The sequence below is a fragment of the Aulonocara sp. 'chitande type north' Nkhata Bay genome, linkage group LG3 (assembly GCF_057382095.1).
Source record: "Aulonocara sp. 'chitande type north' Nkhata Bay isolate Kocher_YH1m ecotype deep benthic linkage group LG3, A_spYH_male_GT1.1, whole genome shotgun sequence".
NCBI lineage: Eukaryota > Metazoa > Chordata > Actinopteri > Cichliformes > Cichlidae > Aulonocara > Aulonocara sp. 'chitande type north' Nkhata Bay.
Genome location: NC_141346.1, coordinates 52,379,234 through 52,523,412, shown reverse-complemented (window position 1 = coordinate 52,523,412; position 144,179 = coordinate 52,379,234). Strand labels below are relative to the sequence as shown.

At 41.1% G+C, this 144,179-nt stretch overlaps 4 protein-coding genes and 1 pseudogene across 5 annotated transcripts; all 5 read right to left on the bottom strand.

Annotated features, from left to right (window-relative positions):
* Positions 1-14,584: 14,584 nt before the first annotated feature.
* LOC147336162 (uncharacterized) lies at positions 14,585-15,953 on the bottom strand. The gene is made up of 5 exons (XM_086287656.1): positions 15,911-15,953; positions 15,411-15,755; positions 15,189-15,299; positions 15,069-15,103; positions 14,585-14,764 (listed from the first exon to the last, which is right to left on the bottom strand). Exons 1-5 carry the CDS (start codon positions 15,951-15,953, stop codon positions 14,612-14,614), a joined length of 687 nt encoding a protein of 228 aa, XP_086143782.1. The 3' UTR covers positions 14,585-14,611.
* A 21,400-nt stretch (positions 15,954-37,353) lies between these two features.
* LOC147336161 (uncharacterized) lies at positions 37,354-38,629 on the bottom strand. Its single transcript, XM_086287655.1, has 5 exons — positions 38,587-38,629; positions 38,105-38,437; positions 37,909-38,019; positions 37,797-37,831; positions 37,354-37,473 (listed from the first exon to the last, which is right to left on the bottom strand). Exons 1-5 carry the CDS (start codon positions 38,627-38,629, stop codon positions 37,354-37,356), a joined length of 642 nt encoding a protein of 213 aa, XP_086143781.1.
* Positions 38,630-55,978: 17,349 nt separating this feature from the next.
* Positions 55,979-92,748, bottom strand: LOC147336160 (NXPE family member 3-like). Its single transcript, XM_086287654.1, has 7 exons — positions 92,651-92,748; positions 92,341-92,520; positions 59,951-60,403; positions 59,427-59,719; positions 58,767-58,837; positions 57,501-57,707; positions 55,979-57,423 (listed from the first exon to the last, which is right to left on the bottom strand). The coding sequence occupies exons 2-7, from the start codon at positions 92,458-92,460 to the stop codon at positions 56,867-56,869; spliced, it is 1,701 nt and encodes a 566-aa protein (XP_086143780.1). The 5' UTR covers positions 92,461-92,520; positions 92,651-92,748; the 3' UTR covers positions 55,979-56,866.
* A 28,501-nt stretch (positions 92,749-121,249) lies between these two features.
* LOC147336159 (uncharacterized) lies at positions 121,250-122,872 on the bottom strand. 2 transcript variants are annotated; one of them, XM_086285203.1, is made up of 5 exons: positions 122,764-122,872; positions 122,272-122,619; positions 122,039-122,155; positions 121,923-121,957; positions 121,250-121,552 (listed from the first exon to the last, which is right to left on the bottom strand). In XM_086285203.1, exons 1-5 carry the CDS (start codon positions 122,870-122,872, stop codon positions 121,433-121,435), a joined length of 729 nt encoding a protein of 242 aa, XP_086141329.1. In that variant the 3' UTR covers positions 121,250-121,432. The 2 variants fall into 2 exon arrangements, with proteins under 2 accessions (XP_086141329.1, XP_086141330.1); XM_086285204.1 differs by having other exon boundaries at positions 122,039-122,182; positions 122,764-122,806.
* A 1,661-nt stretch (positions 122,873-124,533) lies between these two features.
* On the bottom strand, positions 124,534-128,567 carry LOC147336158 (uncharacterized; annotated as a pseudogene).
* Positions 128,568-144,179: the final 15,612 nt, after the last annotated feature.

Genomic DNA, 144,179 nt, shown 5'->3' with positions numbered 1-144,179 from the left:
TAGCTGTGGCTGCTGATCTGGGTCCTTCACAACTGAATAAGAGGAAGTGGATGGCTCTCTCAGCTGGCCTCATACAAAGCCTCTTGGTTTGCTGTGCTTCATCCTTGGATTCAACTGCAGATGCTGCAAAACAAACAAAAACACCAAATTATTGTCTTGTTTTTATCACATTTTGCAATAAAAATAACTGAAATGGTTTTTTCACTTGTGCTAGATGTGTGAGATGTCTTTTCCTCTTTTTGCCCTAAATACAAACACATTCGAATTTTAAAAAGTGATTCAAACGCTTTGCTGTGAATGTTTCATCATTTAGAGCAGCGATGGGCCCATGTATGAACTGCATATTGGCCCTTTGGACGTATGTAGTTGTCTTTGGTAGACCACGCTGGATTTTCTTTGGCATGACGACATCTTTCTGTTTCCGCCTGATCAGAATATTTCCTATGCTCATCCTTTGAAAGTGACTTCCACTGTGGACAGAAGAACACAAAAAAACACTCAGCACATAGAAATACACAGGTACACTGCTACTTCACATAGCTACAGCATGCATGCACAAACACAGGCATGAAATATTAGGAGATGCATAAATATATGGAGAGTTACAAACTTACTCTCTCTCCCACGACTGCATTTAGAGCTGCTCTCTCAGTGACGTTTAGTTCAGCTTTGACCTTTGGCCTTTGCTCCTTAGGATAAAGCATGAAGACGTTTGGTGGCTTCTTGATGTATGGCCTGTCTTCATCTTGTTGGGACACAGAGTAAGAGCAAGCAGATTCTGCGTGAATCATTGTAGTCAGTTTCCAGAAAAAACAGCAGAGAAACTTACTTTGGAGTGGAGCTGTCGGGTGGAGGAGATACAAAATCACACACCTTCACACCGTGCTTACAGATATACAGAGAGACAGATACACAGCAAATTCAAAAGTGTTAAATGTTTCGGTGTTAGTAGTCTTCTTGCAAAAGTAGAGTTAATTTTACTCTAAGCAGAGTCACATTCTTTTAATGTAACTCTGAGGTGTAAAATGATAGTAGTTAAAATCGAGTGTTAAAAATGAGTGTTTCTATGTCAAATCTGGAGGTGTTACAATGGAAACATTAACTCTTGACCTCTTAACTCTGAACTCCTAGAGGGGCTATGACACCAATAGAGTAAATTCACAGACTCCGCCCCCAGCACGGCTCCAATCGAAGCTGAAGTGAAGCCGTTTCAGAACAGTTTGCTCTACATATTTGAGTTGTTTGCCATGCTTGGTAAGTCATTTTTTCAAAGATTGTTTCAATTGTTATTAGCTTTTACTTCTGTGGCTCTTTGGAGTTGAGACAAAGCTGTGTGAAAGGCATTAGCCATGTTGCTCGCTGATAGCATAATATTCTGTTTTAGCTAGCTGAAAGGTATTGTTTGCAGGCAAATACCACAGCCTTGAAAAAAAGCTTGCATGTGAATTTTCAGTCAAACCTTTGGTCAAATACACCTAAAACAATGTCTAGAATGTGAAATGTTGGTATAATGGTGCTACTCGAAGCCTGAAAATGATCTCCCATAAAAATTTAAAAAACAAAACGAGCAAACAGCAGTAGCAGGCGTCCTGACTGGGTTCTACGTTAGCATTTAGATCCCTCCAGAGTTTTGTGCACACGGTTTAGGTAAAAATTAAAAAGGTTGAGGTTTTACATTTAGTTCAGTATAACCTGTTGCCTGTGTCCTTGTCTTTTGGGAAAATACTTTACACAAGTAATGGCTCAAAGAGGATTCCTTTTTTTTTTTTTTTTTTTTTACTGTGCTGCAATTGTTTACTGGATTATTTGTGCCATTAATTAGTGTCAACTAATTTTTATTCAATCTCCGCACAGGATATGCTTGTGAAGATGGAATATGGGGGAGAGCAGAAGTGCGTTGAAGTTCCACAAAGGGATGAATGAAGGACATGCATATTGTATTGAAGAAATAAGTGATGAGAATGCTGTTATTTGCATTTACTATGTCAGACCTTTTGATAAACAAAATTCTAATGAAAGTGAGAACATGTATACTGTTACATCTTTCAGAAAATGTTTTGAAATTGTGGTGCACAGTTCAGAATAAATGTTTTTCAAAAACCATTGCGTCTTTTTAGTAAATGTTTATTTCCAAAAGAAATTTCTAGAAGTTCAGAACAGTAAAATTCCCGCTTTTTAGAATGAATTAGAAGATAACTCTTACGTAGTTAAACTAAAATACTCTTTGAGAGTTAATATATAAACTCTTAACACCAAGTGTTAAATTATCAACTCCAGACAGATTTGGTGTTTAACACTAAATCAGAGTTAACGTACCAACTCTCCAAAAAGAGTTAAATTAACACTCTGGTGTGGACCCATATAGACACTTTAATAGTGTTGAAATCAAATCCGACAGTGTTAATTTGGACATGCTGGATTTGCTGTGTATGATTATGATTTCTCTACTAAAAGTGAGATCAGTGGGCTGTGCATAAAACTACATTCATACATAACTTCACTTTACGCTGCTGAGTTTTCTTTTGAATTATGATTCGCTGGCAGTGATTTACTGATTAGCAAAGCTTCAAAGCACAGTTACACAAAGGTAAAATACAAGGAAGGTGACCGCAGATTGATTTTAGAGTTAGGGTCCAGTGGGGAAAGGAGGACGACGGGAAGGGCTGGGTAATGGCCCAAGAAAAAGGAGTACCTTCTGACCCCATGTTTACACAATATCGTCTAAATTTTCTCTGTTGTCCATTTTAATGACAGCGGAAAGTTTAAGTGCTGTTCTTGTCAGCAGTTAAACCTTGTGCAGAGTGGTGGTGATTTAACTGATTAAGCTAAATCGTGCAGCAAAATAAATATGTATACATTTATATTTATAATATACATTTAAAAGCAAAAGGTTACTCTGCAAATTCGAATTTTAAAGCCTTTCTTGTGATAATGGTTGGTTCAGTAAATTTACTGAACCATCACATCATCATCATTCAGCAGTGATGATCATTATGTTTGGATCAGACAGCCTGCAGCGAAGGACTTGGGTGTGTGTCAGATGCCACAGTAACACAAACCATCAGGGGATCTGAACAAAAGCTCTGTGGCTGACAAGTCGTAGCATGAAACCACGAGAGGAAGAACTTGAACACCAGTCATTTTGAAAGATTTTGCATTGTGTGTATGTGTGTCTCTAGGTTCTTGTTTATGTGCAACACCAAGGCTGGAGAGTTTCCCGCCCTGAAGTCAGCCACACCTGCCAACAATCATACTCACCTGCTGCTGATGATCCTCGTCATAGGCTCACCCTGAAACAGAGTGGCTGAGGTTTGGGATCACTAAGTGAGTCAGTAAACTCCGGCTCGCTCAGGTGAACCTGTCTTTGTCCTTTGTCGGTGAGAAATGAACTAAATTGTGTCTTGTTTTGCAAACAAACCAGAAGGGAGAGTGTGGGGGGAGCCGAGCACTTTTATAAATATTGCTGAGGGAGTTGTTTCTTGTACCACGGACCAAGAGGAGAATTCACTGTTCGGAAGTTGGGAGATTGTCACGGAGGAAACCATGCTATTCAAACTGTTTTTGCACATCTTTGCTTGTTTGTTCACTATTAAAAAAATAAATTCAAAAATTAACTCTCACCTATCCAGTCCTGTTTCTCCAAAACCTTACAGGCTGAATTTTTAGGTAAAATGTTGCATATGACTTTGTTGTTTGCAAAATTGGGCGTAACTTTCTAAAATTATAAGCATATATAATTACAGAAAATTACACTCCAAGTTGACATTAAGGTTACTCACTGTTGGTTTCACATAGCTGTAGGCTTCAAGCGTGTGTTTTTTTCCAGTCGGTTTTGTATCTTTTGTTTCACTATTTTTCTTTTTTGCATGCAAGTATGGGCAGAAATCTGTGCCATCAGAAACTGAATTTGAATAAGTTAAATTTGAATTTGAATTGCTCAGATTGAATCTGAATTGTAACTTGAATAAATGCTTTTGAAAACTGAATTTGAATTATTCTAATTTGGAATTGAATTTATGGTTTGAAAATGATCATCACTAAATTGAAATTGAATTTTATATTTTGAAAATGAATTGATTTGCTTTGAAACTGCATTTTATCCTTTAAAAATTCAGCTCTCGAATAATTTCAGTTTCACTTCTCACCATTCAGTTTCAGTTATACAATTCAATTTCAGTTCCAAAATTCAGTTTTTTTGGAACTTACATCCGGTTCTGGTTCAAGCGCAGATTAATAGAACTACGTTTTACTAGCGGACCGAAAGTGTTACTGACGGGAATCTACAGCGTCTTTAGCTGAATTAAGACTTCAGAAGTCATTCGTCATGTCGAATGAACTCTCAGGTTGGTAATAAATGTACTACATGTATAAGAACAAGCGTCATGTTAACAAATGATAGCCGTACGGTAACTTTTATGCTTATTGTAGCTGCTAGCTAAAAACGCTAATTTAGCGTAGTTTGCCCTGAATTCAGCTTTGACAACAAATATGATCGACTGTTTCTAGTAGAATTCCAAAGTTGTCATCTTGGACCCTCTCAGAGTACCCCCTCTGTATGCTTGCAGAGACCCCTACAGTAGGGAAACATGCAAAATGGTGTCCAAACCTTTGTATTTTAGCTTTATTTATGTCTTACACAGCATCCCAACTCTTTAGCTAACTTAATAACTTTAGCTAAAGTGAATAGTTAGTCTAATTCATTAGTGCAGCATTACTGGATCACCTCTGTTTGAAGTGATATAATATGATATACAACTATCACTGTGTTTAACTACCATAATAATTCTACTTAATTAGATTTTTTTTTTTTTTTAAACATACTGCTCCATTAATATGTTTGACAGGCTGAAGTTGTCGGGTCACCTCCTAAATCGACCATCTTTTACAGGTGGTTTGTGCCAGAAATGGAGTGTCCACTGAAGACTGAAGATACTGAATCTCTACACCTTGCCATCCATCCCTCTTGTGCCTTCATCTAGACAAGAGACAAACGTAACCACTCTCATATGCTCTGTACCTACATCACCTTCCCTGACAGTCGTAGCTTGGCTCATCTGAGGGTGAAATTATAAGAATGTGTTATTTTGCAAAGTGCTCTCTAGGGTTCCTAAATAAAATATGGCATTGAGGTCTTTTGAATTAATCCCTTCTTCTGAAATATAAGAACCTCTCCTGGTTTTAATGGCACTTTGGATTTCCTTACTTTCTGTTCCACTCCCAACCCCAAATAGATGCTGACAAGCTGCCACAGTAACATGGAAGAGGGAAAGAAGTTGGAAAGGACTACTGCAAATAAACCTAATGCCTAACAATGAAAAGTGTAAAATAAGAACAATAATAAAGATAAGATGAAGTAACAAGTTTTTAGTTTTTAGTTTATTCCAAATGATCATCCAGATGTCTGTGACATGTGATGACAAACACCATAATGGAAGGCCTTAGTCATCACATGCTTGAACTCATCATATATTTTTGCATATGCTGAACAGGCAGCCAGACATGCTGTAACTGTGGGGTAGAAAACAGCATAAACACCATACGGCAGGGGTCTCAAACTCCAGTCCTCGAGGGCATGGAAAAGTTGCATGACACTGGCCCTTGAGGACTGGAGTTTGAGACCCCTGTCATATGGAATATGACAGGTGTGGTTGAACTGCATGAAGACTCTGAAGCTTCTCTTCTCTTCTGGCAGGACAAGAATGTGGCCTTGTCCTGTGAGCCACTGTAAGGATGTACTTAGAGTAGAACTGGACTGTCACCGGCCTCAGGCTCTTCACCCTTTTCAAAGACAAAGCAGTCATTTAGATAAAATATTAGATATTGTTTACCTGTAAATGCACAAAGTAAATTTAGAAATGTAATTATTGTCAAGAGTGAACAAGCACTGATAGTGTAATCTACAGCTGTGGCCAAACGTTTAGAGAATGAGAAGTGTTGTTTGCTTATTTACAAAGTTTGCTGTTTCAGTGATAGTTGTATATCACATTATACCACTTCAAACAGAGGTGATCCAGTAATGCTGCACTAATGAATTAGACTAACTATTCACTTTAGCTAAAGTTATTAAGTTAGCTAAAGAGTTGGGATGCTGTGTAAGACATAAATAAAGCTAAAATACAAAGGTTTGGACACCATTTTGCATGTTTCCCTACTGTAGGGGTCTCTGCAAGCATACAGAGGGGGTACTCTGAGAGGGTCCAAGATGACAGCTTTGGAATTCTACTAGAAACAGTCGATCATATTTGTTGTCAAAGCTGAATTCAGGGCAAACTACGCTAAATTAGCGTTTTTAGCTAGCAGCTACAATAAGCATAAAAGTTACCGTACGGCTATCATTTGTTAACATGACGCTTGTTCTTATACATGTATTACCAACCTGAGAGTTCATTCGACATGACGAATGACTTCTGAAGTCTTAATTCAGCTAAAGACGCTGTAGATTCCCGTCAGTAACACTTTCGGTCCGCTAGTAAAACGTAGCTCTATTAATCTGCGCTTGAACCGGAACCGGATGTAAGTTCCAAAAAACTGAATTTTGGAACTGAAATTGAATTGTATAACTGAAACTGAATGGTGAGAAGTGAAACTGAAATTATTCGAGAGCTGAATTTTTAAAGGATAAAATGCAGTTTCAAAGCAAATCAATTCATTTTCAAAATATAAAATTCAATTTCAATTTAGTGATGATCATTTTCAAACCATAAATTCAATTTCAAATTAGACTAATTCAAATTCAGTTTTCAAAAGCATTTATTCAAGTTACAATTCAGATTCAATCTGAGCAATTCAAATTCAAATTTAACTTATTCAAATTCAGTTTCTGATGGCACAGATTTCTGCCCATATGCAAGCTCTGTCCTAAGAGGTCTTTCTGGTCCATCATGAGTTTTGGTTTGCCCTCATGGATGAGGTGTTAAGGCAGAGGCCTTCTACCAGGACTCCAGTCCTAATGACCTCCATTAACCTGAGTGTCCCAGTGTGCACAGGCACCATTAATCAGGCCTGATATTTGCCTGAGTATGAAGTCTCGAGCAGTGCTGCTGAATCTGCTGGACCAGGACCAAAAAGAAGAAGGAGGTGCCACAACTGAGACCCTTGGTTTGTGTTTCCAGCTACTGAGTGGAGCATCATACAGGGTGGTCTCCACAAGGTGTTCAGGGATGCTCTTCTCCATTGTCCACTGCATCATGTATCTCTTGGGTTTGCAGGGCTGATGTGACTAATGCCTGCCATGTCACTAAAATGTATTCAGAACGATGCAAGATCAAAGTGGTGCAAACCAGTCTCCCCTTCATCTTGCACATCATCCTTGGGCTCATCCCCCGGGGCCGCAATGTCACCAACACCAAGGCAGATGTTATGCAGAACAGCACATGCTGCTATGACCTGAAACAGATGTTTCGTTCTGTAAATAAAGTGTTTATACATGCACATACACTAAAAACAATAAAGATGTATTCTAATGACTTATATATGGTACAAAGGTGTGGTGCACCTCCAGCGCTTGGAGGAAGATGGCATGGAACCTTGTCTTCATCATTCCAAAAGCATGCTCTATAATAGACCATGACGTGGATTGATGAGAGTTGAAGCGCTGGGCACCCACACCTTGGACTGGCCTCTTGTAGGGAATGATAAGAGGGAGTGGATGTTGGACAGATGGGTACCCTCCATCTGTGAGGATGAAATGCACTGGAGGAGGGTAAATGGCCTGCCAGTACAGTGGGCTGTTGTGGAGCACCCTGGAGTCATGCACTGACCCCGACCAGCCCACATATGTACAGGGAGTGCAGAATTATTAGGCAAGTTGTATTTTTGAGGAATAATTTTATTATTGAACAACAACAATGTTCTCAATGAACCCAAAAAACTCATTAATATCAAAGCTGAATGTTTTTGGAAGTAGTTTTTAGTTTGTTTTTAGTTTTAGCTATTTTAGGGGGATATCTGTGTGCAGGTAACTATTACTGTGCATAATTATTAGGCAACTTAACAAAAAACAAATATATACCCATTTCAATTATTTATTTTTACCAGTGAAACCAATATAACATCTCCACATTCACAAATATACATTTCTGACATTCAAAAACAAAACAAAAACAAATCAGCGACCAATATAGCCACCTTTCTTTGCAAGGACACTCAAAAGCCTGCCATCCATGGATTCTGTCAGTGTTTTGATCTGTTCACCATCAACATTGCGTGCAGCAGCAACCACAGCCTCCCAGACACTGTTCAGAGAGGTGCACTGTTTTCCCTCCTTGTAAATCTCACATTTGATGATGGACCACAGGTTCTCAATGGGGTTCAGATCAGGTGAACAAGGTGGCCATGTCATTAGTTTTTCTTCTTTTATACCCTTTCTTGCCAGCCACGCTGTGGAGTACTTGGACGCGTGTGATGGAGCATTGTCCTGCATGAAAATCATGTTTTTCTTGAAGGATGCAGACTTCTTCCTGTACCACTGCTTGAAGAAGGTGTCTTCCAAATTCAAATTCAAATTCAAATTTTATTTGTCACGTACACAGTCATACACAGTACGATATGTAGTGAAATGCTTGGACAACTGCTCGTGACCTAAAGAAAACAAAAAAGGAAAAGGCTATGAATAAGATAGGAAATAAATATGAAAAATTAAAAAGGGTAAATTTAACTAGGAAGGAATAAAATATAAATTAAGGTTAAAAATGAAATAGCTGTACAACACAAATTAGAATGAAGGGTAAATTTAACTGGGAAGAATAAGATAAAGATAAATATAGAAATTAAAGTTGAAAATAAAATAACTGTACAACAAAATACACAATACACAATATAGAACTATATAAGAATGTATGAAGAAATCTAAATATAAATAAATATATACACAATAACAGCAGCTGTACAAGTATTAACTGGAAATGAAGAATATAGTGACCAGTGTTGTGCAAAACCAAAGTCCAGAAAGTCCAGTGTGTGTGTGTAAGAACCATATGTGTGGGTCAGTACTGTGTGGTGGTGTGATTGAGAGACCGTATCGCCTGCGGGAAGAAGCTCCTCCTCAGTCTCTCTGTGTTGGTCTTCAGGGAGCGGAATCGCTTTCCTGACCTCAACAGAGAGAACAGTCTGTTTTTGGGATGGTTGAGGTCCTTCACGATCTTCCTGGCCTTGGTCCAGCACCGCCTGCTGTAGATTGAGTGCAGGTCAGGGAGCTCGGAGCGGATGGTGCGCTCAGCTGACCGCACAACCCTCTGTAGAGCTCGTCTGTCCTGCATGGTGCTGTTCCCGAACCAGGTTAAGATGTTTCCCGCCAGGATGCTCTCTATGGTGCACGAGTAAAAGTTCCTGAGCACCTTGGAGGGCAGTTGGAAGTCTCTCAAGCGTCTGAGGTGGTAGAGACGCTGTCGGGCCTTTTTCACCACGGAGTTGATGTGACAGGACCATGACAGGTCCTGCGTGATGTGAACTCCGAGGTATTTGAAGCTGTCCACTCTCTCCACTGGGCACTCGTTGATGACGGGGGTCTGGTAGTTCCTCTCCTGCTTAGTGCTGAAGTCCACTATCAGCTCCTTTGTCTTACTGACGTTTAGAAGGAGGTTGTTCCTCTGGCACCAGTTCTCCAGATTCCTAATCTCCTTCAGGTAGGCCGTCTCGTTGTTATCAGAGATCAGGCCCACCACGACGGTGTCGTCAGCAAACTTGATGATGGTGGTGGAGCTGGTAGTGGCCACACAGTCATATGTGTACAAAGAGTACAGCAGGGGGCTCAGAACACACCCCTGGGGGGCTCCAGTGCTGAGAGTGGTGGAGGCTGGAAACTGGCAGTAGGACTGGGAGTTGAGCTTGACTCCATCCTCAATCCGAAAAGGCCCCACAAGCTCATCTTTGATGATACCAGCCCAAACCAGTACTCCACCTCCACCTTGCTGGCGTCTGAGTCGGACTGGAGCTCTCTGCCCTTTACCAATCCAGCCACGGGCCCATCCATCTGGCCCATCAAGACTCACTCTCATTTCATCAGTCCATAAAACCTTAGAAAAATCAGTCTTGAGATATTTCTTGGCCCAGTCTTGACGTTTCAGCTTGTGTGTCTTGTTCAGTGGTGGTCGTCTTTCAGCCTTTCTTACCTTGGCCATGTCTCTGAGTATTGCACACCTTGTGCTTTTGGGCACTCCAGTGATGTTGCAGCTCTGAAATATGGCCAAACTGGTGGCAAGTGGCATCTTGGCAGCTGCATGCTTGACTTTTCTCAGTTCATGGGCAGTTATTTTGCGCCTTGGTTTTTCCACACGCTTCTTGCGACCCTGTTGACTATTTTGAATGAAACGCTTGATTGTTCGATGATCACGCTTCAGAAGCTTTGCAATTTTGAGACTGCTGCATCCCTCTGCAAGATATCTCACTATTTTTGACTTTTCTGAGCCTGTCAAGTCCTTCTTTTGACCCATTTTGCCAAAGGAAAGGACGTTGCCTAATAATTACGCACACCTGATATAGGGTGTTGATGTCATTAGACCACACCCCTTCTCATTACAGAGATGCACATCACCTAATATGCTTAATTGGTAGTAGGCTTTAGAGCCTATACAGCTTGGAGTAAGACAGCATGCATGAAGAGGATGATGTGGACAAAATACTCATTTGCCTAATAATTCTGCACTCCCTGTATGCCACTAACATGTCTGTTACACATTCCTACAAGAATGCTCAAAACCTCTTATCGTTATTTACTGCTTTAATTTTAAATATCTCTTTCAAGACAGAATTGAGGAATGGTTCATTTGAATATTTTTATTCTGAGTTTTAGAGTGAATCTTAGCACAGAAACAGCAGTGAAGGTTACTAATGACCTTGTTATGCTCATCTTTGTGCTTGTCCTGTTGGACATCAGTCCAGTATTCAATACTACTGATCGCAATATCTTATTACAAAGACTAGAACACACTTCATTGGTTTGAATAATTTGAATATGTGATATATTCCAATTTCTGCATGTAAATGGGGAGTCACACAAAAGGTTCATCTTTTTAATGTCTTTAAAACAAAATCAGCACACAGCACGTTTGACATCAGTTTTGTTTGATTTGAAGAAGGTGGGGGCAGGGCACTTCACTCACGTCTGTTAGACCTGTTTTATTTGACCCACACAAAATGTGACAAAATTGGAAACATGCCTGGATCAATCCACTTATCAAATACATCGAAAGATTGTGTACCAGTAAAGGTTCCCAAGGTTGTGCAGTCTGAAGCCGTATATAGATAGCTTCTTATTTGAAGCAGCAGCTTATAGGCAGACTGTGTACTTGTGCACCAGCACCTTTGCTGTGGCTATCACCCTGGTACAGACCGGAGAATATAATCTGAGGCTGTGCAACTGCCACGCCACATCTCACACTTACAGACAGGTTAAATAACAACAGGAAGTCCACCAAAAGATACAGCGGCTTGCTGTATGTGGCTGTGACTCAGGCAGCTGAAGACCTGATTCAAGATATAGATAGAAATACCGCACTGGTGTGAATGTTACCACAGAGTAAATGCAATAATGGACAGGTGAGGTCATATGCAAAAAATAGATAATGTCTTACAAAAGCAAAGGTCAATAAATGCTCATTTATACACAGAAATCTCAATAGGAGTTTAATCTGAAAGATTAATGGTTTATCCCTGAGCTGCAGTTACATTTATGGTGGAAAATAAATAATGGATGAAAAATAATGACTGTAGGGAAAAAAAGAAACAATTAACCTATTCTGGTCCCCAAACAGACTTTGTGTATCTTTTACCACTATCTTAGATATGTTTTAATTGCTGTGACCACTAGAGGGCGATATCTGTACAACTAGTAAATATATAAGTTGTAATTAAAGAGCAGTTTCTGGGGCTGGAAAATGAAACCAACTATTAAAGAGCTAAAATCTGCAGTTCTTATGTCCTCTTAAATACGGCTCTAAAAGGAGTAATTTCCCCAAGACTCCCTCATCCATTTAGACATTCTTAAGGCTTAAAATGATGGACTTGGTCACTTTGATTGACAGGTATGTCAGTGTAGGCAGCTCTGGCTTCTAGCTGACTGCTAGGCCTCACGTGACAGTACTAAATCCGACTTGTCCATGATGTTCATCTTGTTGGAACATTTTAAATATAATTATCCGATAAATAATATACTATAAAAAAAGTTGCCATCTTAACGCCAGAGCGTTTGCATTCTGTGGGTCACCACGTTGGGGTTTTAGCATCTGAGGTGAGAAAGCACTGTGTGCTATTTCTCACATAACGCTAGCTGGCTCTGTTAACTAGCTGCATTCATATACTGTGACTGTGCATTGCACTGACACAAACGTCATGGATATGCATCCACAGCTATATTATTTATCGGATAATTATATACAAAATGTTCCAACAAATGATATGAATCTACAATAAACATTGCATACATCATTTCCTGGATTGTTATACTTTATTATTATTATTGTTATTATTATTATTATTATAAATTTTGTGTTGCAGCATCAGAAAAGTTGTCCAAACTCAAAAAACACTCATTACACCAGCGTTACACCTGCTCTGTCATAGCATACTGAAGACAGGTGGTTCTGCTGAGAAACAAATTTTTTTTTATTCAGAAAAAAACCCCAAACAAGACAACAACAGACAAACAAGAGACAGATATTTGATGTGACAGACCTCACGATCTCAAAGTCAGTTTTGCTCAGACCACACCGTGTTGTTTCCTGTTGCTCATGATGTATATCTCACTCTCTCCTCAACTGCTGCAAACCTCCATCTAACTCTCAGCTTAAGAAACACTTGACAGTCTTTAATGTCCTGACTTATGTCCTTCAACATCAAAATTAATAAAGACAACAATATCCTGTTCATCATATTTATTACAAGCTTAACTTTTAATCACGATACAGAAGCGATCTTATTTTTTTGGGACAGACACAACGTATCAACGCTATCTTAAAAAGTTGGTTGTGTTCAGGCTGTCTGGTTGCAGCATGGATAACACGAGTTTCTTATTTCTCCCCTGTTGCATGCCTCCTGGTTTTAATTGTTCCATGCAGATGAAGTGTTACATCCTGATGATCATCAGAGTCTAGATCAAGAGCTGAGTCATAAGAGTCAAACACGATTTCCCTTTATGAGATGCAACTAAACAACAGAGCTTAATAGCTCTCAGAAGAGGGCATTTAAGCTCATCATCATAAAGTTATTCTTGGCAACTACTGAAGCAGTTTTTCATGATTTCCTTTTAAACTAATCCTCCTGATGCCCTCACTGTCCGTTTACGCTAGCTTTCTGTTGATTGGCTGCCCGTCATAAACTGTAGATTTACCAACCAGACCTGTGTAGGTGAGATTAGTTATATCTGTGACATCAAACTGATGCAAGGGTTTAACGACTAAATTTATCTCTGAACAATCAGCCGTGTGTACTTATGACTCACAGGGGTTATTCGTACGTAAGACGACCTCATTATCTGAAACTTTGGCCATCTTTAATATGAACATACACAAATGTACCAGTATATGTGTGACAGATGGTAAGGAGATTTATGAAAGGTCTTCTTTAAAGATAAGCATTAATTTATTTCAAATGTCTGTGTTTGCTATGCTGTGTCACCTGTTTATTCACATCTCTACATTATTTGTTAAGATTCTTATTTCCACCTAAATGATAAAAATGATGTGCCCAATTTATTACTTACTATAGCCATTATCACATTAATACTTTGAATACTTTGTTGAATGTAGATATAAATGTTGCTAATAAAATCTGAGCACGTAGGTCAGACAAATAGGACTGCTTCTGTTTATGTATCTAAGGCAGAATATCTGAGAAGAAGTTTGCAGTAGAGCAGTTTGAATTCTTCACCAAACTGAACTGCCTGGGCTGAAACAAAAGAGACATAAATTCTTTGATAATAAAGAAAAAAAATTAGCAAAAGAAGAGAAGAATAATGAATAACATCAGTGATTTGTAGGTATTTCAGTTCCAGGACTTACAGAAGCTGCAGGGAAGTAAATCTCTTACATGAAGTTTGAAGATCGCCACAGTGTGTGGAACAGTGGTTGCTTGTTATGCTTGATTTCTCAGAGAAGTCGTGTGTGTGTGTGAAATTAGGTTATAACAAATTCAGTTTGCTATTTGCTTAATTAGTAGAAATATCTTTTTAGTTTAAAAAAGAATACATATTTCATTTTACCTTTTACCTTATTACCTTAGAATAATACTTTAGAATAAAAATTTATACAAATTAATATTATTATATATTATTATAATAATTTACATGCAAATAGAAACTGAATTTTCAGATAGTGCTAAAAAAAGGTATTTTCTCAGTTACAGTTACAACTAGAAAGTTGTGAAAATGGCCCAAAATTGGGTTGCTCTTTCTTTCTTTTTGATAGTTAAAGCTTGAAAAGTGTAAATAATATTATCATTATTGTGTTATACAGTTATAATATAATAAAATATAATATAATCATGTTATATATTATAATCCTTGAGATATTCATGTTCGTCCGTTCAGTTCATCAGATTTTAATACTCAAAAAACAGGACTGAATATATGCATGTGTGTATGTGTCAAATCCCTCACGAGAGATCAGTGTGACAGCTTTCACTCTGTGCTGATCTTCCTGTTGTTTTTCAAGTGTTTCGTAGAAGCATACACCACATTTGTGTCCAGCTCACTCTGTGGTACAGGCCTTCTGATTTTAGCTTTGGGATGGAAATTCAGTGCTGCATAGTTCATGTCATCAGAGTCCACATTCTGTAAATGAAAATGTTCAAAGTCACTAATCCTGCACATTACTTGTTAACCTCTTAACATCCAGAAGGTCACAGGGAACCCATCTAGTGTTGGGGTCCAGCTACTCAACTTTCATCATTAAAATGAAAGAGCTTTTGAGAGAAAAACTGCAATGCCAAAATGAATATGTGAGACTTAATTTGGATGTTAGCATCCTGTAATTCCTTAAAATGTGCATATTCAAGCATGGTATGGTCAGGCTCCAACTGTTACCCTAAATGGGTTCAATATCTTGCTTGGTGAGAATAAATCTTAAATAGATTACCTCACTCTGTTGTGGATTCTGTCCATCATCTTGAGCTAAATGACAGGAACAATCCATCCGTCAGTAATTCGCTTCTGCTTTTGTATTTGTAATTTAAATGAAATGAAATCATATAAATACCTGAGTGAAATTTCCTGATTTGGACAGCCAGACCAATGATGACCAGTAGAAGGAGAACAATTAAACTGCCCAGGATCACAGGCATCACATTTGTTAATCCATCAAACACATCTACAAAATGGACAATTTAAATAAAACTTTGTGTAATATACTGCCTATGACAGTAAAAAGTCATGCAAAATAACAAGATTTAAATGACAGAAAACATAATTACACTCTTACCTTGCACCTTTAAATATGTTCCACTTGAAATTACCGTCTTTTCATCATTGTACTCTCCACAGAAATACAAGCCAGAGTCAGATGAATCCAGATGTTTGATCTTGAGAAACAGCACAGAGGTGTTGGACGTCATGTTAAATTTGCCAGCTTGAAAACCATCTTGGAGAGAAGCATTTCCTTCAGCACTGACCATAGATGAGATTCTGCTCACGTTGGGTCTGTTGGTCATTTTGAACCAGGTTATGTGACCAGTATGTCTGCTAAAGTTGGAGCACTCCAGTGTGACTTCTTCACCAGCCTGAACCTCCACAGCATAAAACTGTGTGACTATGGAAGAGATCCAACCTGAACCAAACAACAAAATAAACTTCAAACTCCACCAAAACCAAACAATACCTATGAACTACACTGGCCATTCAGTGTCTCAAGATTCAGTTCTCTTGGATTACTCAACAAAATGTAATTCTTGTATGAGGAAAAAAAGTGATAGGTCTACTTACTGAAGGTGTAGAGTAAAACTGCAATCCACTTAAATTTCAGCATTGTGTGTATGACCACTGCAATGTTGCTAACTGAACTGTGCTCCAGTAAAAGTGATCTCTACATAAAGAGGCGGGCTGCTCTTTTATATGTACCGTTCCTCAGCCTGACGGTGCCACCAGATTTAGGAAAATGGTGCAAACCTAAAGCTTTAGGAAGAACAGAACATCAATATTTTATTGTTTGACAGCATTTCAGATAATGCTGGTTAATAGGATATATTTAATAGATGACTTATTTTAAAATACAGTCTTAGTCTTACAGTCTCAAGTTTAAAATACATCTACAAAAGCAGTCAGTCTGTATCATTTTGATATATTAGATATTTGTTGTCTTTACAATTAGATGTTTTAAATAAGACTTTGCGCTAGTGGTTACGCAGCTCTTTGAAAAGGTTTAACTCAGCATCAGACGTGTCAGTAATAATACGTGACAAAAATTCCTGATATCGAGCACTCGCTGAGGTTCTCTGTTGATTCTGTAACTGCTAACATTGCATGAAGCAGACTATTGGCCCCAAACTAAATAAAGTATTAATACTATAATCAAGTATCTTTTTTCATCATGCATGATTATATTATGTTAGCAAGGCTTAGTAGGTTCAAGTGCATCTCAGTGTGGAGCCTTTAGTTAGTGTGGGTTTGAAACGTACAGCCTGTGGAGGAGTAAACCCTTTGATATGAGGCTGTGCAAGTGTCACCTTGCTACAGCAGAGGGTAGTGATGTGAGTTTGTGTGAATAACAACGTGAGATTGATTTACCACGAAGATGTGTCCTGATCTAGATTTGTTTAGCATGCAGCAACACAAATGCTCTTCGAGTGAACCGACTGAATCAGCCCTGAATAAATTAGCAACTTAGTGAAGCTCCTTGTTGAGCACAATTGTCACATCAGCTGGTGCACTCATTGTTTACTTTTTCGAATCAACAGGTCCTTTTTGTCCAGTCTCACAAAATTTGGGCAAAAATGTATTTAATCAGCTTTAACTTGGAATGATTGTTGGTACCACAGTCACTCATCTCAAAATTATGAAACTGCTTATCATTGTTAATTTTTGCATAGCGGTGATTAGAGCTCACTCAGAATGATGTGACCAATGTAAAACATTTGGCGTCTGGGTCTGTCTGAGGGATTTATTTCCTCCTCTTGATGCTTTTTTTTTTTTTTGCTGCTTCTCTTTTAAAGTCCTTTCAGAGACGCAGAGATCCAACCAAGTAGCTCATTTAATGATGGAAGTGATGTTTCAGTCACAACACATGTCGGTTCTTCAGCATTAGTTAATGTTTGTGTTTTGATACATCATAGCAGTTTCTTTAGTAGACAGATTACCTGTAAACTATGTTCAGACATTCAGATGATGCATTCAGTCCACTGCATTGTGTTAAATAAATATTTTTATTGGAAATTAAACAAATACACTTCAAACATGCAGTATGAAAAATGTCTCAACATAATAAAATAACATAATATTAACATTTTTGTGCTGACTGTCAAGTCTACTACATATAACAACAGAAGCTGACCCAGAGTGCTTTAAACACAGATTTGCATCACAGGTCTCCAAACAGGCATTTTCACAATGAAACTGAAAGGCGTGTTTTGTTGTCTTAACTCTGGAAAGTAAAAGTCACAGAGATTCAGTTGTCATTAAAATGTCTTCAGATTTGGCAAACTGATGATCTCATCAGTCATGACAGACCAGCCTCCCCTACATAAGCTGCCTTTATAAGTTGGAAGTATTGGTACCACTATTGTTTCATTAGGAATAAGACACATTGGAATATTCTCATTGTTTAACATAAATGACAGAATGTTACATAAATGTTATATAAATTAGCTTATATACAAAACTGTAACTTTTGTGCACCACTACAACCCTGGTCCATAGCAACGAATCGTTGGCTGCCCTTGGAAGCCATCGCTAGATCCTCTTGTTTCAGGAAAACCAGGGCCACAGGTGTCCTCACGTCAGCGCCTCACGTCAATCAGGTCCCAAACCTTCAGACTCACAAACTGGCCCATGTGTGGATTACCTCTGGCAAAGTAGATCTGGGCCACAAAAGGGCCGTCATTTTTTGCGGTATGTGGGCCATGTGTAAGTTGTGTGCAGCCACGGGCCAGTTGCAGACACACTGCTGGACCTGTGCTGGCCCAGAACAGTTTCAGCTCTGGCCCCAGATGTCAGCCTAATGTGTACCTTAATCAAGCCAACTAATAACAACATGTGCTGGAACATAATAGCGCAAAAGTATTCAGATAGTGAATGGACTGATGCTTATATAGCGCTTTTCTACTCTCATGGATTACTCATAGTGCTCTATACAACATGCCACATTCACCCAATCACACACTTTCTCTAAACTGAGTGCTTCCTAACTGCATTCACACTCTTGACATGCAGACTGGAGGAGCTAGAGATCGAACCACTAACCTTCCGATTAGTAGGTGACCTCCTCCTGAGCTACAGCCTCCCAGTAGTAAACATGAGTAAACCCTCACAAGGTTTTGGATAAAGTGTACGCTCATGCATAAACCCTTGCATTTGAAACGTTGGCTACCATAGCAGTATAGTGTTGCAACATGGCATTTGGGTCTTCTAACTAAAATAGGAAAATAGGAACATAAATAGTGCCATCATTGCCAAACCTGGCCCACATCTTTTTGACAGACACCCTCCATGACACCAGTCAGTCAGAAGTGCCAGCTTGATGCCGGATCTGGGCCAGACCTGTTTTCTATGAGCCTGGGCCACATACACCACAATCAGGCCAGATGTGGCATGCCATCACATAAACAGTGCCATCATTGCCAGACCTGGCCCATATCTGGATGACATACCATTTACCAAAAATAACTGTACACCATCTGTGAATGTGCTATTGGATTAGTTTATCATTTTGGTACAACGTAAATAGATCTAACCGTAGTCTTCATCAAGTACCTATCTGAAATCTCCAGAGTTTTACAGCCATAGCTGTGATAACGGGGATGAGAACAACAGTCACAACAACCAGTTTCAGTTTCATTTGGCATGCTGGCATGCTGAATTTAGCACATCAGACTTACAATTATCTCCTCCCAGTCTGCCAGTCAGCAAGAGTTTGTGGGTCACATTCATAATGCAACTTTGTCTTCTGATTCTTCCAACACTGAAGACATAGCTCAAACCAAAGTTGTGGTAACATCTGCAAAGTCAGTTCATTTTTATTTTGGAACTATTTTTTTTAACCATGACAAACAAAACATGTCAGCTAACGGCTATTCAGAACTACGTGTCATGGTTCTGGGTCATTTGACCCACCATTTTGAGAGCGCGTTTTTGTGATTTATTTGTGTTGTAATGTAATTTCTGGTTTACGTTCTCTTGTTTGTTGGGTCCATTTTGTGCCTTTGTCTTTGTGTCTCCCTCTCTTGTAGTCTGTGTTTATGTGTCTGTATCGCTCCTCGCACTTCTGTGTCTTGGACAGGTTGTTGCATTTCTTTTCCTTTTTCTGTTCACATTTCCCTCCTTGTGTTTCATTCCATCTTTCCCTTTCCGTCATGTGCATTCATGTCTCCCTCTCCCACAGTGTCTCGTCTCCCTTAACTGTTTCTGTGTCTCCCTCTTTGTGTCTCCTCCCTTTGTCTCCCCGGTCTGTCTTGTGTCCATGTGCGTTTCTTCCTTCCGGCCCCAGAGTCTGAACCAAAAGTTTGGTGCAGAAACCTGTGGTCGGGGCTGTGCAGAGCTTGCAGCAGGCTCTGGGTGCTGCGGCTGGAGCTCGCGTTGAGGGCTTAGCCATCTATTCCTGGGAACCGGAATGGGTGGAGGAACTGGCCAAACCCCATCCATTACCACCCGAGAAACAGGTATGGATGCAGGGAAAGGTTCAGGTCCTGGCCACTCTCACCCTAGGAGCAGGGGCAGGCGCAGGAGCTAGCTGGACACCAGCCACCCCCACCGAAGGAACAGATACGAGTGCAGGAGTGGACTGAGTGTCAGCTGCCTTTGCCCTGGGAACCGGTGTGGGTACAGGAGCCTGCTGGACACCGGCCACCCTCACGCAAGGATTTGGTACAGGCCCAGAGGTGGACTGGCCTCACCGTAGGAGCAGGCAACAATGGACACCAGCTGCCCCCACCTGAGGAACTGGTATGGATGCGGGGACACACTGGGCCCTAGCTGCTCTAGGAACCAGGACAGGGACCGGCTGGGCCCTGGCCACCATCACCTGAAGAACTGGAATGGATACAAGGTGGCCCAAGCTGCTCTGCAAGCAGGAATGCAAACAGGAACAGGAGCAGGGACTGGCTGGGCCCTAGCCACACTCACCCAGGTGCACCCACAATGGGTGCAGTGGAAGGCAGGGTCCAAGTCACACGGCCAGCAGGAACAGGCTGAGCGACATGTCTTGATGCATGCTCAGTCATCCAGGTAAGTAAATCCATAAAAGTTGATTCTGTTCATCTGGACATGTTGTTTTCAGTGGGAGAAACGTTTCATCACTGATCCAAGTGACTTCTTCTGTCTGAGCTGACTGCAGGTTTCCCCAGACTTATAAACACAACATTTGCACAATGACTGAAACTAGCACCACTGAATGAACAGTGGGCTGTGAGGTCAGTTCCTTGATCATTAATATGCAAATTGCCATGGCCACTGATCAATGGCCGTGAGCACCATCCACAGAGAGTTGGGAAATGGCTGCATTTTAAGATGGGGAATAATGTACCCTTAGGCCTCCTCCTCGATTCAGAGATAGTTTTTCCCTTTTCATGTAAATGACCTCCTTGACTCCGCGCTCAAACCAGCGTTCCTCCCTGTCCAGGGTGTACACATCCTCACCATTGAAAGAGTGTCCACTGGCCTGTAGGTGTAAATAGACTGGGAGTCCTGGCCTGACGAGTTAGCTCTTCAAACGTGTTTACCATTGAAACCGCTGAGAGGCTGAGAGACAGGTTCTGAAATAACCACAGGAAATCAGAAATGATCAGTTTCAGAAACATAATGATCTGTAATTAGAGTCTCAGAGGGCAGAATAGTGTTTATGGAAGCAGGATGAGTACGACCAGTCTTCTGACAGCCCAGCACGGGCTAGTCATTAACCCTTTTGCAGAGTGAACAGGAGTTTTTGACTGATGGTGAGCAGGAGGAAAAAAGTGAGTCTAACTCACCACAGGAAACTGCTCTAAATTGTTCTTCCTGTGCTACTTCTGTCTCATTGGTGTGTATGAATACTGTAAGTGTGGTGCGAGTTAACCTCACCTGCGTGTTAACCTCACCTTTGTGTTTGGGACCTTTCCTGGGTTTCCACCCTCTACATCCACACACTTTGAGGTAACAAGTTCACCTATTGAAAATCTTATTTCCAGCAATAACTTAAGATTAACTAACTGCTTTCGTGAAGCTGGTTCTTGTTGCTTGAATGGTTGCTCAGTATTTGCCCTGTGAATTATTCACCCTTTTTTTCTCTTCTGCACAGAAATCTTAGAGTTTTGTCTGAGACAGAAAGACAGAGATTGATGAAAGAAAGTCTTACAGAGAAAATGATTTGTGGTTTATTGCTGTGCTGTAAATAAACTTTTATTGAGTTGCATCTGCATTCCAGAACTACAGTTATGATTCAGTGTGTTTCTTTCAAGACAGAGACAATTGACATACATGTAGCACTACAATTTTACTTGTAACTTAAATAAGAATATTCTCATAACGTTTGGTCTGCTGTGGTTTGAGGCAAGTAATTATCATCAAAATGAGTAAAATATGAATGTGTATTTTATTGGGATGTCTTAAAAAAAGCTCTACCTTAAACCGTTAAATATGTTGCATTAGTGTTAAATTCACCAAAGAAATACAATAAGTCAAATGAGTCCAGCTGTTTGAGCTTAACAAACAGCACAGTGGACATCATGTTATATTTGCCAATTTGAAAACCAACAAGGAGAGAAGCATTGATATCAGCACTGCATATAAACAAGATGCAGCTCGTGTCAGGTCTGTTGATCATTTTGAACCAGAATATGTGACCAGGAGTTGGAGCAGTGTGACTTCTTCACCAGCCTGAAACTCCACAGCATGAAACTCTGTGACTATGGAAGAGATCCAACCTGAACCAAACAACACGTTTTCATAAACTTCAAATTCCACAGGAACCAAACAATGCCTATGAATTGTTGTCAGTTCTCTTGAAATACTCAACAACAAGTAATTCTTTCATGAGAAAAAAGTGATGGGTCTACTTACTTAAGGTGTAGAGTAAAACTGCAATCCACTTAACTTCCAGCATCGTGTGTATGACCACTGCAATGTTGCTAACTGAACTGCGCTCCAGTAAAAGTGATCTCTTTGTAAAGAGGCGGGCTGCTTTGTTATATGTACAGTTCCTCATACTCACAGTGCCACCAGTTTTAGGAGAATGGTACAAACCTACAGCTTTAGGAACAAAATAATATACTAATGTTTTGACAGCATTTCAGATAATCTAGATAATATCTTTTTTAGAAGTTTACATACATGAAAAAGCTGTCGGTCTGCATAATTTTACCCAGCATTTGTTGTCGTCACCATTAGATGTCAAACATTTTTTAAAATAAAAATATACACTAGTTGTTACACAAGTCTTTGCAGAGGTTCAGCCCTACTTTATGCCAGAAATAATAATCTGATGTGACGCACTCGCTGAAGTTCTCTGTTGATTTTGTAACTGCTAACACTGCATGAAGCTGACTATTGGCCCCACACTAAAAAACAAATTAAACGTTTTTTTTCACCATGCTTGATTATATTATGTTAGCAAGGCTTAGTAGGATCAAGTGCATGCTAGTGTGGACCCTTCACCTAGTGTGGCTTTGGTGTGCAGCACGTGGACGAGTAACCACATTGATTCGAGGGTGTGTAGGTGTCACCCTGAGAAGCAGAGGGTAGTGATGTGAGTTTGTATGAATAACAGAGTGAGGTTGACTTACAGTGAAGATGTGTCCTAATTTAGGTTTTGTCAGCAAGCAGAAACACAAACGCTCTTGATTTCTTCCAACTGACTGAATCAGTCCTCACTCTCTGAACAACTTAGCAGCTTTTAACAGTGAAGCTCCTTGTTGACTATAAAGAGCTCCATTGTCACGTCGTCTGGCGCTCAGAGCACACTCACCATGTACGTTTTTTAATCAACTATTCATTTTCTATATATCCATTATCAAGCCAGATTAAGTCAGATTTCTAAGATTAAAGTGGGGCTTATATACATATCATACAGTGGGGCAAAAAAGTATTTAGTCAGCCACCGATTGTGCAAGTTCCCCCACCTACAATGATGACAGAGGTCAGTAATTTGCACCAGAGGTACACTTCAACTGTGAGAGACAGAATGTGAAAAAAAAATCCATGAATCCACATGGTAGGATTTGTAAAGAATTTATTCGTAAATTAGGGTGGAAAATAAGTATTTGGTCACCTCAAACAAGGAAAATCTCTGGCTCTCACAGACCTGTAACATCTTCTGTAAGAAGCTTTTCTGTCCCCCACTCGTTACCTGTATGAATGGCACCTGTTTGAACTCATCATCTGTATAAAAGACACCTGTCCACAGCCTCAAACAGTCAGACTCCAAACGCCGCCATGGCCAAGACCAAAGAGCTTTCGAAGGACACCAGGAAAAGTATTGTAGACCTGCACCAGACTGGGAAGAGTGAATCTACAATAGGCAAGCAGCTTGGTGTGAAAAAATCAACTGTGGGAGCAATCATCAGAAAATGGAAGACATACAAGACCACTGATAATCTCCCTCGATCTGGGGCTCCACGCAAGATCTCATCCCGTGGGGTCAAAATGATCATGAGAACGGTGAGCAAAGATCCCAGAACCACACGGGGGGACCTGGTGAATGACCTGCAGAGAGCTGGGACCAAAGTAACAAAGGTCACCATCAGTAACACACTACAACGGCAGGGAATCAAATCCCGCAGTGCCAGACGTGTTCCGCTGCTGAAGCCAGTGCATGTCCAGGCCCGTCTGAAGTTTGCCAGAGAGCACATGGATGATACAGCAGAGGATTGGGAGAATGTCATGTGGTCAGATGAAACCAAAGTAGAACTTTTTGGTATAAACTCAACTCGTCGTGTTTGGAGCAAGAAGAATACTGAGTTGCATCCCAAGAACACCATACCTACTGTGAAGCATGGGGGTGGAAACATCATGCTATGGGGCTGTTTTTCTGCCAAGGGGACAGGACGACTGATCCGTGTTAAGGACAGAATGAATGGGGCCATGTATCGTGAGATTTTGAGCCAAAACCTCCTTCCATCAGTGAGAACTTTGAAGATGAAACGAGGCTGGGTCTTCCAACATGACAATGATCCAAAACACACCGCCCGGGCAACAAAGGAGTGGCTCCGTAAGAAGCATTTGAAAGTCCTGGAGTGGCCTAGCCAGTCTCCAGACCTCAACCCCATAGAAAATCTGTGGCGGGAGTTGAAAGTCCGTGTTGCTCGGCGACAGCCCCAAAACATCACTGCTCTCGAGAAGATCTGCATGGAGGAATGGGCCAAAATACCAGCTACTGTGTGTGCAAACCTGGTAAAGACCTATAGTAAACGTTTGACCTCTGTTATTGCCAACAAAGGTTATGTTACAAAGTATTGAGTTGTATTTTTGTTATTGACCAAATACTTATTTTCCACCCTGATTTACGAATAAATTCTTTACAAATCCTACCATGTGGATTCATGGATTTTTTTTTCACATTCTGTCTCTCACAGTTGAAGTGTACCTCTGGTGCAAATTATTGACCTCTGTCATCATTTTAGGTGGGGGAACTTGCACAATCGGTGGCTGACTAAATACTTTTTTGCCCCACTGTATATACATATATAGTCTCTCTCATAGATTCTGGTATAATGGTGGATGTTAAATATTGGCCACAAAAATCAAATAATTTGTCTACAAGCGACCTTAGAAAAAATGATCTAAAACAGAATCAGGTAGAACACGAATGAAGTACATATATGTTGATAGATGATATATAATTCTATAAATTTACTTTTATTAGCAGTAACATTTACAGATTTTATGATAGCAGTTAAAATATTCGGTTTTGAATGTGCAGTGAATAACATGAATATTCTCAGCTGGTGTTTACTGCTTCCTTTTCAGGTTTGACTTTTGCTCTTACAGTCCTCATTCTCCTCACCTCAGTTGTGTTCGACCACACCATGTTGCCTCTTCCTGTCAAACACTCATTTCAGCCCTACTGCAAACTCCCCTCTAATTCTGACTTCTGACTCACTGCTTACTCATATGATTTGCATGTCCCGCACTGAAACACAAAAGCAGACAAAATTAAATAGAGACAGGTGAGATCAAAAGCTGCTGCTGGTATAAAAATCATCTCTACTTCTCCACCTGCTACAGATCTTCTGCTTCTTATTATGAAATTGGGCATGCTCAGTGCTTTCATGTCATTGGAGTCTAGGTTTTGTAAATAAAGTACATGCACTAAATAACTGAGTTGACGTGATTAAACAAGCCTGAAAGCACTACATTGAAAGAATATTATGTTAAAACATATGCAATAGATTGATCTTTATGATGCATGAAACTGTCAGCGAGTCTTTCCCTTGCGTGGAAGGGAAATTCTGTGGATGGGAAAACCAGCAAAATAACATCACGACTTTTATAAAGATGCAAACTGACACCCGGCAAGTGGATCATGATGTTGTCAGTATTGCCGACTGATACTCATCAATGTACTGTTGATGCTACTGTCCACATATTTATAAAGAAAGACATGAAAAATAGCTCACCAATAATATTTTTCATTTCAACCAAGAAAATGTTTGGTAATGTACGTCTCATTTCAACAGCTGTAGTTAACTGTAGCTGTAGATGAAAATATTAACATCTACAAGCAATTAACTGTAACAAAGTTACTTGTCTCTAGTTTTCAGTGTGTTTTGGAAAGTGTATAAAATACAAAATCTCAGTTCCATAAAAGTTGTGATTCTATATAAAATAAAAAAATAAAACTGCTTACAATGATTTGCAATTTCATAAGCCCATATTTTATTAGCAGCAAAACACAGAAAAAAATCTAAATTTTTAAACTGAGACATTTTATTGTTTCATGAAAACTTTTAGCTCTTTTTAAGTTGATTACAGCAGCATGTGTCAAAAAAGTTGAGAGAAGGTAAAAAAGGTTGGAAAAATAAGTAGCACCAAAATAAACATGGAGAAATATTTCACAGCTAATTATGTTAATTGGCAACAGATCAGTGACATGACTGGATACAAAACGAGCATCTTAGAGAGGCAGAAGATTGACAGAGTCTCACCGGTCACTCTCTACCTACCCCTACAAAACTATAACTGTTTCTATAAATTATTGAATACTTTAAGAATCATTTTTGAGTATCTCATTATCTACAGTACATAATATTAAGGGAATATGGAAAATTCTCTGTGCAGAAGGGATAAGTCCAAAAATCAGTATTGGTTATCCATCATCCTGAGACCCTCGGGGCATGATTCTGTCATGGAAATCACTGTAGTGGCTCAGAAACACTTTCAGAAGTCATTATTTATTTAACCTTTATTTATACAGGTAGTTCAATTGAGACTTTTTGTCTCATTTAGAATAGACCTGTTTCAGACAAACATATTAAAAAACGAAACAATGAAATAGCTAAGATTGTCTAATGTTTACACAGTCATATCATAAACAGGAAGAAGTTCACAGTAATTATTTCACAAGGTCATTTTTACATCTTTTAAAGTCTGGAAGTGAAAGCAGTTCAGAGAGCTGCAACTTCCGTAATGTATTCTATGAGGACGGAGGTTTGATGGAGCGGTGAATCCAAGGAATTCCAGAGATCGCACACTATAGATGAAATGTTTATGTAACATCTAACATCTGTGAACACAGTTAAAGTTGGGAATTGTGGGGCAAAAAACATCTGGAGTTTCAAAATGGTCTTGATCTTAATCAAACTGAAATGATTGAGTTTCCTCTTCTGTTTTGCTCGATGACAATCAATACTCGGGACTCGATTCGGATTCTGTAAGGAAGAGACAGATTTTTTTTTCACAACAATACCCTAAAACAGTACAATATATCTTCCACTGAATATTACATTCAATATTGAATATTACAAATGGATTATCTGGTTGATCAGTTATTTTTGGCGCAGACAAATTAGTTATTTGTTTTTTTAATTTAACTTATGCTGGCTTTTGATGTGCTGTTGATACAGAAATTTTTAAAGAAGAAAGAAAATGGAATAAATATCAACAAGTCCTCCAGCAGTACCTGTCTGAAGCCTCATTTTGACAACAAGGCAAATGATGACCTTAGTGAGAACGACAGTCACAGCACTCAGGATCAGGGTTGTCAGGTTTGTTGTTTCACCAGCTTCCTCTAGAAGAAACGTGCCTACACTTGATGTCATGAATGATATGTTTTGTTGCAAAGATTGACAAAATTCTTCACATGTGATCCAAACTCTTTACATTACCACATTTCAATCTGACTGTGGTGAAAGCTGCGTATCTCATTCTCTTTGTTATTTCTTATCTCACCATTCTTACCTTGAACCTGCAGATCCATTGAATTAACAATCACTGGGAGTCCGTTTGTGTAATATCCACAAAAATAAAACCCAGCGTCAGACAAATCCACATGTTTGATTTTGAGGAAGATCGTCGAAAAGTTGGATGTCACTTCAAATTTTTCCTGATCAACTCCGTCGCAGAATGATGGTGGCTCAATAGAATTGTAAATGCTAATGCAACAAGGCTGGGTTCTGTTCACTAGTCTGAACCAGACTGTGTGAGTAGGAAAACTTGAAAGTTTGGAGCAAAGCAGTGTGGCATTTTCTCCAGGCTGGACTTCCACAATCGAGGACTCTGAGCGGGAGATCCAGCCTGAAACAAACGGCAAAGAAATATATTTTTGATCCAGTAAAACCAAAACAGAAACTAATACCCTCAAAGGTTTTGGTAGTTTTAAATTCAGGTTTATTGCTGGTTATTAGGTTAAACACACCTTTATCACGGACATTTTGAGATAAAATGAGGTCTGTTACTTACCGAGGCTGCAGACCAGCAAAGCAGTTCTTATAGTAAAGCTCATCACTGTTGATATGAAATCACAGAGCTTCACTATAGAAGAAGGTTCCTATTTTTACCCCGCTGCTCAGACACACAGCAGCTCTAAAATCACTCCCACGTTATGCGCCACAAGTACCAAAATGAGCCAGGGGTCGTGAGGTGCACCTTTCCTGTCTGGTATTATGAGTAACCAGTGTTTTCACCACTTCTCAATTTTCCTTTTTTTGTTGTTGTTTTTTCCCCGAAGCAAAAAACAAAGAAATAAAAAAGATAAAAACTGTACATTAGTTTGGTAAAGGAGGAAATCGTTTGAGATTCAATTCCGTTTTTTCAAGGCCGTTTGATTAGGTATAGCTTGATGGTATCGAGCTGGACCAGATGCTTTAGTTTAGACACAGCAAGCGGCTGAAAACATTTCTCAGAGACTATCATTTCTGTAGAACTGAAGACAGGACCTTCATTTAGCAAATCTTCAGTTCCATCACATCCCCAAAAGATGTGATAGGTTGAGATATAGTCACCTTACTAACCATTTGACAGCAAAAAGATATGTTGACGAGAGCATTCTGAAATGATATAAGCTTTGTGACACGTTGCATGCTGCAGTGGTTCTCAGACTATGGGGTGGACCCCTCTAATAGGGGCGCAGTGTGAAGGCAAAATAAACAAATGTAACTTTGCTGTTCTCCTGTTCATAAAAATGCATTTTAAACCTTTTTTTAATTGCTAATAATTAGCAAAAGATGTGGGGTCTGCTTCTGAATATAGCTAGAGGTGAAACCTCCTAAAAATGAAGGCCATTGTAGAAGTGCTCAAAACTGCTGTTTTTGAAGCAAATACTGCACGGAAAGCACTGCAGCATTTGTTGCATGGGGTTTTATTGCAGAGCTAAATGCTTGCCTTTCTGTGGGTTTCAAGTTGGGTGACACACAGTGTTGTCACGGCGATGGAAAATGACAGTAGGAGGGTGCGCAAAAAATGTTGTTTGCCCACAAAGCTGCCCCCATTTTCTTTCGTATATATATTCAATGTTACAGGTTACAATAAAAAAAAAAAAATGAAAAGGGCAAAAAGGGGCCGTGTATACACCATTCATCCATCCTAAGTAAAATCACCTGTATGTGTATGTCCTAAAACTTTACTTACTTTACTAAAACATCCCTTTTTGGTGTAGATTCCATAATTTAATTTTTTTTTTAAAAGAGACTCTTTGTCATGGTCCTGAGTCTGAGGACTCAGTGTTTTGTGTTTCCTTATGCTTTTGTTCATTCCGAGTGTGTATTCTGTTGTGATTTTGCCATTTGTTAGGTTTCTGTTCTTTGCCTGCCTGCTCCCACTTCTCTGTGTTCCCTCTGTCTGTCCATGGTGTTATTGTGTCTGCTCATGAGTCTGCCTGTCATGTTCAGTGTCCTGTCTGATTCTCTGTGTCTGTTAGTTTCCTGTTTTATTCTGAAAGTTCATGTCTCATGTCAGTGTGTTCAGTTTTACCTCTCCCCTGTCTCGTTAGCCTTATTGCTCCCAGCTGTGTCTCCCTCCTGTGGCCCATTCCCTGATTACTCCCCGTGTATTTAAGCCCTGTGTTTTCCTGTGCTCTCTGTCGTGTCGTCTGTTTAACGCCGTGTCCGTCTGCATCATTCTGTGTAACCTGGTGTTTAGTCTGCGTCTCTCCGCCATCTTTCATTGTGTATTTTGTTCCTCCCCCTGTGCGTGTTTGGTTTTAGTTGAGTTCTTTAGTTTTCCCCAGTTTAGGTTGGTTTACTCCCTGCTCTGCTCCTCCTGTTTTTGTCACTTTATCACCTCTGCAAATAAATATTCACTCGCACCCCAGTCAGTGCCTGCATCTTGGATCCTTCACTCAATTCACCACACGACTGCTGTGCAGCCGTGACAGTACGACGCGACCACAAGATGGATCCAGCGGCCCTGACCGGGGAGAGCGACCTCACACGGGCCCTACGCCTGGTGGACTGGGTAACCCACACCTCCAATGCACGAGCGAAGGTTGTGGGGATAAATGCCGTTGAAGCAATCCTGGCCGGAAATCCCTATCTCCACCAGGTCCGGGGATTTACAGACTTACTCGCTGAGCTGCATAAAGCCCTGGAAGCGGTGCAAGCTCGGGAAGTAGCGGATTGCGCCCAGCAACAATGGACTACGACCGCCACAAAGCATCCGTCTCAGAGTCACCCACCGGAGGTTTCACGGCCCGACCCCCCAGAGGTTTTTCCCTGCCTGTCGGAGCCGTCAACGGTTGGGAGGAAACATTCGCACCACCGGCGCTTCACCCCACAGCCGGATTCAGGGACTCCTGTGCGACCAGCTGTGGTGAGTTTTAAGGACGCTGGTGCTTCTGGGACTGTGTTTTCTGGGGCTGTTCATAGTGAAAGTAGAGACAGTACACGGCGTTTACCTACCTTCGTGGTAACTGACCTCTCACAAGTTGGCATTTTCAAAACATCCATAACAGTAACTGACTGTGTTTCATCCACTCCACCACCAACTCCAGTCTCACTTCAACCAGTACATCAGCCTTTAGCCAGTTCATTAGCCCAGCCTGCATCTATGCCATTAGCCCGATCACCCGTTCCCTCCATACTGGAGGCTGTGTCTGTGCCACCCATTTTGAATCCCGTTCCTAGCACCCATTTTAAGCGGAGAGACAAACCCATTAAAACCACTCTAGTTTCTCAGAAACTGGCAAATTTAGAGACTGTTACTCGCCCCAGGGCCTCCCCAGAGGCTGGGTCTCAGCCCCCAGCAGACTCGGGACCCCTGGCGGTTAAGAAGCCAGCTGGGGACGGCACCCGGCCGTCGCTGCCTGAGCCGACTCAATGCTCTGTGCAGCTGCCGTCTGCCATGTGTTTGCCAGAGGCCCGCGCGCCTGCTGGTTCTGTTGCGTCCCTGCCAGAGGCCCGCGCGCCTGCTGGTTCTGTTGCGTCCCTGCCGGAGGCCCGCACGCCTGCTGGTTCTGTTGCGTCCCTGCCGGAGGCCCGCGCGCCTGCTGGTTCTGTTGCGTCCCTGCCGGAGGCCCGCGCGCCTGCTGGTTCTGTTGCGTCCCTGCCAGAGGCCCGCGCGCCTGCTGGTTCTGTTGCGTCCCTGCCGGAGGCCCGCGCGCCTGCTGGTTCTGTTGCGTTCCTGCCGGAGGCCTGCGCGCCTGCTGGTTCTGTTGCGTTCCTGCCAGAGGCCCGTGTGCCTGCTGGTTCTGTTCTGTGTGTGCCAGGGGCTCCAGTGCCCACTGGGTCTGAGACTGTTTTTGCTGGGGGACCCGAGGAGCCCGTCCAGCCTTCTGCCTCGTCAGCTGGGGGGCCCGAGGAGCCCGTCCAGCCATCAGCTGCAGTCTCATCACCAGCTGCAGTCTCATCACCCTCGCCTGCTGCTTCCTCAGAGTCTTCGGCCTCGCCTGGTCCGGTTTCAGCATCTGCTTTGGCTTCATCCTCGTCACCTGGTCCAGCGTCTGCTTTGGCTTCATCCGGTCCAGCCTCTGCATCCTCGTCTGGTCCAGCCTCTGCATCCTCGTCTGGTCCAGCCACTGCTTCATCCTCGTCTGGTCCAGCCACTGCTTCATCCTCGTCTGGTCCAGCCTCCGCTTCATCCTCGTCTGGTCCAGCCTCCGCGTCTTCATCCTCGTCGCCTGGTCCGGCTCCAGCATCCTCATCATCCTCGCCTGGTCCAGCTTCTGCTTCAGCGTCCTCATCAGCTTCGTCTGGTCCAGCCTCCGCCTCCGCCTCGTCTGGTCCAGCCTCCGCTTCGCCTGGGGCTGCAGGGGCCACGCAGCCTTCAGGTCCCCTAATTCCACCTCCACATCGTCGGTCATCTGCCAGGCCGCTTGTTGGGCATCTCCGCCACCGTGGACGCCCTCCTGAACGCCGCCACTACCTTCCACGTGGCCGGCCTCCGGACTTGTTTCCACGCCGCTGTTGCCGTCTGCACGGTTGGCCCCCAGAACTGTTTCCACACCACTGCCTACTGCGTGGCCGGCCTCCGGACCTGCCCCACTGCCGCTGCCTTTCACACGGTCGGCCCCCGGAACTGAACTGTTTTGGCCTCCGGGTCGGCCCCCTGACCTTGTCCGTCTGGGCCTTTTCGGACTGTGTCCCTCCGTCCTGGACCCCCACCGCCCGCCCTGGTCGGGTCGTTTTCTGTTTTTTGGTTCGTGGGGTTTTTTTTTGGTTTTGGTCCGTTTTTGTGTTTCTGTTGGGCTGTCTGGTGCCAGCCCTTGAGGGGGGGGGGGGGGGTACTGTCATGGTCCTGAGTCTGAGGACTCAGTGTTTTGTGTTTCCTTATGCTTTTGTTCATTCCGAGTGTGTATTCTGTTGTGATTTTGCCATTTGTTAGGTTTCTGTTCTTTGCCTGCCTGCTCCCACTTCTCTGTGTTCCCTCTGTCTGTCCATGGTGTTATTGTGTCTGCTTATGAGTCTGCCTGTCATGTTCAGTGTCCTGTCTGATTCTCTGTGTCTGTTAGTTTCCTGTTTTATTCTGAAAGTTCATGTCTCATGTCAGTGTGTTCAGTTTTACCTCTCCCCTGTCTCGTTAGCCTTATTGCTCCCAGCTGTGTCTCCCTCCTGTGGCCCATTCCCTGATTACTCCCCGTGTATTTAAGCCCTGTGTTTTCCTGTGCTCTTTGTCGCGTCGTCTGTTTAACTCCGTGTCCGTCTGCATCATTCTGTGTAACCTGGTGTTTAGTCTGCGTCTCTCCGCCATCTTTCATTGTGTATTTTGTTCCTCCCCCTGTGCGTGTTTGGTTTTAGTTGAGTTCTTTAGTTTTCCCCAGTTTAGGTTGGTTTACTCCCCGCTCTGCTCCTCCTGTTTTTGTCACCTTATCACCTCTGCAAATAAATATTCACTCGCACCCCAGTCAGTGCCTGCATCTTGGATCCTTCACTCAATTCACCACACGACTGCTGTGCAGCCGTGACAATCTTGTTCATTATTCCTCATATATATATATATATATATATATATACATACATACATACACACATACACACATACACACACACAGAGAACAGTAATGAGAACTTTCAATTTTTAAGGTGGCGTCACTGCCAGTCATTCGCTGGATGACATGTAACTGATAATTATAAGACTTTTTATCCATTATTGCAAGTTTTCTGATATATTTACACTTTCACGCCTCTGATAACATACACATTCTGGATACATATTGTAGATTGTAGCAGATGTTCACAAATCTTTTACAGGTTTACAGATGTATTTATACATTTACAAATCTACAAACATGCATGTGATGCATGATATGGATCTCAGTACACAGCATCTTGATACACACACACACACTAATTACAATATGCACACTCACAGATAGTTTTGTTATAAAAATAGACTCATATTATTCTTGTGCACCTTGAAAATTGAATAATTTACAGAAATACCTGAACTTAAACATGCTCTGTTGATGAATTTTAAATCACCATGATGGTGATTGAAAGTGCGTAGTACAGCACTTTCCATGCCTTTCATGATATATCCGCTCTTTAAGTGATGACGTGATGAATCCTGCTTCTGGGCCCAAACTACTCTGTGTTTAATAAGGCTTTTGTGTTTTTTACATGTTTTAATGCTTTGTATCTTGTTCTATTTAATCTCAACAATCCCCTAAAAACAGTCAGTGATCACTGTTGGCCTCTCTCAGTTTTTATTACCGCTATTCATTTTAAATCTCATTTTTGTAAAACCGTACGATGTAACTACACCCCAGCAGTATATTAATGACTAACCTCGTATTGTGGATGGATTATTGTCCCTAACCTTCGGGAACCCTCACATTAACTTTTGGAGTGGAAGAAGGTTAGCATTCATCCTGCAGCTTCACTGTTTATATTATGCTAACATAGCTGTTTTGCTAGTGATCATGTAGCACATGCCAGCTAGCCAAACGTCAGTAACCCTACAAACGTCACTGCTGTTTACTTTCCTGTCTTCATTTATGTCGGAAGTGATAACAGAGTTGTACCTCTTAATTTTTTCAGAAATCCCTCAGTCAGAACATGCTATATGATATTTAGATGGAAACTAGCAAGATAACTTCCTGCTAACTTCTAAGTCTATTAAATTTCATGAATTCCATTTTCATGGATGCCTGGATGTTAAACTTAGCTGTTACACCTGGTAGAGCAGCCACACTGATAATTTTATTACAGATGCAAGAATTTAGACAGTTTTTAACTCTCAGTGATGCCGCAGTGATTGTGTGACTTAGGGATCTGCTGCGGAGTTTGGGTCCAGATATGGCTAATGACGTCAGACTTAAAGACCGGATTACTTGATAAAGTTTCATGACATTTTTTTCCCAAGGTTAACTTTGACCTGCTATGCTAACAGTGAAACTCAAGGTCAAGTGCATAAGCCAACCTAGGTACTCATGTCCCCTAAGGCCTAGTATTTGGGTGAGAACTTTGAAGAATATCCAGAAAAAATTGTGGGTAATATGAACTTTTCACTGATTTTCACATTGTGGACTTTTACCGTTACCTGATTTTGAACAAAATAAATCAGCTCAAGCTGGTATTGGTATCTTGAAAAATGTGGATGCAGACAAACGGACAAAGTTAACGTGGAACAAACAAGAAAACAAACAAACAACTATGAATAAAAAAATTATTTTATATGGTCCAACCTTTATTAAGCTCCTTTATTTATTCACCTCCATATTTCCAGCTATACAAAACTAAGCCCAGAGGGTCTGTTACTTTTAGAAGGCTGATGTATAAAAGTAAAGCTATTTATACTAATGTGGATTAATACTGAGGACTTTTGCTGTTTCACGAAGGGTTAAAAAGGGAACGTCCACAATTTAGACTTTTAATGCAGAAGATTTTATTAAAGCAATTTAGCAGGATCAAAGGAAAAGCAGATTTAAATAATAATAATCACAGAATCTAATCACTTGGATCCCTAACCTATTTTAAGCTAATCCTGACTTTGTTCCAGTGTTTGGGAGCAGAGAAGTTGGAGAAGAGAATGAAGATGCCTTGACTGCAACACACTCTCTGTGTGGATATAATACAGTGGGAAAAGAGACACTGCAAACCCATTAGTGGAAGGAAACTGCTGCCTTGGACAAGTTAAATGCATGATATGCAAATAAAACGTCTCTGCTTTTATATGCAAAACATTTGTGCTCTAGCTTACTTGGTTGCCATTTTACCGAGATTTAAAAATAGTTATGCAAATGGGATCTCAGCTCATCCCCTCGGTTTTTAGGGGTTAAATGTGTTACCATATTCTTTAACAGTGTATTTCAAGTCCTCAGGCTCCGACACTGGAGTTGGACCTATCAGAAGCACTCCTCTGGTTTTTGGTTTATATCCTGTGACTGAAGAAAATGGATCACTCTTGGACACATACTATTGTCTACTATAACAAAATATAATCAATAAACAATATAACAAACAGTAAACCACTGGTGGTAATCAGAGTTTGCTTTAGTAGTCAACATGCTTTTCATTTTTTAAAATTACAAGTTAATGCCTATTAGTTATGTTCTCAAAGCCTTTAATTGTTGGTTTCAGGGATTTATTATGCATGTTTTCATATGGACTTAGTACAGTTTCCTTTTAGCATAATAAACATGGTTTACAGTGTGATGTACTGATGTTGCTGAGTTACTGTTCTGTGGTTCAGAGCGAGGGCTCAGGCATGAATTAACAGTCCCATTTTACTGCCAACCATAGGACAAACCGAGTGAGAAGACACTGCTGGAATGTGGACAGAATGTCTGTCAACTATCTAAGTAATGTTTGTTTTTTGTTTTGTGCATTTTATGTTCAATATAGGTATTTGTTGTGCCTGAAAATGAACAAATAAATGAAATGAAAATGAAATGCTAATGTAAGCTCAGCACAATGATCAGTAAATTTATGTTGGATAGGTAGTTAGCTAGCACCATTACCATTAGCTAGAGTGATTGTTCACTCTGGTTTTTGCTGCTGTTCCTAATGAGGAATAAAGGATTTCTGTGTCTGTGTTAATTCCCTCATTAAACAAAGTGCTAAAAAAGTCTGGAATAGACAGCCTTAGCGACTATAGACCTATAGCCCTCACGTTTGTAGTCATGACATTTTTGAGTGGATGGTGTCCCAGCAAATCAGAGACTGCCTACCGTTCTCTCTCGACCCCTACCAGGTTGCTTACAAAGCAAATCGGTCCATGGAGGACTGTACACAAATCCATCCAACCAACATCATCTTTAAGAATGCTGTTGACACCACCGTGGTGGGCTGATGTCCAATGGAGATGAGACAGCGTACAGGGCCGAGGTAGAGAATTTGTCCAACCGGTGCTCAGAAAACAACCTGACACTGAACATCCTTAAAACGAAAGAACCTATCATGGACTGGAGGAGACACAGAGAGGTCCACTCCCCTCAAATGGAGAATGGGTGTAATCTGTCTCCACCTTCAGGTTACTGGGCACCCAGATCTCTGCTTATCTCACCTGGACCCACAACACCAACACCCTGATAAAGAAGGCCCAGCATATTTTTCCTGTAACTGTAACTATATAATACAAAATACAAGTTCAAATTATTTCTACACATTCTCACTTTTTATTCTGCAAGCTCTCACATCACATCAAAAATATTTACCTTCATAAAGAGTAATTAAAACAATCAGTGCTGTGAGAATGTCAATGGAGGTCATCATGGTTTGTGGAACTGTGCCTCTGGAATTACTGAGTACCAGAAAAAGTTTTTCATTCTTGAGACTTGAGCTTTTGTTTTTCTTTTGTTTTTATTCTGTCATTCAACTTTGGAACTTGTTTGGATAAACCAGCATGAATGGATTAATAATTTGTTTTTAATTTATAATGTAGTAATGTTGTAGTGGTGGATGTTCATACTAAACATGGCCAACATTTTAAGCAGGCTGCTCCAAAATTTGGGAAGGAGAAAAAACTTCCATCCATCCATCCATTCGCTTCCGCTTATCCTTTTCAGGGTCGCGCGGGGGCGCTGGAGCCTATCCCAGCTGTCATAGGGCGAGAGGCAGGGTACACCCTGGACAGGTCGCCAGTCTGTCGCAAACTTATTTTCAATTAATATTTATGCACATCTACTCAGATAAAACTGTAATACAAACTGTGGATGTAAGAGACAATTTGATAATATTAATAGCTAAAATAACAGCGCACACTTTACACTAGTATTTATAACCCCCCCATCCCCCCACCACACACACACACACACACACACACACACACACACACACACACACACGTAACAAACACACCAAATGCAGATACCCCACAAACTCAATAAGCACATATATTTCACTGTTTCACTACTGTTTCTCTGCTTGCTCAATCTATCGTGTAGCAGCATACACTACATTCGTATCCTGCTCTCTCGGTGGTACAGGCCTTCTGTAGTTTGCTTTTCGATGGAAACTCAGAGCTGCATAATTCATGGCATCAGAGGTCACATTCTGTTAAGGAAAATGATTAAAGTCACTAATAACAAAGCATTATATGTTAACGTGTTAACATTTACCAGGACAGGACAAAGCCATCTAAGGTTAGAGGCAGGGTTTGAGTTAGATAAATGTCCACCGCTCGCAATTTGAAATGAATTTTCACCAGTTTTTGAGCAAATGGGAATAAAAACTGGTGACAGAAAAACTGTAATTTCAAAATAAATATACAGTATGTGACTTAATTTGAAAGGTAATATTATCCTAAGCCTGGATAACTTTATTATGTGTTTACAAATCTTAATCCAAAATTATAATTTGATATGAAAATAAATTACCTCACTGTGTTGTGGATTTTTTTCATCATCTTGAGCTGAAAGAAACAATACATCCTTAAGTTCTGAGGTCAGTACCTTTGTATCTGCTATTTAAATTAAATCATATGGATACCTGTAGGAAATTTCCTGATTTTGATAACCAGAACAATGATGACCAGCAGAAGGAAAACAGTTAGCCCGCTCAGGATGATACTTAACGGATTTGTTAATCCATCAGATAATTCTAAAAAATAGAAAATAGAAAATTATACTATACTACCTATTTTAACTAAACACATATATAAAAAGACGGAAACAGTGTTATTTACCTTGAACCTTTAAATATGTTCCGGTTACAATTACTGGCTTGTCATTGAGTTTCTCTCCACAGAAATACAGCCCAGAGTCAGATGAATTTACTTGTTTGATCTTGAGAAATACCACAGACGTGTTGGATGACGTGCAAAATTTTTTTCCATTACAGGAAAAAACCTTTTCAGAAGTTAACATAGACGAGATGGAACTGATGTTGGGACTGCTGGTCATTTTAAACCAAAATATGCGGGAGTGAAATCTGCTGAAATTGGAGCACTTCACTGTGACTTCTTCACCAGGCTGAACCTCCACAGTGTAAAACTGTGCGACTGAGGACGAGATCCAACCTAAAACAAACAAGGCATCCTAAATTTAAAATTCAACAGGAACCAAACATTGAATTACACCATCCATGAAGTGTCTACACGATTCTTTTTGGCTCGATTATCGTACAGAATGAAGGGTTGAAACTTTACTGAGAAAAAAGTGTACTTACTAAAGATACAGGGCAAAAGTAGCATCAAGGTGAAGTTCATCATTGTGCATACCACCACTACAATGTCTGTAAGTGAACTGTGCTCCAGTAAAAGTTGTCTCTATGTACAGAGGCGGGCTGTTCTTTCATATGGGCGGCTGCTCAGTGGAAATGCTTTTTTAGCAAATGGTGAAAACTGACAACTGAAAACAAAAAGCAGAATATCATTATCATTATTGTATGACAGATTTTATATAATTTAGATAGTTTTTTTTGCTGAAGCTTACATGTCTACAAAAGATATTTCACTCTACATATTTTTTATACATTTTGTCTTCACCTGATATAAACACTGTTTAGTGAGGTTCTGTCGTGATTTTGTAACTACTAACATGGCATGAAGCAAAATGCTGATCTCATAATTGTACTATATTATATATGCTTGATCGGGTTGCAATTTATCTTTAGCACCAGACAGCCTGCGAGTCTGTATTTTCCTTAGTAATTTAGAACAGCTACTTGTGCAGTGTTGCCTCTGTTATTTATAGAAGTTATTAGCTCCATGAAATGAACACTGGTATGAATGCACGTGCCATTCAAGTTGATGACATGTTCACGAAAACCAGCAGAAATCTAACCTGGTCAATGATAACTATGAGAATAATGTCCACAAGGCTTAGTAGATTCAAATGCGTGTTAGCATGGAAACTTCAGCTGATGTGGTGGCGTCATAGCTTGAAATGTGCAGCCTTTTAAGGAATACATGCTTTTGTCTGTTTGTCACCTTGCTGCACGATGTGAGTTAGTGATAGTAAGACAGTAAAGTGTAACCAAAAGCATAAGCTTGATTTAAAACAAGGATTTGACTGGGTATGTGTCCGTCTAGCACACAGAAGCAAAAAAGCCACAAAAAAACACTTTTAACAGTGGAGCTCCGTACAAAATACAGGCTCCACTGTCTGGTCAACTTGTACTGACAGCACACCCACAATACTTATTAGAAACAAATGTAGACCTTCCTGTTTTTGCATTAATAGAACCACTTTCCAGTTATGAAACCGCTGATCATCGTAAACGTCTGCAAAGCAGTCACGAAAATTAACTCAGGATGACGTGACCAACAAAAAACATACAATAAGCAACAGCTCCTCTTTGTAGACTACAGCTCGGCTTTTAATACCATCCGGCCATACAAACTCCGTCCCAAACTCCACCAACTGGGACTTAACTCCTCTCTGTGCAACTGGATTGTGGACTTCCTCACTAACCGTAGACAGAGTGTCAGAGTGGGTAAGAACACCTCCTCCACCCTTGTGGTCAACACCGGTGCCCCTCAGGGGTGTGTTCTGAGCCCTCTGCTATACACTCTCTTCACCCATGACTGTATTTCCTCCTGCGCGTCCAATCTCATTGTTAAGTTTGCAGATGACACTACAGTGCTCGGACTTATATCCAACAATGATGAGACAAACTATAGGACAGAGGTGCAACAACTAGAGTCATGGTGCCACGACAATAACTTGGTCTTAAACACCAAAAAGACCAAGGAGATCATTGTAGATTTCCGGAAGAGGGGTCATAACAACCATCTGCCTCTCTTCATCGGCAGTGAGGCGGTGGAGAGGGTGAGCAGTTTTAAATTCTTGGGGGTAACTGTGACCGAGGACCTGTCCTGGGGCAACCATATCACCTCAGTTGCACGGAAGGCCCAACAGCGCCTCTACTACCTGAGGAGACTGCGGAGCGCACACATTCCCAGATCTATTCAATTCAATTCAATTTTATTTATATAGCGCCAAATCACAACAAAAGTCGCCTCAAGGCGCTTCATAGATACAGAGAAAAACCCAACAATCATATGACCCCCTATGAGCAAGCACTTTGGCGACAGTGGGAAGGAAAAACTCCCTTTTAACAGGAAGAAACCTCCGGCAGAACCAGGCTCAGGGAGGGGCGGCCATCTGCTGCGACCGGTTGGGGTGAGAGAAGGAAGACAGGATAAAGACATGCTGTGGAAGAGAGACAGAGGTTAATAACAGATATGATTCAATGCAGAGAGGTCTATTAATACATAGTGAGTGAGAAAGGTGACTGGAAAGGAAAAACTCAATGCATCATGGGAATCCCCCGGCAGCCTACATCTATTGCAGCATAACAAAGGGAGGATTCAGGGTCACCTGGTCCAGCCCTAACTATATGCTTTAGAAAAAAGGAAAGTTTTAAGCCTAATCTTAAAAGTAGAGATAGTGTCTGTCTCCCGAATCCAAACTGGAAGCTGGTTCCACAGAAGAGGGGCCTGAAAACTGAAGGCTCTGCCTCCCATTCTACTTTTAAATACTCTAGGAACAACAAGTAGGCCTGCAGAGCGAGAGCGGAGCGCTCTAATAGGGTGATATGGTACTACAAGGTCATTAAGATAAGATGGGGCCTGATTATTTAAGACCTTGTATGTGAGGAGCAGGATTTTGAATTCAATTCTGGATTTAACAGGAAGCCAATGAAGGGAAGCCAAAACAGGAGAAATATGCTCTCTCTTTCTAGTCCCTGTCAGGACTCTTGCTGCAGCATTTTGGATTAGCTGAAGGCTTTTCAGTGAGTTTTTTGGACATCCTGATAATAATGAATTACAGTAGTCCAGCCTGGAAGTAATAAATGCATGAACTAGTTTTTCAGCGTCACTCTGAGACAGGATATTTCTAATTTTAGAGATGTTGCGCAAATGGAAGAAAGCAGTCTTACATATTTGTTTAATATGTGCGTTGAAGGACATGTCCTGGTCAAAAATGACTCCAAGGTTCCTCACCGCGTTACTGGAGGCCAAGGTAATGCCATCCAGAGTAAGAATCTGATTAGATACCATATTTCTAAGATTTTCAGGGCCGAGTACAATAACCTCAGTTTTATCTGAATTAAGAAGCAGAAAGTTAGCGGCCATCCAGGTCTTTATGTCTTTAAGACATTCCTGCAGTTTAACTAATTGGTGTGTGTTATCTGGCTTCATGGACAGATAGAGCTGGGTGTCATCTGCATAGCAGTGAAAATGTATGCTATGTCTTCTAATGATACTGCCTAAGGGAAGCATGTATAATGTAAACAGAATTGGTCCTAGCACTGAACCCTGTGGAACTCCATAATTAACCTCAGTGTGTGAAGAGGACTCTCCATTTACATGCACGAATTGGAGTCTATTAGATAGATATGATACAAACCACTGCAGCGCAGTACTTGTAATACCTACAGCATGTTCTAATCGCTCTAATAGGATATTATGATCAACAGTATCGAACGCTGCACTGAGGTCTAGCAGGACAAGCACAGAGATGAGTCCACTGTCAGAGGCCATAAGAAGATCATTTGTAACCTTCACTAAAGCTGTTTCTGTGCTGTGCTGAGCTCTGAAACCTGACTGAAACTCTTCAAATAAACCATTCCTCTGCAGATGATCTGTTAGCTGTTTGACAACTACTCTTTCAAGGATTTTTGATATGAAAGGAAGGTTGGAGATTGGCCTATAATTAGCTAAGACTGCTGGGTCTAGAGATGGCTTTTTGAGTAAAGGTTTAACTACAGCCAGCTTGAAGGCCTGTGGTACATAGCCGATTATTAGAGATAGGTTGATCATATTTAAGATCGAAGAATTAATTAATGGCAGGACTTCTTTGAGCAGTTTTGTAGGAATGGGGTCTAAAAGACACGTTGATGGTTTGGAGGAAGTAATTATTGAAGTTAACTCAGAAAGATCAATTGGAGAAAAAGAGTCTAACTTAATATCAATGGTACTAAGAGTAGCTGTAGATAATATTACATCTGTGGGATGATTATTGGTAATTTTTTCTCTAATGATAAAAATTTTATTTGTGAAGAAGTTCATGAAGTCATTACTAGTTAACGTTAAAGGGATGGTTGGCTCAAAAGAGCTCTGACTTTTTGATGTTGAACTTCTACAACTGTGCCATCAGCAGCGTCCTGACGCATGGATTTCTAGTGTGGTTCCCCAGCTGCACCAAGGCCGACCAGCAAGCACTCCAGCGGGTGGTGAAAGAAGCTGGCAGAATTATTGGAACAAGTCTGCCAGAGATCAGTAATATCTTCCCCACTCGCTGTCTGAGGAGGGTGCACAGTATCCTGCGGGACCAACATCACCCTGCGCGCCACCTTTTCCATCTGCTGCCCTCAGGGAGAAGGTACAGGTCTATACAGGCCAGAACATCCAGACTGGCCAACAGCCTGTATCCACAGGCTGTGAGGCTCCTGAACTCTCTGCCCCCCTCTCACGGACAATAACCATATCCAACTTCTTAATAGCAATGAACTGGTCTGCATTGGTGCATCATATCTTTATTCTCTTCCCCCTCCTGCCCCCCCCCCCCCCCCTTCTTAAATAGATAACTATCATATCTGATATCATATCTCACAGTACAATAATATTGAATGGGTTGCATTGTTGTATTTTGTCATGTTTCTCAGGTCTTTGTCTGAATTTCTACGAACATTATTGCTAAGGATTGTCTTATTGCATTGGAGTCACACTGGGTTAAATATGTACACTTGGGTTTTAAGGGGTATTTATTATTTTCTTCTTTTTTTGGGTTGTATGGAAGCCCCAAACGCAATTTCATTGTTCTTGACAATGACAATAAATAAATACTACTTTTTTTTTTTTTTTAAAGCTTTGTAAGTCATCTGCTGACATCCTGTGGATGGGCATAAATTGGACCGCAGGAAAGCAGCCACCTGTTGTTCCGTGGAGCTAATGTCAAGCTCTCCAGGTTCCTCATTGCTGTCAGCGGTCACCGCCTGAGCGTATGACCGGGGTTTAATATGGAGCCCAGTGATGATGACGTCGTTTATCCTGGAGTATTGTTCCAGATCAGCGACCTTACTTTCCAGGTATGCAATCTTTTTATCTTTTTCGGCATTTTGGATGCGGAGGAGCTTTACCTCCTCCACAATTTCAATGATATTTTTCTGCTGCAACCTGATAGTAGAAATTTCGTCCATTATGAAGTCAAGGGACTTTTTAATGTCCTCGACTTCCTCAGCTGTCGGTGTCCTCTTCGGCCCCATTTTATCTGGTTACCCTGGTAGCAGGTTCAGTCAGCTGATTCCTCAGTCAGCTGTTAGCCTGGTAACGTGTTGGCTAGCCTGCAATTACCTCGTTAACTCCGTTAGTCCAGTCCAATATCCTGTATCAAAGTCGTAATCCAGACAGGGTTGTACCAAAAGTTCCAACAATTTGAGTAGTCTTTGCTCCAGAAATTGATGGCCAAATTTCAAAAATCCACAGGACACGATCAAAACACAACTTTCAAACAAATGGCAAACAGGTTTTGCCCTTTTGTTTTGTACTGTTAACCAGCCTTAAATAAACGGCGCGCCTTCTGATAAGATTTAGATGTGTTTTGTTTTTCGCGTGTCAGCACTTGGGTCCTCCTTCTCACACCACACAGCCAGCTTCCGCCAACTGTGGCAAAAGCTGGTTTATCCATCGGACTGCTGCTGAAATGTCGCAACATTCTGGTTTAAGTAGATAACTATTCAAATTTATGTTCTCTGCTGAGCATAAAAAGTGAAACAATTGTTTGCCTTGCATCATCATGATTACAGCCATTTCAAGTAACAACAGTTATGTAATGTGCATTTCACTCACTGCTGCTGACTTCCACAAAACTTCCCATAAAATGTCATCAGATGCATCCTTTAAGTCTGCATCTGATATAAGGAAAAACAAATTGACCCTCGTAGAATGAAGATGGATGTTTCTTTCAATGTTCATCAAGTTATCCATGACTACTTTGTAATGTTCATCGTGTATATTAGGACTGGGCGACCAAAATTCATATCTCGATATTTTTTAGCTGGATGGCGATATAAGATATATATCTCGATATTTTTTTAATTCCATAAAGTAAGAACAAAAAGAGAGTTCTTGGTCAAAGGTACTTGTCCCAGATGTCACACAGGCACTTTTATTAACATCCAACTGATGTACATGAAAAAATAGTCAAAAATAAATTGTCAGCATTTATTAAATAATAATGCTCAATTTTTCTTTTCATGCATAACAAAAAGCTAAAAATTGTAAACTAAATGTAAAATGTAAACTAAAAAGATGCAGATAGAAAAATAACAAAGGCAACTTGCTCTTTAAAAAGTGCTTACACTGAAGTAAAGTTTTCTAAAGTGCTTCTTTGTGTGTATTCCTGAACAATCAACTGGTACTTTGTGCAAAAAAACACAAAACATGTAAACAGATTGAACGAAATTAACAAAAATCCATTCTTTGGTCAGTGAGTCTTTGTGCAAATCTCCAATCACAATAAAAATATAGAAAGAACACAAACAATTGGCAAGGCCAACTACTGTACAGCTTACAGATTTTGTGCCAGGAAACCTAATCTGTCAACAGTATCAGGCTTCAAGGATGCCCTGTGGCAGGTTACAATGTTTCCACTGCAACTAAAAATCCTTTCAGAAGGGGAGCTGGTAGCTGGCACACAAAGGTATTTCTTGGCCAAGAGGCTCAGTGCTGGATAGGCAACTTCATGTTCCTGCCACCATTTGAGAGGGTCAGCACCACTCTCTACACAAACTGACAACAGGTAGCTAGAAAATTCATTTTCAATTGCCTCCCTCTTTGTGAAACCAGTGTTGGTGGCTGTGCTGTGCTGGAAGAAGCTTGCCAGTGATCTCTCTTTTTTTTAGCTGTGTGTCCTACTGCTGCTTCTTCACGGTCTGCAGGCAGGCATGGCTGGATCAGGCAGCTCAGACAAACACGTACCCTGATAGCTGAGCAGACACTCTGTCTCCAAGATGAGTTTATGTTTTAGTGCATTAATTTTCTCACTTCGGATGTATTTCGCCCTGAACCGTGGATCCACAAAAGAAGCAATGTCCAACAGATCATTGGTAGACGGATCTGCATATTTATTGTTGAGGTAATCCACATTGCGGGTCTTGATGGATTTACACAGCTCACTATCCTCCTCTCCAGGTGCCAGGAGAATAGTGTTAAACAGGTGTAGCACAGGTCTGACATATGACAGGGTCACATACTTCTCTCCTGAAAGTGCATCAGTGAAGTCCTGACAGCGTTTGAGAGCTTTCTGAACTGCTTCCAGGACCTATATGTCCTGCCAAGTAGGGACTAGAGGTCTGGTTTTCATGTCGACAGAGAGGACTTTAGAAAGTGCTCTTTCCTGCTCCAGAACCCTCTCTATCATGAGAAGCCTTGATCCCCAGCGAGTTGTTGCCTCTGTGATTAGCTGGTGACTTGGAAGACCCAGCTGTATTTGCACTTCAGCCAGCTCTCTTCTCTTCCTCCAGCTGTAGGAGAAGCTGCTGATGACTTTCTTACACAGAGAAATAGCCCGGGTAATGCGGGCATCACCTATACCATGTCCTGTGACAAACAAAATACAAACTTTTAAAATCACTTTAATTGATATGTTAAGAGGCAAATCACTCAAAGGGAAATTAACATCCACCTCAGTTGTATAGAATGTGATGCATAAGACTTAATAATATTTGCAAAATGTGTCGTGTAATGTATAGCCTAGAAATGGTTCTAGTTAAACTATCGTGGTAAAATCACCAGCAAATGATTGGAACGTGTATATTTTTACATCTTTTCAATCTCACTATGTATGTACAAATGTAACCCTGTCTTGTCTCAGCTGGGGTCCTCATTTCGTGTCACAATCTTCAATCTAATACAAGCACAAACACACTCCAATACGTTTATTGGATTTAATAGCGATAGTTTATTTAATTATTCAACTAACTTTCAATTTCTAAGTGATAGATGTATATGCTGGCTATGACTTATAAAAATATTTGTCTTGTGGTCCATAGGCATGTTTAGCTCTGCAAGTGACTCTATAAACTTTTCATTTATTAGCATTTTTTTTCCAAATCAACAGATTCAGCATTGCACTCACCAATGGCCAGATGAAGCCTGTGACCAAAATACTGGATCCTCGGCCACTTGTTCAGTTGAACTGCCTTGACAATATTAGCCCTGTTGTCAGTTGTTATAGCAACCAGTCCCGCCGGGTTGAGCTTCCAGGTTTTGAGGACAGGGTTTCAGCTATATGCTCTCCAGTGTGGTCTTGAGGAAAGTAGCTGGTCTGGAGACAGGCAGTTTTCAGTCCCCAGTCTTCCATGAAATGTATAGTCACACTCATGTATGGCTCGCACGTCCTGCTGGACCACATGTCGGTGGTCAGTGCAAAGTGAGACACTTTGGTGAGCTGGGCAGCGAGACTCTGTCTAACTTCAGTATACATTTTTGGCAGTGCCTCTCTGGTGAAGTATTTCTGGCTAGGTAACCGGTATCTTCGGTCAAGAGTTTTTAGCAGCTGTATAAAGCCCTCTTGTTCCACAGTTGAGATGGGGACCACGTCTTTAGCGATATGATAGGCCACTGCTTTAGAAATTTCCCCCCACTTCTCACTTTTTCTATCATATGGCACAACACGAGCATATGAGTGTTGTAAGGTGGTCTATTTCGCGGCAGGAACCTGGGAAGACTTCGGTCTGGGATACAGCACCCAGTTTCACACACTCTTCATACTGCACTTCATGGCGCAGTTGTAAATGGTGGAAAAGATTAGTAGTGCTCGAAACTTTCGTCAGGACGCTTTTTCGACATTCTCTACAGAATACATTATTCTGCTGCTCATCTGACACTTTGAACCCGAACCATCTCCAAATAATTGAACCATTGGTTTTCTTTTTCCGACGATCTCCTCTTCGCTAGCTACCGTGTCCATCTTGTCGCCAACTGGAGGTGTAGCGATGGGTGTTGTGTTCAGTGAGGGAGAGAGGCGGGGCAGACAAACCCAGATGAGAGAGAGGCAAAATAGCGGCTCCATAAGTGTAATTATAATGCAACATAGACTATATCGATATAAACGATATTGTCACATCTTATGTCTTGTATAAAAATATATCGATATTTTTTAAAAACTCGATATATTGCCCAGTCCTAGTGTATATTGTGAAGAAGTTGCCCATATATCAAATTGTGCATACGTTTGTGCTTTTGGTTTTGTTTTGCATTCACAACACGTTCATCATGCCATCACGTTCATACATTTTCTAACACTGCTGGTACTCCATCCAACACATGTCATTTTTTATCATTTATGTCATTAAATGTGTTTAAGATTGAATAGTAAGAGTCCATTTTTCTTTTAAGCACACTCTGGATGTGACTACAGCCTCCTTATTTAATGTCTCCCGATATATGTTACATATCTCAGCGGCAAGGTGGTTCAGATTTTAGCACTTGTGGTAAATGGGTTGGTTCTTATATAGCGTTTTTCTACTATCTCTGAGCACCAGTGTTGGTCAAGTTACTTGAAAAAAGTAAACAGTAACTAATTACTGATTACTTCCCCAAAAAAGTAATCCCGTTACTTTACTGATTACTCATTTTCAAAAGTAATTAATTACTTAGTTACTTTTTAAAAACACGATTTACAACCTGAAGAGGTGATAAAGCGATAGATCTTTCAGCCCAATTCTACTTTTTCTGCATCATACAAAATGTAATCAAATGGAAAAGTCTCTTTTTTTTAAACTTGTTTTATCAGTTTTAATCTTTTAACTTTATGCATCAAGCAAAAATTTAATTATATGCAACATTCTCTGACTTGAATAAATTAGTTTAACATTTAAACCTATTTTCTGCACATTCCAGCACATAAAATAAAATATTTTTTGTGTTTACACTCAGTCTTTCAAATAGATGCAAGTAAAACACAGCAGAAAATAAATAAAGTCAAAGACTCAGCGGTCCTTTTGCTCTATTTTCACCTGTAAAGCAGGAGTAGAGTAGGCGGAGGTTTACCCTGGTGCAGGTGTGCTGCGGTCAGTTGAAGAATCCGCGAGCTTCTCTGTGAATTTCCCATTACGTCGTTGCGCACTCGGTGCTTGTTTAGGGGTTTTGTTCGCTGTAAAAAGAAGTTTTCTTCCCACGCACGATGGACGCTAATGTTTTTGTAACTTTTTATGGAATCAAACTCAAAATAAGGTCAGTACTTCCACGCTTTAAACGCTGCACGCTCATACTCTCTCCCACAATCGATATGTGATCCATTGTTGATCTGCACACAGCTGTTGTCACTACCTGGCTTACGTCACTGTCGTGAGACATTCTCGCAAAAAAAATCACGGTTTTAGTAACGCAGTAACTGTCACGGTCCTGGGTCTCCTGACCCAGCGTTTTTAGTTCTTTGTGATGTTTGTATTATTGTACTTGTGTGAGTTATTCTATGGTTTCTAGTTTCGATCCCTTGCCCTTCATGTTGCTCTGTTCTGTGTAAGTCTGTGTCTGCATGTTTGAGTTCCCCTCTGTGTCTCTCGGTTCTTAGTCCTCTGCCTTATGGTTTATGTCTCTGTGTTTCTTAGTTGCTGTCTCCACTGTCAAGTTCGCGTCTCTGTGTGATCCTTCCTGTTTTACTTTGAAGGTCCGTGTCTTATGTGAATGTGTCCTGCTTTGCTTGTCTCGTCAGTCCTGATTTCTCCCAGCTGTGCCCTCCTTCTGTGTCTCATTCCCCTCGTTACTTCCCAGTGTATTTAAACCCTGTGTTTCTCTGAGTCAGTGTCGCGTTGTCCCTCATGCTGTGTGGATCTCCCTGTGAGATTTAGTCCATTGTTTCCCAGTTTAGCTTAGTTTACTTTGTATGCTCGTTTTTCTGTGACCAGCCAATAAAGCTGTGATTTTGAGTTCATCCCCTGAGTCTGAGTCCTGCATTTTGGGTCCAACTCCTGCCTGCCGCACAGCGATTCATGACAGTAACGCAGCGTTCCTACGGGAAAGTAACGGTAATCTAATTACTGTTTTTGCAATAGTAATCCCTTACTTTACTTGTTACTTGAAAAAAGTAATCGGATTACAGTAACGCATTACAAGTAACGCGTTACTGCCCATCTCTGCTGAGCACTAAATGTGCTATTATGTTATTTTTATGCCCCTTTTCAGTGCTTTCTAGCATTAACATGCATTCACACTCCATGGGATGGATTGGCGAGCAACTGCCAAAGATATTTGTCATGCAGACTGGAGCAGACAGGGATTGAAACGCCAGCCTTGTAATTATTAGGTGACCTGCTCTACCAAATGAGCTACAGCTACCCCATTGTGAGTGACAGGAAGGTTCTATATTCAAAGCTTTGTGGGACCTTTCTACCTCCTGTGCTTACTGAGTTTTCTCCAAGTACTTTCGTTTCTTCCATCTCTACTTCCAGGAGCTCAGCAGCTATAAAGGTCATCTACCAACCAGAAGGTTGGTGGTTTAATCCCTGGCTGCTCTAAATATCCTTAGACAAGATACTAACCTCAGATTGACCTCTAATGCATCCATTAGATTATGAATGTTTAAACAGAAAGCACTTAAGCATAGAAAAAAAGTGCTTGTATGAGTGGGTGAATGAAGTTGAGTAAAGTAGAGACTGTATAAGGACCAGTTTCTCTCACAGCCCAAAGACATGCACAGTTAACGACACATTCTAAACTGGATGCAGGTGTCAATAAATAAATAAAGTTTTAACTTCTTAACATCAGCCAGATCTTCAGGTATCCATTTAAGGTTTGGTTATGTTTTGGGTGTGTTTACTGTATATCTGAGTGTCAAACACATGAAATTTCCATACATAAAAACACAAAAAGAGGTACGGTCAACCTTACACCTATTTCTTTCTCAGTGAATACCTGGTTGATGTTATGAGGTTAGCAATATTTGAGAATAGTGGTCAGTAATACGAGAAAAATACCTGAAAGTATAAAACATCAAGCACAAGTTGTTGTGTTAACAAGGTATTTGATCTTCTAAGAATGAACACATAAAAATGGATTTCATGCATGAGTGTAGAGTTGTTGAAAAGCCTAATGGATGGATACTATAATCTAATATATATTGTTGGAATAACTGAATGTACTGTGAGGGGAGTGCATGTCACAGGGGAGATGGACTGCAGCTGCACCCGCTGTAGCTTTCCTTTGATCTGTTACTGCTGGAACATTCAGTGTGGACCAGAGTGATTCAGTTTCAGATGAGGCTGTAAAAGTTTCACGCTGCTTTAAGCACTTCACAAGTTCACAAGTTTTACGGACACTTATACATGTTGAGTAAAGTTACTGTAAACCTGTTAGACTTTAACACATATACATCTGACTAATGCAGACAGTGCCGAGTGTTACAACTGTCAAAATGCAACAGCAAGCTTGTGTCATTCATTTGATCTTTTTAAAATTCTGTGCATACTCACAGCTGTAGATTATGCAGCTGTGACAATTGTGTTCACACATTTCACCCTAAGGAGACTTCAGCCCCATATTCTTCTTTCTTCAAATAAAAGTTTTTTAGTTTTCAAATATTATAAGGCCTTTAAAAAAAGCCAGGGTAACAAGTACCACAACAGCTTTCTGACAAAGAGCAGAGTAAAGGCAAAGTTCCACTCTGAGCTGCAGTTCAACTGCTTCATGAACTGGTGGCAGCGAACACAAGATTTAGCTCAGGGTCTCCAGAGTTTTAGTCCAAAAGCCACTGTGCCATAATTCATCAAAGCACAGATTCTGTAAATTATTTTTAGACAGTATAGTTTGAGAGCGAAAGTGCAGGAAAAAAATTGTGTTGGATATCTATACTGATATGGACTGGTTAATATGTTAGGAGTGAAAGGCTGCCACATTGTGTGATGGAAGACATCCCAAAAAATCAAATAAATACAATGATGGGGCATTTTTTCTCCCACTTCATTTTGCCGAATTTTCACCGCAACAACTGAAAAGGGTACAGGGTTGTTTGTATGACCCCCACACAATTGTATCCATCACTGAGGCATCACTGAGCTCCTGGACAGTCGAACGTTCGTCCTGATGCCGTTGGATGGACTGAAACATAATGTCCCAGAGGTGTTCTAATGGATTTGGATTTGTTATGGAAAATGCCAATAGGGCTCCACAGTGAAAGGCAGTGATCAGAGGGTCCACTACAGGACATCGGGCCCTCAGGGCAGTCTGTATATTTTGTTCAATTCAAGTTCTCCAATTCCAAAAATGATAAATATTACAACTGCTACAACAGCAGCATGTGAAAAATTTGCATTGATTGTGACTGATGTTACAACATGGAGCTGCAAGTATTCATTCTTAATGACACAATTATGGAGCCTTTTCACTTAGTTTTAGGGATCAACAGCAAAACGTAATTAAAAATATATAATTCAAAGTTGATTGTTTTGAATTTTATATGTCTTATCTTAGGCTTTAGAGAGGGAGGGTCTGATTAATAATTATATGCTCTCACTTTTATCAAAACACTGGCTCAGATTTACTTTGGATTGTTCCTTTAACTGGGTAGCCACAAAGAAATCATATCATTCCTCTTTTAAACAGCAGCACAGTCCACAATGGAGTTCTGAGGGCTGGCAGTGGATTAAGTCAGATAAAGCTGTTTGTTGCTATTCTTGAGAACATGTTTTTTCAGCTGGTTTTTACTGCTTCCTTGTAGGTTTGGCTTTTGCTCTTACAGGCCTCATTCTCTTCACTCCATTTGTGTTCAAACCACACAGGGTTGCCTCTTCCTGTTAGACACTCACTTTGCCACTGCTGCAAACTCACATCAAACTCTTACTTTTGACTTACAACTTGCTTTTATGACTTCCTTGCTCATCATGTAAAATGCAAAAATAAGAACAGAACATCATTAAGAAAAAGCACAACAGCAGATGAGGTGGATCAGCTGCTGGTCTTAAAAAAAGTCTAAACTTTTGCTCCACCTACAGGCCTCCACCTTTGAAGTCCAGTGGTGGCATAACTAATTATAAATCCTGGAAACCAGTACATTCAAACTCTGAAGCATATGACAAAATATGTAATGCATTATTCTTTTTGATGCATGAAACAGACCTTAAGTCTTTTTCGCTTTCATTTTAACTATGCACATTTCTGACTTTAGTCATGCGCGGTTTTTACATTAGCTTTGCTCAACACACAAACTGTCAAATGATTCATAAAGAAAAGGGGAAAAAAAGGGGAAAAGAGCACCATAAAGCAAAAGATGCAGCTTTTACCACAACATCATGACCACATCACAGCTTTTAGGCAAGAAAAAGGTTGACAACAAATGAGCAAAATCTATACTGATACTTGCTGTTTTAAGCACGCGTGTGCGTTCACTCATTTGTGTCAGGTTAAAAACAACTGTAAGACAATTTAAAAGAAAATGAAACACAATTTCTTTATTAAAGGGGGAGGGGTGGGGGTGTTACAAAGCAGTTTTTATGCTGACTGCTAACAGTGATCAAGGATTATGATAGTCACTTTCATTATTCACACAATGTGTTAGCAGAGATCTGGCCTACTGATCAGCCACACTTCTTGTGATGAGGCACTTGTTAGTCAACTCATCCTCGACTGTAATTCCTGCATCCAAATAGTTCAGATTGCTGCTCTGAGCCTGGTTCTGCTGCAGGTTTCTTCCCGTTAAAAGGGAGTTTTTCCTTCCCACTGCAGCCAAAGTGTTTGCTCATCGGGGTTAAATGATTGTTGTTTTTTTTCTTTGTATGTATTATTTCAGGGTCTATCTTGCCTAGAAGCGACTTTTTTTGTGATTTGGCGCTATATAAATAAATTTGAATTAAATCGAATTGAATTAAAATCCCTCACCAGGTGCTGGCTGAAATGTTTATAAGAACATGGACAGAAAAAAAAAGCTGCATCTTTTGTATTTTTCATATAAACAAATGTGTCAGGATACAATAGAGACAATTTAAAAACTTAAATCTCAAAGTATCCGGTGAAATTAAGAGATATATATTCTGATGAAAACACTCGTTTTAAATCACACCCAGACCACATAACCGTATTAGAAAGATTCATGTTGTGGCTTCATTATTTATTAGTCCTTTTCATTAGTGCTGTCAGCATTAATCTCGGTAGAATAAAGTTGACGCCATAACTGCATTAACGCGGCAAATCTCCGTTAGCGAGTATCTCCCCGTCTGTCATGTTTCAGCTGTGTGGCAGGCAGGGATTGGACCCAAACGCAAACTCACTGGAGACAGGATTGAACTCAAAAGGGCAGCTTTTATTGCTGAACACAAAAACTCTACAAAAATCTAAACTGGGAAGACTAACAAACACTGACACTGACAAAGAGAAACACAGGGCTTAAATACACAGAGGGATAACGAGGGAATGAGAGACAGAAGGAGAGCACAGCTGGGAGTAATCGGGCTGGACGAGACAAGGGAAGCAAAACAGGAAACACTCACATGAGACATGGACCTTCAAAGTAAAACAGGAAACACACTGACTGAATTCTAAACATTCAAACTTAACAGCAACTGGGGAGACAGAACATAGGAACCTGAAACATGGTACAAAAACGTCACAGTGGACATAACATGGAACACAGGGAAGCCATATGACAAAGCCAAAGAACTAAACCTATGATAACCATAACAGACCTAGGGAAACAAGAAACAGTACAACAAAGGTCTCAAAACATAAACCATAATATAAAAACACAAGATCTCTTCAAAATAAAATAGGAAACATAATGAGACGCAGACATGACAACCAGAACTTGACAACATAAGACACAGACATGAAACACATGAAGAGCAGGGGAGACTTAACATGGGTTGGAAACACAAGGGGGAACTATTAAGCAAATGAACATAGGAGACCTAATGAGCTTAAACATACTATAAACATCAAAATGAACTAAAACCCAGGATCGTGACACCGTCTGTGCGGCTGGACGGTGCAAACGCGTTAAAGAGCTAGTCGCACTATATCATTGATGCCGTACCTTTAATATTTAAGTGTATCACTCAAAACAAAGCAAAACCTGGACATCTGCATAAAATCCATAGAAATACATTCCAGAGTCAAACACATCCACGTGTTTGATTAGGCAGAAGATGGATGAGAAGCTGAAAGTCATTTCAGGTGATCCCCTTATTGAAATCCTTCGCACCATTCACTACTTTTACCAGGAGTAAACATGAGTCTGATCCAGCTGTACCAGTGAACCAGAATGTTATGGAACTGGATGTTGGAGCGCTGCAGCATGATTTTTTCTGGAACGACCTCCACAGTCTGAGACCCACTGAATCAAATTAAATGCTTTTTTAAACAAGAAAATGCCATACATTCAGAATTAATGAATTAATTAAATTAAGTCTTAATTAAAGCTAGGTTAAAATATAAAAAATATGTCAGCACATACACAGGCTGCAGAGACTGTCTTAAGAGACAAAGCTGTTATCAAGTTGAAGTTAATCACTGCACACACGACTGAAGCTTTGCAATGTCTGGAATTATGTGAGACCCAGGAAGGGGGGTCTTTCAATAAAAAGAGGAGGGTGTTTTTCTCAAACGACAACAAAAACGCTACCAGGAAAAGCCACCGATACTACACTTTTACCCACATGACATACAAATGATATTTTCTTCAGTTTCTCAAGGTTAAAAAAGCAGCGACATAAAAACATCTTGTTAAAAAAGATCCAGTTCATTTCCATGCTCAAAAGACTTGCTAAATAAACTCAGATAATGAAAAAAAAATAGTGTAAAATAGACAAGAAATGTGTGTAGAGGTGTGTATAGGTTGTCAAAACATGGTTTCCTGTGTCAAATGTTAATTATTTCTTTGAAACTTTATCATGATAACTGACTTGTTCCTGTGTTATACAGTAACTATGGCCACTAGAAGGTTCTGTTAATATGAATAGAAATTATGTAAGTTGTAATTAAAGAGCAAACTCTTTGGCTGAAAACCCATAATTCATTAATAAACAATTAAACCAATTTCCCTTGGGATAAATAAAGTATTATCAATCAAATAATCAATTAATCAATATGGATACTGTTAAAGTTTAACTTACTGGCTGCTGCTAGTATTGGCAGCTCTCTACCCAGTCTACAGGATATTTACACCTCACGCTGCATTCATAAAGACACTAGCATCATGGCTAAGCTGCATGACCCCTCCAACCAACTGTTTACTCCTCTTCCATCCGGAAGACTTGAAGGAAGACAGTTGCCAGAAACAGAGGGGGCTGGCAGCTCAGACGAGCCTCTGTTTGCAACATCCCAGTGGCTGATTAAATGTGATTATTATGAGTGTACTTGACCTAGGAATGGTGTGTACTCCAGGTGTTTTATTTAATGGACGCCAGGCAGGGTGGTTTCCAGCACTTGGTTAAGCCACTCCGTCTGGCCATTAGTCTGGGAATGATAACCAGAGGACAGACTAACCTGGGCGCCACTCATCACCATTATCATCATCATTATCGTTTATTTACATAGTACTTTAAAAACACACCTGGTAGACCAAAGTGCTGTACAATACAAATATTTATAGTAATAAAATAGCAGAAACCAGACATAGCAATAACATTCATAAAAATGTCAGGTACCCACAGAGTAAGAATAAAAATAGGTTTTTAATCTGGACTTAAAAACTGGCACTAATGTAGCTTGTCTAATATGGAGAGGAAGGCTATTCCAAAGCATCGGAGCTGCTACAGAGAATGCTCAGTCTCCTCTAAGTTTCATCTGTGACTTAGGGACAGAAAGCCACAGTTTCTCAGCTGACGAAAGCGTACGCATGGGGACATGGGGCTTCAACAAATCAGACAAATAAACAGGTGCCAGACCCTTTAGAGATTTAAAAACCAATAAAAGGACTTTAAAACGAATCCTAAATTCAATTGGAAGCCGATGTAGACAAGCTAAAACCAGAGTGATGTGGTCGAATTTCCTTCTGCCTCAAAAATATATCGGTTAAAGATCTGGAGCACATTCTACCAGATATTGTCCATATTTGTGGCGAATACAAAGGCATCACTACCTCAGATAGTACAAAATTTTAAGTCTTATTCTAATCAAAATAAACAGATACAAAAATGACATGAACAAGAGAAGTCTATTGAGAGTTTATTGAGCTTGTTTTAGAAAAGTGAATATGCTTGGCACCATAGTGCTCTTAGATCATGATTCTGATTGCAAAAGCTCCCAGGCAGGATTGTAGGGGTTAAGAAACTAGGCAAGGACATTATTCCATATTGATCAAGATGATACTTCAGATGAGTCATTAGGATCTTTTTTTTTAAAATACCTTCGTGAAGGCTAAAATTGGCCTTGAAAATTTCAGCTTGAAAAACACTCATATCATTGAGGCCTAGACTGAAGATTAGTTTTTGCAATTTTTGAAAAGTTACTTTTGGATTTTTTATAGTTTAGTTTAAAATTGTGCATGGACTGCCAAAATAAACACATCTATCCGCCCTTTTGAGGACATATGTAGGACAAAAGAACATTAATCATGTTCTTGATAATTGAAGGTTGTGGGTGGAGCTCATGTGGCAGATGGTGGGCCACAACCATCTCCCAGGCATCCACTAGATGGACATTCAGTTCTTTGAACATATCCCTGAGCACCTTGTCCTGCTGTAATGAGTACCAATCACTGTTAGTAGATGCATGAAGGAAGGTCTTCAAACTTTTGGGGTTTCCAGTCCGAATGACAATCAGTGTGTCTGGAGCCCTGGACAGCAGCCGGACCATCGCTCTGCGGATGGTCTGCAGCCGGCGGATAAAGAACTCAATAGGGAAAGTGCCAAAGTGTGCCCAGATACCAAGCACTATGACCGTGTCCCTGCCTCCAGGCACCTCGTCGAGCTCATTGGCAATATAATGCAGCTCAATGGCTGGGACACTGACGGATCGTAGAGGAGGACCGTGGGTGCGGTATGTCACCAAAATGTTGTTTTTGTAGTCCAGGGACATCAAAGGTCCAATTGTTTTCTGGCTATGCATGTTAAATGCCTTTAGATCTAAAAAGGATTACACAGGGAATAAGTTAAGCAGCAATAAATCAGTCGATGCCAGAAAGGTTTAGTAGATCTGCTACCTGGTAGTGCTGCATCAAGGTACTCAAACCACTGCCTCATGGTGGAATCTCCATACATATGAACGGTTTTTCCTTTTAGACACTGAGTGATGGCTGAGGAAGAGTTGAACTGATGAATTGGGGTCACACCATGTCTTCTCCACACACCTTGAAAGTAATAGCCAGAGGGTCCAGACCCCACTCTGCTGCTAGGCACCTCTGACTCACCTGACCAATAAAACAAACAAACAATTGTATATTAGTGTATTTATTATACACACATGGTAAACATCAGATGATACAATGATACAATCACTAAAGAGAGAACACATTTTTACACTGCTAAAGTTAAAGATATTTCTCTATTCAGATTTTATATCTGATGTGTGATTAAGACATTATAGGGAGCAGCCCACAGTGGTCCTAAACCTAACTAGATTTTAATGGGGTCTATTATCCATTGAAGAATTTCCAAGCACTTTTACCACTACTGCTGCTAAGTGTGGGTAACTTTCAGGAAGCTTTATCACTATGCTCTGCGATTTTTTTAATGTCCTGAATGTGTGCAGAGTGAAAAGAAGTGGTTATGTCTTAAATTTATTTTTATTTTAAGTTTTTAATTTTGTGCGGAGGACCGAAGCTAGTAATGAGAGCTAGGATTCCAGCCGCAACTCAGGAGATTGACCTGAGTTGCTCTGGTTTTGTGCATAACCTTGTGAGACTACTGAGGGAGAATGTTCAGGGGACAACCAGAACTGTGGTGCCTACCAGTGTGCCAACATGTGCTGGAACAGAGCACATTGAAAAAGTAGAAGATTTTTGTCCACAGAGACACAACTTTAATGACCACAATCCCTATACTTGCCTAATTTTGACTTATGTCAAGTTACTTATAACTCAAGTTGAACAACCACTGTTTGACTAAGCGAGGGAAATCCGGAAGTCACTTCAAAGACAAATCCAAGAGAACTGAATGAAACTTAAAGGGAGCTATCTATGCCAAACAATATTACTGAAAGCAAGCTGAAGGTAATCTTACAAAATACAAAGGAAGATCAGCCTAAGTCAAATCTGGGAAGGGGTTTAATTTTTACTGGCCTATTCCATATCTTGTATTTTCATAATAGACCTTATTTTAGGAGATAATAGAATTGTAAAATGAATAATAAACTGCTTGCAATTAGTGCAACATCCATAGTGTTTTAGTTGAATACTGTAAGTGCTCCACTTACTCCTTTCAGTATTTTTTTTTGTTAGAGACACCAATAGTAAAGAATCAGGCTTTACCGTTCTGTTTGGGCAAAACGTTGACACTCACCACTCCTGAAGGAGGAATAGCGACTTTCAGATTGACACCACTTAGGGAAAGAACACATATTGAAATATTTTAACAAAAATGGCAGAGAAATTTTATGTTTTCTAAACTAGAATTGAATCAAACACAGCAGTCAGCAAAAACACTTGGGTTTCACACATCAGCTGTCAGACAAGCTGGTGACACCCCCTTCAGGCACATTAACATAAAAAGAAGATCACAATACAGTTTAAAAGTAAACTTCTTTCACTGTCACAACAAATCGTGAGTTACTCATTTATGCTTTGCCCAACTCTGCTCACATCCTCTCGCTGTAGTTTGTTGCATTGCAAATGCATGTTGTCAATAGGGAAGTTGCAGTCTCTCTGGTGCCACATAAATACTCATAACATGGTTGACAGTTGCTTCTCCCGTCTCTTCTTCACTATTTAAAATTTCACCTATTAGCCATCAGAAATGCCAATACTGATGATAATATCAGATAGCTAAATAATTGATAGCTGCCTGCTAATACATCAGTAGAGCTGTAATAAAATTGTTTTACTTTGATTCTAATTGATTAATTTTAGTTCTGCCTCTTCATACATAAAACTCCAGAGATTTACCACCTTTGGCATATAGGAAATGCTCACCTCTGAAAGAGCTTCTCCATGGTGCTAATTTTTTGTTTATATCCTCCATTGAAGTTGCTGATCCTGGTATCACAGCTTAGACTTTTTGGCTTGTAGCAGAACCATGGCTCATTTGTATGGAGGTCAGTGTAGTTGCACACAGGCTGCTGGGTTGGACGTAGACATACATTGCAAGTGGTAGTTTCAGTGACTGAGCCTAACTGGAACTGGCTCTTGAAGAAAACCCTGTCAGGATGTTCTGTGTTCAGCCTTCTCAGCTCTGTGACTGCCTCACTGGGGTGAACCAGTATCACCTAGTAGGACAAATAATTAGAATTTTGTAACCTGCTCCGTTTGTTTTATAGACTGCACTTGTCACCAATAGAACAATCAAGTGCAATCAAGATTTATCATAGAGTGGCAAATGGTCTGCAGATGAAAAATGAAGCTAATGTGAAGTGCCACAAAGTGAATCTTGTGATGTGACCACTTGATGTTAGCTTCAAAAGCAAACAAGCAATAATAGTTAACGTAGTAAGTGTCACCTGAACCTGGGCGTTTCCTTCCCAAAGTAAAGTGAATATAGCAGAGTAGGAGCCATTAAGATGATCCAACACTTGCCCTGCCACACCAGCACCAAGGGTTATGTTATGCAGCCGGGCAAGTAAGACATCTCCCCCAGACCTCTTCAAGTGTCCCTGGAAATCGTGCATTTGAATCATAACCTCAAGTTTGTCTCCTATGTGCCACTGTCCCCCTCCCCACCTTGGGAGAATGGTGAAGGCACTGTGGGCTGGGTGACTCGTACTGCTCAGGGAAAGAGGTGATGGTAAAGATGGAGTTTCAGGCCAAGCGATGGAATCTAATAGGCGTTGTTCTTCAAGAGCTTCCTTGGTGGATAGTGGTTTTAACTTGCAGAAGTCATAATGCATGTCAGCAGGTGGAGTGACAGTGGCAGGTCTTGGAATGATGAAGGTAGTGTTCACTTTAATCTGAAACTGGATAAAGGAGAGAGTATGACATTGACAAAAGGACATTCAACCAGGTATACATCATACAGCTATTCATCTTTAGTTCCTAGCACAGTATAATGAAAGATTCTTTTTGAAATAGTGTGTCATGCTTTCATTGTATTACTTGTATTAATGCAAATGTATAATGTTGCCTGTCAGCTGGTAATTCAATAGAATAAATGTATCACTGAACATAAATAACTGATTGACTTGTCAATTCAATTCAATTCAATTTTATTTATATAGCGCCAAATCACAACAAAAGTCGCCTCAAGGCGCTTCATAGATACAGAGAAAAACCCAACAATCATATGACCCCCTATGAGCAAGCACTTTGGCGACAGTGGGAAGGAAAAACTCCCTTTTAACAGGAAGAAACCTCCGGCAGAACCAGGCTCAGGGAGGGGCGGCCATCTGCTGCGACCGGTTGGGCTGAGAGAAGGAAGACAGGATAAAGACATGCTGTGGAAGAGAGACAGAGGTTAATAACAGATATGATTCAATGCAGAGAGGTCTATTAATACATAGTGAGTGAGAAAGGTGACTGGAAAGGAAAAACTCAATGCATCATGGGAATCCCCTGGCAGCCTACATCTATTGCAGCATAACTAAGGGAGGATTCAGGGTCACCTGGTCCAGCCCTAACTATATGCTTTAGCAAAAAGGAAAGTTTTAAGCCTAATCTTAAAAGTAGAGATAGTGTCTGTCTCCCGAATCCAAACTGGAAGCTGGTTCCACAGAAGAGGGGCCTGAAAACTGAAGGCTCTCCTACCCATTCTACTTTTAAATACTCTAGGAACAACAAGTAGGCCTGCAGAGCGAGAGCGAAGTGCTCTAATAGGGTGATATGGTACTACAAGGTCATTAAGATAAGATGGGGCCTGATTATTTAAGACCTTGTATGTGAGGAGCAGGATTTTGAATTCAATTCTGGACTTAACAGGAAGCCAATGAAGGGAAGCCAAAACAGGAGAAATATGCTCTCTCTTTCTAGTCCCTGTCAGGACTCTTGCTGCAGCATTTTGGATTAGCTGAAGGCTTTTCAGCGAGTTTTTTGGACATCCTGATAATAATGAATTACAGTAGTCCAGCCTGGAAGTAATAAATGCATGAACTAGTTTTTCAGTTTTTCACTCTGAGACAGGATATTTCTAATTTTAGAGATGTTGCGCAAATGGAAGAAAGCAGTCTTACATATTTGTTTAATATGTGCGTTGAAGGACATGTCCTGGTCAAAAATGACTCCAAGGTTCCTCACAGCGTTACTGGAGGCCAAGGTAATGCCATCCAGGGTAAGAATCTGGTTAGATACCATATTTCTAAGATTTTCAGGGCCGAGTACAATAACCTCAGTTTTATCTGAATTAAGAAGCAGAAAGTTAGCAGCCATCCAGGTCTTTATGTCTTTAAGACATTCCTGCAGTTTAACTAATTGGTGTGTGTCATCTGGCTTCATGGACAGATAGAGCTGTGTGTCATCAGCATAGCAGTGAAAATGTATGCTATGTCTTCTAATGATACTGCCTAAGGGAAGCATGTATAATGTAAACAGAATTGGTCCTAGCACTGAACCCTGTGGAACTCCATAATTAACCTCAGTGTGTGAAGAGGACTCTCCATTTACATGAACAAATTGGAGTCTATTAGATAGATATGATACAAACCACTGCAGCGCAGTACCTGTAATACCTACAGCATGTTCTAATCGTTCTAATAGGATATTATGGTCAACAGTATCGAATGCTGCGCTAAGGTCTAGCAGGACAAGCACAGAGATGAGTCCACTGTCAGAGGCCATAAGAAGATCATTTGTAACCTTCACTAAAGCTGTTTCTGTGCTGTGATGAGCTCTGAAACCTGACTGAAACTCTTCAAATAAACCATTCCTCTGCAGATGATCTGTTAGCTGTTTGACAACTACTCTTTCAAGGATTTTTGATATGAAAGGAAGGTTGGAGATTGGCCTATAATTAGCTAAGACTGCTGGGTCTAGAGATGGCTTTTTGAGTAAAGGTTTAACTACAGCCAGCTTGAAGGCCTGTGGTACATAGCCGATTATTAGAGATAGGTTGATCATATTTAAGATCGAAGAATTAATTAATGGCAGGACTTCTTTGAGCAGTTTTGTAGGAATGGGGTCTAAAAGACACGTTGATGGTTTGGAGGAAGTAATTATTGAAGTTAACTCAGAAAGATCAATTGGAGAAAAAGAGTCTAACTTAACATCAATGGTACTAAGAGTAGCTGTAGATAATATTACATCTGTGGGATGATTATTGGTAATTTTTTCTCTAATGATAAAAATTTTATTTGTGAAGAAGTTCATGAAGTCATTACTAGTTAACGTTAAAGGGATGGTTGGCTCAAAAGAGCTCTGACATTTTGTCAGCCTGGCTACATTGCTGAAGAGAAACCTGGGGTTGTTCTTATTTTCTTCAATCAGTGATGAATAGTAAGATGTTCTGGCTTTGCGGAGGGCTTTCTTATAAAGCAGCAAACTATTTCTCCAGGCTAAATGATGATCCTCTAGATTTGTGACACGCCATTTCCTCTCCAGATTACGAGTCATCTGCTTTAGGGTACGTGTTTGAGAATTATACCACGGAGTCAGGTACTTCTGATTTGAGGCCTTAGTTTTCACAGGAGCTACAGTATCCAGAGTTGTACATAGTGAGGAGGTGAAATTATTAACAAGATAATCGACCTCTGTTGGGGTAGCGTTCAGATAGCTGCTCTGCTCTGTGTTGGTACAGGGCATTGGAGATGATAACAGTGGGTGGATTATATTCTTTTTTTTTTTGACACTTTTTATTTGTTCAGGAACATTTTTATGCCACAAGATAAAAGAAAAAAAGAAAGAACAGAAACAGTATGAGGTCATGGGAAGATAACATACATCTGCACATCCACACATACATACGTCAACAAGTCTGCATTACTAATTCTATGCATTAAAGGGTGCTGCCACAAGCTGTAAAGTCCAGCCATTTTCTCCACCGTCTCCTTCCCAAATCTCCCTGCAGTCGCAGAATGAAAGTCATACATTCCATCAATTTGACGTCTTCCACTAGAGGTAAAAAGTGCTACAGTGGGAGGATCTCTACAGAGCCAGCGTTTTGTTATGGCCTTCTTCGCAGAAGCCAAGAGAACTTTCAGAAGGTAAACATCATCTGCAACTAAATCGTCTGTAAAATATCCCAGATACAATGAGGTAAATGTACAAGACACGTGGAATCCCAACACCTCTGTAATTATCTTTGTAACTGCCATCCAGAAGGGTCGTATGAGTGGGCAGGACCAGAATATATGACCGTAATCAGCCATGACTTCCCCACAATTCCTCCAGCAAAACGCAGGTGTAGCACTGAATTTAGACTTCTGTTTAGGCGTTATGAAATAGCGTATAATGTTCTTCCAGCAGAAGTCCCGCCACATGTTGGAGTTAGTCGTGGTAAACTGTGTCTTCCAGATCCGTGCCCACCCATCTTCTGTAATCAAAATGTCCATTTCTTTTTCCCATTTCTGCTTTATGTAAAGCGTTGAGTGCCCTTTGAGCTTAGTCAGACGTGTATACAATTTACTTATCAAGGCTTTGTTACTCCCAGAGTCATAAGCACCAATGAAAATATTAACAATCGAGAAGTCTCCACGGACACAGCTCTTCAGTCTTTTGCCAATATAGTCACGGAGTTGCAAGTATCGAAAAAAGTCTTGTTTCTCGAGACCGTAAGTCTTGCATAGGGTATCAAAAGCCATAATTTTAGACTTTACAATAACCGAACACCCAGCAGTGATTCCATGCCACACCCATTGTTTAAATCTACTATCGTGGGAAGCAGGTAAAAAATCAGGGTCATACGCTGGCCACCTCAAAAGTTTTATCTCTTCCTGGAGTTGCGCCTGCTTGACCACTCCCCTCCATATTTTTAATGTAAAAGTGACCCAGTGGCTGGGCGTCAAGGGTATCGTCCAAATCAGAAGCTGCGTGACCAAGTCTAGACTGGATTGGCGTGTCCGAGAGAGACACCTCAATCGTCTTCCACCTCGCACAAAAAGATGGATTACACCAACACACCAAGGACCTCAGTTGAGCAGATAAGTAGTAATTCCTTAATGAAGGTAGAGCCAAGCCCCCTTTGTCTTTCGGCAACTGCAAAGTAGAGAACTTCACCCTTGGTCTTTTGTTAAGCCAAATGAATCTCGAAATCTGCTTATTCCATTCCCTGAATTGCTTCTCTGGAATTTGAATAGGTAAAGCAAGAAAAAGAGAGTAGTTTGGGAAGAATATTCATTTTAATTATCTGTATCCTGTTGCCAAGGTCGAGAGGGAGCAAGGCCCAAATGTTGAGATCACTATATATTTCTCTATTAATACGACTGTAATTAATATCATACAGTTGTGTCAGATCTCTAGATAGAAACACTCCCAAATATTTGATAGCAGTTGCCTCCCAATTAAACTTGAATTTTGCCAGTAGTGTCTGGTCCGGAGAAAAATTAAATGACAGAACTTGAGTTTTTTTGACATTAAGGACATACCCTGAGTACAGGCCATATGTTTCCAACATCCCCATTAACACTGGTACACCTGAGCTGGGATCCATGATTGTCACCAAGACATCATCTGCGTATAAACACACCTTGTACTCGTCCCCTCCTATTACAATCCCTTTCAACGATGTTTCCTGACGTATAGCCTGGGCTAGAGGTTCGATAAACAAGTTGAAGAGGTAGGGGCTTGCTGGACACCCCTGTCTACATCCTCGTTCTAAAAAAATAGTATCGGAGAGGCTACCGTTAATTTTTATTCTGGCAGTAGGGAGAGAATAAAGAGCTTGGAAACATTTTATAAACTCGCTACGGAAACCAAATCTTTTCATCACTAGGAAGAGGAAGTCCCAATTCACTGAATCATATGCTTTTTCAGCATCTAAGCTGAGAATAATTGAGCTTTTTTTCTTATTATTAATGTGTTCGATGATGTGTAAAGCTCGTCTAATATTATCGTGGGTTTGTCTATTTTTCAAGAAACCCGTTTGGTCTTCATCAATCAAAGAAGGCATTACAGCATCCATTCTTCGCACCAAAATAGTTGTGTATAGTTTATAATCTGAGTTCAGGACACTTATCGGCCTATAAGATTTGCAGTTTAGTCTATCCTGTCCCCCCTTTGGCAAAACAGATATGAAGGCCTCCTTCCAAGAGGGAGGTACCAGACCTCCTTTCAAAATGTAGTTAAAACTAGTTTCCAACAGGGGAAGAAGGCTTTCCTTCATGGTTTTGTACCATTCGGCAGGGAGCCCATCGGTACCTGGCGATTTATTGGATTTAAGGCTGGAAATAGCTTTAATTATTTCTTCCCGAGATATTAAGGACGTTAACTTACTATTTGCTTCTCGACCAATCGTAGGCAGGTCTAAAGAATTCAAAAAGTCAGTCATCTTATTGACATCACCCTGAGTAGATTGACTATATAAGGATTTGTAATACATTTCAAACGCTTTTTGAATTTTATCCAGGTCAGTTACAACATTGTTACCAACCGGGTCTCTAATCTTATAAATATTATTTTCAGCTTGCTGTTTTCTAATCCGCCACGCCAACTGCTTCGCCGCCTTAGGCCCCGCCTCATAATACCTCTGTTTCATAAACCTTATGTTTTTCTCCACTTCTTCGCTCAATATCTTATCTATCTCCTGCTTAATCTGTCTGATCTGGTGGGTTACTGTAGTATTTTTATCCTTTAGACCTGACTGTTCCAAGGCCATTAATCTATTCTGCAGTTGTAACAATTCTTGGGACTTTTTCTTTTTAATCATGGTCGACTACGCAATTATTTTTCCTCTGAGGACAGCTTTGGCTGCATCCCATACAATACTGTGATTTGTCTCTCCATTATCATTGTCCTGCAGGTACAAGTTAAGATCGGCTGTCATTTGTTTCAAAAAAGCGGGGTCATTTAACATACCGGTATTTAGTCTCCACAAAGTTGTCTTCCGTGTCCCATCCAAATGTAACGTTATATAAATTCCACTGTGGTCAGAGACATCTCTTGGACCTATTCTGCAATCTTTTATCCTGTGTAAATCCCTATTAAACATAAAACAGTAATCTATCCTCGAATACACTGAGTGTCGAGCAGAGTAAAAAGTGAATCCTGACGCTGACCCATGGATAGATCGCCACACATCAATAAGTCCTAATTCCGTTAACATTCCTTTAACTCGTTTCCCTCCAGACGTGCTTTTCCTGTCCCTATTATTTGAGTCTAACCGGGGGTTTAACAGTAAATTAAAATCTCCTGCACAAATAAGAGTTCCCACCGTTTCCTTAGAGATCAAATCAAATATCTTCTTAAAGAAGCTTGCGTTGCTGTCTGGGGGTGCATAGACATTTAATAGTGTGACCGCCTTATTCTCTATTCTACCTTTTACTAAAACAAACCGACCTTCCTTATCACAATTAGTAGATATATGTTCAAATTTTATTTTATTTGAGATAAGGATAGCTACTCCTCGTTTTTTCCCGGCCCTATACGATGAATAAAATGTATGTCTGAAACCCATCTTTTTTAATTTCTCGTGTTCTGCATTATCTAGATGAGTTTCTTGCCAATATGCCAAATCTACTGCCTCCTTTTTCAATTTGGCAATTAATTTGCTTCTTTTAATAGGGCTATTCAGGCCATTTACATTTAGTGACAGCATTTTATAGAACTTATAAGCCATCAAGTGGATATGTGGAATACAACATAATCAACCCAGACCTCAGAACATCACAACCAGAACTCACTGAACAGCAAACACACAAAACATTAATAGGAGCTTCCAATACAAAGGATATAATAGTATCCTTTGACATTGAGGGGACTGGCCACAGGGTGGGGCCCCTCATCCGACAACAGGGGAGTGACCGACAAAAAAGGGCAAAAAATAAGCAAACCAGTCTCTTATCGCTACTAAAAATAACGTGGTGGTTCTCTAACCATGTCCGTAGGCACCAACCTAAAGAAATATGAATTCTGAAGGATACGAAAGTCAGTGTTCCTGCGGTTAGATTATCAAAACTCTACCGCCAGCTATCTCACCGTCGTCCAGCCATCAGCTGCTCACTCGTCTGCTGGCAGTTTTTCTTGCTCCCTCCGGAAAGCTTGGAGTTTTTCCCGCACATGCTGCTGGAAGCCGCCCCCGCAGTGTGCTGTCTGCGTTTCCCAAGGAAGTAGCTGCTTTATTGTGTCCTCTGTCATCCTGTTGGTTTGGTTCCCCAAGGTGATCTTACCCACGGCTATTCCCCGCTTTCTTAAATCTTCGGCAGCTTGGCTCGCGGTATTATATAGGACATTGCCTGACGCATAAAACACTCGCATCTTACTTAGCGGTGTCTGGAAGCGGATCCCGCTGTCCTTCAAAGCCTTCTTAACTGGAATATATTCCCGTCTCCTTTTCTGCACTTCCAGGGAGTAGTCATGATCGAAGTACACCCGTTTGTTTTGGATGTGTACCCCTTTGTTCCACGCCGTGCGGAGAATCTCTTCTTTAACAGAGAACCGGAGGAAGCGCACTATTATTGAGCGTGGTGGGGCGTTCGGGGGTGGTTTTGGTCCCAACGCGCGGTGTGTGCGCTCAATGCCGAGGGCAGGGTCCGGGCCGAAATCTTCGCCTAGGTGTTCTTTGATCAGATTTTCAACAAAGGTAGTCACCGACGAGCCCTCCGAGTTTTCCGGTACGTCGTAGATCCGGATGTTTTTGCGCCTAGCGCGGCCCTCCATATCGGACACCTTTTCCTGAAGCGCCCGTTGATTTTCCAACAGCTGCACAAGTGTATCCCTAACACCAACGTCCCAGCGTTCCGAGTCAGCCATGTTGTCCTCGACGTGCTTTAGCCGACCAGTCATCTCCTCCACCTGACCCGCCATCTCGTGTAATCTTTGATTCAATTCCTTAGAGAGTTCGGCCATTTGCTTCTTTATATCCTCCCCAAATTCCGTACCGAATGCTTTGAAGTCACTTTTCAATTCGGTTCGCAATGTAGCCATTTCGGCCACCAGTACGCTACTCACTGCATCCCGAAGCCAACCCAGACCTTCACCTCGGTCGCCATCTTGTCCCGATGCGGGGCTTGCCTCACTAGCCGCGGCGTCCTTCTCCATTTCACAGTCAAGAATGTTTCGTAGCCCGTATCCTCCCTTTTTAGATTTATCCCCACTCATTCCTGCGTCGAAAAATGGCAATGTAGCCCTAATACAGCTCTCGAGTCCGGGGAAACACACGGTTGGTGCCGGAGGTCACTCTCTATGCGGCCATGCGGTGCTACGAGCCACCGGAAGTTCCGGTGGATTATATTCTTAAACTTAGTTACAGCACTTTCAGAAAGACATCTACTTTGATAAAGTCTACTCTTCACCTTCTGTGTAATCAATTATTGTAAATGTAAATGTTATCAGGAAATGATCAGACAGGAGGGGGTTTTCAGGAAACACTGTTAAATGTTCAGGTTCGATGCCATATGTTAAAACAAGATCTAGAGTGTGATTAAAGTGGTGGGTGGGTTCTTTTACATTTTGAGAGAAGCCAATTGAGTCTAATAACAGATTAAATGCCATGTTGAGGCTGTCATTTTTAGCATCTACATGGATGTTAAAATCACCCACAATAATTATTTTATCTGAGCTCAGAACTAAATTAGATATAAAGTCTGAGAAATCAGACAGAAACTCTGTGTAAGGCCCAGGTGGACGATAGATGATAACAAGTAAGACTGGTTTCTGAGTTTTACAGCTGGGGTGGACGAGGCTAAGCATCAGGCTTTCAAATGAATTAAAAGTCTGTCTTGGTCTTTCATTAATTAATAGGCTGGTGTGAAAAATTGCTGCCACACCGCCCCCTCGGCCTGTGCTTCGAGATTTCTGGTAGTTAGAATGACTCGGGGGTGTTGATTCATTTAAACTAACATAATCATCCTGCTGCAACCAGGTTTCTGTAAGGCAGAGTAAATCGATTTGTTGATCAATTATTAAGTCATGTACTAACAGAGACTTGGAGGAGAGAGACCTAATATTTAATAATCCACATTTCACAGTTTTACTCTTTGGTTCAGATGTGGATACTGTATTGTTCTTTCTTTGTGATTGTTTATGTTCAAGTTGTTTGTTGCTGGTTTTTAATTTGTTTTTTGTCTTTTTGGAAGCTGACACAGTCTCTATGGAGATGGGTTTTTGGGGGGGTAGCACGAGGAGAGAAGCTGCAGAGAGGCGTGTAAGACTGCAACTCTGCTTCCTGGTCCCAACTCTGGATAGTCATATTTTGGGGGGTTTAACACTTGGAGTTCCAGGCTTCTACCGTTCTACCTATAACACCCGAGAGCAGTCAAATGATGGAAGTGGAAGCTAAATTGGCTAGTCATTCATAGGTATATTAGGTCGTTACCTAGGAATTCTGGAGGGAGGGGAGTGGGGGTGTGTGATTGAGGGGGTGGGGGAGTGGAGTGTTTCAGTTTGCCATCTTAGGGAGAAATCAACACACATGGGTGTATGTCCTTTGTTGCTGACATTTATTGATGAAAACAGTACAAAAAACTAACCATTTGTACACATATTTACAAATAATGATAAAAAGTGAGTGAGTACATTTCAACATTTTCAGCAATCACTCACAATCCTGGCACTGCCATGGTATCTGTCGTCTGCATTTACCACATGTGTATCTGTAGCAGTGAACACATCGCACAGTGGCCTGATTTTTTTTGCATCTGTGTTTGACCTGACACGTGGCCCTTTTTCCAGGGCTCGGTGTGGAGGGTTGTGTCCGAAGCAATTGTTCTTTTCTTGCCTTCTTCGCAGCTACATGAGAGCGAGCCAATTCTGTTGCAAGTGCCACCAGGAAGTCCACCCGTCTTTCCTTCGTCCCGGTGCATGCCTGATACAGCACATGTGCATTCAGTGCTGCCATGTCAATCATGTTATAAAACACGGCAACTGGCCAGCGCCGTGTTCCTTTGCGGACAGTGTACTCCCGAACCATCTGGTCCATCACATCCACGCCACACTTTGTTTTGTTGTAAAGGGTGACAGTGTTTGGCTTCCTTTTGGTAGTGTTATCAGTCTGAACCACGCTGTGCATGCTGCTATATCACCGTTGATGAACAGCTTTTCCCATCAAAGACTCGGTGCTGTTTCCTGCAGTATATTGCAAGTAAACCGGACAAGTTTGGGATCAAGTTTTGGGTGGCCTGCGACCTAAAATCCAAGACTGCAACTCTGCTTCCTGGTCCCAACTCTGGATAGTCATATTTTGGGGGGTTTAATAAATTTGTCCATATTTCTAGAAATGAGAGCTGCTCCATCCAAAGTGGGATGGATGCCGTCTCTCCTAACAAGACCAGGTTTCCTCCAGAAGGTTTGCCAATTATCTATGAAGCCCACATCATTTCTTGGACACCACTCAGACAGCCAGAAATTTAAGGAGAACATGCGGCTAAACATGTCACTCCTGGTCTGATTGGGGAGGGGACCAGAGAAAACTACAGAGTCCGACAGTGTTTTAGCAAAGTTGCACACCGATTCAATATTGATTTTAGTGACCTCCGATTGGCGTAACCGGGTGTCATTACTGCCGAGGTGAATTATGATTTTACTGAATTTACGTTTACCCTTAGCCAGCAGTTTTAAATTTCCTTCAATGTCGCCTGCTCTGGCCCCTGGAAGACAATTGACTATGGTTGCCGGTGTCTCTAGCTTCACATGTCTGAGAACAGAATCACCAATTACCAGAGTTTGACCCCCGGCGGGTGTGTCGCCGAGTGGGGAAAAACGGTTAGACACATGAACGGGTTGGTGGTGTACCTGGGGCTTCTGTTTAGGACTATGCTTCCTCCTCACCGTGACCCAGCCGCCCTCTTTCCCCAGCTGCTTGGGGTCTGCCGGGGAACAGCTAGCGGGGCCTACGCTATCTTCGGCTGCACCAGCTACAGGGGCCTGGCTTGTGGGAGGCTGCAACAGAAAAAGGACAAGAATTATTGGGGCGCGGGGAAATAGCAGCATACGTGGGGGAAGAGTATGAGTCTTACGGTGACAGCGGGGCTGTGGGAGCCGGAGGGAGGGGTGAGGGTCCCACGTATGCTGCTATTTCCCCGCGCCCCAATAATTCTTGTCCTTTTTCTGTTGCAGCCTCCCACAGTCCCGTTTTCGGCGTTCCTGCGCGACTCATCTCCCGGTCCTTGGTTTCTCGAGTTTCACGCGTGTTTTCCTTCTACCCTCCCGGGACACCTTCAGTTAAAATAAAGTTTATTTTATCGTACTCCTGTGTGTGTTGGCTCTGCTTCTGGGTCCAGCTTGTGCGCTGAACTTTGGTTCATGACACTAATAGTTTTAAATAGAGCACCACAAACAACAGGTATTCCTTTAGAAATAAACTTTTCTTGTGTTACTTCTAAAAACTACAGATTCTTAACTCTGCAACAGTTAGACAGAGTTGGTTACAGTTAGGCCCTCAACAGTCAGCAAAACAAGTCATAAAACAATAAAAGAGGCTCCCTTATCAAGAGCATCCCAGCACTGTAGTTCCATTACAATCAGTTTCCTTTATTTTATCTTATCATGTCAGAGGCCAACTGAAACCAAGTCCACCTATATAAAAACAGCCCATCAGACACACAGTAGTTTCCTCAGCACTTCACAATTCCCCCCAAGGTATAGCGTTTTAACTTTTTATTTTTTCGGATCCCAGACACAGCGGTGTGAGGTAGTTAGCACACAGTTTGGACGTGTAGAAAACATTGCTTGTTTGGAACACATCAGCAGAGAGGTAGAGTTCATAGCTGTTCATAAGAGTTTAATTTAATCAAACCTCATTTTACGGATCTAAGTGGCTCCTCATCACTAGCCAATTCACCATTTTATTTAAATATCTGAATTTTCGGAATGAGGATCCAAGCGGGACACAGAGGCTGCTTTAACGCACCAGAATGCAAATATAAATAAAAGCCTGACTATCCTGAGAGCCTAGCTGCAGCGAGACCTTTTTTTCACACAGATTCCTGGATGTGCGTTGGATCCGACTTTGCTACCCACACAGAGCGTTTCTGACAGTCGGGCGCTGCTTATACAATAGAGAAAAGCAACAATACACCGTGTTTCTCTGCTCCAAGGTAAGGATGTCTGTTATACCCAGCGCATAAATGTCTCTGTGTTAACGCTGATTATTCAAACCCTGTTGAAAATGTGACACATTTGTTATCCAAAAACATTTCCTCTAAATTTGCAAAGTTACTGATTTAAAAATTATATTTTTGAATTTTTAATTGCATGACAAACATACAATAGACTCTTGAGCATATTTATATAGCTAAATACACAATGGTATAACCGTGCTAAATAAAAGAGGCCCAAGTACCAAAGCACTCTAATGCAAGCCTCTAAACTGCATGTTGATAAGTACATGAAGCGTACCTCTACAGCTGAAAACAGATTGTATCCATACTTTGAGGATCTGCTGAATTGTTTTTAATGGCACTTTTTTTTTTTTTTGATGAACTGCAGATGATGATGAATTCCTCTTTATTGTAGAAACAGTCCCTAAGCTGTTGTTGCTCATACTTACTGAGTTCCCTAGCTACTTCCTTACTATGTCAGTAAACTTTTTGAAAAGGAAGCTGCTGTAGATTTAAAGAAACACCTTAATTGAAGCAAAGGCAAAAAAATTGGAATGAATTTTATGTGACTGTAAAGCCAACAATAAGTGAAAATCCAAAAACGCCTCCAATCCTAATGATCTCCCCCCCCTCTCTCTCTCTCTCTCTCTGTGTGTGTGTGTGTGTGTGTGTGTCCTCACAGAAGGAAGGTCACGACAGGAGCTTTTTTCAATCAGTTTTTTACAAGAAGTGTAGCTCATACAATGGTATAAATGTATTATTTGCGATACTTTATAAATATGAACCTCTAAAGATTTTGAGTTCGTGCACATTGTGAATCAAGAATCTAAATATTTGTATCACAACGATTTCTATAAAAGCATTTTGTTTATGGGGATAATGTGACAAATCTTTTGTGACCCTATTAATGATCAATGGTAATTGAAGAGGAACCCTGGCTCTGGACATTTTCATGACAAGTGACAGCGCTGACATCTACTAACGAGAGAACATGTTTTATCATCATAAACACGGTGATAAGACGCATCGTTAAAGTGTCACTTCAGTAATGTTGACTCATGTTTTTTAATAGATGACTTAAAACACTAAACTCTAATTTCTGTGGTTATTTTAAGTTTACAGAATATAACATGTGGTAAGACGACGAGTTTTACTTCTCATGTTATGTGTATCTATTTATCATGTATGCTACTTTGCTCTGTGGACTGTAAAATGTTTCATTGTGTTCATGAAATAAACCAGACTTTCACTGTCTGCATCTTTTACTGTTTTTCTGCTTTTGTTCACTCCAAGTTTGACAAAACCTACAGATATCCAGAGTTAACTCGCTAACAATGTGGAGCAGTCTCAGTGTATTTAGCTGCTTTTTCCCTGAACACAACCAATCGAGAGAAACGCCTGTAGGCCTCACTTTGGTCATTTTGAATGCTGAAGGAGATTTGTTCAATAGACACCTTATACTAGTGTTTCCTGCACTTAATCCATCACTACTATGTTCTATATAAATCCAGATTCCTTTTATAGTTTGCAGTGAAATTTGTTAAACCGTTGCTTAATGGGACAGAAGTACAAGTCGCTCTTTACTAACACATTTGTAGATGAGTTTAATGCTGAACAACACAGCTAGCAGTCTCACACACTCTTTAGGTTTTTCAAGTTATGTGTGTAAGGGTTTAGTCTATCAAACCTTACCCTTTTCTCCCCAGTATCACAATAGTATGACTCCCAAAGTACGGCTCAGTAAACAACCTATGATTCTAAAGACAGAACAGAAAGATACAGTTGGAAGATGAATGATTGCGTTTTTATGATGTGTAGTAAAACGACCCCCTCTTCTTCTTCTCTGTGTTGTTCTTGTGTGTGTGTGTGTGTGTGTGTGTGTGTGTGTGTGTGTGTGTGTGTGTGTGCCTTAGAAGTCAATTAATACATTAGCCATACTTAAAAAAACATCTGAATTTCATTTAGAACTGAGATTCTAAGTTGTAAGGAGGAATCTTATGCACAGCCAGAAACATGTTTCCCCACTTTCACAATGCTGAGGTGCCAAATCCACAACCCCAAACAAATGGTTTATTACACGCAGGTGTGAAGGGCAAGCTTTACTTACACAGCCTCACACACAGTAGATTTTTAAAGTTTTTTTGGGTACAGTGGTTTAGCCACAGATGCAACATCCACTTTTGATAAAGATCACTCCACCTGTTTATTTCTTAAGAAATTAAGCATCTTTATTAAGCTCTTATTTATACATGTCTACACATTAATAGACACCGTGTGCTCTGAGACATTATAGTCTTCTACTTCTGCTTCCATCGGTTTGCATTTTAAACTCCCAACCTTTCAGGTTGTTATGAACGGCTTATATTTCTAACATTTTGTGATGTAAAAGTGAACCATGGTTTTTTTTTTTTTTTTTTTAATTTTCTGTTTGATGGAAGGACTTAAGACACGAGTTATTTAAACAATTCTAAATGACAGTGTGATGGCCATAGTACTTTATGTGGGCCAAATGTGTTAAGGACAATGTTTATCAATGTAAAATTGCAAAGAACCTTTGAATAGATTATAACATTTTGTAAACAGATACCTCAGAAGCTGTACTGGTAGATCTATGTATGTAAGGTAAAACTATCCACAGTACTTCCACTTAAGTAACTAAACACATAAAGTCACCCTTACCAATAATCCACTGCTCCTTGAAAAAAAGTAGCACAAACAGACAACTGATTGAGCAATGATAAGTAGAGCTACCCGAGGCCGATACTCAAGCAGAAGAAAATTAAAAGTTGTTGTTTTTGTGGCTCGAAAAATTAAAGAATGTATGTTTAATAATTCAACAAGACCCGCACCTTCAACACATGTACATTCAAATTTTGGAACAGGCTCAACATTGCTGCTGTTCAATAGTTTTTATCCGTTTGAAAAAGTCATTTTACGGCTTTAATGTTTCCAGCTGATAAGGAGAATGAGTGCATTTCAAATGTGCGTCCAAAGGCTTTAAACATCTGCTTTGTCTGTAACGACAGTATCAAACTACAGAGCATTGTTTTTACTAAAATTCAACATTTTCCGATGAAAATTTGGCTACTTTTTTTTTTTTTCTTTACTGTAACACCCACCTCAATGCCATTTTTAGGATATTCTTGGTGATCACATTTTTTCATATTTATGCTTTTGGCACTGAGGGTATCTAATACGCATGTTGTCACTGTGTTTGTACTACCAGCTGTGAGGGCTCTGCTTTTGCTTTGAGCAGTCTGTTTTTATTTTGTCTCGTGAGTGTGTGTGTTTTTCAAACGAGATCCTCGTCAGTTTGATTTTGTTACCACAAACTTTGTGTGAAGTTCACAACAGAGGTAAAGAGATTTAAACACCCCAGTTTAAGGAGGCAGGCAGGGGTTGAACCAGCTGCACAGGGCTGGTGAAGCAGAGAGTGTCCGGGGAGATGTGCAACAGAAGCAGAGGGAACATTTTACAAGATGATAAATGGCAGATTTAGATGATTAAGGATTTGTTGACAAGATTAAAAGACACGTCCGTCAGAGTTCAACAACATTACAGTTTGATTAAATAAAAAAGTTTTTAGACTACACAAGGTTCATTTTCTCCTCTGATAGTAATCATATTAAACATGTCAAGAAAGAAAGAGTATAAAGAAAATAGTAAATGTGTGTCTAATTAAACTCTTCCTGTGAGCCTTACATCATCCTTTAATATGTTTGGTGTTACAAACTTGAAGAAGCACGGAAAAGATCATCAGACATTAATCTAATCAGTTTGCAGCCTTCATTCGTATTGAAAAGTTGAAATCTTCCCTGCTAGACCCAAGTGCAGCGTTTAACTCCGTCGGCCATAACATTTTATTACAGCTATTATTAAATGGAGAGTCCTCTTCACACACTGAGGTTAATTATGAAGCTCCACAGGCTTCTGTGCAAAGACCAGTTCTGTTTACATTATACGTGCTTTAGAAGACATAGCATACCACAGGTCAGCTCAGCAACATTTCGACTTTGGCTTGTTTTTTCTGGTTAACGTTAATTACGTAATTTAGAATTAAAGTTTAGTGTTTTTAGCATTTAGGATGGCCGTGGCGAGTAACTCAAGTGCTGTAAACATTTCATGAAACCTCATCAAAAGTTATCTGAGTTGGAAGGGTGGCTGTTAATAAGCCATTCTTAAGGAAGGAGAACAGAGAAAAATAAGGCTGAGGTGTGCCAAATTACACAAGAAATTGACTGGAAAAAGAAATCAGCTGTAATATGTCTTATGGAGTAATGAATCCAAATTTGAAATATGCATGGAAGAGGTCCGAAGAGAGATACAACAGTGAATGTCTATAGCCGTCTTTAACACAGCGTGGATACTCTACCGTGCTTTGAGGCTGGATTTCAGCCAGTGTTGTTGGAGCTCTTATCCAAATTAATCAAATTATGAATGTAGAAAAGTTCCACCAGATTTTGATCGACCACGTAGCCACGTAGTGTCTGATTGGCTTCAACTTCATTTTTCAGTACGACAATGATCGCAAACATACTGCCAATGTAGTCAAAGTATGCCTGGATGAAACAACGCATCAGTCATGGATTGATCTCTCCAGGGTTCGAACCTCAAGATAATCGAAGCAGTGTGGGATCATCTTGACAGAAAACAAAACAAAAGGCAGCCAGCATCCAAAGAAGAGTCTCGGATGTCTTTCAAGAAGCCTGCAGAACTAAGAGATTACAAGAAAGCTTACCTATTAGAGTTTAAGCTGTGTTGAAGAATGAAAGGCAGCTTTAACTGGACAAAAGGGGAAAAAAATCCCACATTGACAGCTAACTCAAGAGACAAAAAGCATTAGAACTCAAGTCATTACCTTACTTAAGGATAAATAAGTTAATTAATTACATTAATGCATAAGCAGAAAATAACCTACAGTAACTGCTTTGCGATATGGAAGTGCAAAAGACAACTGAAAGGGAGGATAGTTTCTATATATGTGGTTTCTATTAAGGGACAGAGGAACGATAAGAAACGATAAGAAATCAAGGACAAGGAGTGTGGTGTAGATAAGTGAGGAAATCCAATCATTACTACAAATTTAGTTGAAATTTAAATATTTTAACTATGGTGTGTGAGGTGGGCCCCTGGGTGCCTCCTGTGAGGGCTGTCTGTTTTCCACATTCTGCAACGGTAAAATTATGACTTTGAGGCGGATATTTGTTTTACCAAATGGACAAAACCCGTCTCCTGTTGACAAAACTCGCCTCATGGTTGACTCTTTCCCACAGAGGGGGGGTGCTTTAATAAACTTATTCGAATATGAGCTTTTTTCCACTAAGACTTGTTTTATGGGGAGATGTACGAAATTATTTACCGGGTTACAAGCAATGATGATATAGGATGTTGACTCCTCAGCGTCATCATTTTCTATCTATTGAGAAAACCCATTGTAAAAGTAATGAAGAAAAAAAAAAAACTCTTCCACCGTCTCACTCCTCCTTGACCCGCGGTGTGTGTGTGTGTGTGTGTGTGTGTGTGTGAAACAAGATCGCCTGTCACGGCAATTATGGTTTGTTTTTTCAGTCTCTTGTAAAAAGGACTCTCAAAAGGAAAAGTAGTATTCACTAAGGGATATTTATTCATTTTTTACACATATAGGGTAGGCAGCCTGTAGGTTACAAGCGGATAGAAAGTTCTTCTTTTCATCACAAGCTATGGTGTATCTTAAAGGTTTTTTACTGCGTCTGTATTATATGAAAATAAAATTACTATTGAAATCTCTACAGGAAGTCACTCTTTATTTCCATTACAAACGCCGGTGCAGCTTAAGAAAGTAAAATTACATCCGCTATTGTAAAAAAACAGAGAGAATTGTCATAATATTGAAACAGAGTTCAGACTATGAGTTTGCGGAAAACTAACTGCAGCTCTGTCTCTCTATACACCACAGAATCAGCTGCTGCCCCACATGCTCGGGGGTTCGGAGGGAGAGCAGATTTCTTCGCCGTCCAAGTAAACAGGAGCGCTGCTTTTTATTCTCCTCCCCTGCTGCAGTCCCTCCCTCTAAAAACTTTTTTTTCCCAACAACAGATGGCGCGCTTTCGGAGGTTTCCCCCCCTCCTTCTCAGGATGCAATTCGACACGCTTAGAGACAGATGGCGCGCTTCCGGGGTTCACCCCCCCTTCTCCGGATGTCGGGGGTTTCCCGCCCCCCCTTCTCCGGATGCAATTCGTCACGCTCATTACACACTTCCGGGGGGGAGGGGGGAGGTCAAAAGGTCATGATTAGGGCCATCAATCACTTCGGATTAAATTTTGTCATAAGCTGTATGGGAGTATCTCTCTTGTATGTATAACTTGTACATATCTTTCTTGTGTAAATGTAAATTTGTCTGTTATTGTGTAAATACTTAGGCTATTGTGTACTTCACACACATGGAGAAATGCCAAACTGCCTTTCATTGTTCTTGTAACAGTGACAATAAAAAAAAAGCTATTCATTTTTATAATTGTATTTTAACAAAAGATTTTGAAAATAATTTTTTAAATTTGGGTTTTCTAAATGGTTTTTGAAATGAGGTTTATGTTTTTTTTTGAGGAATACATTTTCGATTGTAAGTATTTATTAATGGCTTAATAATTAATTTGAAAATATTGATTCATAAATTTATAAATGAATTTACATTATTAGATAATAATTATATTAAATAAAATAATATTCACAACTAGCCACACTCTGCAACAGTTAGACAGAGTAGGTTACAGGTAGGGCCTCAACAGTCAGCAAAAGAAGTCATAAAACAATAAAAGAGGCTCCCTTATCAAGAGCATCCCAGCACACACATCCCAACTGTAGTTCCATAGTTTCCACATTTTTTAATTACAAACAGTTCCATTATTTTATCTTAATCATGTCAGAGGTAAACTGAAACCATGTCCAACTGAACCTCCAAAGGTTTTTCACATTTTCTTACACCCTACACCTTTATCTCTACAGGCAGACAATTACACCTCCTACTGACTAACCGAACCACCATAGTTTTTCCACCTTTCTCTTTACAACCTGCTCTTTATATCTACATCTCAGAGCCGGACTGAAACCAAGTCCACCTATATAAAAACAGCCCATCAGACACACAGTATTTTCCTCAGCACTTCACAACTGCCGCAAGGTATATCGTTTTAACTTTTTATTTTTTCAGATCCCAGACACAGCGGTGTGAGGTAGTTAGCACACAATTTGGCCATGTAAAAAACATCGATTGTTTGGAACACATCAGCAGAGAGGTAGAATTCATAGCTGTTCATAAGAGTTTAATTTAATCAAACCTCATTTTACGGATCTAAGTGGCTCCTCATCACTAGCCAATTCACCATTTTATTTAAATATCAGAATTTTCGGAATAATGATCCAAGCGGGACACAGAGGCTGCTTTAACGCACCAAAATGCAAATATAAATAAAAGGCTGACGATCCTGAGAGCCTAGCTGCAGCGACACCTTTCTTTCACACGGATTCCTGGATGTGTGTTGGAGCCAACTTTGCTACCCGCACAGAGCGTTTCTGACAGTCGGGCACTGCTTATACAATAGAGAAAAGCAACAATACAGCGTGTTTCTCTGCTCCAAGAAATCCGAGGGCCTTTCACGAGATCCTCATCAGTTTGATTTTGTTACCACAAACTTTGTGTGAAGTTCACAACAGAGGTAAAGAGATTGAAACACCCCAGTTTAAGGAGGCAGGGGTTGGACCACCTGCACAGGGCTGGTGAAGCAGAGAGTGTCGGGGGAAATGTACAAGTGTTTCTAAGATCTTTTCGCCCCGTTACAATAACCTCAGTTTTATCTGAACTTAGAAGCAGAAAATTAAAGATCATTATGTGTCTAAGACATTCTGGCAGTTTAACCAATAAAAGTGGGTATCATATGCATAGCAGTGAAAATGTATGCTATGTCTTCTAAAGCACGTATAATGTAAACAGAACTGGTCTTTGCACAGAAGCCTGTGGAGCTTCATAATTAACCTCAGTGTGTGAACAGGACTCTCCATTTAATAATAGCTGTAATAAAATGTTATGGCCAACGGTGTTAAACTTTTCAATATGAATGAAGGCTGAAAACTGATTAGATTAATGTCTGATGATCTTTTCTGTGCTTCTTCAAGTTTGTAACACCAAACATATTAAAGGATGATGTAAGGCTCACAGGAAGAGTCTAATTAGACACACATTTACTATTTTTCTTTATACTCTTTCTTGCTTGACATGTTTAATATGCTTACTATCAGAGGAGAAAATGACCCTTGTGTAGTTTAAAAACTTTTTATTTAATCAAACTGTAATGTTTTTGAACTCTGACGGACGTGTCTTTTAATCTTGTCAACAAATCCTCAATCATGTAAATCTGCCATTTATCATCTTGTAAAATGTTCCCTCTGCTTCTGTTGCACATCTCCCCGGACACTCTCTGCTTCACCAGCCCTGTGCAGGTGGTCCAACCCCTGCGTCCTTAATAGAATAGAATAGAATAGAATTCAACTTTGTCATTGCACATGCACAGGTACAGGGCAACGAAATGCAGTTTGCATCCATCCAGAAGTGCTTTAGTGATATAGATATATTACAATATATATTAGCAATAATATAGATATGTGAGTATATTACAGAAATGGGTCTATTATGGTATGTTATAATGTACACGGTATGAAGTATGTTGTGAATATTCTATAACTATAAGTATGTACAGGCTGTAGTGAGTACAAGCTATGTACAGGATATGAACAGGATATAAATATGAAAAACTATACAGAATATGAAATAAATAACTTTACAGAATCTGGGATATACAGCTATACAGAAATGGGAACTATGCAAGTTGTAAACAGTTGTAGGATTAAAGATTATCGAATGTACAGAATGATTATTTACACAGAGCTATACAGTAGTGCAGTTAAGATAAGTGAGGGTGTAGATAGTTTCTACAGAGGCTATATAAAGTGCTAGTGGTTGTGAGTGGTGGTTCAGTCCATGTTATTATTGTGTTTGAGGGTACAGTTGTCCATTGTGGGTGTGTGTATGTTCAGTCCATGAGTTTAACGTGGGTCAGATGTCAGGAGGCAGAGTTCAGGAGTCTGACAGCTGTGGGGAAGAAGCTGTTCCGGTACCTGGTGGTCTTAGTCCGGAGGCTCCTGTAGCACCTCCCAGAGGGCAGGAGGGTGAAGAGTCCATGTGATGGGTGACTGGGGTCTTTGATGATTTTCCCAGCCCTTTTCAGACACCGCTTCCTGTAGATGTCTTTTATGGCAGGAAGTGGTGCTCCGGCGATGCGCTGGGCAGTTTTCACGACCCTCTGCAACGCCTTCTGGTCCGAGGCAGAGCAGTTCCCGTACCAGACTGTTATACAGTTGGTCAGGATGCTCTCGATGGTGCAGCGATAGAAGTTCACCAGGATGGGTGTTAAACTGGGTGTTTAAATCTCTTTACCTCTGTTGTGAACCGCATGTTCTCCTTAAATTGCTGGCTGTCTGAGTGGTGTCCCAGAAACGATGTGGGCTTCATAGATAATTGGCAAACCTTCTGGAGGAAACCTGGTCTTGTTAGGAGAGACGGCATCCATCCCACTTTGGATGGAGCAGCTCTCATTTCTAGAAATATGGACAAATTTATTAAACCCCCCAAAATATGACTATCCAGAGTTGGGACCAGGAAGCAGAGTTGCAGTCTTACACGCCTCTCTGCAGCTTCTCTCCTCCTGCTACCCCCCCAAAAACCCATCTCCATAGAGACTGGGTCAGCTTCCAAAAAGACAAAAAACAAACTAAAAACCAGCAACAAACAACTTAAACATAAACAATTACAAAGAAAGAACAATACAGTATCCACATCTGAACCAAAGAGTAAAACAGTGAAATGTGGATTATTAAATATTAGGTCTCTCTCCTCCAAGTCTCTGTTAGTACATGACTTAATAATTGATCAACAAATCGATTTACTCTGCCTTACAGAAACCTGGTTGCAGCAGGATGATTATGTTAGTTTAAATGAATCAACACCCCCGAGTCATTCTAACTACCAGAAATCTCGAAGCACAGGCCGAGGGGGCGGTGTGGCAGAAATTTTTCACACCAGCCTATTAATTAATGAAAGACCAAGACAGACTTTTAATTCATTTGAAAGCCTGATGCTTAACATTGTCCACCCCAGCTGTGAAACTCAGAAACCAGTCTTACTTGTTATCATCTATCGTCCACCTGGGCCTTACACAGAGTTTCTGTCTGATTTCTCAGACTTTATATCTAATTTAGTTCTGAGCTCAGATAAAATAATTATTGTGGGTGATTTTAACATCCATGTAGATGCTAAAAATGACAGCTTCAACATGGCATTTAATCTGTTATTAGACTCAATTGGCTTCTCTCAAAATGTAAAAGAACCCACCCACCACTTTAATCACACTCTAGATCTTGTTTTAACATATGGCATCGAACCTGAACATTTAACAGTGTTTCCTGAAAACCCTCTCCTGTCTGATCATTTCCTGATAACATTTACATTTACAATAATTGATTACACAGCGGTGAAGAGTAGACTTTATCAAAGTAGATGTCTTTCTGAAAGTGCTGTAACTAAGTTTAAGAATATAATCCACCCACTGTTATCATCTCCAATGCCCTGTACCAACACAGAGCAGAGCAGCTATCTGAACGCTACCCCAACAGAGGTCGATTATCTTGTTAATAATTTCACCTCCTCACTATGTACAACTCTGGATACTGTAGCTCCTGTGAAAACTAAGGCCTCAAATCAGAAGTACCTGACTCCGTGGTATAATTCTCAAACACGTACCCTAAAGCAGATGACTCGTAATCTGGAGAGGAAATGGCGTGTCACAAATCTAGAGGATCATCATTTAGCCTGGAGAAATAGTTTGTTGCTTTATAAGAAAGCCCTCCGCAAAGCCAGAACATCTTACTATTCGTCACTGATTGAAGAAAATAAGAACAACCCCAGGTTTCTCTTCAGCACTGTAGCCAGGCTGACAAAAAGTCAGAGCTCTATTGAGCCAACCATCCCTTTAACGTTAACTAGTAATGACTCAATGAACTTCTTCACAAATAAAATTTTTATCATTAGAGAAAAAATTACCAATAATCATTCCACAGATGTAATATTATCTACAGCTACTCTTAGTACCATTGATGTTAAGTTAGACTCTTTTTCTCCAATTGATCCTTCTGAGTTAACTTCAATAATTACTTCCTCCAAACCTTCAACGTGTCTTTTAGACCCCATTCCTACAAAACTGCTCAAAGAAGTCCTGCCATTAATTAACTCTTCGATCTTAAATATGATCAACCTATCTCTAATAATCGGCTATGTACCACAGGCCTTCAAGCTGGCTGTAGTTAAACCTTTACTCAAAAAGCCATCTCTAGACCCAGCAGTCTTAGCTAATTATAGGCCAATCTCCAACCTTCCTTTCATATCAAAAATCCTTGAAAGAATAGTTGTCAAACAGCTAACAGATCATCTGCAGAGGAATGGTTTATTTGAAGAGTTTCAGTCAGGTTTCAGAGCTCATCACAGCACAGAAACAGCTTTAGTGAAGGTTACAAATGATCTTCTTATGGCCTCTGAGTGTGGACTCATCTCTGTGCTTGTCCTGCTAGACCTTAGCGCAGCATTCGATACTGTTGACCATAATATCCTATTAGAACGATTAGAACATGCTGTAGGTATTACAGGTACTGCGCTGCAGTGGTTTGTATCATATCTATCTAATAGACTCCAATTTGTGCATGTAAATGGAGAGTCCTCTTCACACACTGAGGTTAATTATGGAGTTCCACAGGGTTCAGTGCTAGGACCAATTCTGTTTACATTATACATGCTTCCCTTAGGCAGTATCATTAGAAGACATAGCATACATTTTCACTGCTATGCTGATGACACCCAGCTCTATCTGTCCATGAAGCCAGATGACACACACCAATTAGTTAAACTGCAGGAATGTCTTAAAGACATAAAGACCTGGATGGCCGCTAACTTTCTGCTTCTTAATTCAGATAAAACTCAGGTTATTGTACTCGGCCCTGAAAATCTTAGAAATATGGTATCTAACCAGATTCTTACCCTGGATGGCATTACCTTGGCCTCCAGTAACGCTGTGAGGAACCTTGGAGTCATTTTTGACCAGGACATGTCCTTCAACGCACATATTAAACAAATATGTAAGACTGCTTTCTTCCATTTGCGCAACATCTCTAAAATGAGAAATATCATGTCTCAGAGTGATGCTGAAAAACTAGTTCATGCATTTATTACTTCCAGGCTGGACTACTGTAATTCATTATTATCAGGATGTCCAAAAAACTCGCTGAAAAGCCTTCAGCTAATCCAAAATGCTGCAGCAAGAGTCCTGACAGGGACTAGAAAGAGAGAGCATATTTCTCCTGTTTTGGCTTCCCTTCATTGGCTTCCTGTTAAATCCAGAATTGAATTCAAAATCCTGCTCCTCACATACAAGGTCTTAAATAATCAGGCCCCATCTTATCTTAATGACCTTGTAGTACCATATCACCCTATTAGAGCACTTCGCTCTCGCTCTGCAGGCCTACTTGTTGTTCCTAGAGTATTTAAAAGTAGAATGGGAGGGAGGGCCTTCAGTTTTCAGGCCCCTCTTCTGTGGAACCAGCTTCCAGTTTGGATTCGGGAGACAGACACTATCTCTACTTTTAAGATTAGGCTTAAAACTTTCCTTTTTGCTAAAGCATATAGTTAGGGCTGGACCAGGTGACCCTGAATCCTCCCTTAGTTATGCTGCAATAGATGTAGGCTGCCGGGGGATTCCCATGATGCATTGAGTTTTTCCTTTCCAGTCACCTTTCTCACTCACTATGTATTAATAGACCTCCCTGCATTGATTCATATCTGTTATTAACCTCTGTCTCTCTTCCACAGCATGTCTTTATCATGTCTTCCTTCTCTCACCCCAACCGGTCGCAGCAGATGGCCGCCCCTCCCTGAGCCTGGTTCTGCCGGAGGTTTCTTCCTGTTAAAAGGGAGTTTTTCCTTCCCACTGTCGCCAAAGTGCTTGCTCATAGGGGGTCATATGATTGTTGGGTTTTTCTCTGTATCTATGAAGCGCCTTGAGGTGACCTTTGTTGTGATTTGGCGCTATATAAATAAAATTGAATTGAATTGAATTGAATTGAACTTCACACAAAGTTTGTGGTAACAAAATCAAACTGACGAGGATCTCGTTTGAAAAAAAAAAAAAACACACACTCACGAGACAAAATAAAAACAGACTGCTCAAAGCAAAAGCAGAGTCCTCACAGCTGGTAGTACAAAACACAGTGACAACGTGCGTATTAGATACCCTCAGTCCCAAAAGCATAAATTTGAAAAAATGGGATCACCAAGAATATCCTAAAAATGGCATTGAGGTGGGTGTTACAGTGAAAAAACAAAAAGCAGCCAAATTTTCATCTGAAAATTTTTCATTTTAGTAAAAACAATGCTCTGTAGTTTGATACTGTCATTACAGACAAAGCAGATGTTTAAAGCCTTTGGACGCACATTTGAAATGCACTCATTCTCCTTATCAGCTGGAAACATTAAAGCCGCAAAATGACTTTTTCGAACGGATAAAAACTATTGAACAGCAGCAATGTTGAGCCTGTTCCAAAATTTGAATGTACATGTGTTGAAGGTGCGGGTCTTGATGAATTATTAAACATACTTTCTTTAATTTTTCGAGCCACAAAAACAACAACTTTTAATTTTCTTCTGCTTGAGTCTCGGCCTCGGGTAGCTCTACTTATCATTGCTGGGTCAGTTGTCTGTTTGTGCTACTTTTTCAAGGAGCAGTGGGTATTGGTAAGGGTGACTTTATGTGTTTAGTTACTTAAGTGGAAGTACTGTGGAAAGTTTTACCTTACATACATAGATCTGACAGTACAGCTTCTGAGGTAACTGTTTACAAAATGTTATATTCTATCCACAAGTTCTTTGCAATTTTACATTGATAAACATTATCCTTAACATATTTGGCCCACATGAAGTACTATGACCATCACATTGTCATTTAGAATTGTTTAAATAACTCGTGTCTTAAGTCTTTCCATCAAACAGAAAATAAAAAAAGTCGCATGGTTCACTTTTATATCACAAAATGTTAGAAATATAAGTCGTTCATAACAAACTGAAAGGCTGGGAGTTTAAAATGCAAACCAATGGAAGCAGAAGTAGAAGACTATAATGTCACAGAGCACACGGTGTCTATTATTGTGTAGACATGTATAAATAAGAGCTTAATAAAGACGCTTAATTTCTTAAGAAATATGCAGGTGAAGTGATCTTTATCAAAAGTAGAAGTTACATCTGTGGCTAAACCACTGTACCCAAAAACTTTAAAAATCTACTGTGTGTGAGGCTGTGTAAGTAAAGCTTGCCCTTCACACCCGCGTGTAACAAATCATTTGTTGGGGGTTGTGGATTTGACACCTCAGCATTGTGAAAGTGGGGAAACATGTTTCTGGCTGTGCACAAGATTTCTGCTTACAACTTAGAATCTCAGTTCTAAATGAAATCCCTCTGGTAAAGAATTTTGAAAATATTGATCAGGAGAGCCGGCCCATCATCCTGTCTTGTCAGTTGGGGGTCAGCTGGGGACTTCAGTGAGCTCATCCAGCCTGCTGAAGACTTTGCATTGCGGGCATCGCCTGAACAGACTGATTGCACTGCGCAGCCACAGCCACAGCATCCCCCTCTGGCTGTGTTCCCCGAGCAGCTCCAATTTGCTTCGCCTCAGACAGAGGTCTCTGCACCTGCTGGGCCTGCTGGAGGCTCAGGAGAGCTGCTCCAGTCACGTGTCTCCACTGAGGGCACAGGAAAGCTCGTCCTGCAACTTTCCACGCCAGCTGGAGTTGAGTCAAGCCTGTCCAGCATTCTGTTATGCTGCCACCTACACAACCACATGTGGCGACCACCAGTGTTGGTCAAGTTACTTGAAAAAAGTAATCAGTAATTAATTACTGATTACTCCCCCCAAAAAGTAATCCCGTTACTTTACTGATTACTTATTTTCAAAAGTAATTAATTACTTAGTTACTTAGTTACTTAGTTACTTTTTAAAAACACGATTTACAACCTGAAGAGGTGATAAAGTGATAGATCTTTCAGCCCAATTCTACTTTTTCTACATAATCCATCATACAAAATGTAATCAAATGGAAAAGTCTCTTTTTTTAACTTGTTTTATCAGTTTTAATCTTTTAACTTTATGCATCAAGCAAAACATTTAATTATATGCAACATTCTCTGACTTGAATAAATTAGTTTAACATTTAAACCTATTTTCTACACATTCCAGCACATAAAATAAAATATTTTTTGTGTTTTCACTCACTCTTTCAAACAGATGCAAGTAAAACACAGCAGAAAATAAATAAAGTCAAAGACTCAGCGGTCCTTTTGCTCTATTTTCACCTGTAAAGCAGGAGCAGGGTAGGCGGAGGGTTACCCTGGTGTAGGTGTGCTGCGGTCAGTTGAAGAATCCGCGCGAGTGTCTCTGAGTTTCCCATCACGTCGTAGCTACTCGGTGCTTGCTTGGAAGTTTAGGGGTTTTTTTCGCTGTAAAAAGAAGTTTTCTTCCCACGCACGATGGACGCTAATGTTTTTGTCACTTTTTATGGAATCAAACTCAAAATAAGGTCAGTACTTCCACGCTTTAAACGCTGCACGCTCATACTCTCTCCCGCACTCGATATGTTATCCATTGTTGATCTGCACACAGCTGCTGTCACCAACGTCGCACTTGCTTACGTCACTGTCATGAGACATTCTCGCAAAAAAAATCACGGTTTTAGTAACGCAGTAACGCAGCGTTCCTACGGGAAAGTAACGGTAATCTAATTACCGATTTTGCAATAGTAATCCCTTACTTTACTCGTTACTTGAAAAAAGTAATCAGATTACAGTAACGCGTTACAAGTAACGCGTTACAAGTAACGCGTTACTGCCCATCTCTGGCGACCACACTTTCACCACTACCTACTAAAAGTCTAAGTCTAGCTAGGGCTCATCTAAGAGGGTATGTTTTAATGGTTTTGTCGCTGCCGCCTGCCACCTGGTCAGCACCTGAACTGCTGTTTTTGTCTCTGTGATCTCGTTGTGTTGAGGTTGTTTGGAGTGTCCCAGGGTTTAAAGTTTTTTGACTGCTTTACATTTGGGTGAAATATTCCAATTAAGTTGCTACTCTGGATTAGGATTCCTGTGTTTGGATCCTACCTTCTTCTGCTGCACATCTCACCTTTAAAAAATTGCCCCTTGGGGATAACAAAGTGTATCTTTACTTTTTTTTTTTTTTTTTTTTTAAAAACGGGTTCACAGTTCTATGTTCTGTGACTAGTGTGTTTTACAGGTTAAGTTTTTTTTTCTTATTCTATCTCTTTTTTTTTCTTTTTAGAAAAGTGGAATTCAGCAGGGAGGTGTCTGTCATGGTCCTGAGTCTACTGACTCAGTTTTTGTTTTTTGATTATAAATATTGGTTGTTGCTATTAGTGTCTTGTTGTGTTTTAGTGAATTTTGGATCTTGGATTTTACTTCTTTGCCTCTCCTGTGTTACACCTTTCTTGTCTAGTCAGAGTCTATGTTCGTGCATCTCCTGTGTCTTCCTTGTCTCCACGCCTGTCTTGTGTTTCCTGTTTTAAATTGTATACGGACTGATTCTTATATAGCGCTTTTCTACTCTCCCCGGAGTACTCAAAGCGTCATGCCACATTCACCTCACTTTCTCTATACATGGTAAAGTACATTGACATAAATTCATACTCCGATGATACGGAGAGCAACTTGGGGTTAGTAAATGGCCTGTATTTGTATAGCGCTTTACTAGTCCCTAAGGACCCCAAAGCGCTTTACACATCCAGTCATCGACCCATTCACACACTGGTGATGGCAAGCTACATTGTAGTCACAGCCACCTTGGGGCGCACTGACAGAGGCGAGGCTGCCGGACACTGGCGCCACCGGGCCCTCTGACCACCACCAGTAGGCAACGGGTGAAGTGTCTTGCCCAAGGACACAACGACCGAGACTGTCCAAGCCGGGGCTCGAACCGGCAACCTTCCGATTACAAGGCGAACTCCCAACTCTTGAGCCACGATTGCCCCAAGTATCTTAGTATCTTTCCCAAGGATACTTGACATGCAGACTGGAGGAGCCAGGGATCGAAACACCAACCTTCCGATCAGTAGGTGACCTGCTCTACCTCCTGAGCTACAGCCACCCCATATGGCTGGTGGCTGGTTTTAAGCTGGCTGTTTTACTTTGGTAGTCTCATGTCCTGTGTTCAGTGTTTTGAGTTTCACTTTCTCCGTCTCATTATGTCTGATTAGTCCCAGCTGTATTTCCACCTGTTTCCCATCCTCTCGTTGTCCTCCCTGTGTATTTTAGGCCTAGGACTTCCCCTGTTTGTTGTTGCATTATACCACTCCATGTGCTGTCTGTTTCCTCTGTGTTTTCAAGTTACTTTGTTCCTAGTTTCCTAGTATTTCTGGTTTCCCTATTGTTCAAGTTCTTAGTTTCTAGTTCGGTTCATTCTTTATGAGTGGAAAAAATTTAGCGTTCATCATCCAGCTTCACTGTGTTTATGTTATGCTAACATAGCTGTGTCGCTAGCGATCACGTAGCACAACATTATATACTGTTAAGGTTCAAAATATTGGGGATGGAGACAAGAGAAAAAACCACAATAACAACACTGGTCCGGCCGGGTTGAGTCAAACGATGATTTAATGATCACACACGTGGGAGATGGACACTGATGCAGACAGCCTCAAAATCTCAAAATGGTGGAGCATTGCTCAAACTTTTATAACCTCTGGTGCCTCCACCTTATCATAAAAAGCCTAAACATTCACATGCTCTCTCTCACACAGCGCCTAAGCTACGACCTTGGCTCCCTGTTTATCTGCTCCTGCTGAAATGGGGCAGAAAACTCCAGCACACTCTGTTCTCTTCTACTCAGACAAATTAGACAATAACCTTCTGCGAACAGTATTTCTTATAACTCAGCAATATAATGCATCATAAAACAATATCATTCATTCACAACAAGTCAGCAATTTAATGTAATGCAAATCAGTTTAACTAATGCAATAGTTATCAGCTTCTTCTAATTCAGGAGAATAATGCAAACTAAAACTACATAATAATTCACAATCTTTAATTAGGGGTATAACATGGCATAAAATAATATCATAATTTTACAATACCAACTTCAGTAACCCCGCAAAAGTCGCTGCTGTTTAGTTTTCAGCCTTCATTTATGCTGGAAGTGATAGCAGAGATGTACATTTTAATTTTTTCAGAAATCTCTCAGTCAGAACATGGTTTATTATGTTTAGGTGGAAGCTAACGAGCTAACTTACTGCTAACTTCTAACTCCATTAAATTTAATAAATTCTGTTTTCATGGATGCCTGGATGTTAAACTTGATTGTTACACCTGGTAAAGCAGGAACGCTGATCATTTTATTAAAGATGAAAGAATTTTAACTCTCAGTGGTCGTTTCACTTTGGGACCTGAAGCAGACTGAGTTTTCGACCCAGATTACTCTGCGAGGCTCCTGACTACCGTAGCCGTAATGTTCCGACAATCAATCAAGCGGTGCGGCTTCATAGCTTACCAAAGTCGTACTAAAACATTTTTTGACAGAGTTTTGAGCGCTGTGTACCAAATAAAATAGGTTCAAGGACAGTAAACACAACCAGAATTCATACATAAGGTTCACCAGATTATAAGGTGCACTGTTGATTTTTGAGAAAATTAAAGGATTTTAAGTGCACCTTTATAGTGCGGAAAATATGGTATGTAATAGCATTGCACTTGAGCCCCCCCCCCCAACGTTTCTGACCATTACATATTAGGTACTTATCCAGCAATACAATTTTAATATTACTGTAGTTGTATTTGGCAGTGTTAAACTATTACCAGATTATAAGCCATTATAAGCCACACCTACTGAAACAACCAGGCTAACCATTTTGTTCTTGCACCAGACAATAAAATGCAGCACTAAAAGATCGGCAAGTGTTCGTTTACTACATTTACTACATTTACTACATTATGGTTTCTCTGATTAGAATGCTACTTCCGTAAAGGGGACTTGTAGCAGAAAATGGAAGGATGAGCAGATAGCTTTTCACTTTAATTCTTTAAAACATAAGTTTTCATTTACTGTAATTTTGTAACAGGATGACAGAAGGAGAGAAGCATGGAGAAATAGAGAAACAGTTTGTGGTCCGATCGCATACCATTGTGGAGACACCGCACAGAATATGGCTGTCACTAGTGTTCAGAGATGATATGACGGCTGACAGAAGTAGCAGTCAACAGTAGCAAATTTAGCAAGTTTGCAGTGCTATACTCTGCTCACCAAAACCCACAGCTTAGTGCAACCACCCCAGAAAATCGCAAGGCAAAGAAATGGGCTATTGCACAATGGCCAAGTCAGTTACTGAATATGCTTTCCAGTTATTAAATACAAAACTAAAGGCAGAAAGACCTACAAACAAGCAGCAACAGAACTTGGCTGCAGTAAAAGCCTAGTAGAGCATCTGAGTGGGAACACAGCATTTGTTAATGTCTATGGGTTTTAAGCTTCTGGCGCGCACACACACACACACGCACACACACACACACACACACACACACACACACACACACACACACACACACACACACACACACACACAGTAGTTTGAATTAAGCAAAAGTCCTCACCTCCAGGATATCCATGATGTATAGCATTAAGATAAAGATAAACACAACCAAGAAGAGGAAGATGTATCCTTTCTTTGGAAGGCAAGTGCGAACTTTCTCGTTACAAAGGTGAAACTTCATGATTGCTAAACTCTCATCATCTCTGGTTGCAATGTTGTACGATGACCAGTTCACCTGGTACTGGATTTGAGAACGAGAATATTAACTAATATCTGCTCAAAAATAATACATAACATTAAACAAAGGCAAGTACATTAACAATGCTAAATACATAAAAATCTGACATTTGCTTTTCAAAATTCTTTCCTACCTCAAAGGAGGTGATTCTTTGAGTCCCTGTGACGAAGGTGATTGTGCTGCTTTACAAGTAATTATTAGTTCTCTTTGTTTGGACTTCTTGGTTTCCAGATAGTTATTGCAAAAGGGTGGTAACATATCTAACCATTATGCAACAATGTAACAAGGTACTTTTATTACTGATGTCGTTATGTGGGTGGAGTTGGAGGAGGAGTTGGAGGTGGAGTGAATGAAAGAATAACTGATGACGTCCTATTAAAACAATGGCCTATGGCCATGTTGTTGCAGTATATTAATGACTAACCTCGTACTGTTGATAGATTATCTCAGTTGTTCTACTGACTGAAGTTTGGTTTGTTTACAGCATCCTGCCATGCGATTGCATTTGCCTTTGCATGTTATATATTTGTATGAATATATAAAATACATTTATAAGTATATGAAACAGTGTTACAGTGAAACAGTGACTAGCTATTCCTGTAACACTAAGCAAAACACTAAGCTGTACTTGTCACGGCTGGCGGAGTGAGCCGTGTGGTGTTGGAGGAAAAGGAGGACCCAAAATGCAGACAGCCGACTGATGATATGAGTGAGGGTTTATTTACAAGTGACAGTGGCAGAACAGACAACGAATCAGGTGACATACTAACGGAAACCTAAACTGGGAGAAACTAACTGACAAACCTGAGACCATACAAAAGGGGTGCGGGGCAGAGAGACACAGAGACAGGAATACCATAGAACGCAGAGATACACAGATGAATGCAGATGAACGCAGATGAACGCAGATGAACGCAGAGATACACGGAAGAATGCAGACGAGCCGACAATGAACACAGACTGACACCCACTAAATATACACACACAAGGTAATCGGGTAATCACACACAGGAGGGAAGAACAGCTGAACCCAATACACATGAGGACCGGAGGAGACAAGCTGAACACAATGACAACAGACACAGACTTTCAGAACAAAACAGGAAATCTAGAACCCGAACCGGACACAAGGGGGAGGACACAGAATAACTAGAACAGAGGGACATAATCATAAAACACAAAACGCTGGGCCAACGACCCAGCACCATGACAGTACTAAATAAAAACCCACAGTACACCCATACTAAGAGGGACAAAAAGTATATGCACAGACTAATTAGTAAGGTTTTATTCTAACACGTTGTAATAGGTATCCCTTTTAGGGCAATAAGTAATCCTACCACTAATTGTGTTTTCAGGAAAGCCAACATACCATTAAGAGGAAAGTTCCCAGTCTGCAATTAATACAATACAAAACGTTGGGTGAGTGCTGAGTGTTTGTATATGTGTGCATGAGGGTGGGAATGCATGTTTGTGTCTGTGTGTGCCTGTTTGTCTGTGTCTATATGTCCGGTCGGGTCTTAGACTCCACCTCTCTGGGAACTCCCAGGCCCTCCAAGGCCTATCTCCCCTCACCACACTCCCTGCCGGTGACTGATGCCCTCAGGGGTCGGTGCATTGGTGGTTTTTGGTGTCCGGGGCTGGGCACTCAGGTATGTACCAGCTCACTCCCGGTGGCTACCTGGCGGGGCCTGGCGCCTGTTGCTCGGTCAGGCCTCCTCCGGGGTGCGGGGGGCCCTTGGGCCTCCGGCCTCTGAAACCTCACCATCAAACTGGACCACCTTAAGATTCCACCTTCTCCTGGATCAAAGATTTCCCAACCAACTGGCCGCAGTCAGCCAGACTCACCCTGAACCTCTCCCCCCTACTGTCAATCAGCACCGGATCCCCAAAGGACTGCGTTCTCCCCCCCCCCCTAGTGTACAAAATGACACAAATCCACTCAACCAACATCATCTTTAAGAATGCTGATGACACCTCCATGGTTGGGCTGATGTCCAGTGGAGATGAGACAGCGTACAGGGCAGAGGGAGAGAATTTGTCCCACTGGTGCTCAGAAAACAACCTGAAACTGAACATTGTTAAAATGAGAGCACTGATCATGGACTGGAGGAGACACAGAGAGGTCCACTCCCCTCTCAAATGGAGAATGGGTGTAATCTGTCTCCACCTTCAGGTTACTGGGCACCCAGATCTCTGCTTATCTCACCTGGACCCACAACACCAACACCCTGGTAAAGAAGGCCCAGCATATTTTTCCTGTAACTGTAACTATATAATACAAAATACAAGTTCAAATTATTTCTAAACATTCAAACTTTTTATTCTGCAAGCTCTCACATCACATCAAAATTTTTACCTTCATTGTTTTTAATTTATAATGTAGTTATGCTGCAGTGGTGAATGTTCATACTAAACATGGCCAACATTTTAAGCAGGCTGCTCCAAGATTCAAGAAGGAGAAAAAACATATTTTGAATTATGATTTATGTACATCAACTCAGATACATCTACTGTAATACAAACTGTGAATGTAAGAGACAATTTGGCAATATAAATAGTTGATATATAAAAAATAATAACAGCGCAAATTTTGCACTGGTATTTATTAAAAAAACAAAACACAAAACCTAACAAACACACCAAATGCAGATACCCCACAAACTCAATAAACATTTGTTTCTCCTGCTCTGTCAGTCTATCATGTAGCAGCATACACTACATTCGTATCCAGCTCTCTCGGTGGTACAGGCCTTCTGTAGTTTGCTTTTCGATGGAAACTCAAAGCTGCATAATTCATGGCATCAGAGGTCACATTCTGTTAAAGAAAATGATTAAAGTCACTAATAACAAAACATTACATTTTAACGTGTTAACATTCACCAGGACGGGACAAAGCCATCTAAGGTTAGAGGCAGGGTTTGAGTTAGATAAATTTCCACCGCTTGGAATTTGAATGGAATTTTCACCAGTTTTTGAGCAAATGGGAAAAAAACTGGTGATGGAAAAATTGTCATTTCAAAATAAATATACAGTATGTTACTTATTTTGGAAGGTAATATTATCCTAAGCCTGGATAACTGGACCATCTCTAGACCCAGTAGTCTTAGCTAATTATAGGCCAATCTCCAACCTTCCTTTCATATCAAAAATCCTTGAAAGAGTAGTTGTCAACAGATCATCTGCAGAGGAATGGCTTATTTGAAGAGTTTCAGTCAGGTTTCAGAGCTCATCACAGCACAGAAACAGCTTTAGTGAAGGTTACAAATTATCTTCTTATGGCCTCTGAGTGTGGACTCATCTCTGTGCTTGTCCTGCTAGACTTTAGTGCAGTGTTCGATACTGTTGACCATAATATCCTATTAGAGCGATTAGAACATGATGCAGGTATTACAGGTACTGTGCTGCAGTGGTTTGTATCATATCTATCTAATAGACTCCAGTTTGTGCATGTAAATGGAGAGTCCTCTTCACACACTGAGGTTAATTATGGAGTTCCACAGGGTTCAGTGCTAGGACCAATTCTGTTTACATTATACATGCTTCCCTTAGGCAGCATCATTAGAAGACATAGCATACATTTTCACTGCTATGCAGATGACACCCAGCTCTATCTATCTATGAAGCCAGATAACACACACCAATTAGTTAAACTGCAGGAATGTCTTAAAGACATAAAGACCTGGATGGCCGCTAACTTTCTGCTTCTTAATTCAGATAAAACTCAGGTTATTGTACTCGGCCCTGAAAATCTTAGAAATATGGTATCTAACCAGATTCTTGATGGCATTACCTTGGCCTCCAGTAACACTGTGAGGAACCTTGGAGTCATTTTTGACCAGGATATGTCCTTCAACGCACATATTAAACAAATATGTAACCATTTGCGCAACATCTCTAAAATTAGAAATATCCTGTCTCAGAGTGAAAAACTGAAAAACTAGTTCATGCATTTATTACTTCCAGGCTGGACTACTGTAATTCATTATTATCAGGATGTCCAAAAAACTCGCTGAAAAGCCTTCAACTAATCCAAAATGCTGCAGCAAGAGTCCTGACAGGGACTAGAAAGAGAGAGCATATTTCTCCTGTTTTGGCTTCCCTTCATTGGCTTCCTGTTAAATCCAGAATTGAATTCAAAATCCTGCTCCTCACATACAAGGTCTTAAATAATCAGGCCCCATCTTATCTTAATGACCTTGTAGTACCATATTACCCTATTAGAGCACTTCGCTCTCGCACTGCAGGCCTACTTGTTGTTCCTAGAGTATTTAAAAGTAGAATGGGAGGGAGAGCCTTCAGTTTTCAGGCCCCTCTTCTGTGGAACCAGCTTCCAGTTTGGATTCGGGAGACAGACACTATCTCTACTTTTGAGATTAGGCTTAAAACTTTCCTTTTTGCTAAAGCATATAGTTAGGGCTGGACCAGGTGACCCTGAATCCTCCCTTAGTTATGCTGCAATAGATGTAGGCTGCCGGGGGATTCCCATGATGCATTGAGTTTTTCCTTTCCAGTCACCTTTCTCACTCACTATGTGTTAATAGACCTCCCTGCATTGAATCATATCTGTTATTAATCTCTGTCTCTCTTCCACAGCATGTCTTTTATCTTGTCTTCCTTCTCTCACCCCAACCGGTCGCAGCAGATGGCCGCCCCTCCCTGAGCCTGGTTCTGCCGGAGGTTTCTTCCTGTTAAAAGGGAGTTTTTCCTTCCCACTGTCACCAAAGTTCTTGCTCATAGGGGGTCATATGATTGTTGGGTTTTTCTCTGTATCTATGAAGCGCCTTGAGGTGACTTTTGTTGTGATTTGGCGCTATATAAATAAAATTGAATTGAATTGAATTGAATATGAAAATAAATTACCTCACTGTGTTGTGGATTTTTTTCATCATCTTGAGCTAAAAGAGAAACAGTACATCCTTAAGTTATGAGGTCAATACCTTTGTATCTGCTATTTAAATTAAATCACATGGATGCCTGTAGGAAATTTCCTGATTTTGATAACGAGAACAATGATAACCAGCAGAAGGAAAACAGTTAGCTCACTCAGGATGATACTTCATGGATTTGTTAACCCATCAGATAATTCTAAAAAATAGAAAATACAAAATTATTGTTATTATAAAAAATAATACCTATTTTAACTAAACACATATATAAAAAGACAGAAACAGTGTTATTTACCATCCATCTTCATCCGCTTTATCCGGGGCCGGGTCGCGGGGGCAGCAGCCTAAGCAAAGAGGCCCAGACCTCCCTCTCCCCAGCCACCTCCTCCAGCTTATCCGGGGGAACACCAAGGCGTTCCCAGGCCAGCCGAGAGATTTAATCTCTCCAGCGTGTCCTGGGTCTGCCCCGGGTCCTCCTCCCGGTGGGACATGCCTGGAAGATGCCCGAACCACCTCAGCTGGCTCCTTTCGATGTGGAGCAGCAGCTGCTCTACTCTGAGCCCCTCCCGGATGGCCGAACTTCTCACCCTATCTCTAAGGGAGAGGCCAGCCACCCTTCGGAGGAAGCTCATTTCTGCCGCTTGTATCCGCGATCTCGTTCTTTCGGTCACTACCCACAGCTCGTGGCCATAGGTGAGGGTAGGGACGTAGATCGACCGGTAAATTGAGAGCTTCGCTTTTACACTCAGCTCCCTCTTCACCACGACGGACCGGTGCAGCGTCTGCATTACTGCAGCCGCAGCCCCAATCCGTCTGTCGATCTCCGGCTCCCTTCTCCCATCACTCGCGAACAAGACCCCGAGATACTTGAACTCCTCCACTTGGGGCAGGAACTCATCCCCGACCCGGAGTGGGCACTCCACCCTTTTCCGGCTGAGAACCATGGCCTCAGATTTGGAGGTGCTGATCCTCATTCCCGCTGCTTCACACTCGGCTGCGAACCGTTCCAGTGCGAGCTGGAGGCCCTCACCCGATGAAGCCAACAGAACCACATCATCTGCAAAAATCAGAGATGAGATTCTGAGGCCACCAAAGCGAAAGCCCTCCGCCACTTGGCTGCGCCTAGAAATCCTGTCCATAAAAATTATGAACAGAACCGGAGACAAAGGGCAGCCCTGGCGGAGCCCATCACCCACCGGGAACGAGTCCGACTTATTGCCGGCAATGCGAACCAAGCTCTTGCAACGGTTGTATAGGGATCGAATGGCCCTTAGCAATGGGCCAGACACCCCATACTCCCGCAACACCTCCCACAGGACACCCCGAGGGACACGGTCGAATGCCTTCTCCAAGTCCACAAAACACATGTAGACTGGTTGGGCAAACTCCCATGCACCCTCAAGTATCCTGGAGAGGATAAAGAGCTGGTCCAGTGTTCCGCGACCAGGACGAAAACGGCATTGTTCCTCCTGTATCCGAGGTTCGACTAGCGGACGAACTCTCCTTTCCAGCACCCTGGCATAGACTTTCCCAGGGAGGCTGAGGAGTGTGATCCCCCTGTAGTTGGAACACACCCTCCGGTCCCCCTTCTTAAAGATGGGGACCACCACCCCGGTCTGCCAGTCCACAGGTACTGCCCCTGATCTCCACGCAACATTGCAGAGGCGTGTCAACCAGGACAGCCCTACAACGTCCAGAGCCTTCAGGAACTCGGGGCGGACCTCATCAACACCAGGGGCTCTGCCACCAAGGAGTTGTTTAACTGCCTCAGTGACCTCGCCCCCGGAAATTGGCGGGTCATTCCCCTCATCCCCAGACTCTGCTTCCTCCTCGGAAGACGTGTCAGTAGGATTAAGGAGGTCCTCGAAGTATTCCTTCCACCGCCTGACAATTTTCTCAGTCGACGTCAGTAGCGCTCCGCCAGCACTATACACAGTGCAGGTAGAGCACCGCTTTCCCCTCCTGAGACGCCTGACGGTTTGCCAGAATCTCTTCGAGGCAGTCTGAAAGTCTTTTTCCATGGCCTCTCCGAACTCCTCCCACACCCGAGTTTTTGCTTCAGCCACTGCCCGAGCCGCATTCCGCTTGGCCTGTTGATACCTGTCGGCTGCCTCCGGAGTCCCACAGGCTAACCAAGCCCGATAGGACTCCTTCTTCAGCCTGGTGGCTCCCTTCACCTCTGGTGTCCACCATTTGGTTCGGGGATTACCACCGCGGCAGGCACCAACCACCTTGCGGCCGCAGCTCAATGCAGCAGCTTCGGCAATGGAGACGCTGAACATGGTCCATTCGGACTCAATGTCCCCAGTCTCCCTCGGAATGCTGTTGAAGCTCTGCCGGAGGTGTGCGTTGAAGATCTCGCGGACTGGGGCCTCTGCTAGACGTTCCCAGCACACCCTCACTACGCGTTTAGGTGCACCAGGTCTGTCCAGCGTCCTCCCCCGCCACCTGATCCAACTCACCACCAGGTGGTGATCAGTTGACAGCTCAGCCCCTCTCTTTACCCGAGTGTCCAGAACATATGGTCGCAGGTCTGCTGATACGATTACAAAATCGATCATCGACCTACGGCCTAGAGCGTCCTGGTGCCACGTGCACTTATGGACACTCTTATGTTCGAACAGGGTGTTTGTTATGGCCAAACTGTGATTAGCACAGAAGTCCAATAACAAAGCACCGCTCGGGTTCAGATCAGGGAGGCCGTTCCTCCCAATCACGCCCCTCCAGGTCTCGCTGTCGTTACCCACGTGAGCATTGAAGTCTCCCAGCAGGACAACAGAGTCTCCAGGTGGAGCACCCTCCAGCACCCCCCCCAGGGACTCTAAGAAGGCTGGGTACTCTGAACTGCCACTCGGCGCATAAGCGCAGATGACAGTCAGGACCCGTTCCCCGACCCTTAGGCGCAGGGAACAAACCCTCTCGTCCACCGGGAAAAACCCCAACGTACCGGCAGCAAGCCGAGGGGATATTAGAATACCCACCCCAGCCCGCCGCCTCTCACCAGGGGCAACTCCAGACTGAGACAGAGTCCAGCCCCTCTCCAGGAGACTGGTTCCAGAGCCCAAGCCATGTGTAGAGGTGAGCCCGACTATATCTAGCCGGTACCTCTCAACCTCACGCACTAACTCAGGCTCCTTCCCCACCAGAGAGGTGACATTCCATGTCCCTATTGCCAGTCTTGGCAGCCGGGGGTCAGTCCGCCAGGGCCTCCGCTCCTGGCCGCCACCCGGCACACAATGCACCGACCCCTATGGCGCCTCCTGCGGGTGGTGGGCCTGCGGGAGGATGGGCCCATGTCTCCTCTTCGGGCTGTGCCCAGCCGGGCCCCATGGACTAAGGCCCGGCCACCAGACGCTCGCCCTCGGGCACCCTCCCCGGGCCTGGCTCCAGGGCGGGGCCCCGGTAACCCTATCCCGGGCAGGGTAAACTGTTCCCTTGGTGTCCTTTTCATAAGGGTCTGTTATTTACCTTGAACCTTTAAATATGTTATAATTACTAGCTTCTCATTGAGTTTCTCTCCACAGAAATACAGCCCCGAGTCAGATGAATTTACTTGAATTTACTTGAGGTTTTTTTTTTTTTCCCTGCTTGTTTTCTCTTTTTTCTTTCTCAACAGGTGATCCAGGTGATGTACTTTTTGTCTGTTTGTTTTGTTGGTTTTTGTTTTTTTGCCCTTGTCAATAGAAAATTGTACTTAGTAGTCAGTATAATCTTTTAATTATATAAGTTTGCATATGGTTATGTTTTGGATGTGTTTGCTGTATATCTGAGTGTCAAACACATGAAAATTCTATACATAAAAACTCATAAAGAGAGTTACACCTATTTCTTTCTCAGTGAATAACCGCTGGATGTCATGAACAGGCACGTGCGGGGTGGGGGGGCTAGAGGGGCTTGAGCACCCGCCCCTTTCCTGATGGGTGACCAAAGTGCCCTTTTGTTGAGGCAACTTTTTAAAAAAAATTACTTATTTTTTTAATGTGTGTGTGCGTGCGGAGTCCTGTCTGTGCCCCTCAACAATAATATTTAACTATTAATCACAGTTTTGCTAAATAAAAGGATCTGGCTTGCATCAGTCACATGATCACTATTAACCAATGATCGCCCTTGATGGCAGAACGCGCTGGTTACGAGCCGGGAACGAGCTCACAAAGAGCACGCGCATTTTTTGCGGTCGGAGCTGTAGGAGAAACACAAGTTAACTCAGAGACACAGACTGATGCCACAAAACCAGTAAGTAGGTGTGCAGCGCACACTGTAGTGTGTAGCACACAGGAGTATTAGCTTATTACGTACACGTTGGTAAGCTGTCTTGTTGCAACTGACGAACTGAAACAAATGAGCGTGCTGTGTGTGCAACAGCGCGACAAACATTACCTGTCCTTTTATTAACTGCACAAGTAGTGCTGGTCACAGCTGCTGGCTACCTGTGTAAGGCTGTCATGGGTCTGTAGCTCTGTCACCGTTTTAGGGAACATATTTAGTTTTAAAGTAAGTTTCCGGGCTTTTCCTGCCTTTCTGGAGGGATTATATTTCACTAAAAAACGATCTAATATGCATGTCCACATAATTATGCATTATTATAATTATAATATATTAAAAAACACACGCTGTATTTTAAAGAACATACATTATGAAGCAGATTATATTAGATTTATATTTTAAATAAGACAAAATTTGGATTTTACAGCAGTAAGATTATTGTATCACTACAGTTTAAAAATGTAATAAACTTTGCCCCTGCACAGAGTGGATAGTGAAACAAATGGAATCATCATAATGACATTATTTCATATTTATTACTTCCCCCTCCTCATTGCTTTATTATTGTAGCTCTAGTAATAAATAATAATGTAAGGATTCTGAATCAGCACCATGAGTATATACAGTATTCTGAAGAAGGTCTAAAATGTCCCTGTGTGTGCATGCATGTGTGTGTTTTATTTAGATGGATTTAAAAAAAAAATATTACTCATGATATAACATTGTCCAGACATGCCTGGTAAGGACATGAGGAGGAAACAGTAGGAGCTGTGTGAGGCTACTAAAGGCAGGGCTATAACATTTTTCTGTCATCATTTTATTATAGATTAAGTGCAAGAGTTGTTAGATGTGGATAATTAGATTATAGTTTATTGCAATTGCAAGTTGTGTTCTCAGATAGCAAGTGGAGAGTGATATATGAAATGATGGGATGGAAGGTAGAAGAGAAGCAAAGAGTGATTCACAGGCAGAGCCTAAATTATTTCTCACAGTTTTTTGTTGCCTTATGGTTCCAAGCGCTGTCACCAATCTTTGCATTTTGTTATTATCTCATGATACTTGTTTAATCAGCTACCATCTCTCCTATGGACTTTTTAATGTCTACAGTCTCAGATCAACACAGCCCTGCCCTCCAGCACTATCCACAGCAACCCCTCAACAGCAACATTGTACCCATCAGGTAAAGCATCGGCTACGTTTGCTTTGCCTTGTTGCCCATATTAGATTCTTGATGAATGTGTGTTGTTGTTATTCAGCCTGGTTCAATGTGCCCCTTTTTAACTTTGAGCATCCGCCCCTTTAAACCTCTCTGCACGGCCCTGGTCATGAGGTTAGTAATAATTGACAACAGTGGTCAGTAATACTAGAAAAATACCTGAGGGTATAAACCGTCTCAAGCACAAGTTGTTGTGTTAACAAGGTATTTGATCTTCTAAGAATGAGCACATAAAAATGGATTTCATGCATGAGTGTAGAGTGTTGAAAAGCCTCGTGGATGTAATTAGACTGACCCAAAGAAATTCATATAACTATAATCTAATATATATTGTTGGAATAATTGAATGTACTGTGAGGGGAGTGCATGTCACAGGGGAGATGGACTGCAGCTGCACCCGCTGTAGCTTTCCTTTGATCTGTTACTGCTGGAACATTCACAGTGTGGACCAGAGTGAGTGGTTTCAGATGAGGCTGTAAATGTTTCACGCTGCTTTAAGCACTTCACAAGTTCACAAGTTTTATGGACGCTTATACATGTTGAGTAAAGTTACTGTAAACCTGTTAGACTTTAACACATATACATCTGACTAATGCAGACAGTGCCGAGTGTTACAACTGTCAAAATGCAACAGCAAGCTTGTGTCATTCATTTGATCTTTTTAAAATTCTGTGCATACTCACAGCTGTAGATTATGCAGCTGTGACAATAGTGTTCGCACATTTCACCCTAAGGAGACTTCAGCCCCATATTCTTCTTTCCTCAAATAAAAGTTTTAGTTTTCAAATATTATAAGGCCTCAAAATAAATAAAAAAATAAAAACAGGGTAACAACTACCACCACAGCTTTCTGACAAAGAACAGAGTAATTTTGACTTTTGACTATTTTGACTTTTGTTGCCATGATGCCAGGTCTCTCTTGAAAATGAGATTTTTAATCTCAATGAGATTTTTTACCTGGATAAATAAAGGACTAATAATGAAGGCAAAGTTCCACTCTGAGCTGAGGTTCAGCTGCTTCCTGAACTGGTGGCACTGAACACAACATATGGCTCAGGGTCTCCAGAGTTTTAATCCAAAAATCACTGTGGCATAGTTCATGTCATCAACACGTAGATTCTGCTAATTATTTTTTTTTGAAAGAGAAAGTGCAGGAAAAAAAAAATCATGTTGGATATCTATACTGATATGGACCGGATAATATGTTACTAGTGAAGGGCTGCCACATTGTGTGTTGGAAGACATGCCAAAAATTCAACGAGAAAAAATGTCAGTTAGTTCAAAACGCAGCTGCGTGTCTCTTAACTGGTACTAGAAATTATACCCACATCACACCAGTTTTAGCCAACCTACATTGGCTCCCTGTTGATTATCGTATCAATTTCAAAATTCTTTTGTTTACCTTTAAAATTCAAAATAATTTGGCTCCCAGCTATTTATTTGAACTCCTTCATTTGTATATCCCTAATAAGGCACTTAGATCTTCCAATCAAATGCTCCAGACACAACCGAGGTCTCGTCTGAAGTCTAGAGGTGATCGGGTCTTTGCTGTCGTAGCTCCCAGACTCTGGAATAACCTCCCTCCTTATATTCGTTCCTTCCAGTCCATCCAGTCTTTTAAATTGTGTCTTAAAATGTATTATTTTAGTCTGGCTATTTTGTTCAATTCATGTTCTCCAATTTAAAAAATTATGAATATTACAACTGCTACAACAGCAGCATGTGAAAAATTTGCATTGATTGTGACTGATGTTACAACATGGAGCTGCAAGAATTCATTCTTAATGACACAATTATGGAGCCTTTTCACTTAGTTTTAGGGATCAACAGCAAAATGTAATTAAAAAATATAATTCAAAGTTGATTGTTTTGAATTTTACCTGTCTTATCTTAGGCTTTAGAGAGGGAGGGTCTGATTAATAATTATATGCTCTCACTTTTATCAAACACTGGCTCAGATTTACTTTGGATTGTTCCTTTAACTGGGTAGCCACAAAGAAATCATATCAGTCCTCCTTTAAACAGCAGCACAGTCCACAATGGAGTTCTGAGGGCTGGCAGTGGATTAAGTCAGATAAAGCTGTTTGTTGCTATTCTTGAGAACATGTTTTTTCAGCTGGTTTTTACTGCTTCCTTGTAGGTTTGGCTTTTGCTCTTACAGGCCTCATTCTCTTCACTCCATTTGTGTTCAAACCACACAGGGTTGTCTCTTCCTGTTAGACACTCACTTTGCCACTGCTGCAAACTCACATCAAACTCTTACTTTTGACTTACAACTTGCTTTTATGACTTCCTTGCTCATCATGTAAAATGCAAAAATAAGAACAGAACATCATTAAGAAAAAGCACAACAGCAGATGAGGTGGATCAGCTGCTGGTCTTAAAAAAAGTCTAAACTTTTGCTCCACCTACAGGCCTCCACCTTTGAAGTCCAGTGGTGGCATAACTAATTATAAATCCTGGAAACCAGTACATTCAAACTCTGAAGCATATCACAAAATATATAATGCATTATTCTTTTTGATGCATGAAACAGACCTTAAGTCTTTTTATTGTATGGTCTTGTGATTTTTAGTGTTTCCTAAATGTGTGGATGGGATCATTTGTATAGACATGCAGCAAGTTACTGCAAAGCACACCAGCAATTCGACAGACACACACAGCAATGATTAATGGCTATTCTTCACACTCACCTATGATATGTGAGCCTCATACTAAGTATGTGTGCAAGTGTTTGGTAATGGGCCTTTTGTTTCAGCAGATCAGATTTCAATGTGAAGTCCAGTCAGGTGGTATAAATTAAGTTAAACACAGTGGTTGACTGTTACAGAGAGTGTTAAAGGTAAAGTAACTCTTTAAGCATCATCTGCCAGGCCTTTGATGTGTGTGGTTACAGGTATAAACCAGTCTTCCTGTGGTTTAGACTATTCCATTGCTATTTGTTGTCTTCTTAAATATGTTTATATTGTCTATCCTGTAAAATAGTCAGATGTCTATTCATATTAATGTACAGAATTCACCTGCTTGCTGCTACTACTGCACATTCACCCAGTGTATATACTATATATATATATATATATAATGTTCCTCCTCTACACCCCCCCCCCCCCCCCCCAATTTTTGCACATGTCGAGGAGCGTGTCAGGCTACATTTCACTGTGTGTTATACTTGTATAACTATGCATGTGACAAATAAGGAACCTTGAACCTTGAACCTTAGTTTGTGCACTTTTTCTTCCCCAGATCATTTGCACAGATATAGACACATTTTATGAACTACTTTCTCTTTCATTTTAGCTATGCACATTTCTGACTTTAGTCATGCGCGGTTTTTACATTAGCTTTGCTCAACACACAAACTGTCAAATGATTCATAAAGAAAAGGGGAAAAAAGGGGAAAAGAGCACCATAAAGCAAAAGATGCAGCTTTTACCACAACATCATGACCACATCACAGCTTTTAGGCAAGAAAAAGGTTGACAACAAATGAGCAAAATCTATACTGATACTTGCCGTTTTAAGCGCGCGTGTGCGTTCACTCATTTGTGTCAGGTTAAAAACAACTGTAAGACAATTTAAAAGAAAATGAAACACAATTTCTTTATTAAAGGGGGAGGGGTGGGGGTGTTACAAAGCAGTTTTTATGCTGACTGCTAACAGTGATCAAGGATTATGACAATGACTTTCATTATTCACACAATGTGTTAGCAGAGATCTGGCCTACTGATCAGCCACACTTCTTGTGATGAGGCACCTGTTAGTCAACTCATCCTCGACTGTAATTCCTGCATCCAAATAGTTCAGATTGCTGCTCTGAGCCTGGTTCTGCTGCAGGTTTCTTCCCGTTAAAAGGGAGTTTTTCCTTCCCACTGCAGCCAAAGTGCTTGCTCATCGGGGTTAAATGATTGTTGTTTTTTTTCTATGTATGTATTATTTCAGGGTCTATCTTGCCTTGAAGCGACTTTTTTTGTGATTTGGCGCTATATAAATAAAATTGAATTGAATTGAATTGAATTAAAATCCCTCCCCAGGTGGTGGCTGAAATGTGTATAAGAACATAGGCAGAGAAGAAAGCTGCATCTTTTGTATTTTTCATATAAACAACAAATGTGTCAGGATACAATTGAGACAATTAAAATGTTTTTACACCCAGACCACATAACTGTATTAGAAACATTCATGTTGTGTCTTCATTATTTATTAGTCCTTTCAATATATATATAATCCTTGTAAATACACCAGCAAAGATGACAATAATAAAATTTTTGATATTACTTTTCCAAAACTCTGTACAACTACAAACGCTGATTTTATCAAGTCAAAACCAACTAGGTCAGGTTTCACCGCCTCTTCTTCTCCTAAAAGACTACTGACTGTTGATGCTGTGCAATTTCAGCTGAAGTGATAAGTATTTCATCCCTCGCTCCCCCTGCAGACCATTTCTGACCTGTGAGTAAGTTTCACAAACATCAAGTAACACCTTATTTGTTGAGATAAAGATCAGAAGCGGAAATTTAAGACACCACAGCAGACATGAACAATATCACCTCTTCACAGTTGCCAGCAAAGTTCCTCTTCAGGCTTTAGTTCCACAAAAACAGGATCAAAGAGTGATGCTTTAGTCAGAGAGGAAAAGGAGACACAAGTAAGAATTTTTAAAGGTTATAAAAAATATAATAGCAAAAGTCAAAAGAAGTTCAAATGAGAGAGCAATGCTGGATGAAAAGTAATGCTGTGAATTCATAAGTGTTCATACTTTTGCTGTGATTTATTTCTAACATATTCAATCAATGACCCTTTAAATGCAACCCATTGAAACATTAAATCCTCCTTAGTTTATTCTGGTCTGACATGAAGATGATGTGGATATTTGCTCCTTGAGCCGGTTCTGCAGGAGGTTTCTTCCTGTTAAAATTGAGTTTTTCCTTCCCACTATCTCAAAATAATGATTGCAGAGAAGACTAAGACGACAAACAAACAAAAAAAAAAGTGTCCAGGCAGATTTGAGATCAGGTGAGTGGCAAAGGTAAGAAAACAGTTGGTGAGAGCAGCTGGTGGACAGGGGGATAAAGGAGAGCATCTTAAGCACACAGTGTACTTAAAAGATGTATGTAGCTTTTGGGTCTGAAAAGTGAAAACTGCTTATACTGGTATTTTTTCTAATGACCAGCAGAGTGTGACTTTTCCACCCATGTTCCAAAGACATGCATGTTTAGTTGCAGCCTACAGTGCAAGTGAAAAAGTATTTACCTCTTTGCTGTTTCCTGTTTTGCATATTTGTCACTGTTACGACCCGTCTAGGGCCAGGCCATAACATGAGCGAGGCACTCGCTTCCCCCCCAAGACCCAAGCAGTCACACGCAACAAATCCGTTAGATGTGAAGTGATTTATTTACAATGTGAATAAAGAGAACCAAAACGGGAGTGTCAACACTTCAGGGTGAGCCAAGGCCAAAACAATAAACAAAACAAACCTACACAAATCCCGCACCCCTGACCTCACCAAAATAAAGTCAAAAATAAAGACAGAGTCTGACCTCCTTAACCAACTCAAAAACAGGAGAAAACGGGTGATCAAAATAAACGGCAGCTCACCCCTACCCACTCCACTTCCACAATTTTCGCGCGTATACTGCAGCCAGCGGCTACCACAGGACTACTGCTGGGTGATGAGGAGAAATGCGAGGACCTCTCCCACTGTAGCACTCCAGCCTCCTTTTATTGGGCGGGTCCTCCAGCTGGATCCAATCACGCCGGGGCAGTAAGTCCACGCACCAATCGGAACAGGGCCCTGGCACAGCTAAATTAACATAGACAAAAACACAGCACCTGCACAAACAAACACACGGACATACAAGTTTGTAACACCCCCTTCCATAAGAATTAAACAATCCTTCTAGTGTTTAATCCTAAACTACAAAATTGCTCTCGACAGGGCGTCCGCGATGACATTTTCCGTCCCTTTCTTATGCCTGATCTGCAGGTTGAAGTCTTGCAAGAGAAGGGACCAACGCATAAGTCTCTGATTTGAGTTCTGCATCTGGGAGAGAAAAACCAATGGGTTATGGTCAGTGAACACTTGAACAGGGATAGAGCTGGATCCGATATACACCTCGAAATGCTGTAGGGCTAACAACAAGGCAAGGGCTTCCTTTTCAATGGTACTGTAGTTCATCTGATGTTTGTTGAATTTTTTTGAGAAGTAACAAATTGGGCGATCCACGCCGCAATGGTCTTCCTGCATGAGGACAGCTCCTGCACCAACCGCACTAGCGTCAACCTCGAGCTTGAAAGGGGACATGAAATTCGGGGCCGTAAGAACAGGGGAACTGCACAGTAATGCTTTCGCAGACTCGAAAGCAGTCTGACAAACAGGCGTCCACACAAAAGGCTTCATCGGACTGATCAAATCGGTGAGAGGAACGACGACAGTGGCAAAGTTCTTACAAAACCCTCTATAATAACCACACATTCCTAGAAATCGGCGCAGCGCCCTTCTCGTTTGTGGGACTGGAAACTCAACGATCGCCTGTATTTTCGCGGTCACCGGCAGTATCTGTCCCTGACCCACCTGTTTTCCCAGATATGTGATGGTGGCTCTGCCAAATTCACATTTGGCTAGGTTCAACGTAAGCGAGGCCTCCTGAAAATGGCTGAAAACGAGGGAGAGTGTTTGTAAGTGGTCAGACCAGGTGGATGAGTAAATGACAACATCATCCAGGTAGGCATCGCAGTTATTCACGCCCGCCAGTACTTTGGCCATAAGGCGCTGGAAAGTAGCGGGTGCATTACGCAACCCAAACGGCATAACCGTATACTGGGGTGAGAGTAAACTCATCAGCCATCACTGCCGCTTTAGCAAGTGAGGTCACCTTTTGCTCATTCAGATAAATAACTACTTGGTCCGGCAATCATTTTTTGAATTCCTCTAACAAAAGAAGCTCTTTCAGCCCCTCGAAATCCTGTGCTTTACTGGCCTGCAACCATCGTTCAAACAGGCGACTTTTTTCACGGGCAAACTCCACAAATGTCTGATTGGCGGTTTTTTCACACTTCCTAAATTTTTGACGGTAGGCTTCTGGGACGAGCTCATATGCCTGCAACACAGTCTTCTTCATGACGTCATAATCCAGGCTATCTTCAATTGATAAACTGGTACACACCTCCTGGGCTTTGCCAACCAATTTGCATTGTAACAGCAGCGGCCAAAATTCCTTCGGCCAACTTAACGCGGCCGCTATACGCTCAAAAGCGTTAAAATAGGAATCCACTTCGGCCTCACGAAACGGGGGAACCAGTTTAACGTGTTTGGTGATGTCAAAACCTGTCGGGACCGCGGTGGACGTACTAGGATGACTAGAGGCAGATGTAGAGGGCTTTCGCTCCAGCTCCAAAGCTCTGACACGGAGGTGCATTGCTTGTACCTCAAGCTCTTTAGCACGGGCTTCCACCTCCCTTATACGGAGGGTCAAACGGAGATCTTCCGTAGACCGCCCCGCCAGGGGTTCCCCGGCCGTACCAGACTCAGCTGCTTCAGGCTTCGCCCCAGCAGCATCAGGGTCCGCCTCGGCTGTGTCAGAGCCCGCCTCAGCCGCATCAGAGTCTGCCTCGGCTGGTAGCACGTTAACAGGCCCTTTGGCATCCGACCCCGGCTCAGCCTCCGGAGCCACCTTCACACCCCCGCCATCAGGCTGCTCTACAGCTGCCTTCGGGGCAGGAAGAACGCCTCGCTCCACCAACTCTGCACACAAAGCGTCCCTAACCTCCGCTTTGCGGGCACCATAGGACACTTGAATATCATAACAACTAGCAATGATAAGCAAATCCGCTTTCCTGCACTTCACAATTCTATCCCACGAAGGCGAAGTAACAAAATCATCCAAAGAATTCCACACACCTACCACCCCCACACCCAAGAAAACCGCCAACAGACCAAACACACGCAAAAAAAAACCACAGAAAAAGGCAGAGGACGAGCCCCCAATTCATGTTACGACCCGTCTAGGGCCAGGCCATAACATGAGCGAGGCACTCGCTTCCCCCCCAAGACCCAAGCAGTCACACGCAACAAATTCGTTAGATGTGAAGTGATTTATTTACAATGTGAATAAAGAGAACCAAAACGGGAGTGTCAACACTTCAGGGTGAGCCAAGGCCAAAACAATAAACAAAACAAACCTACACAAATCCCGCACCCCTGACCTCACCAAAATAAAGTCAAAAATAAAGACAGAGTCTGACCTCCTTAACCAACTCAAAAACAGGAGAAAACGGGTGATCAAAATAAACGGCAGCTCACCCCTACCCACTCCACTTCCACAATTTTCGCGCGTATACTGCAGCCAGCGGCTACCACAGGACTACTGCTGGGTGATGAGGAGAAATGCGAGGACCTCTCCCGCTGTAGCACTCCAGCCTCCTTTTATTGGGCGGGTCCTCCAGCTGGATCCAATCACGCCGGGGCAGTAAGTCCACGCACCAATCGGAACAGGGCCCTGGCACAGCTAAATTAACATAGACAAAAACACAGCACCTGCACAAACAAACACACGGACATACAAGTTCGTAACACCCCCTTCCATAAGAATTAAACAATCCTTCTAGTGTTTAATCCTAAACTACAAAATTGCTCTCGACAGGGCGTCCGCGATGACATTTTCCGTCCCTTTCTTATGCCTGATCTGCAGGTTGAAGTCTTGCAAGAGAAGGGACCAACGCATAAGTCTCTGATTTGAGTTCTGCATCTGGGAGAGAAAAACCAATGGGTTATGGTCAGTGAACACTTGAACAGGGATAGAGCTGGATCCGATATACACCTCGAAATGCTGTAGGGCTAACAACAAGGCAAGGGCTTCCTTTTCAATGGTACTGTAGTTCATCTGATGTTTGTTGAATTTTTTTGAGAAGTAACAAATTGGGCGATCCACGCCGCAATGGTCTTCCTGCATGAGGACAGCTCCTGCACCAACCGCACTAGCGTCAACCTCGAGCTTGAAAGGGGACATGAAATTCGGGGCCGTAAGAACAGGGGAACTGCACAGTAATGCTTTCGCAGACTCGAAAGCAGTCTGACAAACAGGCGTCCACACAAAAGGCTTCATCGGACTGATCAAATCGGTGAGAGGAACGACGACAGTGGCAAAGTTCTTACAAAACCCTCTATAATAACCACACATTCCTAGAAATCGGCGCAGCGCCCTTCTCGTTTGTGGGACTGGAAACTCAACGATCGCCTGTATTTTCACGGTCACCGGCAGTATCTGTCCCTGACCCACCTGTTTTCCCAGATATGTGATGGTGGCTCTGCCAAATTCACATTTGGCTAGGTTCAACGTAAGCGAGGCCTCCTGAAAACGGCTGAAAACGAGGGAGAGTGTTTGTAAGTGGTCAGACCAGGTGGATGAGTAAATGACAACATCATCCAGGTAGGCATCGCAGTTATTCACGCCCGCCAGTACTTTGGCCATAAGGCGCTGGAAAGTAGCGGGTGCATTACGCAACCCAAACGGCATAACCGTATACTGGGGTGAGAGTAAACTCATCAGCCATCACTGCCGCTTTAGCAAGTGAGGTCACCTTTTGCTCATTCAGATAAATAACTACTTGGTCCGGCAATCATTTTTTGAATTCCTCTAACAAAAGAAGCTCTTTCAGCCCCTCGAAATCCTGTGCTTTACTGGCCTGCAACCATCGTTCAAACAGGCGACTTTTTTCACGGGCAAACTCCACAAATGTCTGATTGGCGGTTTTTTCACACTTCCTAAATTTTTGACGGTAGGCTTCTGGGACGAGCTCATATGCCTGCAACACAGTCTTCTTCATGACGTCATAATCCAGGCTATCTTCAATTGATAAACTGGTACACACCTCCTGGGCTTTGCCAACCAATTTGCATTGTAACAGCAGCGGCCAAAATTCCTTCGGCCAACTTAACGCGGCCGCTATACGCTCAAAAGCGTTAAAATAGGAATCCACTTCGGCCTCACGAAACGGGGGAACCAGTTTAACGTGTTTGGTGATGTCAAAACCTGTCGGGACCGCGGTGGACGTACTAGGATGACTAGAGGCAGATGTAGAGGGCTTTCGCTCCAGCTCCAAAGCTCTGACACGGAGGTGCATTGCTTGTACCTCAAGCTCTTTAGCACGGGCTTCCACCTCCCTTATACGGAGGGTCAAACGGAGATCTTCCGTAGACCGCCCCGCCAGGGGTTCCCCGGCCGTACCAGACTCAGCTGCTTCAGGCTTCGCCCCAGCAGCATCAGGGTCCGCCTCGGCTGTGTCAGAGCCCGCCTCAGCCGCATCAGAGTCTGCCTCGGCTGGTAGCACGTTAACAGGCCCTTTGGCATCCGACCCCGGCTCAGCCTCCGGAGCCACCTTCACACCCCCGCCATCAGGCTGCTCTACAGCTGCCTTCGGGGCAGGAAGAACGCCTCGCTCCACCAACTCTGCACACAAAGCGTCCCTAACCTCCGCTTTGCGGGCACCATAGGACACTTGAATATCATAACAACTAGCAATGATAAGCAAATCCGCTTTCCTGCACTTCACAATTCTATCCCACGAAGGCGAAGTAACAAAATCATCCAAAGAATTCCACACACCTACCACCCCCACACCCAAGAAAACCGCCAACAGACCAAACACACGCAAAAAAAAACCACAGAAAAAGGCAGAGGACGAGCCCCCAATTCATGTTACGACCCGTCTAGGGCCAGGCCATAACATGAGCGAGGCACTCGCTTCCCCCCCAAGACCCAAGCAGTCACACGCAACAAATTCGTTAGATGTGAAGTGATTTATTTACAATGTGAATAAAGAGAACCAAAACGGGAGTGTCAACACTTCAGGGTGAGCCAAGGCCAAAACAATAAACAAAACAAACCTACACAAATCCCGCACCCCTGACCTCACCAAAATAAAGTCAAAAATAAAGACAGAGTCTGACCTCCTTAACCAACTCAAAAACAGGAGAAAACGGGTGATCAAAATAAACGGCAGCTCACCCCTACCCACTCCACTTCCACAATTTTCGCGCGTATACTGCAGCCAGCGGCTACCACAGGACTACTGCTGGGTGATGAGGAGAAATGCGAGGACCTCTCCCGCTGTAGCACTCCAGCCTCCTTTTATTGGGCGGGTCCTCCAGCTGGATCCAATCACGCCGGGGCAGTAAGTCCACGCACCAATCGGAACAGGGCCCTGGCACAGCTAAATTAACATAGACAAAAACACAGCACCTGCACAAACAAACACACGGACATACAAGTTCGTAACACCCCCTTCCATAAGAATTAAACAATCCTTCTAGTGTTTAATCCTAAACTACAAAATTGCTCTCGACAGGGCGTCCGCGATGACATTTTCCGTCCCTTTCTTATGCCTGATCTGCAGGTTGAAGTCTTGCAAGAGAAGGGACCAACGCATAAGTCTCTGATTTGAGTTCTGCATCTGGGAGAGAAAAACCAATGGGTTATGGTCAGTGAACACTTGAACAGGGATAGAGCTGGATCCGATATACACCTCGAAATGCTGTAGGGCTAACAACAAGGCAAGGGCTTCCTTTTCAATGGTACTGTAGTTCATCTGATGTTTGTTGAATTTTTTTGAGAAGTAACAAATTGGGCGATCCACGCCGCAATGGTCTTCCTGCATGAGGACAGCTCCTGCACCAACCGCACTAGCGTCAACCTCGAGCTTGAAAGGGGACATGAAATTCGGGGCCGTAAGAACAGGGGAACTGCACAGTAATGCTTTCGCAGACTCGAAAGCAGTCTGACAAACAGGCGTCCACACAAAAGGCTTCATCGGACTGATCAAATCGGTGAGAGGAACGACGACAGTGGCAAAGTTCTTACAAAACCCTCTATAATAACCACACATTCCTAGAAATCGGCGCAGCGCCCTTCTCGTTTGTGGGACTGGAAACTCAACGATCGCCTGTATTTTCACGGTCACCGGCAGTATCTGTCCCTGACCCACCTGTTTTCCCAGATATGTGATGGTGGCTCTGCCAAATTCACATTTGGCTAGGTTCAACGTAAGCGAGGCCTCCTGAAAACGGCTGAAAACGAGGGAGAGTGTTTGTAAGTGGTCAGACCAGGTGGATGAGTAAATGACAACATCATCCAGGTAGGCATCGCAGTTATTCACGCCCGCCAGTACTTTGGCCATAAGGCGCTGGAAAGTAGCGGGTGCATTACTCAACCCAAACGGCATAACCGTATACTGGGGTGAGAGTAAACTCATCAGCCATCACTGCCGCTTTAGCAAGTGAGGTCACCTTTTGCTCATTCAGATAAATAACTACTTGGTCCGGCAATCATTTTTTGAATTCCTCTAACAAAAGAAGCTCTTTCAGCCCCTCGAAATCCTGTGCTTTACTGGCCTGCAACCATCGTTCAAACAGGCGACTTTTTTCACGGGCAAACTCCACAAATGTCTGATTGGCGGTTTTTTCACACTTCCTAAATTTTTGACGGTAGGCTTCTGGGACGAGCTCATATGCCTGCAACACAGTCTTCTTCATGACGTCATAATCCAGGCTATCTTCAATTGATAAACTGGTACACACCTCCTGGGCTTTGCCAACCAATTTGCATTGTAACAGCAGCGGCCAAAATTCCTTCGGCCAACTTAACGCGGCCGCTATACGCTCAAAAGCGTTAAAATAGGAATCCACTTCGGCCTCACGAAACGGGGGAACCAGTTTAACGTGTTTGGTGATGTCAAAACCTGTCGGGACCGCGGTGGACGTACTAGGATGACTAGAGGCAGATGTGGAGGGCTTTCGCTCCAGCTCCAAAGCTCTGACACGGAGGTGCATTGCTTGTACCTCAAGCTCTTTAGCACGGGCTTCCACCTCCCTTATACGGAGGGTCAAACGGAGATCTTCCGTAGACCGCCCCGCCAGGGGTTCCCCGGCCGTACCAGACTCAGCTGCTTCAGGCTTTGCCCCAGCAGCATCAGGGTCCGCCTCGGCTGTGTCAGAGCCCGCCTCAGCCGCATCAGAGTCTGCCTCGGCTGGTAGCACGTTAACAGGCCCTTTGGCATCCGACCCCGGCTCAGCCTCCGGAGCCACCTTCACACCCCCGCCATCAGGCTGCTCTACAGCTGCCTTCGGGGCAGGAAGAACGCCTCGCTCCACCAACTCTGCACACAAAGCGTCCCTAACCTCCGCTTTGCGGGCACCATAGGACACTTGAATATCATAACAACTAGCAATGATAAGCAAATCCGCTTTCCTGCACTTCACAATTCTATCCCACGAAGGCGAAGTAACAAAATCATCCAAAGAATTCCACACACCTACCACCCCCACACCCAAGAAAACCGCCAACAGACCAAACACACGCAAAAAAAAACCACAGAAAAAGGCAGAGGACGAGCCCCCAATTCATGTTACGACCCGTCTAGGGCCAGGCCATAACATGAGCGAGGCACTCGCTTCCCCCCCAAGACCCAAGCAGTCACACGCAACAAATTCGTTAGATGTGAAGTGATTTATTTACAATGTGAATAAAGAGAACCAAAACGGGAGTGTCAACACTTCAGGGTGAGCCAAGGCCAAAACAATAAACAAAACAAACCTACACAAATCCCGCACCCCTGACCTCACCAAAATAAAGTCAAAAATAAAGACAGAGTCTGACCTCCTTAACCAACTCAAAAACAGGAGAAAACGGGTGATCAAAATAAACGGCAGCTCACCCCTACCCACTCCACTTCCACAATTTTCGCGCGTATACTGCAGCCAGCGGCTACCACAGGACTACTGCTGGGTGATGAGGAGAAATGCGAGGACCTCTCCCGCTGTAGCACTCCAGCCTCCTTTTATTGGGCGGGTCCTCCAGCTGGATCCAATCACGCCGGGGCAGTAAGTCCACGCACCAATCGGAACAGGGCCCTGGCACAGCTAAATTAACATAGACAAAAACACAGCACCTGCACAAACAAACACACGGACATACAAGTTCGTAACAGTCACACTTAATTTTCAGGTAATTTATTACTGACAACTCATACAAGCGGTCACAAAAGAACCCAGATCAATATCTAAAGAACCGCAGGCTTCACTTGTTTCAGTTAAGCTCAGTGTTCATGATTCAACAACAAGAAGAGACTTTGCGAAAATGGGAGTGTTTGAAAGTGAAAGCCACTGCTGATGTAAAACTAACCCATCATTTCATAGAAAGAACATCATACCAGCAGTCAAACATGGTGGCGGTAGTGCGATGGCCTGGAGAAAATACTTTTTCACAGCATGGAGGAATGATGATTGTCTGGTTATGTGATGGACTTGTAACCTTTTCAGGGTGTACCCTGCTTCTGTCCCTATGGCAGCTGTGGCCTTAAGGTGGTTGAGCTCAGACTGACGTCCAGAACTTCATCTAACTCTCATTATAAGAGAATCAGGATAGACTGTTGTGATTGTTCCAGCCTCCTCCAACAAACAAAGATTGGATCTAATTCAGGGAAAAGCCAGACAAGAGAGAAAAAAATTAATGAAACATTTTCTTTACTCTAACTAATCAGTCGCACACAAACAAAATAAAACAACAATTTAACCTTGAGTTACATAAACAAGTATCCACTTCTTTCTCTGATGCCGACTTCTGTTTCTTATTCCAGCTGCTTCAGGTGAGTCCAGATTCTTCAAAGTACAGTAACAACTTGTAGTGTCTTAATTAATTAATGAAAAAATAGCATAAACAATGAACAAAAAAAGAAGATAAAAATTTATGCAGTTTCTATCCTTCAGCAGCAGCAGCTACATTACAGAGACAGAACAACATGACATCAATCATTATGCTAAAACCTCTTTCACACTATGCAAAAAATGATCAGATAAATCCTCTTGGTGCTCGTATGGAGTTTCTTGACTTCAACAGCCATACCACTGATGATATTTACAAGGAAAACAGTCAGAGGAGCCAGAATCAGCTTTGCCATCAAATTATTCTATGACAGAATCATTTCATTGGTTCAAATTCAGGTCTCTCTGTCGGTCACTCTTTTCTTTGCTAGTTGTCCACATCATCAAATTCACTGTTGCCGTTTGATAAAATGAAAATAGTTTTCACGTCATCTTTATTTTGACATCTGGATAAATATTTTTTTTTGTGCATTTTAACATTTAAAACAAAGAAATCTGATCAAATGAAACTTTGAATTTTTCTTACCTTTATTTTTTTTAAGTGTATCATTCTAAAACCTGGATATACATCTGCATTAAATCCATAGAAATACATTCCAGAGCCAAATACATCCACATGTTTGGTTAGGAAGAAGATGGTTGAAATGCTGAAAGTCATTTCCGATGATCCACTCTGAAATCCTTCGCAGCATGCAGCACTTTTGTCAGTTGTAAACATGACTCTGATCCAGCTGGATGAGTGAACCAGATTGTTAAGAAGTGGACGATGGAGCGCTGCATGATTTCTTCTGGATGGACCTCCACAGCCTGAGACCCGCTGATGGAGATCCAGGATGAAACAAATCAAATGTGTTCTTAAACAAGAAAATGCAATTAAAATTAATCAATTAATTGAATTAAGTCTTAATTAATGCTAGGTTAACAGAAATATGACATCAAATGTAATTAAGTTAGCACAGGCTGTAGAGACTGTCTTAAGAGACAAAGCTGTTATCAAGGTAAAGTTCACCACTGCACACACGACTGAAGCTTTGCAATGTCTGGAATTGAAGTGAGACCCAGGAAGGGGGGTCTTTCAATAAAAAGAGGGTGTTTTTCTCAACCGACCACAAAAACGCTACCAGGAAAAGACACTGATACTACACTTATACCCACATGATGTACAAATGACATTTTTTTCAGTATGTTGGAGCTGAGGATATTTATGTGTGTGTGTGTGTGTGTATGTATATATATATATATATATATATATATATATATATATATATATATATATATATATATATAAATAAATAAAATTTGTAAAAGGCTTAAGAAATGTGTGGAGCCTTCTTGAACCTTTATTATGATGACTGATTTCTTCCTGTGTTGTATAATAACTATGGCTACTAGAAGGTGCTGTTAATACTCCAGCTTCCTCCCACAGTCCAAAGACATGCAGTTAGTGGGGATAGGTTAATTGATCAATTTAAATTGCCCATAGGTGTGAATACTGGAGTGAATTAGAGTGCGAATGGTTGTCTGTCTCTGTGTGTTAGCCCTGCGACAGACTGGTGCCCTGTCCAGGGTGTACCCTGCCTCTTGCCCTATGACAGCTGGGACAGGCTCCAGCGCCCCCACAACCCTGGAAAGGATAAGCAGAAGCGAATGGATGTATTCCTGTCGTGTTCGGGTCAAATCTGACTGACTTAAAACACACATAAATATTGTTTTTTACATCTGATTGCCTCAAGGTCTTATGACTTTCTCCACCCTATGCACTTGATGATGACCTCTTTCATTTAATTTTGAGTGTTTAAATCAACCTTGTTACATCTGTGGTGTCCGCCGTAGGAAATTAATGGGAATCCACCCCCAATTATGACTCAGTGCTTGTCTACATATTGTCAATTAAGGCTTTAAAAACCAGCATGGTAGTAGCAAAAATAAAAAACTCTGAGGCTTGAAATATAAAGTTCAGAAACCAGTGGGTAACATCATGGTGAGTGCAACCATCCTTTATATATAGTCTGTGGTTCCAATAGCCTTAAGATCAGGGGTCACAAACATACAACTTCCAGCCCACTGCATGACTTTATAACGTGTGGAAATTGTGGTGAACGAGGCATCATTTCTTTGTCTTTGTGTGTTTATTGCACCAGGAAGCATTATGTTGTAAGTTATTACAAATGCATCTCTGTATGAGTAGTTGACCACCTTTTTAATTCCACCCAAGTACAAATACAGGAGCATTCTTAGTGTATTTGCTGTTAGCATAGCAGTTTGATAAGTTAAGTCATCTCCAGCTGTGTACTCTCATTTTTTTTGGCAAAAAGAAAGGAAAATATTTATAGGTGATAATTTATGGTTTACTTGAAATAAAATGAGTTTGACACTGCTGATCTAAGGGTAAGGCCAGTTTCCACAGATGTCAGTTTTGTACTGCATACTGCAGACGGAGGGAGCTACTTCTGCTATGAGTCTTCAGAAACACATGCTTTTACTTTAGGGTGAGAAAATGTCACACTGCTGCAAGCATCTCTTCACAAGTTTGAACACGCGATGCACGTCGTAGAGCTGAACTGGTGATGTGGGTCTAAATAAGTGAGACCTGTTACAAACCCTCAGGCAGCTGTATGGTGATACAGCTTTAGAGAGGTTTGAGTTACTTCTACAAACTTGCTCACTGTAAATACTGTATGAAATATACTCTATCTTCACGTTAAGAGGTCTGAGGTTGTTGGTTTTTTTTTTTAATTCTCTGAAAACTTTTGTTGCAATGATTCTGTGGGTTCCAGACTTCAGACAGTCATCGACTGTAAAGGATTTTCATCCCAGTATTATAAACGATCCTTATATTTAAATTTATGCTATGTTGTCTGATTTAAGTCTCTGTACATGGTGAAAAGTGTAGAAAAATGGCTCTAATAAAGTAGATTTTCAAAACTCTCAAATTAAATCTGAATGTCTGCACTTCAATCACACAGTGATTGTTTGATCTCAGTTCCGGTGGTGTAAAACTACAAGAGATGCGTTTTTGTCCAAGAAATTATAGACTGTACTGTGCAAAATGTCCACAAATAATGAGAAGCAATTAAAATATGTCTTCAAAATAAATATTTTAGTTTAATGTTATGCTGTCATACCCCATGGTTTGTCCTGTAGTTTCTCTGGAAATTAGAAAGTGTGAATGAGAAAAATAATTTCATACGTAATTTCATGTATTTATTCATCTCCATATTTCTACCTAAATGGAAAAAATTATGAATCTCAATAATTTTTTATCTCTACCATGATCATATTCATATTTCAAATTTTGTCAAATATATATCTGAGATTCTTTATTTAGAAGAATGTAACAAGTGAGTGAAAGCTCTTGCTCTTTTAACTTTTCACAGTTTGGTCATTTCGGCAACCAGACCAGTGATTCGTACTATAATGAAAGAACTATAAGCATCAGGCTTTGGATTCTGATAGAAATCTCTAGAACAGAAACAAAAACGCTTTACAATAAACCAACAGAAGAAAGGGACTTAAATATGTCTAAATATATGTATTGTACTGAAAATGACTTAATAATTACTCATGTAATATATACAACAATATCGCCAAGAGAGGGTGTAGTGTAGTAGAACAGAAGGACAAAAACAATGGCTTGAAATGTGCATTATAGGTCATCTTTAATCAACAGACTATAAAGTTCAGATAAAAGTTCTGTAACATTTAGGGTTCTTGCCAAAATTGTATTTTGGATTATTTGAATGAAAATGTATTGTTGTCTTATAAACCAATTAACAGTGGTTGCATAATTTTTACATAATTAATAATTACAACTCTTCCCACACACCAACGGTACAAAACCCCACATACAGATCATGTTCCACTCTGAGCTAACGTTGGGTTCGGTTTGTGAGTCTATCTCGTAGCAGCGTACACAACATTAGGCTCCAGTTCCCTCGGTGGTGCAGGCCTTCTGATTTTAGCTTTGGGATGGAAACTCACTGATGTATAGGTCATGGCATCAGAATCCACATTCTGTAAATAAAAATGTTTAAATTCAATAATCCCAAAACATCACATGTTAACATCCACCAGGACAGAGGCCATTATCTAGGTATCAGGTTCGGTTAAGGTTAGATTAACATTCAGCACTTTCCAATCTAATTTTCACCTTTTTTGGAAGCACCAATGAAAACTGCTGACAAAAAAACTGAGATGCCAAAAAGAATATATGAAACCTAATCTGAAAAGTGACCGTTTCTAGTTTCTAAAAACAAAAACAACAAAAAAATCTAACATAATTAAATAAAAGCAACTCGAACCCTCAGTGGGTTCAAGTTGGAAGTCTTTGTTATGCCCTTATAAATCTTAATCTAAAGTCAAATTAAATATTAAAATAGATTACCTCACTCTGTTGTGCATTCTGTGGATCATCTTGAGCTAAACGACAGGGACAATACATCGGTCAGTAATATACCACAAATGTTTGATTGGACAATTTAAATGAAGTCGTACAAATACCTGTATGAAATCTCCTGATTTTAACAGCCAGACTAACGATGACCAGTAGAAGGAAAACAGTTAAATTGCCCAGGATCACAGTCATCATTTGTTCATGTGTTAATCCATCAGCCACGTCTACAAAACGGACAATTAAAATCAAAACTTTACAAAGTCTACTGCCTGTTTTTACATTTACTCAAAATTGTATATAATTTTCTTTACAATAAAATACCATAAACAGCATTACTTACCTTGAACTTTTAAATATGTTCCACTTGAGATGATTGTCTTTCCATCAGTCTGTTTCTCTCCACAGAAATAAAGCGCAGAGTCAGAAGAATTCACTTGTTTGATCTCAAGAAATAACACAGAGGTGTTGGATGTCATGTGAAATTTGCTTTTTTTAAATCCATCACAGAAAGAAACGTTGCTATCAGAGCTGGACATAGCTGAGATGCAGCTGGCATTGGGACTGCTGGCCATTTTAAACCAAAATATGTGGGAGCGATATCTGCTGATATTGGAGCACTTCAGTGTGACTTCTTGACCAGGCTGAACCTCCGCTGTGTAAAACTGTGTGACCGAGGAAGAGATCCAACCTGAAACAAGCAAATATTCCTAAATGTCAAACTCCACACAAACCCAACAATGCCTATGAGTAAAGTTGGCTACAAGATTCAAATCACTTGGATTGTGGTACAGATTTAACCATTGTGTGAGAAAATAGTGAAAAGTGTACTTACTCATGGTGCAGAATAAAACTGGCATCAAGGTAAAGTTCACCATTGTGTGTACCACCACTACTGCAATGTTTGTAAGTGAACTGTGCTCCAGTAAAAGCAATCTCTGCATAAAGAGGCGGGCTGTTCTTTTATATGTACAGCTGCTTTGACTGAGAGTGCCAGTGCTTTTAGACGAATAGCTGCAAACTGAAAGCTGTAAGAAGAACAGAATATCTAGCTTTTACACAAATTTGGACATCTACAAAAGACGAGTCACTGTATAATTTTATACAGTGTTATATAGCTGTTCCTTTACCATGAAATATCCAACATGTTTTAAAATAAAAGTTTATGTGTTTACATCTTTACGTCTTTGCAACGATCTTTAACCACAGATATGTCAGCATAAGACAAATACTCCTGATATTAATAATTAAGTCAAGGTTCTCTGTTGATTTTGAAACTCATAACATGGCATAAAGTAAACTACTGACCACACAGTCAATACAATCTTCATGCTATAGTTGAACATGTTCAAATAAAGCACATACAATTCTTAAAGGGGAAAGTCTGTTTACTTAGTAACTAATAAACAGTTAGCTGTGTGGTGATGTTAACATTAATCATACATTATTAAGGGAGTACTTAAAATGCAAACTTGTATGAATGTGCACAACGTGCAAATTAATGACATGATCAGAAAAAGCAGCAGAAACCTTACCTGGCCAATGATAACTACTGGAATAGTCTTAGCAAGACTAGGGTTCACAAAGGCATGCTAGTCTGGAACCTTCACCTGGTGTGGTTTTAGTGTGTGATAACATCTTGAAATGTGTAACCAGGAGTAAACGCTTTGATATGAGATTGTGTAAGTTTCACCATGCTAGAGCAGCGAGTAGTGATGTCAGCAAGTTTTAAATCAGTTAAGTGTGACCAACAGTATTTACCACGCGGATCTGAACTGATCTATGTTTGTCTAGCACATGGAGATGCACAGTCTGAGCAGCTCGTCCAAGTAAACTGACTGAATAAGTTTCCGCTGTCTTAACAAATTAATAGCCTTTAAATGTGGAGCTCCTTACTGAACACGAAGAGCCTCACTGTCAGGTCAATTGTGACTTACAGCACACTACTACTCTCGCCTAGTGACCGTAGGCATGAGTAGAGATCTACATCAACTAGGAAATTGGCAGCTTTCCATTGATGCTCACCTCTTTCTTCACTGCAAAGCACTGATACATCGTTTAAATCAATGCAGACATAACTCAAACACATCCACTAAATCTTCCACGCCCCTCTTGTTCATCTGTGAACAAGAACGAGATACAGAAATCCTCCATTTAAGGAAGCAACTCGTCCCTGACCTGAAGTGGACTCTTTTCTAGCTGAGAACCATGGCCATCAAGTTGGAGGTGCTAGTCCTCATTCCCACTGCTTCACACTTGACTGCAACACTGAAGATGTTGGCTACTGAACGCAACCCGATTATCTGCAAAAAGCTGAGACGAGATCAGAAACGAGATCAGAAAAGCCTTCTGTCACTTGGCTCCATCTAGAAATACTGTCCATAAAAATTATGGAGATAGAATAACAAAGGGCAGCCCAATTGGAACTAATCCAGTTTACTATCGGCAATGCAGGTCAGACTCTTTTTGCAGTTCTAAAGGGACTGAATGGCTCGTAGCAATGGTATCCATACTTCTAAAAGACCCTTCACAGCATTGCCTGACAGATAAAGTCAACTGCCTTCTCCAAGTCCACAAAGCACTTGTAGATTGATCAGGCAAATTGCTAGGCACCTCTGAATTTCTTCGATAGGCTAAAGAGCTGCTCCAGCAGACTCCTCTTCAGTACTCTGGTGCAGACCTTTCCAGGGAAGTTGAGCAGTTTGAAACCATTATAATAGGAGCACACCCTCCGGTCACCACTCTTAAAGATGGGAATGCCAATACACAGGCACTGCATCTGATCTCAACACATTGGTGCAAAGGCATACCAATCAAAACACTCCCAGAGCCTTAAGAAACTCAGGAGCGAATTTCATCCACCCTAAGGAATGCAATTTTAAATGTGTTTATTTATTACTTATATTACGTACTTTTTGAATTATTGTTTTAGCAATGTGATCTTTCTTTTTGGAGAATAATAAAACATTGGTAGTTAACATTATTTGAGTATGATACAGGTAACTGTATTGGAAAAGTAGTTTGTTTCACAGAAGACCTGCATCTGACACGTTTAAGTTATCAATCACTGTTAAGGCGTTAAAGCCTGGAGCAGGGTAAGTAGTTTACGATGAAGATCTAAAAGTTTCACAACGCTTTCACAAGTTTGCAAGTTGTAGTTGTAGATGTTTATACACTATGTAGATGAAATTGCTTTAAGTCACATAGAAGTGTAAAGAAGTGTCACAACTGTCAAAATTCAACCGTTCAAGAGCGGGCTTTTATGTGTCTTTCAGTTAAAAAGTACAACAATCAAGATTTTTTAAATGGACTGAATATTTTATTCAGGCATGCAGCACATTGACATTACAGTAAAACAAAAAAACAACTTATTTCTAGGCCCTTTTAAATCTAAAAAAATACCTTTTTAAACTCTGTGCAAACAGGCTATTACTGAGCTATTCTCAGGCCTCACTGTGATGTCATCTCTTCCTGTCAAACAAGCCTCACTACCTCACTAAACCCTCGACAGCTGCATATTCTCACAATACAGTAGGCCCTAAACAGATATCAGCTTCTTCAAACACAAATCTTATTGCAAAAGAAAAGTAAAAGTAAAAAATCCACCCACAGGTCTCTCACAAAGAGCAGAATAAAAAGGCATCAGTTCAACTTTGAGATGCAGATCTGGTGGCTGCATACACAACATTAGAATGTGGCTCTCTTCTTCGTGGTTTTTGTCCAAATGTCACTGTAGCATAGTTCACATTATCAGAGGCCGGATCCTGTAAGGTATAAAAAGTCATGATGTGGAGTTTGAGAGAAAATGTCATGTGTGGCTGTTTGGCAGGCAGGATGAAGGATCCAAATGCAGGACTCACAAGAACACCACTACACTTTTTATAAAATAAAAAGAAAGTCAAAATTAAAAGTGCCCCAAAGGCTTCGAACTAAACATCTCAGTATCTGAACATCTTACCTTGGGCATGGGCATCTGAGAGGTTCCGCCCTTGACTAGCTCTGATTGGTTTAGACCACGATATGGGCATAATGTTGTCTGCTGCTGGCCACACAGAGACTTTAAGAGCTGCGGAGACTTTTTTTTACTCAAATGGCTGGTTGCACTGGTGTGACCTAGGATTTTTTTTTGCAGAACATTGGCACACTGGTGGAATGTGCAGGTGCCGCTATCCACTATTCGATTATTGTGGGAATACCCTATGTCATTTCCCCTTTCTGTGCATGTGTGCAGAGACACATGCGTGACACACAAATCGATCGAACAGCAGCAGCGCGGAGTCAGTGCTGCGGCACTTCAGCGGCACCTTCAGCTTCTCTAAGCAGCACCTTCATGATTGGTTTAGGCCAGGGGTGGGCAATCTCAGTCCACGAGGGCCGGTGTTCCTGCAGATGTGTCCTCGAACCAACACAGCTGATTTAAATGGCTAAATTAGCTCCTCAACATGTCCTGAAGTTCTCCAGAGGCCTGGTAACAAACTAATCATGTGATTCAGGTTTGCTGACCCAAGGTGAGATCTAAAACCTGCAGGGACACCGGCCCTTGAGGCCTGGAGTTGCCCACCCCTGATTTAGGCCATGATATGGGCATAATGTTGTCTGCTGTTGGCCACACAGAGACTTTCAGATTTGCTGAGAATTTTTTTTTTGTTTTACTCGAACGGCTGGTTGAGTAGGATATTTTTTAGTCACACCACTGAGAAATTTGGTCGCAAACTAATTTATCAGTTGGTTGCACTCTTGAGTCCTGGGGAGGCAGCTTTAATGCTGTGTCGACAAACTCAAATAATTCAAACCGGGGACAATAAAATAAAACCTAAACACTGGAAACTAAGAACAGAAAACCGAGAAAACTAAAGAACTATGAAAACACAGGGTTTAAATACAGCAGGGGGTAATGAGGGAATGGGAAACAGGAGGGAAACACAGCTGGGACTAAACAAAACGGGGAGGAAGCAAGATCGAAAACACTGAACACAGGACAGAAGACCGTCAAAGTAAAACAGGAAATGCAAAATAAGACTTGACAAGGAGTGACTGACAGAGAAGAACGAGCGAACACGGAGCAGAGAGATAAAAGTAACTAAAGATGAAAGGTGGGACACAGGCAAGGTAACAGAAACCTAAGGACTAATGCTAAGAATATAACATGACATGCAGAAAACAATGAGAATCACAAACATGAAAACCAACAAATCCAAAGATAACTAATCAAAAATACAACAGACTCCAAAGTCAGTCTTTCACTTTTATATATATCCATATGAAATAGAAGGACTCACCTCACCCTGCTGTGAATATTGTTCTTCACCATCAGCTTAGTGAGACACAGAACACATCTGGTCAGAGAACTAGCAGCTATAAAATATTTAGTGGCCCTTTCTGTGCTGGTTTCCTTTTGTCTAGGTTTAAATTAATGAACAGAGGTCAGTTATCACACTTTGATAAACTACAGCAGGTAAGCATTAAACTGTCATTGGTTTTCATTAATGTTACACAACGGAGCTGCATGATTTTACTCAATTTCACAGTGATGCAATCAGAGTTTTTTCACTCAAAGCTGGAGTTTCATCATTGTTCTTCCAATTAACAGCTTATTATATTTCTTTAAATAATAAATACAGTTTTATAGCTTATACACTGCTATTACAAGACCACATTATTTGAATTATGTGAAAAATTTACCAATGTACGGTAGCCAGAGTAGTTTCTTGATTTTAATGACCAGCCCAATGACGACTGCTATGAGGAAAAAATTCAGAGCACCCAGGATCCCACACACCAGCTCCATTTTGTCATCTGACATTTATGTAACAAAAACAATTTAATCAGATAATTTAAAAAAACAACAACAACAACAATCTGTGACTTGACATTTGACCAACAATCGGAAGAATGTAAGAAATCTTACTTTGAGATTTGCTCTCATCAACAAACTCAATCCTGCCTTTTGAAATAAAGTATTATATAGTATTATATGTTATTCAACAGCTTTGCATCATATTTTGTTGTGTAATTATGCCGTTTTTGCTTTGATAGAAAGAAAATTACAAAAATGTATAAATATGTTTTTATATGTAACAACAAAAATAATCTGGAGAAAGACTTAAATTAAAATTTTACCTTTAACCTTTAAATGTATCACTCTAAAAAGTGGTCTTGCATTTGCGTAAAATCCACAGAAATACAGTCCAGAGTCAGATACAGCCACATTTTTGATTTTGAGGAAAATGGTCGAGATATTGGAACTCATTTCAAAGTATCCACTTTCAAATTCCTCACAGTATGCAAGACTTTTATCATTGCTAAACATGACAGAGATACATTTTGGCTGGGCCCCGTTGCGCAGTCTGAACCAGAATGTTGCAGTATTACTTGTGGAAATGTTAGCGCACTGTAAGGTGACTTCTTCGCCTGGCTGGACCTCCACATTTTGAGAAACTGACATAGATATCCAGTCTGAAGAAAGCAGAGACGAGAAACAATTTACTTTCACTGAGCCCAAGGCTGCATAAACAATTCATCTGAATAAACATTAAAAGAGTCTAGTTTATACAGTTTACATGTTCCGGACCAATACTCACTGAAGCTGCAGAGAAGTAAAGCTGTTATCAAGATAAAGGTCTTCATGGTGAATGACTGCAGCAAAGCAATGTGTACTAGTGAACTGTCCTCTGGTAAGTGCGTCTGATGTAAAGAAGCTGTGTGTGTGTGTGTGTGTGTGTGTGTGTGTGTGTGTGTGTGTGTGTTTAACACCCCACGTTGCTCATTCTGTATCTTTAATCAACCACATGAGTGCTTTCTGTAAAACAGAGGTCAAAGTTCAGAGTAGTGGTTTTATGTTTTATGTGACCATATTATTTGGAGCGTGTTTAAAACAAAACTGTTATAAAACTTAATAAAAGAAAATATATAGGGTGCTTAAGTAACAAATCAATAAAATTCTTTAAATTAAGTCTCAAACTTGGAAAAAAGTTCTCTGATAGCTAACAGATAGCTAGAGGCTATACCACTAGTGTATGTGCTAGCACAAATATCAATCAAAGCTGCTGCCACACCACTAACTTTAAAGCTTACCAGTGTCATCATGGATAAAAACAAAGTAACACAAACCCCCTCCTCCCAAAAATACCTGCAGAAATCAAAGCTGTTTCTGTAGGTAAGCTTAAAGACCCCCAATAGGCCATTAGCAATTTTTTGGCAATTTCCAATTGGATTTATTTAAACACCTCTGTTGTTCTGGTGTGACTTTAACATGTAAAAAAAAAAAAAACCCGATACCGTCATACTTCCTCTGGTTGACACCTCACTGGTTATGCAGATAAAAATACTGTTTGCTACCACAGAGGGCATGTGAAGTTCAGATATATCTGTAATAACTGGAACCTTTAATAGGTTTTGAATTTTGTGTCGTTAAAATATTTATTATATAGCACAGACAGTACACAGACAGTTACATCAGGGTTCCACATTAGTTACATTGGTTTTTCAAGATTGTTTGTAGTTAGCCACTATTCACTGCTTTGTTTGTGTGTTTTGTTAGTGTTGCCCTTTGTTATTTGTCTCCACAAAAGCCACACTAAGCTGCAAAACAGCACATGTAATATTATATGCATATTGTTTGTTCTTAGTCAAAATGTCACACAGTGTAGTTTTCATAATCAGAACTAATGTTCATTTCTTATTTTTTATCAATACACATAACTAATACATATCAATCTTAGAAGGCCCTGAGTAAATGTGGTTTCCCAGCTGGACTTTTGTCAAAGCTGGGAAGGCACCTAAAGAAAGCTCTTGGATGAGTGATGAAACATTTCTTCCACAAAACGCTACGTCCAGATGAACAGAATCAGCATTTGGAGGAACACATATCAATAATAATAAAAGTGTTTAAAAAATACATTAACTCTCTTGCCAAACTAGTTTTGTATTGATTCAGACTAAATGTAACACAAGTGCAAGTCTGAATTTGAAATTTGGATTTTGCAAAAGAGATTCCAAGCTCCATAAACTGGCACAAGAAAATAATGTCACAAATAGTTCAGGAAAACTCTAAAGTTCAATTCCAATCCTGTTTCACTTTGGATTCTAGTCAATCATTTTACCTTTCCGAGGATAGTAGGCGGGCCCAGGTACGTACATTCTTTTAGAGTAGAGCTACAGATTAAAAACACCCAAGGCGAAGCGGTCAAAAGTCTGGCTGTACTTCACAGCAAAAGATGCAAACTCAGCAGCCTGCAACAAGTGCTTTAAGGCGATACTGTGCAAAGGAGGTAACTCCTCGAATCTGATGAAACACCTGGCGACGCATAGTGCTTTTTTAAAAGCTGAGAAATGCACCATATTTGATAGCTTGCTGCAAGGCAGAGCACCGAGTGTGTGTGTGGTGCCTGTTATCGGACCCGGAGTTAGCAACATCCCCCAAGAACCCAAAGAGGAGAGTCCTGGCCCCTAGCCCTGCCAGTGTAGCAGAAATGATGACGGATGATGATGCAGCAGCAGCCGTTCTTCTCTGGACGAGTAGCTTATTGTTGTCCGTGTGTAATTTACGTTGAGTAGGCTAACCACGTTATTAAATTAATCCATGTAAGGTGAACTAGCAAACACCGTCGTAGTTACATGCGGCTGTCTTCTTGTTTGAGGGCAGATACTCCCTGCACCCTGGCCAAAAAGGCTAAAATGACCAAAGAAAAAGTGGAAAACAGCTAAACATGAGAGGTTTTTGAACAAAGTTTGTGTTTTTTCCATTGTTTAAGCACTGCTTCCAGCCAAGAGTGATACCATATATACCCCCTAGCTGCAGAAAAGGCTAACATTGTTATCTTTTTACAAAAAAACAGCTGAACATGAGAGGTTTTTGGACAAAGTTTGTGTTCTCCATTCTTTAAGCACCGGTTCGAGCACCAGGCAAAATTATTGCCAGTTATTGTAAGTGCTTGATTGTAGTTCTTCCTGCTAAGGGTGAAATAACCAGTTTTCAGACAAGTACTTTTAAACATCTGAATAGTTTCCCTTTATTCCTGAAGTCATTATTTCCAATCTGCATCTTTTCAGTTTTTTCTTTTCTTTGTCTAAAATGGATTTTGTTTGATGACCTGAAACATGTAAGTGTGACACATATGCAAAATAAAGAAAAAACTCAGGAAGGATGAAAATAAGTTTTTCACAGCATTGAAATTCATGTAAAATAAATTTAATGTAATCCCTCCTTAAATTGTTGAGTAGTTGTTGTTAAATTGAACAGCAGAGTGCATGTCACACAGGAGATGGACTGCAGCTGTATCCGCCATAGCTTTGCTTCGATCTGTCGTTGCTGAAACGCTCACAGTCTGGACCAGAGTGAGTGGTTTCAGATGAGGCGGTAAACGTTTCACACTGCTTTGAGCATTCACAAGTTTCACAGAGACTGTGTGAATTCAGTTGGTGTAAGTCTGTTAGAAGTGTAAACCTGCAGACACCTCACTCATGCAGACAGTCGGCTTGTCCTTGCCATTATTTTTAGTAAGTACAATAAAAAAACAGTTTTAAAATATGTTGAATATTTTAATCAGACATGCAGCAAAATGACACAGTCATGGTGATTTTTGAGTTTTCACAGCTTTTCATACTTTTTATTCAAAACTTTGAGCTAACAGGCCTCAGGATTTTAATATCAGCTGTTCTTAGCCTTTACTGTGTTGATTCTCCCCATCAAATGCCACAAACCTCACGTGTACTTCACTAAATCTTCCACAGCTCCATATTCTATCACACAAGTGACCCTAAGCAGACATGAGTAACTTAAGTCTTCCGTCTTAAAACACAAATCTTATTCTTCAGATCAAACAGGTCTTCAATGCAAAATGAAAAGTAAAGTAACAACTCCCCCCACAGGTCTGTCATAAAGAGCAGAGCAAAAGGACATTGGTTTCACTCGCAGCTGCAGTTCAGTTGCCTCCTGAATCTATCTGGTGGCTGCATACACAACATTTGGTTCAGGCTCTCTTCTTCGTGGTCTTCGACCAAAGGTCACTGTAGCATAGTTCACGTAATCAGAGCCCAGATTCTGTAAAGTGCAGAAATTCATCACATGTAGTTTACAAGAGAAAATACAGGTTTGACATGTGCAGCATCATATATATATATATAGCAGGAAGCCGGACTCACCTCACTCTGTTGTTGATCTTGCTGTTCATCTTCAGCTTAGTGACAAACAGAGAGAAACAGAGTGAGAGGTACAAAACACATCTGCTCAAATAACTGTTAAAAATCTTCCAGGAGAATTTTCTTATTAGCTGTACTTCATATTAATTTAGGTTTTACATTGCAAATTGACACAAAGTGACATTACATCAGCTTCACTGCAGTTTTGGTTAAATCCAAATTCTTTAATACTTAAAATATTAAAGGGTTATAGTAAATTTAGTAAATACTACATGGACCGCCTGAGATCTGGTGGATGCTGAGAGGTTAAATAGTAACTCTGCATGGCAAAAATGATGTTAACACAATGTTTTTACATGTGATGCTTACAGGTCGTCTTCAGTGACCGACCCATCACATTTTTGCCATAAACCTGGGTGTCACGGCAACAAAGTATTATGTATTTCTATAAGGTATGCCTCACGGGGTTTGATTAAACTGCAGTATTTGAAGTTCTAGACTTTAGAACAAAAGCCTACATTTTGGAAATAGTCACATTAAGAAGGCTCTTGTTGTGATTTGGTGCTGCATGAAGAGAATTGAATAAAAAACTTGAATTAAATTGAACTGAACTGAGGAAGAAGCAGTTTCCATGTTCTGCTGTGACCCTCTACTGTGCTCTAAGTTTCTCATGTTCTAATAAAACAATGTGATTAAGTGTGAAAGCCATGCGCAGTAAAAGATATTGGATTTTTTTTTTTGAAATTGGTGTTCCAAAAGTATTAGCTTTGCATTTTCGCTTTTTGAAGAATAAGGTCGCCTTTTTATTGTTAGAACTAAATGGTTAACTAAATGGGCAAAACTATATTCTTCGTAGATGGTGATATTATAACGTTTTTTTTTTTTTTTTTTGTATATTTCTTGTTTACGGCTTGTTTTAATAATAATAAATCCTGTTGTTCCAACCTTTCTGAAAAAGACACCATGCTGCCACCATGTTGGAAAGAAAAATTAAGACAGACATGAAAAAAGCCAGAGGAGTACCTTTCTGATGCTTTTTGATTTTAACAAGCAGCCCAGCGATGATCAGTATGAGGAAAACGGTCAGAGTAGCAAAGATCGCACACATCACCTCCATTTTGTCACCAGAAATGTCTGCAACAAAAATCAGTCATTAGAATTTTTTTTTTCTTTTTCTGGGTTTGGCTGTTTGGCTAACAGACTAAAGAAAGGACTCTTACTTTGAGACATGTTGTTGATGTCATCATCAAGTTCATCATAGCCTTTGATTGTAATGAACAGTTGTTATTTTGATGTCATTTGAAAAAAACACGTTCAGATTTTATACTGGTTTTAAGAAACGTATTAAAAGGAGGAAAAAAAACAAAGAAATCCAAACAAGCATGCAGATTAAATCTTACCTTGAACTTTTAAATGCTTCACACTAAAAAGTGGACGTCCACTTGTGTAAAATCCACAGAAATACAGTCCAGAGTCAGATACAGCCACCTGCTTGATTTTGAGAAAGACAGTAGAGATGTTGGAGCTCATTTCAAAGGATTCACGTTGTAATCCATCACAGTATGAAACGCTTTTTGTTCTTTCAAACATGACTGCGATACAGCTGGCATTTGTTCTGTTGATCAGTCTGAACCAGAATGTTACACCACTATATGAAGAAATATTGGTGCACTGCAACGTGACTTCTTCACCAGGCTGGACCTCAACAGTCTGAGAAACTGACATGGATATCCAGTCTGAAACAAGCACAGATGACAAACGGTTAACTTTCTGTAAACAAAAAATAAAAAATTCTTTGAATGAACATGTAAATGTTTATTCCAGGTTAGCGTAATTAAAGAACAATACTCACTGAGCCTGCAGAAAAGTAATGTAGTTATCAAAGTAAATGTGTTCATGTTGTATGACTGCAGCATGTCTCAAAGCAATGTCCGGTAATGAACTCTGCTCTAGAAAGTCTGCTTTTAATAGAAAGAGGCGGGGTGAACCTCTGTCTTTCCTTGTTCTTTTCTTTTCTTCTTTTTTGTGTGTGTTAAAAACAGCCCCCGGGTTCTGTATTCTGTTTGTTAAAGTGACCACATAAATGCTTTCAGGAAAACGACATATTCAGTATGTAGGTTTTAATTTAAAGACGGTGTTTGGTACTGTATTTACTATAGAAGTTACTTTTGTTATACAAAATATACACATAATATAACTTTTGTTGACCATAAATGGATTTTGGTTACTCCTCATATGTTGTACATAGTTCTTTAAACCTGTCACATGTTCTTTTGTACTCCACCCTATACACCATGTCAATGTGCCAAGTTTTTGGCTAATAGCTCTTTGGAAAGCACCTTGTTGGTCTGTCAACCTGTGTTATCTTTTGAATTTTCCATTGAACTGTTGAAAAGGGAACATATTATGTGTTTATTTGACAGGTTCCTTCTAATAGAGTGCTTAAGAACAAAACAGAATGAAAGAGAACAAGCAAAAAAAAAAAAAAAAGTACTGGACTGATAATAAGTTAAAAAGCAATCAATGTCTATTATTCAAGACATCTTTAAAAAAAATACAAGAAATTCTGGTTCCTTCAAACCAAAGTATAAAGAAATGGGGATGATTCAAGACTTTTCCACAGTACTGTAATTATTTGTGTTTTTTAGATGAAACTTTATTAATCCCTCGGGTGGGTTCCTCCGGGAAGTTCAGTTTCCAGTAGCAAAGCACCGAAAGAAGTTGCATGTTACAGATACATTAAGGGAATGAGAGTAAGGATATAAGCATAAATACACCATATATACACATATACACACATATAGATACAGAATATACAATATGGATAAATAGGATTGCTCATTTGAGTGAGTATATTGCACAGTGATTATTGCACAGTCAAATATAAGAAAAAAAGACAAAACAAAAAAACAAATATAGCAAATATTGCACAGTGTAGAAAAGCACCTACAGCTCAGTTGTTCCCGCCCTCCCTTGAGTTAAACAGTCTGATGGCGTGTGGGACAAGGGAGTTTTTAAGTCTGTTGGTTTTTGACTTTGGGAGAAGCAGCCTGTCGCTGAATAGGCTCCTCTGATTGTTTACGAGCATGTGCAGAGGATGCCTGGCATTGTTCATAATGTCCATCAGTTTCCTTAAGGTCCTCTTCTCTGCCACTGTCACCAGAGTGTCCAGCTTCGTGTGTGTGTTCAGAGTGTTCAGCTTTTAATATGTTTCCAATAATTTTAAGCAACTCTTTGGGTTATCTAATATTTTAATAGTAGCTGCCCTGCTTTGTTCAGAATCACTCTCCCAGTAGGTGACAATATTAAACACAACTTACAAGTTAGACATTTTCTGTCACATATATATTATTACAGTGATGGATGATAATATCATACATGGTTAACTTCTTAAATAATAAGGCCATTACATGTGCAAGTAGCCCTTCTATGCCAAAAGCCCACTCATGATGTTGCTCAAAATACTCAGTTTCTGACAGTATTTTACTATTGATGACTCTGCATGAGGTGTGTGAGAATGGGTCCATAATATGATCACGTTAGAGAAGCTCACATATCCAGTCAGATGTAAGATGGCTTAAAGGGAGGATGGCCTGAAATAGAAAGGAGCTAAAGCAGCTTTCTTTGTTAGGAGGATGAACTGAAGTACATGTATGCTGATTTGACCCTTTAGTCAAATAGTGTGGGTGGCAATGCCAGAGGTGTTTCATAAATTTCACTTTTACTTAAGACATGCACCATAACATTTCATAGTGTATTTTTACACAGTGTGTTTACATAGTGCAATGCAGAGCATTGTTTTTTATTTCTTTAGGTTGTGAGAACATGAATTTTCTCAGTTGGTATTTACGACTTCCTTTCAGTCTTACTGTAACTTCTGCTCTGATCACATGAATGAATGAAAATGTTACTGTGGCAAATACAGAAATTATTATTACAATAAGCTGATTTCAGTTCATGTGCAGAATGAGGAAAATTAGCATTATGCTCTTAATACAATTTGCAAACATCTGCACAGACAGAATGCTAACACAAAGCCAGCCACTAATTCACAGTGATGAAAATTTAAAAAAAAGATGTAGCCGTGCCCAGCAGCCAGTGCCTGAATGGGTCACAAAAGCAGTGATGCGCAGTCAGGCTTGAGGCCTGAAAGAAAAATCATTGTGGTGATTGCTGTGAAGTGTCTTTGGGCTAGTTTCTTTCCTTGCTTTATTATGCCGGCTTTCTGTTTATACTTAAAAAAATAAAAAAATACTTGGTTGGCCAAATGTACAAAGTTCAACCAGCTATTTTGTCAAAATGCCACCTTCATTGTTCATGAATATTTTTTAACCTCCTGTAGATATTGACAGTTAAAGATGCCATACATTGCTCAATCTTTCTAAATCAAATATGATTTTTGGTTATTAATATACTATAATATAAATTTAAAAAAAAAATCAACATCTGTCAGATGTTTCTACAACTTGATTACAGTCCCTCTGTGGTAAATTCAGTTGATTGGAAATGATTTGGAAAGGCCCCACACCTGTCTATAAAAGGTCCCACAGTTGACAGTATATTTCAGAGCACATAAGAGGCCTTAAAGAGTTATGCTATACTATCACCATTTGTCACCAATGTTGACAAAAACACTGAAAAGAGAGAGCACTGTTCTAAATCACATAATTCTGTACTTAGACTTTCCACCTGTACTGCAGTACTATACTAATGCCAATGCATTATTTGGTCATTGTCTTTTAGTCTGTTGTTAGGTGGTTGGTAGGCCTGATAACATCATGATGGATATGTTTCATGAATAGAAATTAGATTTCATTATTCTGAAAAAAATGGATACAATTCTCTACTAAGCTTTTGTCCTCACTCACCTGTCATCCATCGCCGATGATTACTCCTGCGCTACTTAAGGCCTCAGTGGCATATGATTCTTCGCCGGATCCTTGTGCTAACCTGTGTCAGTGTAACCCAGCTTGCCTAGTGATTTCCTCAGGTTTTCCTAGTGCTCCTTGCGAACATCAACTTCTTTTCTTGTGTGTAGACTTCCTGAACCCTGGCCTGTTTCCCTTCCTCGTGGACCCTGAGTAGTTGAGTGTGAGTGAGCTTGGATTGGATTGTGGGTAATAGTGAGTCACTGGCTGTATACATTTCACTCTGTTTCACTTGTGTAAATAAACCACTTTTTTGACTTTCACCCAGAGTGAGTCCTGCACCCGTAACCTTGACATACTGTAGGTAAATGTATGCTGAAAATTTGGTAGTTCTAGCCCACTGGTGGGTGGTTGTTAGGCAACATGATGACATCATCATATGGGATCTATCAAAACCTCAAGGAGCCTAAGACCTACCCGTCTGTACTTTTGGTTGCTTAAGACTCAATTGTGTAAAAATGTATGGACAGACAAATTTTGTGAATAATAGTAACGTATGTGTAATCACCCTGACTATAATAATCATGATAACAATCACTACTATAGCAATTTAAATAATTTTATTTATGAAGCATTGACAAAAGACAGTGACCAAAGATCTGTGAAACAAGCAAACAAGCGAACTAAAATTAAAAACTACTGTAAATTGAAGTGAAATGAAAAATAAAAAAACCCCACTTAATTACAAAAACCCCAAATAATTAATGACAATTTTCTTATATTTAATACTGTTAAATTAAGATGTTTGCTTAACAATGTTAAGATTGTTTCTGGTACTTCAATAGAAGCCAGCACTAGCCTCTCACACTTCACCCACTGCAGACTGCAGAGTGTAGGAATGAAAGAAACCAAAACAATGTCAAAAAGTTGGGAGTGACAACACTGAAAGGAGATTTAACAAACTCCCTTAACCCAAGATTTACAAGAAAACAACATAAAAATAAAATGACACTGTGCTGCACACTGAATTAAAAACCATCAGCATGTAAAACATGGCTGTGGTCGCTGTGATGTCACTCACTCGTCATGTTTGGTTTGATATCTGTTTCACTTTGTCAGCTCTTATGAAACATGCTACATCATTCTTACCATGAACCTTTAAATATGTTGAGTTGACTATCACTTGGTGTCTGCCACAATAAAATCCACAGAAATAAAGCCCAAAGTCAGACAAATCTGTGTATTTGATTTTAAGGAAGACAGTTGAGATGTTGGATGTCACTTCAAACTTTTCGTGTTTAACTCCATTGCAGAATGAGATGGGATCAGTAGAGATATAAATGGATAAAATACAGTGAGCCTGGGTTTGGTTGACTAGTCTAAACCAAATAATTTGAGTAGGAGAACTGGAAAAGTTGGCGCACAGCAGTGTAGCATCTTCTCCAGGCCAGACTTCCACAGTCTGAGACTGTAAGCGAGAAATCCAGTCTGAAAAGAACAGCAAAGAAATGAAGTTCAGAGCTGGTAAGACCAAAACACATACTAATACCTCCCAAAGATTTTAATAGACTTTAAGTTCAGTTTTTAAAATTCAGTTCAACATGTTTTTGCATTTTGGATTTTGAGAAAAATTCAGTGCCAGTACTTACTGAGACTGCCGAGCAGTAAAGCTGTTCTTATACTAAAGCTCATAGCTGTGCATATGAAATCTTTCAGCTTCAAATAAGAAAGTTGCAGCATGAAGGGGTGTTATTTCCTATTTTGACCACATTGCTCAGACAAAAGAACTTGCCCACCAACTAAAAAACACCACAGCTTCTTTTTCTTTGTCTTGCATTCATGGAGGTTTGCATTGGAAGAAGATAAAGTTTGGGCCTAAGGAGTACGCAACGCTGTCATCGAGTTTTAGACTTCACAAGTACTTTTCTCTGCAAGGATGGTCATCCTGCAGCATATGAAGGGAAAAGTACTTTGATCTGGAAGGCAAACTTACAACTGAACAATTCTTGCATTTATTCACATAAACAAAGACAGCCACTTTATTTAGGTAGTACTGAGTTTGACTTCCTACTGACATGGATTCAGCAAACATTCCTCAGACACTTTGTCATTGGGGAAGATTTGGAATTCTTTTATTTCCCCCGACTTGACCAGGGTGCTCCGCCTAATGGCTGTGGCAGCTGGGATAGACTCCAGGCGCTCTTTGGGACCCTTGTAAGGATAAGTAGAAGAGAATAGATGAATATACCAATGTGCTCCATTGGATTTAGATGACTGAATACAAATGACATGTTGCAGAAAACAGTCTGAGATTCTATCAGCTTTGTGGCATCATGCCACCCTGCTGCACTGGTTCTCAGATAGTGGGGTGGGGTGGGGTGTGGATGACAGAATGAAAAATGTATGTCAAAGGGAAAGTAAATAAAAATGACTTTACTGGTCTTTTCTATAAACAAAGTACAATTTGGACCATTATGAAATTATGGCTCATGGCTCATGGGACATAATAATGGGCCATGGCTCATGCTGAATGAAACAAGGGCAGACTCCTGCAAAATTAGGTCAATGTGAATAGTTGCTCCTTAGACTTTCTGTAGAAGTGACTCTGGCTAACTAATTTTCCATGGCTGTAATGGGAAAAAACTTTTCATCTTACCGGATGTCCGGATGTTTAGATTCTCTAAAATCTCCATCAGTGGTGACTGATAGTGATATTGGGTTGGCTAACAAATGCATTATATAGTTCACACTAACAGCAGCAGCATCACATCGTCGATACCACATTGCAGCCACAACACCTCGTCATAGCAACACAAACAAAACTATATAGAGAAATACCCAGAATGCCACTCACATACATACACATCCTCTCTCACACTTACCCACAAACCTTTTGACTATTTGTTTCTGTGCACACTAGCACAAGGCTTTTTTTTTCTAGGAAAAAACAAAATATGCAAGAGTGATGTATTGATGGCTGAATGATCAGAATGCTACAATGCCAGAAAAATCTTTTCACTTTCTGTTGATGCTGCTAGGGATGTTATGCAAAATGTGTGGAACTCTAGAAACTACCAATACACTGCAGTTGCAATATCACAACTATTTTGCAGCATAGTGACTCAAACAACTTGTTCCCAATAAAAGGAGTTGGTATGTACCGCAGAAAAAAATTGGTCTTTAAAGAAAAGTAGCAGGCAACCGGAGGGAAACAAACCTACTGGAATGAAGGACAGCACTTTACTGATGAATTTTTAGGTTTAATGGCAATAAACCCTCAATCTCACCATCAGAACTGGGAATGTGTACACAAAAACAGTGTATAAGTCACAATCCATACACTTACAAGTGTTAACGTTTACAACATAAAATAACTTAACCTTCTACACAACATTTAACAAATGCGCAGTTTTGGTCACACAAAATATTTCAACATGTACTTATTTACATCATTGTGTCTTTGTCAAGGGGGCTGCTAATGACAAAATAAACTTCCATAAACACAGTTACAACTCCCCCCTTCAACATCCCCTGATTGCTGCGAAAATTGCACGGCGACAACAGTTACACAGGAAGTCATTCCTTCAAAATAATAGCATTAAAACTCAAAAGGGAAGTGAAACGCAGCTAGAGATTAGATTAGATTAGATAGAACTTTATTAATCCCTCGGGTGGGTTCCTCTGGGAAATTCGATTTCCAAAAAAGCACAGCACCGACAGAAGTTACAGAGTTATACACACACACATATATATAAATACAGAGACAATATAAATAAAATATACGAAGGGGATAAATAGAATAAATAGGAATAAAAATAAAAATACAAGTGAATTGCACATTTCAAGTATTGAGTCTATTGCACCGTTGACTATTTACAAAAGTATTGCACAAAAGGTATTGCACAGTGAGGTGAAGAGGCACTACAGCTTAGTTGTTCCCCCCTCCTTTGTCCTCCTGTTTCCCCTCCCTCTCCCCTCCAGAGAGGAGTTAAACAGTCTGATGGCGTGTGGGACAAAGGAGTTTTTAAGTCTGTTAGTTCTTGTCTTTGGGAGAAGCAACCTGTCACTGAACAGACTCTTCTGGTTGTTAATGGCCGTGTGCAGAGGATGCCTGGCATTGTCCATAATGTCCATCAGTTTCTTTAATGTCCTTTTCTCTGCCACTGTCACTGTCATGGTCCTGGGCCATGTGGGCCCAGTATTCTTAGTTTTCATGTATTTTTGTATTTTGTTCTTTATTTAGGCCATGCTTCCTGGGTTGATCTGTTACGTTGTTCCTTGTGTGTTTTCCCTTCGTGACTCTCACCCCCTGTGTGCCCCTCTGTGTATTTATGAGCCCTCGTCCCTCTTTGTGTTTTATTCTATGTTTTCCCCAGCCCGTTATGTCTGCGTTCTCCCCGTGCTCTCTCCCCTCCTGTTTGAACCTCTGTGTACTTCCTGTTTTACTTTGCCCATCTCCCATCAGTGTTACGTTCACTCCTGCCGTGTCTTGTTATGATTATCAGTGTCACCTGTGTTCCCCGTGTGCATCCACTTCCCCTGATCATCCCTCATGTGTTTTTAGTCTCTGTGTTTCATGCAGTCTGTGTCGCGTCGTCTGTGTTTCCACCCTCTATGTTTCCATGCCCGGTCTATTGTATTCTTAGTCATAGCTTTACCTTAGTTATTCCCAGTTTAGGTTTCCGTTTAGCCACGCTATCCCTGCTGTATTTGTATACCTTGTCATCAGCCACAATAAAGGCTCGCTTTTGTTTAAAGTTCACTCCCGCCTGCTCACCTGTGTTCGCACCTGGGTCCACCATACACACCACCGCACGGTCTGTCACAGCGGACCGTGACAGTCACCAGAGTGTCCAGCTTCATGCCGACCACAGAGCTAGCCCTCCTGATCAGTTTCTCCAGCCTGGATGAGTCCTTCTTTGCTGTGCTGCTCCCCCAGCACACCACAGCATAGAAAAGTACTCCAGCAACCACCGACTGGTAAAACATCCTCAGGAGCTTCCTGCAGATGTTAAAAGACCTCAGCCTCCTGAGGAAGTACAGTCGGCTTTGGGCTTTTTTATACAGGTGCTCTGTGTTGCATGACCAGTCCAGTTTATTGTCCACCCACAGCCCGAGGTACTTGTACTTGTTGACCACCTCCACCTCCTCCCCCTCTATCTGAACCGGCAGTGGACCTGCTCTAGACCTCCCGAAGTCCACAACCAGTTCCTTAGTCTTTGAGGTGTTGAGTTGCAGGTGGTTTGTGTGACTCCATGCGACAAAGTTCCTCACCAGACTTCTGTACTCCTCTTCCTGATCATCCCAGATACACCCCATGATGGCTGTGTCGTCTGCAAACTTCTGAATGTGGCATAATTCAGAGTTGTAGCAGAAGTCAGAGGTGTACAGGGTGAAGAGAAGAGGGGACAGCACAGTTCCCTGTGGTGCTCCTGTGCTGCTGACCACTGTGTCAGACGTGATGTCCTTCAGCCTGACGTACTGTGGTCTGTCGGTGAGGTAGTCGGAGATCCAAGCCACCAGGCAGGGGTCCACCTCCATCCTGTTCAGTTTTTCTTGAAGCATACAGGGCCGGATGGTATTAAAGGCACTGGAAAAGTCAAGAAACAGGATCCTGACCGTGCCTTTTCCCCCATCCAGGTGTGAGTGGGCTCTGTGTAGGAGGTACAGGATGGCATCCTCCACTCCGACACCCGCCTTGTATGCAAACTGTAGTGGGTCCTGGGCATGTTGTACCTGTGGTCGGAGGAGGTTGAGGAAGAGCCGCTCTAGAGTCTTCATAAGATGTGACGTCAGTGCCACCGGTCGGAAGTCATTCAGCTCATTGGGCCGGTTCTTTTTGGGGACCGGGACGATGCAGGATGTCTTCCATAGGGCGGGCACTCTCCCCAGTCGCAGACTGAGGTTGAAGACTCGTTGTAACGGCTCCCCAAGTTCAGCAGCACACGCCTTTAGCATCCTAGGACACACCTTGTCTGGGCCTGCTGCCTTTCTGGGGCGAAGCTTCCTCAGTTGTCTCCTGACCTGATCCACTGTGACACTGGGAGATGTTTGGGAAGAGGGGAGGGGGGGAGATGTCTTGCTGCTGAGAGAGGGATTGGAGGAGGGGGGTGTCATGGTGTCAGGAAGGGGGGGAAGCGAGGGAGGTAGGAGAGTGGGGATTGGACTCTGTAGCTAATAGTAAATAAAGGCAATAAGTGCCAAAATAAGATGCAAACAAATACATAAACATATTTAGGGTCATTTATAGAGTGTGTTACGTTATTTTATAGCAGAGGGAGAGAGAGAGAGTCTGGCTTATATGGCTAAAATTATTTAGAGAGAAGCTCACATCGCCAAAATTTCTGGGATACAAACATATTAATGAATCTTTCATTGAAGTCTGGTGTTTTTTTGGATCAAGTCCTGCTCAATACACAGTACAGCCAATGCGTTCAGCCTGTCGCACCCTATAGTATACTTCAAAGAAAGGATTTGATCCTCTTCAGTGTACTAAAACACAGCTCTCCCTCTGCTGATGTCACGGGGTTTCTGATGTTTAGATGTGTTCATTTCAGCTTTTCAGAAAATGTGTCCTGAAGTTTGTTCTCTTTCAGCATCCTCAAAAGTGACATTGCAGAGTGTAATCCTGCAAACTCCGCTCCAGTGTACAATACTTTCAGTTTCTCTTTACATATCAGTGGGGAATGTTTGATTGCAATGTCCAGCTGCTTCTGGGGGAGGCTTTCCTTAAACTGCAGAAAGAGCACAGGATCAATAAGCTCAAACGACACGAAGTGCTGTGCTTGCTCAAAGTGAGCCTTTGACTGCTCCATCATTACGTCACAGCACTGTGCTACTATACTGACACGTCGTCAGCCCACCGCATCCTGCGCGGCCTTGCTGCAGCTTCAGCTCTGGATGTGACGGTGCGGTATCTGTGGTCAGCTTGTTCTTCAGTTCACCGATGGAGCAGAAAAACCTCTCCAGGGCCTGTCTGCTTTGAGAGCATCTGTGGTCTGTTTTTGAAGAATGTTGCATAAAATATCAACAGTGCTGTAGTAAAATTGTTCAGTCTGTTTTGTAGTCAGTCAAAATGCCATTATGGATACACATTTGGTGACTTTGTAGTTACGTACAGGCATCCACTGAACATGACCTGTGAAGCAAATTCAAACCATATGCTGTTGTAGCAACCCTGGCTTCAACCTCCTGAAATAGCCAGGCACACCCTGAGTTCGTTTTACTTTTGCCTCGTATGTCC

Excerpts from the sequence above, each read along its gene's own strand:
- LOC147336159 (XM_086285203.1), bottom strand. The coding sequence starts at position 122,872 with ATGCAGAGATTGCTTTTACTGGAGCACAGTTCACTTACAAACATTGCA. Across the intron at positions 122,156-122,271 it reads AACATATTTAAAAGTTCAAG|ACGTGGCTGATGGATTAACA; the intron begins GTAAGTAATGCT and ends TCCGTTTTGTAG. Across the intron at positions 121,553-121,922 it reads AGAATGCACAACAGAGTGAG|AATGTGGATTCTGATGCCAT; the intron begins GTAATCTATTTT and ends TTTTATTTACAG.
- LOC147336160 (XM_086287654.1), bottom strand. The coding sequence starts at position 92,460 with ATGAAGTTTCACCTTTGTAACGAGAAAGTTCGCACTTGCCTTCCAAAG. Across the intron at positions 60,404-92,340 it reads ACATCATGGATATCCTGGAG|TTTCAGATTAAAGTGAACAC; the intron begins GTGAGGACTTTT and ends TCCTTTATCCAG. Across the intron at positions 57,708-58,766 it reads CGTTTTGCCCAAACAGAACG|GTGAGTCAGAGGTGCCTAGC; the intron begins GTAAAGCCTGAT and ends TTTATTGGTCAG.
- LOC147336161 (XM_086287655.1), bottom strand. The coding sequence starts at position 38,629 with ATGATGAACTTCACCTTGATGCTACTTTTGCCCTGTATCTTTA. Across the intron at positions 38,020-38,104 it reads AACATATTTAAAGGTTCAAG|AATTATCTGATGGATTAACA; the intron begins GTAAATAACACT and ends TCTATTTTTTAG. Across the intron at positions 37,832-37,908 it reads AATCAGGAAATTTCCTACAG|CTCAAGATGATGAAAAAAAT; the intron begins GTATCCATATGA and ends TGTTTCTTTCAG.
- LOC147336162 (XM_086287656.1), bottom strand. The coding sequence starts at position 15,953 with ATGCTGAAATTTAAGTGGATTGCAGTTTTACTCTACACCTTCA. Across the intron at positions 15,756-15,910 it reads AGTTTTACTCTACACCTTCA|GTTGGATCTCTTCCATAGTC; the intron begins GTAAGTAGACCT and ends TGTTTGGTTCAG. Across the intron at positions 15,300-15,410 it reads AACATATTTAAAGGTGCAAG|ATGTGTTTGATGGATTAACA; the intron begins GTAAGAGTGTAA and ends TCCATTTTGTAG.